The 144,179-nt window shown below is 42.9% G+C and overlaps 2 protein-coding genes and 2 non-coding genes across 15 annotated transcripts in view; 1 reads left to right on the top strand and 3 right to left on the bottom strand.

Annotated features, from left to right (window-relative positions):
- Window positions 1-10,911: 10,911 nt before the first annotated feature.
- Window positions 10,912-77,874, bottom strand: Clic4 (chloride intracellular channel 4). Its single transcript, XM_020155979.2, has 6 exons — window positions 77,604-77,874; window positions 43,990-44,099; window positions 32,051-32,176; window positions 26,042-26,148; window positions 14,883-15,064; window positions 10,912-14,179 (listed from the first exon to the last, which is right to left on the bottom strand). The coding sequence occupies exons 1-6, from the start codon at window positions 77,670-77,672 to the stop codon at window positions 14,015-14,017; spliced, it is 759 nt and encodes a 252-aa protein (XP_020011568.1). The 5' UTR covers window positions 77,673-77,874; the 3' UTR covers window positions 10,912-14,014.
- Window positions 44,592-44,725, bottom strand: LOC141425282 (small nucleolar RNA SNORA66). The gene has a single exon (XR_012450353.1). It is a non-coding gene; the product is annotated as a small nucleolar RNA SNORA66 (small nucleolar RNA).
- Window positions 77,875-115,707: 37,833 nt separating the features above from the next.
- On the top strand, window positions 115,708-115,814 carry LOC141425146 (U6 spliceosomal RNA). Its single transcript, XR_012450238.1, has one exon. It is a non-coding gene; the product is annotated as a U6 spliceosomal RNA (small nuclear RNA).
- Window positions 115,815-124,469: 8,655 nt separating this feature from the next.
- Window positions 124,470-144,179, bottom strand: part of Srrm1 (serine and arginine repetitive matrix 1) — a 29,257-nt gene continuing 9,547 nt past the window's right edge. For 5 of the 12 annotated variants that reach the window (XM_074080965.1, XM_020155956.2, XM_074080969.1 and 2 more), the window contains 12 exons: window positions 143,882-144,076; window positions 143,525-143,644; window positions 141,312-141,586; window positions 136,246-136,326; window positions 135,747-135,833; window positions 134,120-134,264; window positions 133,743-133,784; window positions 130,754-130,867; window positions 128,344-128,808; window positions 127,611-127,806; window positions 125,982-126,191; window positions 124,470-125,660 (listed from right to left, as the gene is read on the bottom strand). In XM_074080965.1, the coding sequence (XP_073937066.1) occupies window positions 125,556-125,660; window positions 125,982-126,191; window positions 127,611-127,806; window positions 128,344-128,808; window positions 130,754-130,867; window positions 133,743-133,784; window positions 134,120-134,264; window positions 135,747-135,833; window positions 136,246-136,326; window positions 141,312-141,586; window positions 143,525-143,644; window positions 143,882-144,076 (2,035 nt within the window). In that variant the 3' untranslated portion in view covers window positions 124,470-125,555. The remainder of the gene's footprint in view (window positions 125,661-125,981; window positions 126,192-127,610; window positions 127,807-128,343; window positions 128,809-130,753; window positions 130,868-133,742; window positions 133,785-134,119; window positions 134,265-135,746; window positions 135,834-136,245; window positions 136,327-141,311; window positions 141,587-143,524; window positions 143,645-143,881; window positions 144,077-144,179) is intronic. The other 7 variants (XM_074080970.1, XM_074080966.1, XM_074080963.1 and 4 more) reach the window with 6 other exon arrangements.

Below are 144,179 nucleotides of genomic sequence, written 5' to 3' on the forward strand. Positions count from 1 at the left end.
TCTGAGGATACCCACCATCACTGGGACTGGGGTGACTCTAGCACTCACCCTAATCCCAGCCCTGTTGGGGTCTGGTGCAGAGTTGTCACATTGCCCTGGAGCCACACCTTTGAATTCTGAAAATAAGAAGTGACCCAACACCCTGGAGGAGATATGCCCACTTGTGAACAGTGGCAGATCTGGGGCGTGAAATTGCGGGTAATTTTTATTTCCTTCTTAGTACTTTCCCACAGCTTCCAAACTTTTTCTGCAGTGAAATCTGCAGCACTGTTATAATGAGAAAAAAAATACCATACTTTTCCGCCTCCTGGGAGAAAGTGTCAGAAGTTTTTCAGCCAGGGAATGTAAAAGGCACCAAGTTTGTTAGCCAGGAGAGGAAATCGGACAGGGAGAGGGGGAACCAGACCTTGCTGGGTGCTTGCCGGGGTCAGGTGCCCTGCAGGGAGCCCTTCACCCACTGTCTTGTTAACCCTCACCACCGCCCTGGAGTTTGGTGCTCTGGTCTTCATTTTAACAATGGGGATACTGAGGCACACAGGGAAAGCAGCTAGTCCAAGTTCATTCAGTTTCGAGCTAACATTGAACCATTGAACCCAAGACTGTCATCATGCTTCAAAGCCCTGTTCCTTCTGTCACTTCACTGCCTGTCCACAAGGTGGCAGGAAATTTGATTTCAAAGTTTAAGGGCCGCTGGAGATGAGTGTCCAGGTGACAATGAAGAACAGTGCTGGGTTGATTGTCTCCCATTAAGACTGAGGATGGCTCTTTTTGCAGTATGGGGGTTTGAACTCAGGGCCTCACATGTGCTAGACAGGTGTTCTACCACTTGAGTCACTCTGCCAGCTGAGGACTGCTCTTACGTTCTGTGCAGTGTCTTGTCTGGCGGCCTTCACGTCTGGTACAGATAAAGTTGGAGTGGACTTGACCTGCCTGTGGCGCTGAAAGTTTGTACTCTTCTTTTGGAAGCAAACCCCGTGGACAGGATGAGATCCTTTGCCTGAAGATTCCATGGCACGAGTGGATTTCTGAGAACCTCTCAGAAGCAGGAAGGCACAGGCATAAGGACACTCCCGTCTTTGCAGCTCAACACTGTAATGGCAGATACTATAAAAAGTGGCGTCTACAATGGATAAATACTGGTAGGCAGCCTCCAAAAGACCCCCAACGACCCTCCTCCTGGTAGTCAGGCGCTGGTGAAGTCTCCTCTCATCCTGGATGGGGCTGATTTGTGGAAGTGATGGCAGTGGCCCTATGTGACTTCCAAGGAGAGGTCATAGGTGTTATGACTTCTGCCATGGTCTCTGGATCATTCGCTCTGGGGGAAGCCAGCACCACGACTCTCAAGGAGCCCTGTGGAAGGGAACAGGGCCTCAAGCCCCAGTCGGATGACCGGAACCCCGGGATGATACTTCACCTGCAGCTTTGGGGAGCCAGACCTGCCCAGATAAGCCCCCCCTGGACTTTCTAACACAGAGACACCCTGAGAGGTAAGAAATGTCCTCGAGTCACCAGGTTTGGGAATAATTCATCCCACAGCAGTGTAGACACTAGCTGCTGCTCATAGGAAGGAAAACTACACAGCACTGAACTGTCACTACACTCAACAACACGACGGCTTCATCAAATAGTGCTGAGCAAAAGACGCAGATAGCAAAGGGACACACTTTATGATTTTATTGATGCAAAAACCAAAACAGCCAAAGTTAACCTATGGTGTTACAAGTCAGGCTAGTCGTCACCGTCACAAGGGAAAGGTTAGTGACAGGACAGGTCAGGAAGGCACAGCCTCCGGGAGGGGGAGCAGATAATGTCCTGTTTCTTGAACTTGAACTTGAAGCTGGTTGCATGGGTGCATTTAGTTTGCATGCTGTTCGTTTATGATTTGTGCAAAGCATCCCTATGGACTACTGTATATTTCAATAAAAATGTTTTCATTTAAAAATGTTTTAAAGCTGTCATTTTACACTCGTATAAATTCTAGATGTGTGTGATCAAGCTCTGGCCAGGAGAGAGAGTACACACCCAGCAGGGTGGGGACACGCGATTTGCCGTCCTGTGAACCACACGTACCATGCAAGGTAGGATGGAAAACATGGAGTGTTTGTGTTGGGAGGCAGGGATTTGGGGTAACTTAAATTGTTCAAGTGCATCACTTAAGAATGCATGAGAGCCTTGTCAGAGAGAACCAGGCAGGGCAGAGGTACACAGAGGGTGCACCACCAGAAAGCAAAACACAGTCCTCAAAGCAGCAAGCTTTTCCTCACCCAGACTCCAGACTCTGGCCACCCAGAAAGCCTCCTTCAGTGATTGTGCAAGGGTGGCTTCCCCAAAGGGACTGTCACTGAACTCCTGTTGTGATGAGGGGAGAGATGTGGAGGACTGTGCCTGGCCCAGCACGGCTGGCAGGAAGCCATGCCTGGCACAGAGAGAAGGTGTGGGTGACACGGTGAGCAAACAGGCTGTACGTAGCAATTGCAGAGGGAAGGAGGGAAGTGGGGGCCTGGAGCCTTCCTGGGGCTAACAGGACAGAGCTGCCAGAAAGGCCACCCTCCCATCCCCCACAGCCGCGCTCCCAAGGCCACAGACAGACAGCTCCCTACTTGCAGGTAGCCAAGCACATGGGGTTCCCCACAGGGCCTTCCAGAATCGGGTCACATTGTCCTGAGTAGAAGTCGCACTGTCCGTTCCTCAAATGTCACTATGAAGGCACCAAATCTGTGTGCAGCTCCTCCCATTGCTGTCCCCTGGCTCAGAATCATCAGCAGCTCCTCTCTGCTTGGGACCCCACAGCCTGGTCTTCTAAGAGGTCCCTCCATGCACCCAATACCATGTCACCTTGGGCCTTCAGGCCAAGTCTCCATGTGTCCTTCGCCTGGAACTCCCTCACCACCACTCTGTACATGGCAAAGGCTTCCTGAGCTTCAAAGCCCTGGAAGAAACCACAAAGGAAATGTTTGACAGACCGTACCACATAAAAATGAAAATTCCGGTGTGGGGCTGTGGTGCAGCTCAGTGACAGAGTGCTTGCCTAGCACATGTGAGGCCTGGGCTTTGATCCCCAACACCACAAAATAAAATAAAAGCAAAACAAAATAATTATAATATGATTAAAACTACAAGACAATAAACTGAGAAAATGTTTGCAGCAGATCCCATAAACACGATTCGAATCCTTAATTTAGAAAGAATCCACACAAATCAATGAAAAGATAAAAACGTCCATGGATGAAAGGGCAATGGAGAGGGCTGGGTGTGGTGGGACATGCCTGTAATCCCAGCTATGTGGGGGGTGTAGGTAGGAGGATCATGGTCCCTGCTCTGGGTAAAGATGCCTACTGTGATCAAACCTGTCATACTGATGAGCCAACAACACCACAAAAGTCCTACAGCCAGGGACTGAGTGAGGCAGCTGGGGTGCCTCATTGTGACTGAAAGCATTGCGCAAACAGCCTTATCAAAATAGAGTTCCAGACGACAGGAAAAGTGCTTATGATAGAGTGCATTAAAATTATAGTCACTCCAAAAAATGTAACCAAAAAGCCGGGCATCAGTGGGTCACGCCTGTAATCCTAGCTACTTGGGAGGCTGAGATCAGGAGGATCACAGTTCAAAGCCAGTCTGGGCAACTAGTTCAAGAGACCCCATCTCCAAAATAACTAGAGCAAAACGGACTGGGGTTGTAGCTCATGCAAGCATGAAGTCCTGAGCTCAAACCCCAGTCTCACCAAAAGGAAAAAAAAATGCAGCCAACAGGCTGGAAACCACCCCAATAGGCTCCCTCCAGGGGACAAAATTGGGGCAAGTCTCCCTATCTGCCCTTGGATTCTGGTCTACTGTACTTTCCAAAACTTCTGCAGTGTGGAGAATTACTTTGATAATTACTTAAACAGTTAAAAACCTTAAAAAAAAAAAAAAGCTACTCTCCTTGCCACCCTGTTGAGGTCTTAAATGAAAAGCTCCCTTTGTGAATGTGCCCCTCAGGCTGCATAAATATTCTGAGAATATTACAAGTCATTTCTCCCCAGCCGCTTTTATTGCCTGGTTTCTAGCATTTATGTCTTCTCTCCCTGCGATCTCCACGCTCCTGAGAGGCAGAAACCACGGTCTGTTCACACTCAGCTCGCCAGGACGCACTCTGTGACAGTGGTGGCCTTAAATACCGAGGACCCCTGCAGTTAACCATGTGTTTAACATGAGATGAAAGTACTTTGAATCAAGACGCTTGGTGTCAACGATTGTTTGCGTGGCGGGGGTGGAGCTCAGTGACAGGGCACTTGTGTGGCTGTGTGTGTGTATGTGAGAGACAGGGAGGGAATGCAGGAAGGAAGGAAGGAGGAAGGAAGGAAGGAAGGAAGGAAGGAAGGAAGGAAGGAAGGAAGGAAGGAAGGTAGGAAGGAAGGAAGGAAGGAAGGAAGGAAGGAAGGAAGGAGCTCCCTGAAAGCCAACAGAGGATGCATAACTGTGGTCCTGGAGGTAACTCGTTGCTTGGCACCCATTGCGTGCTGTGCCAAGCTGTCTCATCGAGGACACTGTCCTAGGATTCCCCATTCTGTAACATGCTACTTCTGGACACTTGAGCAAGTCACCTGCCCTTAGTTCTTTTTTTTTGGTGGAATGGGATTTGAACTCAGGGCTTCACACTTGCAAAGCAGACACTCTATAGCTTGAGCCACATCTCCAGTCCATTTTGCTCTGGTTATGCTGGAGATGGGGTCTCTCAAATAAAGAGCTGGTGTAGAATATCAAATTGAAAGGTAACTCTAGACCATTGCAGGATTTTTCCTTTAAAAAACAAAACTACTGGTAATCAAATTCATATCTACTTCATTTACATTTGTTTATATTTTATTTGCATTTATTATTTCCTGATCAAAAAATGCAGAGTAGGCAACCCCAAGATTCTTGGGGTCTGTACAGATTTGGAGCAATTCTTTTTTTTTCTCGGTAGGACTAGGGTTTGAACACAGGGCTTTGAGCTCACAAAACAGGTGCTCTACCACTTGAGCCATGCCTCCAGCCCCAGGAACAATTCTTTACAGTAAACCTTTTTATTCTTTTTGGAGACAGGGTCTCCCTGTGCAGCCCAGGCTGGTCTCAAACTCACAATCTTGTTGCCTCAACCTCCCTAGTGCTGGGATTACAGGTGTGCTCCACCATCTCCAGCTCTATAGTAAATAAATGAGATGAAATGTTTTTAAAAGAAGAAAGTGAATAAAGAGGGCCTGGGTTTTCCTTCCACCCCTTCCTTGGTTAGGGAACCTCTGCTCATCCAGGGCTGATGAATTTTGCTGACTTGCCATGACTTTTGCAGGCAGCAGGAAATTGAAAAAGTCTTCTGCCCCCCACTTCCCATTTCCCACAGTCCCATTTCATCAAACAGGACCCATCTCTTCTACACTGGAAAATATGGCCCAGTGCTACCAGTGCCTGAAATTGGAAAGGCTTAGTCCTCCTTCATCCCCCATCAGGCTCCTGAATTTCCAAATAGAGAAGTCCACTTGGGCAGCTCCGTTTCTGGGCCAAGAAACCAGCCTTCCTGGGCCCTTCCTGCCACAGGGGGGCGACAGCAGGAGCCCAGTGCTGGGATCAAACTCTGCTGCTGGTGACCTCCACCAGCTCCTGCTAGTTGTGTGGCCCTGACAAGTTATTTAACCTTTTAACCTCTCCACATCAGTGTGTACATATACATGCGCGTGTGTGTGTGTGTGTGTATGGAGAGAGACAGAGAATGATTCTCCTTCCTTCAGTAGATTGTTCATATTAAAAGACTTGAAATATATTTAGAAAACAAAACCAAAACCAAAACCTAAGCATTGTAGCTGGCACTTAGTGTTTAAAGAAGGTACCTTTTTTTTTTTTTTTTTTTTGCGGTACTGGGGTTTGAACTCAGGGCCTACACCTTAAGCCACTCCACCAGCCCTTTTTTGTGATGGGTTTTTTTGAGATAGGGTCTCGCCAACTATTTTCCGGGCACTGGCTTCGAACCCCGATCCTCCTGATCTCTGCCTCCTGAGTCACTAGGATTACAGGCGTGAGCTACCAGGGAAAATGCTTCATTCTTGTTATGTGATCAAAAAGCCAGAGAAAGAGAGAATGCTTGAGAAAACCGAAGGTTACCCATTTCTTCTTTTATGACATGGGACCAGACAGGTGCGGTGGCTTTCCTCTTTCTAACCAAGGAATGTCCCAAGGCCTGTCGTCCAGGGATGCTACTCCTCCTGGCTGGAAGTCAGTCTATTCTGAGTCTGCAGACAGGGGGTGTGTGGAATGGGGAGGACGGACAGCCGGACACAACAAGACTGAGGTCATTCTTGGCTTAGATACCATCCCCTGCTCTTGGCACAGTCACCCTCGTCACCTCTTCCTGAGGCCCGGCCTCCCTGTCCCCTTCCAGGTGGCACCTGCCGGCTCTCTGAAGTGACCTGTGTTCGATGGTTCCCTTTCAGCAGCGACGCGCACCCCTGGCCCGCCCTTGAGCCACCGTGGGGCTCGGGGTTCGTGGTTCGGGGTTCGGGGCCCGGCTCTAACCGCAGCAGAACTCCCGGCCGGGTCTCGACCCAGCTCGGCCCTCCGGCAGCTCCGCCCCGAGGCGCGCACACGAGGGTCCGGCCGCGGAGCCCAAGCCCCGGGCGACTCGACCTTGAAGCAGCCCCACCCCGGAGGTGTCGCTGTGGCTCCGAGAGCGTCCGTTCCACACAGGAAGGAGGGAAGGGGCCCTGACAGATCTGATAAAGAGGAAGGAAGCCGGCGACACCGCTGATCGCAGCTGACAGCTCCCAAACTGCCGAGGTCCCGCAGCTGGCCCGGCCCCGAGTACCGCGTGGCGCTCTAAGACTGGGGGGTCGCGCCCCCTGCTGCCCGTGATTGGAACTGCACCCACCTGGCGACAGGAACGCAAACCAGGGCTTAGTTAGGGACAAGAGCTGGTCCTGCCTCTGGCCCCAGATGGTGGTCAAGCAGTCTTGGGTGTGCAGAGCTTTTAGGACCCTGGACCTTTATTTCTGCTTGTTGCGGGATTCCTGCCCCAGAGGACAACCCAGCGGGTCCCCTGACCTGCCAGTCTAATTAGCTTGCTTTGTTAGCGGAGTGGGGACCAAGTAGACCTTATGAGAAAAGCAAGCACACTTCTGATGATTTCAGAGCGCGACCTGGGTGTTGCCAGCTCCCCTAATGTGACCATCATTTACTAGAGTGCACTCTTAGCCCCGTGGCCTCGGTTTCCTCATACGTAAAATAGGAAGTTTTTCTCATAGGATTGTTAAAGAGACTATTAACACTACACAACAAGCACGTTTTTAAAACATTTAAATTAAGTTAAAAATTCCAGCATGGGCTGCAGACTTGTGTGGCACAGCTCTAAAGGGCTCCTATTTTGGGGGTTTCCCCACTTTCAATTACTGATTTCTACTTCAATTCCACTATGACCAGAGAATATACTTTGTATGATTTCATTCCTTTTATAAAATTTGCTAAGACCTGCACTACTGGCTTTGTTAAAAGCCCCAGGTACCCTGAACTTGCATTCTGTAGCTGTTGCCAGTAATCCAAATGCACCAGTTAGGTCAAAGTGATTGTGTGGTTTGTTCTCTCTCTCTCTCTCTCTCTCTCTCTCTCTCTCTCTCTCTCTCTCTCTCTCTCTCTCTGTGTGTGTTTGGTTTTGTTTTCTTGTGCTGCCTTATTCTCCCCTCATTGTTCAGAGGTGGAATGGCTCAAGTGGTAGAGTACCTGCCTAGCGAGCATGAGGTCCTGAGTTCAAACCCCAGTACCACCAAAAAAAAAAAAAAAAAAAAAAAAAAAGCATAGCTGTACAGAATATTTTCACTGAGTATGGGACTTTAGGTTGGCCCACCTTTTTTTCCAGTACTTAATTCATTCCTCTGTCTTCTGGCTTCCAAAGGCCCCACTGGTTTTGTTATGACTCCTTCAAGGTTCTGTGTCATTTCTGTTTATAGGATTTTCTGTCTTTTTGAGGTGTGTTTTGTTTTACTCATTGCTGAGTTTCATGGGTTTGTGGGGTGGTCTTTCTCCAGTTTTGGAAACTCCTCAATCAGCATGGCTTCTGTCCTTCCCTGTCCTGGGCTCAGTGCTCGTGTCCACACTGAGGCCACTGGGGCTCTTATGCTCTCTCTTGCTCAGTTTTGGGTTCAGTTTTGCATTCTTTTTGGCAGTACTGGAGTTTGAACTCAGGGTCTCACGCTTGCAAGGCAGGCGCTCTGCCACTTGAGCCACTCACCAGCACGTAACTATGTATTTTAGATGATGTCTGAATTGATTTTATTTTTTGTTCTTTCAGACAGGGTCTCCCTATGTAGCCCAGGCCAGCCTTGAAATCACTATGTAGCCCAGACCAGCCCCAAACTCTCCCTCCTCCTGCCTCAGCCTCCTGAGGACTAGGATTACAGGCGTGCACCACCACACCTGACTTGAATTTCAATTCAAACACAGGAAGAAAATCCACATCACCACCTGCCACTTGGCCTGTTAACACACTATTTAAAATTTACATTTTTATTGAGATATCACTTATAAATCATGAAGCTCAATCTTCTAAAGTGCACAAGTCAGTGGATTTTGGTAAATTCACAAAGCTGCAAAACCATCATTTCCTAGTTCCAGAACATTTTTATCATCTGACACACACAAAACCTGTACCCACTGGCAGTCACTCCCTTCTCTCCCTCTAGCCTTCAGCCACCATGAGCCCACCGTCTCTAAAGACTTACCTATTCTGGACACTTAACAGAATCATACCATCTGTGGCTTTTTGTGTCTGGCATGTTTCATTGAACATTTTTTCAGGATCGTCCAAGTGTGTGGAATGGATCAGCACTTCATACCTTTTTCATGGCTCAGTAGTATTCATTAGATGGATATACCACTTTTGCTTATCCATTCACCAGGTGGACATTTGGATTGTTTTCACTGTGAACATCCTTGTGCAAGATGTGGGAGCATGTTTAATTCTGCTGTACATAAACCTAGAAGTAGATTACTGGTCATAAGGGAACTCTGGATTTTTTGAGGAACTGCCAAACTGTTTTTCTGACTGACTGCATTCAGGAACAGTGCAGGAGCCATCTTGCCAATCACGTTCCCTTTTTTACTCCATCCCCAGATTATGGCCACTAATTCTTCCATCAGAATTTTGAAATCTATTTACCTAGTCTTCAAAAACCCTGTGAGATTTTGTTGGAAAATTGCTATAGTTTGGATTTGAGATGTCCCCAAAAGCCATGTGTTACAGGCTTGGTCCCCAGCCTGTAGTGCTATTGAGGGATGGAACTGTTAGGGGGTGGAGCCTAGTGGAAGTGTTACACACTTGGTCCAAGTCCAGGGTCTTTGTCTTACAATTTAAAAGAATGAAAATCCCAAGAGTGAGCAAAGCAGGAAAGTTTATTGAGAGAATGAGCAGAGCTTCTACAGCTGGGAGGGTCCCAAGAAAGGGTTACCACCAGCTGCTCTTTGTCTAGCAGCTTATATTGTTGCAAGGAATAAATTTCAGACAAAGACCATTACCCGGATTGGCAGACAACCATTCAGATTACCTTCATGGGCCAACCAGGCATCTGCATGCTTTATGTGTGTCTTGCTCTGTAACAACTCTATGGTCACTTGTGGGACAACAGCTAGGATTTGTCGAAGGAGTCCAGCCCCGTTCCTTAGATGAGGAAGCGAGCCATGTGTCTCGTAGTCTCCGTGCCTCTTACTTTCCCACAGACACCTTGGGAGTCTCCATGTCTGTGGTTTTCTCAGAGACCTTGGAACTCAAACTTATTTATGACAGGGACTGTGCTCTGCCTGTTTCCTCTACCTCCTAAACCTGTTTCAGAAGGAAGTTAGGTCTTGAAGGAATACCCTTGAAGAGGGTATTGAGGCCCCTGCCCATTCTTTTCTGCTTCCCAGCAGTCATCAGGTGAACAGACGTCCTCTCCCACACACACTCCCGCCATGATGTACAGTGCTGCAAAGCAACAGGGCCAAGCAATCAAGAGCCTGAAGTCTCTGGAAATGTGAGCCAGAGCATACCTTCCCCTCCTTCTAATCTGCTAATAGGAAAATGCATTTATATACTGAGGTCACTGACATTCCTCCAACCATGAACACTGTACACCCATCACTGGGCAGATTTCCAGTCTACCTCTCAATATACTGCAGTTTTCTCCACTAAGAAAGTGTATGTTCTTTGTCAGATTTGATACTAAGTAGCTTACAGTTTAGGAACTTTTTCATCTTTTGGAACACTTTGTTTTTCAGAATAGTTTAGTTACTCACAAATTTCTAAAAGCTCAAAAATTGTCAAAAATTGACAATTTCTACCTATTTTTGCTCTGTTGCCCCAGTTTCCTTCAGAAGAAAGCAATGTTATCAATTTAACTTTTAATTTGGGAAATTAGTATATAGTAATTATATTGACTTTTGTTTCTCAATAGTGTGTGTGAAACTCCAAATTCTTAGTATCTCTATGAACTTGGTTATTTTGTACTTTACACACACATACAACCTGCAAAGAGTAGTCATGTTGTCACTTCTTTTCATTCCTTACTCCTGTTACTCTCTTGCTACATTGGCTAGGGTGTCTCTTAACAAAGTAGCTGGAAAGCAGCTGTGACACAGTACAACTCTTATTCCTGACTTCAGTGAGAATGGTTTTTATATGCCATCTAACCATATTATTTCCTGTATCAATTGAGTTGATCACACGGATCTCATTTTTCTTTACTACTTAGATGTGCTGAATCACACACTCACAAAAAAAAAAAGGATTCTTGGGCTGTAGGTGTGACTCAAGTGGTAGAGCACCTGCCTAGTAAGCATGAGGTCCTCAGTTCAAACCCCCCAATATTGAAAGAAAAAAAAGTCTCAAAATACTTACTCCAAGTTTTTATTTTCATGAAGAAGAAAAAAGAATCCTTTATGATAGTGAAAATATATTTATTTTTTAATACAATAGCTGCCAGCAATATACTGGTGTGGATGTTCCAGAGAGAGGAAAGAAGTCCAAAGCATTCTATGATAAGATTTGCCTGTTCAAGAAATTCTAAAGGAAATACCCCATTGTTGGTCAACATTATGGCTTGGGGAGTGGAGGGTTTTCATGATAAAAATATAATTTTGGTTGTCTCAACCTATTAATAATCTGTAAATGATGGAATCTGAAAAGCCATAAATAGCAATAATGAAGCTTCCCTTTCTTAGAATTAAATATTGATTATAACCAGTGTAAGAAATTGGTGAGTCAATTAGCTTGATGAAATGTGTATCAAAATGTTCATGAAAAAATAATTTCTAGTTCCTCTCATCTTTACTTTGTAGAGATTCTCTAAATGGGCTTCTTAAATGCACAGAAACAAAAGGAACGTTCACAACTCTGGAGAGATTCTGAACTCGGCAGCGGCACAAATGTGTAAGTTCTACAGCTGATTCAGCCACGCAGTGCGGAAATAAATGTTATACAGGTCTTCACTGTGCACAGACTGCTCAAGGGTTTGAAGTTATGAAAGCCAATGTTAATAAGAAATAAATCTTATTTGCACTTTACTGAAAATTTGTATCTGCATCAAATAAAGGAAGTTATATCAGCTGGAACAGTAAAGAGCTCTCCAGCTGTTTAACAAAAAAATTTCTCAGTATCCCTGGAAAGATAGTGAGACTTTCTATCCAGACTCCAATCTCCTCATTGAAATGGAACAAAAGGAGGTTAAGCGATTCATTAGCTACAGAAAACAGATGACTTCCATGTCATCCCACACACCACAAGAATCCATGGCAATTTTTATATCCCAAATTGCTCAAGATTTTAAGCCATGGTTTTTCCACAAACATGCAATGGGGTAGAAGCTTGCTCTGGCATCCTCCTCTTAACTAGCTTTTGTTCATTTGCCAATCAATTTCATTTGACTAACTTCCTTGTCAGAAATAAAACCTGTGTTTCTACAGAGCAAAGTAATTCTGCCTTCCTCGGACATGCAGAGACAGCCAGCTGGATAAATAGAAGGCCATGGGGAGAATAAACACGCGAAGTGGAAACCCTCCACAAGGACTTTCAGAAGTCCTTCACCACTGTTCAAGAAGCATGCTCTTCCCTCCAGAAGCCCTCCACTCTGCATCACTTAGTCCACCACTCACAACATAACACACCCCTTCTTGGGGTCTTCTTCACACCTTAAGCTAGGAGGCAAGGCTCAGTATCGCCCAAGGCCAAATTGCCGTTATTTAAAGAGTAGGTGAAGATGAAATGCCAGCCTGTGCACTGGGGCAAACGGGCCACTTCCACCCACTGAAGCCACTGCAATGAGAGCTCTCCATGGAGAATGAGATGGTACTTTCTTCTGGAACCAGATCAGTGATCATCCAATATTTAATTATCAAATGATGGGCCCTCAAACTTTCGATCAGCAATAAAGAGAGTATTAAGGAAGGTAAGACAAAGGAATCTCCCTGAGCCACATGGACACAGATGGAGTTTTTCTTATCTCTCTATACTAAGCTAATCACTGACAGCTTAAAAAAGGCAGTGTGCTTCTACAAATCAGAAGGCTTCCATAAAGCCAGAGCTTAAATGGTGGCCTATCAAAGGAGGAAACATTGCCATCTAAAAGCAAATTACTTACAAAAAACAAAACAAAACAAAAAAACCAAAGCTTATTAGAAATGCACTTCTTAAACAAGTTAGGTATAAAAGTTACTAAAAACTATAGTCACGACCAGAGTCTTTGGAGCAGTACTAACACAGCAAACTTCTACCTTCACCAAGTTCATTCTCCTTTGTTAGAGCACAAATAATCTCTGGTTTAGGCTTTCAATTTTAAAATAAAGAAAAATTTAACTCAAGAAAGCGTGGTGATTGAAATTAGGCAAAACTGTGTAGTAAATACATACTCACTGTGACAACTACAATTTAGCCCAAAAGGAGTGACTGATCCTCTGGGCAAAGCCTAACAGTGAATGGAGGCGGAAGGACAGTGCTGGTCATCTCTGCTGTCATTTCTAACATGGGATGGATAATGCATTCTCCAGATTGTCCACATGAAATGTGCTTTAGAAACAAAAGTTACTTGTTATTTTGATAAACCCACCCTACATTCCTTAGGTTGACTTCTGTGTTAATTTTACATTACTTGTCATTGTATTGCTACAGCTAAATCAACTTAAGTATCAGTTTATGTAGTGTTGCTCAAAATATCTACAAACAGCAAGGTCTATGGCTACCTAGAAAGGCATTTTTTTAATGAAGGCAATGACAGTCCTAATGAATGGCACTGGACAAATACACAGAACAAACACCACATAAACAGGCCGCCAGATGCCCATCAATTTCTCTCGAAATGAACATCCGTCTCTCTGCATTAGCTTCCAATAGTGTCAGGCATTACAATTTGTGTAAGAATAAATGATTTTAGGGAAAATTAAAAATCTATCTACAAAGAAAATAGCAGAATCTGTAGTGACTTTCTGTAGCAGGCTCTCTTCCCTGGTGGTAATATCCTTAAGCACAAATCCAGGATAGACTAAATTGAAACACAGTATTTTTGATACAGTAGCAATCCTTTCATATACTCTTACTAAATATTACAAATTCCAAAAAACATAAATATTCCTTGTACCATACACTACTCGCCAGTTTGGGGTTGACTGTTGTCAAGGCTACTATTTTTAACACTTAAAAACTGCACCTTGAAAGTTCTGCCACCTGTACACAGTGAATGGACACAATGGTGAGGACTCCAGAGAGGCGGCCAATGGCCTCTCCCGAGAAGAGTTTGTCAAGGAGTGTCTCCAAATGAGCGGAGGGAGGACAAGGAGGGAGAGGAAGGCGGGTGGAAGGATTTTAGGATAATACTGCTTAGGAGTGTATATTTCTAGATAACTACTATACCTTGTCTACCCTGATCCTAATCTTGAATCACTGCTCATTCATGCAAAATACATTTCTACTTTATATAGAAGAGGAGCTGTCTGTTAGGAAAGCATATTCCCAGGGGAGATCTGAAGATGTCTCTCTGGCAAGTGCTATTTACTTGGTGAGCCTTTTGGCGACATCACTGTATGCAATTTCGACCTCCTTATCGCTGGGACAGGTGTTGGTGAACTCGTCCCTGCGGCAGGCGTTGGTCAGGTATCTCCAGATACCAGTCATTTCTTTTGGAATATCAAAGTTGCGGTATTTTTTGGCCACCACCTAAAATTCAGAGAGATCAAAAGATGACATTTCTTTTCCATGTCTCATAAACTAGACAAGAGTATGATTTTAAATCCAATTAATTCTGTGAATCTCTGAGAGCTGCTTCTATTTCAAAGAAGTTTGTCACCACTATTCTAACTAGACTTTAAAATAACATCTAAGACCACAAGCTATACCAGGGACAGAGAACGTGACACATGCTTGCAGTGAACACAGGGAGCCAGCCAGCCAATGTAACCATGGAGGAACATTTCTAGAGCACACACAATTTCAGGCTTGTGTTGTTCCTAACTTACCTCTTCCTTGCACAACCGGTGCTCAATGGATTATGTTTAGCACAGTGACTCATGTAATAAATGCTCAGTATTGAACAGAAAAGACCACGTAATCACAGAACAGAATTTGACAATACAAGTCAGTGTAGCAAACTCCAGCTCAGAGCATCTATTACATCTTTGAATCCTTATTCAGTCACAGAAAAAAAAGTAAATAATCTCTTCTTATCATATGCCTCAATTTTAAGCATTTTTCATTGAATTAGCTGTGGGGTGTTTCAGCTATGCCTCGGCAGAATTCCGTTACAGCCTTTGGGGATTCCCAAGCACATGAAGACCAGAAAAGTTTTACCACAAAGGAAGTGCTACCCGAGGAAACATGGCATCAGGTCCAAGGCAGCGTGGCCCCGTCCTGGTAGGCCTACCTTGACGATGTGCAGTTTGGGCAGCAGGTTACAATCAGCTAATGTCATTTCGTTGCCATCCAGAAATTTCCGTGTAGAAAACTTGATGTCCTCCATACTGTTCTCGTCAATTTCATCAGGGAGGGGAGAATTCAGGTATTCGTCCAGTTTCTGGAGTGTTTTCAAGAGACCCCTCTCCAGTGCTTTAAAAAAAAAAAAAAGGTGGGGGGGATGCTATAAGAAAGGAAAGCAGCCCGCCCGAGAGCTTCGGACAACAGTGTCTGCAAAGCCCTCTTCATCACCAAGTGCCCAACCATGAACACGGTAGGGAAAGGCAACTCTATTCACTCAAATCTACGAGAGAACTCTTGCCAGGACAGAGCACAGTTCTCACTTTTAAGTCCCACTCCACCAGGAGCATTTGCATTGATACACAGAAATGTGTTAAGAAGTGCCAACACCTTACTAACAACCCGAGCAGAAAGCCTGTTACGACAAGTGAGAGACCAAGCACAAGCATAAGCATCATCTTCTATGAAAAGCGCAAAAGTCAGGTGGCATTCCAGTCACAAGAGAAGCACTGGAAGCCTCTTTCAGAGCCAAACAGATTGAGATGCTCTGAGGTCTGCGACTCAGGGGAAAGTGGGAGGGAGGCACCACGACGCATGCACGTCAAGGTTTGGGACCCCTAGCAGAGAGGTGTAGGAATACTACCAGAAAGGAATGTGGACGAACAACAGATGCCACACCTTCTTATTCTTTACCTTCCAATCCACCTCCTCACCACTCTCAGATGAACTCACAATGATAATCACAGACCTTGACCAAAAATGCAGTTAACTATCATGACCTCATCCATGGCAACTATGTAGTCATAAGGCTGAATAAAGTTGGGCCTTTGGAAGCAGAAGGCAAAGCCTTGCATGCCGCACCTTAGCTATTTCACCAGCAACATAAATGCATCCTAACCTAATTCTCTCCTTCCACACTGCCCCCACACGCTCAGCCATTGGCCCCTTCCTGGTAGTCCAGTAGGCAATAGATGGAAGTCTTAAAGGCACAAAAGGAATGAATGAATCCTACAGCTACTTAAGGGATAAGAGCCAATAGAGTTCAGGACCCAAATAAATAGGAAAAAGGGGGACAACTGTATTGAACAAAACATAAATTGAGCCTATACTACTCATTCTAAAAATGGTTCAATTTGCTGCTGAATAAAATATAAAAGGCTCTTAGATAATTTAAATCTTGGGCAGTGAGGTAGCACAGAGAAGCTGGTCCACAACTAACAAGCTTGAAGGTGAACAGTGGTGCCATTTCCTAGTACATCTACCTTCTTGAAGGACAAGCAGAGTTGGGGATATGGAAAGGTGAGTTCAGTTAAAATGCTAAGCTGGAAGTACCTACAAAGACATCGGAGGAAGAGATCTAACAGACAGGTGGGTTCCACACTGGGCCAGAGCAATATATTACAAGTCCTGAGAACACAGTGACCCCTGAACTGTGTGGAGTGAAGGAGAGGCACAAGACCAAGGCAACTTCTAAGATCATTATGTAAAGGACAGGAAGGAGAAGGGCATGCAGAGGTCACAGTTTCAGGATTCCGAATGGGAAATACCTTCAAATCCCAGTCACTCTTTCACACAGGACAGATTCCTACAACATGCTACCTTGGGCTATTCTTCTAACATGCAAATTACAATTGAGTTTGGTATGGCTTCATATCCACTAACTTTGCTAATTCCTATTTTTTAAGAATCTGTAGATTCTTCTGGACTTTCTCTGCACACAATTCTATTGTTTAAGACTAATGACAAACTTCCTTCTTCCTTTGCAATTCTCAAGTCTCCCATTTCTTGCTCTTCACTTATTGTACTGGTTAAGATAACCAGGAAAACCTGGTAGAGGTGGTAACAGAAAGCACCCTTTTCTAGTCCCCAATCCCAAGGGGAAATCATCCACTATTTCCCCATCAGGTATAATAACATTTGCTATGATTTTTTTATAGCCATTCTTTATCAGACTAAGGAAGTTCCTTGCTATGAAATATCATTTGGGTCGGGTGCTGGTGGCTCACACCTGTAATCCTAACTACTCAGGAGGATCACAGTTTGAAACCAGTCCAAGGCAAATAGTTCAAGAGGCCCTATCTCAAAAAACTCATCACAAAAAAGATCTGGCCTCGGAGTGGCTCAAGTGGTACAGCGCCTACCTAGCAAGTGTGAGGCTCTGAGTTCAAACTCTAGCACCATCAAAAAAATAAAAAAGAAGAAGAAGAAGAAGAAAAATATCATTTGGACCCTGAGTATTAAATTTTATTAAATGCTTTTTCCTGCTTCTACTGAAGTGATGATCATATAACTGTGCTTCTTTGTTAATGTGATACAGATTCTTGAATGGTTGAGCAATCTTCCTTTCATGGGGGCAACCCAACTTGGCTGGGCATACAATGTTCAATTTTTTTTTCATATTGCTGAACTTAACATACTTCACTTTAGAGTTTTGTGTCTATGTTCAAAACAGAAATTGGGTGGTGCCAATGGCTCAAGCCTATAATCCTAGCTACTAAGGAAGATCACAGTTTGAAGACAGCCTAGGCAAACAGTTCATTAGACCCTATCTCAAAAATACCCATGACAAAAAAGGGCTAGTGGAGTGGCTCAAGGTGTAGGCTCTGAGTTCAAACCCCAGTACTGAAGATTAAAAAAAAGGAAAAGGAAAAAGAGAGAGAAATTGGTCTGAACTTGTCCTTTCTTCTGATGTTCTTGTGTGGTTTTTATTAAGATTGGCCTCAAAAAGCAAGTTGGAAAGTATTCCCTCAATGCTGCTTTGTGAACGAGGATATGCAAGGCTGATGTGACTTCTCCCACTGATGGAAGAGTTCATCAGTGCAGCCATATGGACCTGGAGGGATCTATCTATCTATCTACTTATTTATTTTGTTAGGGTTTGAACTCAGCCAGGCACTCCACCAGCCCTTTGAAGGATTTTTTTTATTGTAAGAAAATATTGTAAGAAAAACTTGGGCTGGCAAGTGGCTCAAGTGGTAAGAGTGCCTGCCTAACAAGTGTGAGGCCCTGTGTTCTAACCCCAGTGCTGCCAAAAAAAAAAAAAAAAAGAAAAAGAAAACCTCACAATGTATCTAATTACAGATAAAAGACTATACACCTTTGCAATTTCTTCTTGTAATGACTGTTACACTGCTCTTTCTGTAAATTTCTCCAAGTGCTTTCAAATTTCTAAGCATAAAATTTTCCAAAATTTTATATACTCCAAAAAATGGTTTAAATGTAGATATCCCCTTTTTTATTCCTAATATGGTTATTGCTGCCTTTCTTCCTTCTCTTATCAAAGATTTATCCATTTTTACAGTTAGCTTTGCTGCTCTTATGTATAGTTGTTATCTATTTCATGACATTCTGTTGCTTCCGAACTTTTTCTTTTCTTTTCTTCTAACTAACCCATGGGGGATGGGTCCTTTAGGACCAGAACTTAGCTGTTTTCTAATATGTGCACAAAGACCCTGCAAGCACAGCTCAGGCCTTCTACAGCAAATGCAGCCAGGCTGCACTGCTGTCATTTCCTTCATCATCCTTCTGAGTATTTAGAAATGCACAACTTAACTTCCAGACATAGAGAACCTTCCTAGCTATACATTTTTTGGTGGTGGTGGTGGTGGTGGTACTGGGGTTAGAACTCCGGGCTTCACGCTTGCTAGGCAGTTGCTCTACCATTTGAGCCACTCCACCAGCCCTCTGGCAATACTTTTGTTACTGATAACTATCTTATTATCTTTGGTCAGGGAGAATGTTCTGTATGACCTCAAGTTTTCTGAAAAAAAATTTGGAGTACTTCATATGCATATGAAAATAGAATAATGAAATCCATTAAAATTATTTTTAGCTGGACACAGGTGGCTCACGCCTGTAATCCTAGCTACTCAGGAGGATCTCGATTCAAAGCCAGCCTGGGCAAATAATTTGTGAGACTTTATCTCAAAAAAAAGAAAAAAATACAAAAAAGGACTGGTAGAGTGGCTCAAGGTGAAGGCCCTGAGTTCAAGCCCCAGTACTGCCAAAAAAAACCCAATTTTTAAAGCAGGAGGGAAGGAGGGAGAGATAAGAAAGAGTGATAGAGGGGGTGAATTTGATCAAAGTATACAACATGCATGGAAACATCACAAGAAACCCCCTTGTACAATTAATGTACACTAACAAAAAGAAAAAGAAAATTTAGAAAATGTGCACCATGAACAAAGAGTTCTGAAAGGGTCAAGAAGAGCCAGGCCACTTTTCTTCAAAGATTAAAGAAAGAAATTGTTTTGATAAGAAAAAAAGGGATTGCTTTATGACACGGCTTTCCTGTCAGTTTTAGTAAGTATACCACGAACATTTGAAAAACAAAAGAACATTCTGAAGTCAACACACATGCACACATGGTTGAATGCATTTGCTGTGTTATTTCTTTTTGGCCAGTTCTAACAGTCATGAGGGAGGGGTCAAACACCCCACTGTGGTTGTGGTGCTTTACTTCTCTTTTAGTTTTCTCCATTTGCTTTATATTATATTTTAAGGTTAGTTATTTGGTAATACAAATTAACAATTATTCTACCATCCTGATAAATTTAAATCTGTTTGAAACATGCTTTATCTTTTCTTTTTTTCCCTTTCAGTTTTTTGAGTCAGGGTCTTACTTTGTTGCCCAAACTGATTTGGAACTCACTGTGTAGCCCAGGCTGGCCTCCAACTCTTGATCCTCCTACCTCAGCCTACTGGGTGCTGGGATTACATGTGTGCACTGCTATACACGGCTGTTTCATTATCTTATATGTTTCCTTTCTCAGTCTACTTCACCCAGTGTCAGTGCAATTTTGTCAATTTGTTTTTGGTTAGTAGAATTTCTACTATTCTATTGTCAACTTTCCTGTGCGAATGTATTTCATGAACAAGCATACTCATTCTTGTACAAAAGCAACACATTTCTAATAGAGTTGGCAGTTTTGTCTTCTACTTAGAATATTTAAACCAGGTATATGTAATGCAAAAACTCTGGTTTAAATCTGCTCTCACATTTCCTGTTTTATATCAGTCAATCTGTTCTATGTTCTTTTCTTCTTTTTTGTCTCCTCTTTCATGAACAAGCATACTCATTCTTGTACAAAAGCAACACATTTCTAATAGAGTTGGCAGTTTTGTCTTCTACTTAGAATATTTAAACCAGGTATATGTAATGCAAAAACTCTGGTTTAAATCTGCTCTCACATTTCCTGTTTTATATCAGTCAATCTGTTCTATGTTCTTTTCTTCTTTTTTGTCTCCTCTTTCATGAACAAGCATACTCATTCTTGTACAAAAGCAACACATTTCTAATAGAGTTGGCAGTTTTGTCTTCTACTTAGAATATTTAAACCAGGTATATGTAATGCAAAAACTCTGGTTTAAATCTGCTCTCACATTTCCTGTTTTATATCAGTCAATCTGTTCTATGTTCTTTTCTTCTTTTTTGTCTTCTTTTGGATTTATAAATTTTACTGCTCCATTTTCCCTTCTATTAGGTTGCTATATGTCCTTTTACCAGCCTTTGTTTCCTTGACATTAAATTGTTACCAATTCCAGGACAATGAAAAGACCTTAGGACACACTAACTCCATTAACTGCCTTCTTGATCTGTATGCTGCTGTTCTGTTTTTTAATGTACATATGTCTTAAATTCCAGAAGGTGGTACTGTTCACACAGGCAGTGCTCATTTATACTTCACCACTTGTTTATACCGAGTTCTGCTTTTCTTTCTTTGTTGCATGTTTGAACCTGAAATCATTTTCCCTCTACCTAAAAAAAACTACTTTTAGTATCTGTTTTAATATAGATCTGCTAAGATGCTCAGATTTTGCTTGTTTGAAAATACCTCTTTTTCCTTTACTTTTTAAAATTCATAAATAAAAATTAATTTCTTAGTGGAGGGATGGCTCAAATGGTAATAGTGTCTGACTAACAAGTGCAAAGTACTAAGTTCAAATCCAGGCACCGCAAAAGAATTTTTAATTAATTGATGGCTTAATATTCCATTCTTACAGTATTTTTCAGCTAAAAGATACTTGATGAACTCCTAGTGACAGAGCTAATTCTCACAGTAACTGTGGGACACAGGAAGGATGGATAACCTATTTTATAGATCAGAAATAAAGAACTAGAGAATTTATCTTTGTCCACTATAAGCATCAAAGAAAAAATTGACATCTTGGAATATGATTTGTTGTGACTTGGAATTACAAACTCAATAGTGAGTTTTAAAGGCTCATAGAAAAAGCAACAAGAAGCCAGAAATGGTGGTGCATGCCTGTAATCCCAGCACTGAAGAGAGGCTGAGGCAGGAGGACTTTTAGTTTGAGGCCAGCCTGGGTTACATAGTGAGTTCAAGGCCAACCTTAGCTAGGTAAACATCAAACAATTAGAAAGTATTACCTCAAGTGATAGGACTACACATTTTATTAATTCAAGGTCAACCTAGCCATAGCCACAATCAAGTTAGTTTATTTCTTTTCTACTGGAGAAGGGGGCATGGAACTTGAACTCAGAGCCTCATTCTTGGCAGGCATGGGCTCTACAACTTGAGCCACACCCCCAGCAAGCTAGCTTATTTCTTAAAGAAAACAGATAAGGAGCAGAGGGCACTGGAACCCTGAAAAATAAAGTTGAGGAATTAGGAAAGCTCAGTTGGAACTGAGAAGTAATGGGGAATCCAGCCATTTAAAAATAAAAGATTGCTGGGCAACCGCATAAGACCCTGTCTTAAAATACCAAAAAATAAATTAAAAAAAAAAAGAAATAAAATAAGGTTAAAAATGCAATGAATAGATAAATTATTAACTATATAAAGTTACCTAAAGTAAACCTTATAAATTAACAAGAGAATGCCAGTGTAAGAAACAGAAAGGTCAGTAAACCTTTTCATGGCTGTACTTAAAAGAAGGAAAAAAAAAGGAGAAAGAGTAGAATCTCAAGATTGTTAAAGAACCAAAGAAAACAAAAAGTGATAAATTAGTTTCATATAATTTTTATGTATCAACATAAGATATTTCCAAACATAATGGGTACTTCAAGGTACCAGAAACACTAAAAAGTTTTATAGACCAACCACAAAAGGAATCTGTAGTTAAGATAAGGAAAATGACAAGATTAACCACTAGAAGGCAGCAGCAGGCCACCGGGAACTAGTTCCTTGTCCTGAAATTACTGAGTAGCATTATTATTCTCCAACACCCCTGCTGTAGCGATGCTGGCATCCAAACGCTCTCAAAAGAGTAAGAACAGAGGCCACCTATGGGAATATAACAAAACTTAAGATTTAAAGCGCGCACACACACCCACAGGGTGTGACCCACAGGGTCAGAAGTATCTGAACGCTTGCAGGTTAGTGGGCATGTAAACCGCTGCAGACTTTGAGAATAATTTGGAAAAACAGAAAAATTTTAAAGGCACAGTTTTGACCTATGTGGAATCTGGCTCAAGGACAGTAACTAGCAGCACTATTTGTCAAAGTAGAAAACTTGAGACAATCTAAATGTCCATTAATGGTTAAATAAGATAAATAGCAATTTTTAAACCTGAGCTACACCTGTATTTTGACATGGAAGGTTTTCTACTACATAATAAGTGAAAATAACAACTGCATAATGTGAATATTCATATAAACATATAAAAAAAATCTGTGAAATTACACAGAAAAAAAGATAAAAAACATTGCTGGGGAAGAGATTATGTAATGTGACTAAGGAGAGACCTTGGAGTTGTAAATTTATTTCTACACTATTGTAACTTTCAAATAAGCACACATTACTGTATTACTTGCATGATTTGAATAAGTAAAATTCAAGGCAGGCGATGTTAACTATATCATAAGCATTTCTGTGATAAAAAAGAAAACCCAATACAAACGGGCTAAGCTAGGATGTGGCTCAGTCGTAGAGCACTCAGCCATGAGAGAAGCCCTGGCTTTATCCCCAGCACTACCACGACCACAAACAAACAAACAAAAACACAATGCAGACTGCACATGTGGCTCAAGTGGTAGAGCACCTGCTTTACAAGCGTGAAGGCCTGAGTTCAAATCTCAGCCCCACGAAAAACAAACAAAACACCAAAACAAAACAAAAAAGAACAAAAAATACAATGCAATTCACAACAAAGAGTATTCTAAAACTATGAGCACTTTACATGGATAAAACTACTTTAATACAAGGAAAGCTCACACAACTTTTAAAAGGTAGTTATATAGCAGCAGAAAATGGAGAGGGATAAGGAGGACATAAAGATGGCTAAACAATGTGCTTTCCTAATTACAGTAACCAACACCCATCCTCACACTCAAATGCTTTTCCTGAAAGCTAGAGCAAGTAAGAAAGCAAAAGAGACAAGAGGGGAGACAGCCAGGGACGGATGGGCTGGATATTGAATAAAATGGAACTAATCAGAACCTCTAGATTCCTTACCTCCATTTAAAACTAGAAATTTGGACACTGTGAAATATACCTTGGAGCAAATAACGGCAAATGTCCATAATAAAAATTCATGTCTCTCTTGCCAACAGACGAGTTATATTTCAGTGCTTAGTAAATTATATACATTAATGAAATCACAGAACTGAAAAAAACAGGAGATCTGGGACAGGTCATAGCTAATCCATCCCTATAAAAGGAATTACCCATTCATTTCTCCTTTATTACTTAAAAGACTACATAAACTTTCACTCCCAGTCAACTTAGACCTGTTACCAAAAGAACTGTAACTTACTTTCTCTCTTCCTTCTTCCTCTTTTTCTTTGTCTCCTTTCTTTCTATCTCTCTCTCTCTCTTCCTCTCTCTCTCTCTCTCCCTTCTTTTTTCTTTGTATCCATCTATCCCCTTTATTTTACTTTTGAAATATTTATTCACCTTGCACTCCAATCTTAAGCACTGGTCCTTGTTTTTCTTTCGCTATCCCAATGCTACAACACCTAGACATCTAATCCCATCCTTAGAATTAGGTCCTAAAAGGTCTTAAAATTATGAAAACATTGGATTTTATAAAGTTTAATACACTGATAAAACTAAAGACTTGTCTACTTTCATGTACCACGTAAAACTGGCAAACTCATCTCTGTGTAAAACTCTCAGTATTTGGGTGGGTGTCTGGAGAGATGAGATGGTGGGTCACTAACTTTCTAGGCTCATTAAAGGCATTTAATTGAACTAAACAGACAGATAAGAGACCTGCATCAACTCCAAAGTGATTTGGAATATTGTTTTCTAAAGTCACATGGCATGACAAGTCTCTTTGGGAGAAGGTTGCTTGGCAACTGGAATTCTTATTTACCAATAGGTCATCTAATATAAAGTTCTAAGTTATGTTTGTACTTGCTGGTTACAGCATTGTGATGACAACAGTGTAGGTGGCTACTTAAGAAGTAACTAATTGATAGGAAAAAACAGAAGAAAAAGTTATACTTAAGTGAGTCACATTCTCTTTCCCTATCTCATCCTCAAAAAAAAAAAAAAAAAGAAAACTCACTTTATTTCCCTCTCCTCCCACAAGCGCAGAAGAAACAGAACCACCCTCCAGCCCTCAAAAGTCACAAGAAGAAATGAAAACAATGTGACTGTAAGAACTGCTCAGCAGGAGGATGTGGGTATAGATGGATAGTTCATGAAAAGAACAGTGGCCTGAATGAAGGCAGGCGACAACAGAGGAGACACTGTGGGAAGGAGGGGCTTCAGCATAACCACTGGTTAGGGTATAAATTAGCCAGAAAAGAGGCCAATTACTAAAGAAAATGGCTTCCAAACCAAGGCAGCTAGTGGACCACATTATAAAAACAGGCGCAAGCCAGCCCTGGGTACTAAAATTTTCCCCTTTCTCCCTTTACTGTAGAAAAATATTTCATGCAGTGAACATTACTGCAGAAGCCAAGAGGAAAAGATATTGAAATTCAATATTAAATTATAGAATGCTATAATTTTAAACTTTAATAATAAAAAATAGCCTGAATAGCTTGGAAATCTGCCTACTGAAATAATATAAGGAAATTAGCATGCATTTCACTTTTTAAAAAGGTATTTGTTCCTCTTTAACTAGCACTGACACTTCCCCCTTGGTAGTCTTATTTCTCTACTGCCATAAACATTTAGAACTCCACCCAAGCTACCAAACTGTCTAAATCTACGACAAATTTAAATAGTGTTAGGAACTAGGGTTTTTATTATTGCTATAACTTTTAACTAGACACTAATGCTCTCTCTACACAGTTTTCCCCAGTAAGAACAGTGCTTAGATCTCACAGATGGGGCTGGCGGAGTGGCTTAAGTGGTAAGAGGACCTGCCTAGTGAGCAAAAAGGTCCTGAGTTCAATCCCCAATACTGCCAAAAAAAGACAAGATCCCAAGGAGAAGAGAACAGGAAATTACTGAGTGGCGTAGTCAGACAAGATTCACAAACTGTACCACTGTGAAAGTCTCCCCACTTCACCATACCTAAGTTCAGTAAATCAAATAAGTATCCTTTAATAAATCAAAATAAATCACATCAATACTATGTAAACAATGTTCACCATGAAAATATGACTTGAAACACAAATTCCAGTTTTATGATGCAGAGAAATTTAGAAAGCTGGAAACGACTCTAAAAACTGTTCTGTAAGGGTCATTAGCCCGCACACACACAAAAAAGCACCCAGGCCAACTTCAGGCTTCTGGTACCCAACAATAAGCAAAAGATTTAGTAATAGTTTAAGTGACCCTAAACCACTCTATTTCAAACCAAAACTACACACCTTTTTTGGAGGGTGGAGGGGAGAAAGCACTGGGGTTTGAATTCAGGGCTCTGTGCCATCATCTCTGCTTTACTCTTAATTCTTTGTATAGCTCCCCATCATGTTAGCTTCTCAAAAGAATGTAAGAACAACTTCATTCAATAACCACCTCATCATCCATCCACTCTATGTCAAGCGTTGAGGCACCAGTTAGAAAAATGGCAATTTAAGGACTCATTCCAGTCTGCCATCAAATCTCTGATCAACTCTAAAGCTGGTTTTTAGCACTATGGGAATGCTTAGACTCCAAAGTTTTCAGTTATAAGCACTGTGACAATAATAGCTCTTAACTCTTTGAGGCTTTTTTTTCAGCGATAACTCAATTTATTTTTTTTACCTTCATTTGCCTCTGGCCTTGAGTTCTTGATGTAAGCAGAGAATTTGGCAAAGATGTCCATTCCAGCAGTATTTGATTCTGGATGTTTTGGTGAAAGCTTTAAGTACCTAAATGGAAAAGGTGATACTAGATTACAGTCCTTCAAAGTTCTATCAGCCAACACACCATTGCGCTAGTGGTAACAGGTATCTATGAACAGTTCCTACACTAAGAAACGCCATCATCCACTTTCTACGATATTTTTACATGTTTTTTCCTTAGGAAACAAAGCTCTGTGCGGTGCTTTTGTTAACTTATTAACATTCTTGGCAATCAAAGGGCATCCGCACTCCACCTCCATTTGATAAATTAGAATGCTACGGAAATAGTCAACTTGTTAAAGAGATTTGTGCCAGGCCAATGGTGTCTAAGAATGAGATCTCTCCAGCAGCACTGTCCAAGAGAACTTTCTGTGACAGTACAAATGTTCTGTAGTCTTCACTGCCCGATATGGTAGCCATCAGTGACAGGGAGCGATGCGAATGTGAACTGAAGTGAACCACATTAAATAAAGCAGAACTTCACTTCCTCCAAGTACTTGGTAGTCACTGGACAGCACAGCTCCAGAGCCTCCTGGGCCAGATCCTCAGTATGCCATGCACTGAGCCGGTGCTGCACAGCAGGACCAGAGAAGAGCCAGTGTGGTCAAGACGCTTGATCATCCACAGCAGGGTAAGGACAAACAGCAGGAGCTGTTCACTTCAAACCCACACCCAGGCCTTTCCAAAACCCCGATGTGTTAACTATTCCCTAGTGTATTTATGAAGGTAGCACTGATCAACAGAATCATAAGGTCACACTGAGTGAGTGCTCTGTTGTATTGTTAGCAAGCTTTAAACTTCTTCTGTTTACTACTAGAATGCAGGAAAAGATGTATCTTCTAAAAACCAAGCATAATACTGCATTGGTAAGGATGACATAAAATATCCATTGGTCACCTATATGCTCAACCTATTTTTCTTCTTAATAGATCTGCCTACTCTTCAAATATCTCACAATTTTTAAACTTAAAGATTTTCCCAACTGACACAATTAAAGAGTTTTTTAGTGAACAAATAAATGAGTTTTATCTGAGCTTATGCATGTGCATAATTTTTTCCACCCTAACTATAGAAAGCACACATGCACTCCATACCTGTGGTGAATGGTTAATCCCAGATCCAACATTCCTGGACTTCCTTGACTATAAAAACAACAGCTCTCCAGTTTAAATGTTTTCACCACTTGCAATTCAGGACCTTCCCTGACTCATTCATAATAGAAACTATTGCAGAGAACACAAGTACCTCTTCAATACATCCATGCTCTCCTCTAATCAAGAGTTAAGAATTCTTCTTTAACTCAAGCAGTTTTTAGCATTACCTACATTTTCTAATGAAGTAAACACTGTAAATGTCAACATTACTTACATGAAGGCAGACCTGAATTTCAGATCATTTATATATTCATCATTTCTATAGTAACTGAGTATTCGCTATGTGCCAGGCACTGTACTAAGTGCTGGAGATGTACTGATGAACACACAGAGGCACAATGACTACTTCTGAAATATGCAAGAGTTCAACTAGAAATCTATTTGAGTGAACAGAAACAGATGCTATCAAAATTCTAAAACACACTGTTCTCTAAAGTAGTTACATTCCCTATTGTTCCCCACTGAGATCAATTATTAAATGTGTAGTACCAACTTAACAAATAAGCAACTGTAACTTCAAGACATCACGCACCTCAAATCTCTCATTTTGACTAAAAGGCAGCTATGTTCCTGAAAGCTTATATTTGGTTCCTACTATCACCCAACTAATTAAAATTACTCAGAAACTGAAACTCAGATTTCCTGTCCCAAAGTCCAGTGGGGTTTTTTTTCTGCTACATATCAGATTCTAACAGATAAATTTAATTCTAAACCACTAGATCCAAAATCAGTTGCCTTTTTTTTTTTTTTGCATCTCCCTAAAACATAACATTTTAACTCATCCAGTTTTATAGTTTTGGCAAACAGCTTAATCAAGTAATGTCTTTTCAATTATTGTGAGCATTCACTTTAACACTTGGTTTTTAAAAGGGAGGCAAATAATTCATAAAAGACTGTGTGTCATGATAAAACAGATGTGAGCACCCAGGCATTTAGATTTTCAACCCTTTAATTCTGTAGTACATCACAGATTACTAGTGGTAGACTAGCTGAGAATATTCCCATCCTCTTAGGAAAAATCTGACATTTTCTCCTTTCTTGTGTTAAATAAGAAAAAGGCTATTTATACAACCTATTAAATTACTCTTGTATTGGGCACCAGTGGCTCACGCCTGTAATCCTAGCTACTCAGGAAGCAGAGATCAAGAGCATTGAGGTTTGAAGTCAGCCCTCACAAGTACTTTCCAAGACCCTACCTCGAAAAGACCCTTAAAAAAAAAATGGCTGATGGAGTGGCTCAAGGTGTAGGCCCTGAATTCAAGCCTCAGTACAGCAGGAAAAAAAAAAAATTCTTATAAACTTTTGCATTCTATTTCAAACTTGAAAAAAGGTTAACGTTTATAGAGCTGTCCTCCAAATTTATCTGTTCTTTTATCTATTATCCTTCTCTCAGTATATTAGCCAAGTATCACTCAGGTAAAAAGCCTAAGTTTCAAAGTTTTTTGGCAAAGTGGTTCTTCCATTCAAGCAAGATGAACTTTAAAAAATCAGAAATACTTTCCCCAGAGGAAAAGAGAAAGATTATTTTAGAGACTAGTTTCACACACCAGCAAAAGTTCTTTAAGTCAAGCTTTCCATCAGTCTCTAAATTTCAGACTCTAGAGTATCTGTATTTGCATATGTCATGATTTTAAATGAGGAGTGCTCACATAAAAACACTCTGTTTTAGCATCACCCAAGTCCAAAACGAAGTTACTAGACATGCTGGGTTCTAGTCTACCTGCTTTAATGGCTCTTCTACCTCTTGTCCTCAACCTATCTAGAGAGCACAGGAGACCTAAAGACCCCGGATGATCCCAACATGAATGTCATAGAACATAGGACCACAGAGAAAAGGGAGAAGAGTCAGGTGGTGGTCCCAGAAATGCTTCCTCCTTCCATGTCTCTTCTAGAAACAATTCTGCATGACAGAGGTCATGCTGTTTGGCCAGCATTTCACAGTATGGGCTGCAGAGACCACAAAGGGGAAGGCACTCCCTGACCAAACATGTTATTTGAATGCATGTAACTAAATGAGAACTCATCAGAAATCAAATCCCACTTGTTTTTAAAGCACACTGAATTGACAACCACTTCCATGTCATAATGTCATCTATCTTCCATTTCTCTCTTCCTCTACACTTGGGCTAGCCTTCACTTTTGTACTCATTGTAGCACAATCTCAGTTAAGGACTTACATTCTGCCTTTTATAAAAGCCAAACCCAATGAAATGAGAAAAAGCAAAGAACAGAGGAAACACATGCTTTTAATATCCCATCAACCTGGATTTAAAAGCACCCCAGCTCTGACACCATTAACTGTACAAGTTATTTGGATTCCTCAATTTCAGTTTCTTCATGAAGTCTTTATGAGGACTGAGATAATTCATAAAATAATCCACAAAACACAGTGCAGGGCACCTAGCACCTGAGTGTCATTACCAACAGCAGAGGCAAAAGCAGCACAAAAAATAATTCCTTCTACAAAAAATGAAACTTTAAATCTTACTCAGAAACTCTCTGCAGAATATAAACTATAACATATGATGATGAAGAAAGAAACAGAAGAAGAAGCAGCACCACCACTATCACCACCACGATGATGGAGAGAACTTAGCACACTGTAGACAGATTTCCAAGTGTTTAAACTTAAACCAGTTTAAACTGGTTTCAGGGATGCTTGGTTATAGCATCCCTAAGAACTTGCCCAAACAAAATAGGGGTGAAATTTTTATATAAAAAAAAAGTATGGGTTGGTGGCATGATTCAAGTAGTTCAGTGCCTGCCTAACGAGCATGACCCTGAGTTCAAACATCAATACTGCACCACCACCCCCTAAAAAAAAACAAAGTGAAAATGTTCATTTCTAAGGTCCAATTCAAAACTGTGGTGTTATCAGCATATTGACTGGGGTTTTTTGTTTGTTTGTTTCATTTTTTTGGCGGCACTGGGGTTTGAACTCAGAGCCTCACACTTGCTAGGCAGGTGCTCTTACCACCTGAGCCACTCCACCAACTCTTGACTGTTGTTTTTTTTTTTTAGCACACTGATTCTAAAAGCTTAAAATATACAATAAACATTTCATGGGCACTAGAGGATCATGCCTATAATCCTAGCTACTTGGGAGGCAGAGATCAGGAGGATCATTGTTCGAGGCCAGACCAGGCAACTAAAGCGAGACCCCATTGCAAAAATACCCAACACAAAAAAGGGTTGGTGGAGTGGCTCAAGCGATAGAGCACCTACCTAACAAGCATGAGACCCTGAGTTCAAGCCCCAGTGCTGCCAATAAAGAAACCTGGAAACAGCACAGTTTCTGTCATTGAGAATGAGTAAGTCATTCAAAGTGCTTCTCCATTTATAATAGTATCAATACAATGATCCATGAGCGCATGAGAGGAAGACCATTTTCAATCAGTGTTGGAGCACAAGTTCAAAAGTTGATGGGGAGAGGGGAGATAAAAAAAAAAAGAGTAATAAATTTTAAAATAATAAATAAATAAAACTCAAAAGCTGCATCTTTCAACAGATTCCACTGTTGAACATGCTGCTAAAGGTATGCCCAATAGCGCCTCACTGGTGCGTGTAAAGCTGCCCTTCACATTTTGCCAAGAGCTCAGTCCTCATTTATTGGTATTCTAACTATATGGACAGTCTGCAGGAAAATTAAGATAGTTTTATTAATGCTCTAGGGATACTTTCCTAGAGAGGAAAGGAAACTAAGACTCCTGGCAAGTGGAGCTAAAAGAAGTCTGATGCTCTTAGAAGGAAAAAGGGAAAGTAGATGGGAGGCTTTTATAGTTAGTATAAAAAAAAAAAAAAAGATGACGTGAATACAATTTTAGGTTTAGCACAAGACTGCTAAGCAGAGGGCACTTCTGTTCACAGCAGACAACAGAACATGGCTACTCGTACTTCCCCTAGTAGCCTTCCTGCCTACTGTACCCAATCCTGCATACTGCACTCCAGCCTTCACTACAGGTCCACAAAAGAAACTATTTATCCAAAATGAGCCTCTGTCCTAAAAATGCCGAAATTTCTTTATTCACTGTCGGGTGCTTTTTTTTCCCCCCCTAAATAAGGCTTGGGGCTGGAGGCATGGTTCAAACAGTAGACCACCTGACTAGCAAGCACATAAGTCCTAAATTCAAACCCCAGAACTGCCAAAAAACAAAAACATAAAATAAAAATAAGGTTATTTTCAGTACTGTCTCTTCTTAAAGCCTTTCCTAGGTGGAGTGGTTCAAGCAGCAGAGCACCTTCCTTGAAATTATGAGGCCCTGAGTTCAAACCCCAGTACTGCCAAAATAAGTAAAAATCTGTACTCTAAAATCTTTCCTGCTTCTACTCACCACCCCATCCTGCCTCTTCACTCATACTTGACTGCTTGCTGAGGACAGGACTGTGTCTTATTCACTATTATCCACAGTTTTGCTGTCCCGTAACTGTCTGAAGAATGAATGAAATGAACAGACAAATTAATAAATATTGAGCACCTATTTTAGAATACTCCAGCAACCCCACTCCTGGGAAGTTTATCCAGACATGGAGGTAAAAGTTAACTAGAAAGAAAGGTGTGGGCCAGAGGAAAAGAAACACATCAGTTTTCTGAGTAATGCAACTGTAAAAGTCTAAAAGAAACTAATATTTCTTTGAATTTATGTCAAGAGTACAAGAGGATGCAAAAAACTGGGTATCTGTAATTTAGGTAATACCACAGGAAAAAAGTCTGAGGACAAACAAAACAAAGCTTCAAAGACGCGGCACTATCTCCATGCATTTTCATTGATACTCACTTGGGAGGACATAGGACTTCTTCAAGAAACTCCTCAATCTTATTTACATCCGTTTTGACTTCACTGTTGAAAGTTATAAATGGAGGGTGGGTCCCGGGAGCTAAGTTCTGCAGGTCTGCAGGCTTCCTGTTAGGCAAAACAGTGGTCAAAATGAGAACAGTTTTTAGTCTAACTAAGAAAACAACCATGCTTTAAATTGTCACATTGATTCTAAATGTTAAAAGTCTGTAAGGATGAGTAAGACAAGGTACTTTTTCACTAAGTGTAAGCACGGAAACAGTACTCTATAAAGACACAATCTCCACAAAGCACATAATGCATGGCAAAAAGACAAAGCTCTACATTGTCATTCCATATTTAACTAGGTGCATAGTATAAATGATGGTAGAATGAGGGGGAAAGACTTGGGAAAGTCAGTCTCTGGTTTCAACTCTGCTACCACCTACCTGTTCTAGGATGGTTACACCATTAACTTCTCTGGGCCTTCTTTCTTTCCCTCGTGCCCCCGTTGGAAAATAGAGGAGGAGGGCAGCTGATCCCTCCAGTCCTTTTCAACGACAAGAGTCCAAATCCTGCAGCTATGACTTTTCCATCATATTTTCGTGGACATGCAGATTTAACAAGGAACGAGATCACCCAGACTACCTAACATCACAATTACTTCAACATAGAAAAGACAGAATAACCAAAGGAAAAAGGCAGTACCAGATGGAAAAAACATTACAATGAGGGAGAAAGCCTTAAAAATCTATGTTACATAAGGATTTTGTCCAAATTCATTTTAAAAGTCAAACCTCAGCAATGAAGATGTTTTCCTCCTATGAAGAAAAACTGTAAAGACCATGGAATGCTAATCAAGATGATGAAGCCGTATGCTCACAACCACTAATAGCAAGCAATGTTACTACTGCCTGAGTAAAAACCAGGCCCACCAATGAGTATTAGAATCAATATATGAGATGACCAGATATGGCATGTCTCCTAGTGATAAAATATGAAGTATAAAGCACCATGAAGTACTCTTACTAAAACATTGAGCCTAAATCTAACCAAGCGGTAGAGCACTTGCCTAGCAAGCACATAGTTCTGACTTCAAGTCCTAGTACTTCAAAAAAAAAAAAAAGAAAAATATAAAATCAAAATAAGATTAGCTCCAGTACTGTCTCTTCTTTGAAGCTTTTCTGGGGCATGTGTTTCTCAGTTTGGGCCAGGAGACCCTTTCACTGGGTAGTCCATGAGGTCAAAACCATCCTCTTAATACTAGGTCATCATTTACTCTTTCACTCCAATTGTCTCAGGCATATATAGTGTAGCTTTCCAAATTTACTTTGGCTACATGGTGTATGACATGACAAGGGAATTAGTACCGAAGCAGACAGGAAAAGTCTATTCTCCTATTCAGGCAGACTAATACCAGAGATGGGCAAATGTGATTGGGGAATATAGTTATTTCCCGTTAGGAATGTGTGTTTGTGATAACGAGTAATGGGTTTGTTACTGTGTTAGTCAATTGAATTAGTAAACATTTTAATTTTTTCTCAGCTTTAATTTCTAACACAGTAAAATCGATAGATAACCTATGTAAACTAACAATCCTTGAAGCTCTCAGTAAATAAAGAGTACAAAAGAGTACTGAGACCAAAAAGGTCATTTACAGGAAATGCAGGGTGAGAGATGGGCTAAAAAAACAAGGTATCAGCTAAATTCTGGACATGGGACAATATCCAGTTCAACTGACTGGATTCCTATAAGTCAGTGACATGGGAGGAAAGCCAAAGTAGAGGCTGGGAGGGGCTGGTACAGGCTAAGAAAAATTTAGAACATATAACAACCAATCACAATGAATGCGATTTTGGTTAGATTCTGATTTCAACAGACCCACCAAAGATAAAAAGATACTTTAGTGATAACCAAATCGGGTTATATACCAGAACTAGGTATAACAATGGCATTGTGGTTAGGTAAGAAAATGTCCACACTGTCAAAAGACACACACTGAGGTAAACAGAGGTGAAATGGCACGATGCCCAGGATTTACTTTAAAACATTTCAGCAAAGAAAATATAAGGGAAAAAAAGCAGGTCGGGGGGGGTGCAGCCTTGGACACTGGTGGCTCATACCTGTGATCCTAGCTACTTGGGAGACTGAGATCAGGAGAATCATGGTTCCGGGCCAGCCTGGTCAAATAGTTCGTGAGACCCCCATCTCCAAAATAACCAGAACAAAATGGACTGGAGGTGTGACTCAAGAGGTAGAGCACCTGCTCTGCAAACATGAAGCCCTGAGTTCAAACCCCAGTCCCACCAAAAAAAAAAAAAAAAAAAGAAAAGAAAAGAAAAAAGGGGGAAGTAGCATGGATATGATTAAAAACTTGATAACTGAATTGGGATTATTGAAAAGTTTATTCTAGTCTCATGTGTTTGAAAACTTTCATAATTTTAAACTAAAAAAAGCATATAACAATGTATCGCTTCAAAGAACTTCCCCTCCCATTTTAGCCCATAGAGCTATTTATCTTGTTTTTAAATTAGCCTGCCTGCCTGCCTTTTTCCTTCCTTCCTGACCACAAATGCACAGAATTTGAATAAAGATCTTACATCATGAAAGCCAAATAATTTGCCAATAAAAAGTATTTTCAAGGGCTGGGGTCATGACTCAAGTAAAGCACATGCCTATAGCAAGCACAGGCCCTGCATTTGGACCCCAGTACCATCGAGAATAATAATAATAATAATAATTTTAAAAAAAGAGTAGACCCTACAAATCTATACTTATCCCTGCTGTCAATTTGCCCGGTCTTATTCTTTCATTCATATTCTCTCTCTGACTCAACTGCAATTTAGGTTGGAGAGCGCCTCTTCTTTAACTACATTCCAGCCAAGGACATAAAGACTTATTTAACCACCTGATTAATCCAAATTCTTTCACTCAGCCCTCTCCTACTACCTAAGCTCTACAGCCTGTCTCTCTTCCAAACCCAAGAGATACACAACATGTTTTTCATCAAGCTTTACATGAACCTCAGGCCCAAAAGAGGACTTCTAAAAGTCAAGATCTGATTTGATTTTTCAATTCTGATTCTTTCCCTGAGCACCTTTAATCTCAGCACAAAATGAGGGAACACATGAAACCTGAGTGAAATACTTTTGTAACTACTCAACTCTAAATTAGAACTAATTCTTTTCTATTCTTCACCTCATTGGTTTCTTTTGGTTATTCTTTTTTACTCATCATCCAGACATCTGTTCTTCTCTGATGTGGGACACTAAGACCTTAGTCATCTTTGGTCTGCAAGCCACCAACTTGTTCTCACTCACAGACTCACATTTGTTTCCATTAAAATTTATTTCCTCCTCAACTCCTTGTTCAGAATCCAGAAAACCTAACAGTTTAGGGTTAATATATTTATTTTCAAATATTAACATTTTCAAGTTTAAAAAGTTAAAACAAAAAGCAGCACAAAGGTAAGGAAGAACAACAGCATCTTGTCAAAGCTAATAAAACTTGTGTAAGCTACCCAAAAGGTGAGGGGGTGGAGCTCAGTGCTAAGAGTACTTACCTAGCATGCACAAAACCCTGGATTTGACCCACAGACAGCACCACTTACACACAAACACACACACACACACACACACACACACACACACACACACACACAGAGCATACATCTTCCATGGAATGATGCCAGTAATGAATAATAAAGTTCTTCAATCTTGTCAAGAGGTGGCTGGTGGAGTGGCTCAAGTGGTAGAGCACCTGCCTAACAAGTGTGAGGCCCTAAGTTCAAATCCCAGTGTCACCAAAAAAAATTTAAAAAACAAACAAAAAACAGTTGCCATTGGTTCAAGAAAGATTCTTGGGAGAGGGGAAGGTGAAGGAAGGAGATTAAGGTGACGGTGTATGGCAGATGAACTTCATACACCTACATGAAACAGAACTAAGAAACCTCTTGTAATTGCTTTAATGGTGTGGGCACGGGGCTCAGGAGGAGAGATGATGGGGGCAATGTAAATAACATACAATATAAGTCTAATCGGAATTGTCACTATGAATCCCTCCCCAGTATAATGAATATATCCTAATAAAAAATTTATTTTAAAAATAATAAATAAACAAAATCATTATGAAAAAAAACCTAGTCAAGAAGGTACAAATTGGGCTGGGATGCAGTTCAGTGGTAGAGTGATTACTTAGCATTAATGAGGCTCAGCACCACAACAAACACCTAACATAATAAAAACAAACATGAAATATTTAAAAAAGAAAAAAAGAAGGTGCAAACTGTGCTGGGCGATACTGGCTCATGCCTGTAATCCTAGCTACTCAGGAGGCAGATCAGGAGGATGGAGGTTCTAGGCCAGCCCAAGCAAATAGTTCAAGACACCATCTTGAAAACACCCAACACAAAAAGGGCTGGCAGAGTGGAATGGCTCAAGGGGTACAGCACCTGCCTAGCACTCTTGAGGTCCTGAGTTCAAACCCCAGTACCAAAAAAAAAAAAAAAAAAATCACCTGGAAAATAATTTTCTCGTTCCAAAGTCATAAAACATAACTTGTCAACATATTCACAATTAACACAAAGTCAACTGTGTGCCTAAGTATAAGGTAAGATAATGATATAAGCCTGTCTTTTTACAACTAATTTTTTCAAGAACAGGGTAGAGTTGGATAAAAGGGAAGAAAGGACTCAATGCCTTACAATAACCCGCAGAGGACCAAAATAAATACTACTTCTACAATTAACTATGACAGATAAAATTTTAAGTTCTTCAAACAAAAAAAGTTTGTTTATTGCTGGTGGAGTGGCTCAAGTGGTAGATACCTACCTAGCAAGCGTGAGGCCCTGAGTTCAAATCCCAGTACCACCCAAAAAAAAAAAAAGAACCGGTGAACACAAAAGAAGTTTATTAGGAGATGGAGCAAGGTGGCCTGGCAAAGAAAGAATCAAAGACTGAATATAAAAGACTGGATTAAAATCCCAAACTGAGCAGCCTTGCCATTCCATTAATGACTCCATTAATGAATAAGTAAATCACAACCTCTTTGGGTCTGGATTTCCTTATCTGAAGTGTAAGACCTGCTTTGCCTATAAAGAGCAAAATCAAATCATACATGTGGACGTGAATCAAACAAAGGTATGCAAATGAAGTTTTGTTTTGTTTTTTTCAGTACTTGGGCTTGAACTCTGGGCCTTCACCTTGAGCCACTCCACCAGCCCTATTTCTGTGAAGGGTTTTTTGAGAAAGGGTCTCTCGGAAGTATTTACATGGGCTGGCTTCCAACTGAGATCCTCCTGATCTCTGCCCAGATTAGCAAGGATTACAGACGTGAGCCACAGGTGCCCAGCCCATTACTGCTTTGAGAGTCACATTAACGAAAGCTTATAAGGAGATGACATCTGTAGTTTCAACTTTAACCGAGCTAATGTTCATAACCGAGCTAATGTTCATAACCGAGCTAATGTTCATAATGTTCATAATATCTAGCATGAAATGATTTGTAAGTGTAAAATCTGATTAACCTACAGAATTTATATACCCAAGGAAAGTGAAACTAGGCATATGATTAGCAATTTTTCATAAATATTAGTGATTAGCAGTTCATTTTATTTCTACTTGAAAGCTATACTGATTTTAAAAACAACAAATGTGGTAAAATTACTTTTCAGGATTGACTGTTGAAATGAAGGACAACTGTCCTGGGTCCTTATTCCAAGTGAAAGGAGGCTTGAGAAGAAACTTATGTGCCTCTAAATGGAGTAGCAGGCTACAATAAAATGGACACATGGCAGGCAGGGAAGTGATTCCCTTACAAGCTATATGATCAGCCAAACACAACCTAAGATTCTGTGTGCCCAGGCATACTAAGGCCTTAAGTGTCCTGTCTGCCCCAGAAAGGCTCCTTTTATAGATGACTTCTGGACACCTAACATTGCAAGAACTGCAGCTTGAGATAAATGAAACTGAACCCATAGGCAATGTCTAAAACTTTTAGGATATCTTTGGTCTATTTTATAAAAGGCCTCCAACAAATATTCAACAATTCATTCAAACTCACTCAAATGTTTCCCCTAAATGATATCTAGAAAAAGCAAAGGGGACAGAGCTCATGTCTTGATATAAGGGCATGGTTATTTTTCAGTGCTTTGGGCTTTCCCTACTTGGAGCCTTAATTAATCTAGTACTCTTCTGGATGAGATACTTTATTCTGTTTTCTCCCATTTTGTTTCTAGATGAGGGAAGGAAATAAAGAAAAATAAACAGAAAACGAAAGAAAGGTATGAACAAAAAGGAGAAAGCCTATAGGCTTAAAGCAACTTTGGTGGCTTAATTAATTTAGTGCACTTGCAACAGCTGGAGAACACCACCAGGCTGGTGGCTCAGTTCCAGCTGCTTGGTATAAAATGAGCACAGGTCAGCTACATGACATGGGAGCTAGCTTGTAAGATGACCGAAGTATATACAACTTTTCTTTTGAGTTCCTTTTTGAGGTGCTGATTTTCAAGGCAGAAATTCACACAAATCAAGAAAGTGCTGGACTATATAAATTGGACTATATAAACAACCACCTCCTCCAAGAAAGCCCCCAGCAAAGTTAATACTACAAAACTCTATTACATAACACTTTATTCCTATTAATTACTCCTAAATACATGTGATTTTCTGACAACTAATAAAGTCACTAACTGAATATTCGGACTCACTAAAATACATACACCAAGACTCCTCGTTACTAGGGATTTGTGTATGTCCTAGTTCAAGCAGTTAGATGATTAAATTTGGTAAACTGCTAATCTTTGCCCATTTCAGTATCAATTGATGGAGCGATATTTTAAAAACAAAATAGCAACCATGAAAAGATTTCAAATACAACTTCTACATATTTTAGTTACAGTTTACAAGTAGAGTTTACAAGTAGAGTTTACATTTATAACGGTTTTTTTAAAAAACATTCACATAATTTTCCTACCTCAGCTCTTAGCAGCCTCAAGAGGATCTATCATCTCAAATCATTTTGAAAATGAACATAAAAATATCTGGCAGCAAAATTCTGTGTGGCAGGGAAAGAGGGAGATACACAGAAGCACAGATAGGGTATCCATGTGATTCAGAATGTACTCATAAAACACATTTTCTTGAATTGTAGGACAATTCTGTGGGCCTCGTGCAGCTTAAGTCAACTTTACAAAGGGGAAGAATGATATCTGCTTTCCTGAACAATTAGCAATAGGCATATGATTTATCAAAAATACAGGCCTATTCCATTCCTTTCAGTCTTCCTGAATGTGTCATTCACACTGCTGTTACTGAAGATCTACCACCTGGTAGACAGATCTGATTTCTCAGCTTACTGAGGGCTGTTTTCAGAAGGGTAGAACTAGAGAGATATGATAAACTGATTTTTTTTTCTTAGTTATTGTTATTTTGAAATAGGGTCTCACTATGCAATCCAGCTGGCCTGAACTTGCCATCCAAGTGCTGGGATTATACATATGCACTCCCACACCCAACTTGAAACCGTGATAACAAAAATGAATTTAAAGAATCTATTTTAATCAGATTTTGTTCTGAGTTTACAGATACCTTTTAAGATATACAAAACTATCAGTTTCATAGTTCCATTGTAACATTTTAAGCTATTATGAAATAAACAATGTTCCAAAAGTTTATTTTGTTACTATGGTAACTTGACTGTGACTCTGATTCACATAATAATGGTATGTTTACTTTTGAAGCAGAAGGAAATCATTACTCACAATGTAAAGAATGAGAGAGCTTCAGTGTTTAAGTTGAGAATGCAATCATGTATTTCCTAGAGTTTTAAATGTGAACTCCAATTTATTTATTCCCTCAGAGAATACCACGGAGAAAGGATTTTATTCACTGATACTATAGCAGACATAACTGCTTCTATAATAAAAAGCTTATAAATTTCTATTCTAATTTCTCAAAATCCAAAAAGTATACCTCAATAGGCATGTGACAACGTATGGCTACACCAGGTATTTGCAGGTCAGTGTCTTAGCATTTTTCTCTCTCTCTCTCTTGCATTACTGTTCTCACACTTTCTGTTCCCCTTGCCTACCTCTCAAGCTTATCCATGGCTCTTAAAGGCTTAATTAAGATGTAACTGTGCTAGAGCTAAAGCCATGGCTCAAATGGCAGAGTACAACTAGCAATCAAGCACAAGGTCCTTAGTTCAAACCCCAGTGACACACACACACACACACACACACACACACACACACACAAAAGCAGTTAAATGTGCTATAAAGATTCCAATCTCTGACTTAGGAACACCTGGGCATAATGAAGATAGTGAAGTCTTCAAATTAAGACCAATGCCATGAACCTGACAGCTAGAAGGCTCTATAAAACAATGATTTTTTTCAATAATAGGTGCAAAAATGGTTTGCAACAGTAAGGTGTCTAGCACATAGATGACCCTGAAGGCACACTGAAATCAATGGCATGGCTCTCTCCATACAGAACCCAAACTCATTTTTTTCCCATGTCACAGTTGCCCCCCATCTCATGACATGTAATAAGTAATGTCTGTAGCTGTGTCCCCAATTTTTATATCGTCACATGTTTATCTGCAGCTTTTGTTCAAATGGCAATTTCTTTCTGGTGTCAGGGTACATTTTACCTAAAACTCCTTTAATACAACTGCAGCATGAACAGAAAATTAGGCTTGGAAATAACTCCCACAACAGCATTAAGGCTGCACTGGAAGCAAGTAATGGAAGGTTGTTCAAAGACTCACAAAGAATACATGAATACCACCAGCAGCCATTAACACCAACTAATACTCAAAGAGAACATGTGACACAGTGCCAAAGCTAGAAAGGGGCGTGTTCTTATGGATGAAATGTCAAGTAACAATCATTTTTTTCAGAGCTTAGAGTGGGTTTCTAAATAGCTCTCAGCGGGGTTCTATCACTCCGCTGGTGGGTTCTGGGATCAGTACTTTGCTCTGAGGAATTGGGCAATTACCAAGACAAGGAGGAAAATAAGCATGATAGGTATTTTCTCCCCCACACAGATTTCTAAAGAGCCACAGTTAAAGCTTTAAAATTAAGACTACATTACAAAAGGTACGTTTTACTGCAGAATGTTTCACTGCTCTATGACAATCTTCTAATTATACACTGAATTTTTGAACCAATGTTCACTCTCTTGGGGTACCTTTTCTTTGAAACTTTGTACAAAACTGTAAGTGTATAAGCTCCTAGAAAAGGCCTATCAAAATAAAGACCAAACCTAAACACAATTATCTCTGAATGGTAAACTGATGACCACGACAGGGATTGGAAGGGTGTATTATTACCTACTACTTATATACTTTAGTTGCCCTTAAGAAGCATTTTTTAAGATGGATTTGGTGGTGCATACCTGTAATCCCAGAACTGAGTAGGATGCAGAGGAAGGAGGATCAAGAGTTAAGAGGCCAGCCTGGGCTACATAGCTAGACCCTGACTCACAAAAATAAACTAATAAATTAATAAATAAAATCATTTTAGCTGGGCACCAGTGGCTCATACCTGTAATCCAAGCTACTCAGGAGGCAGAGATCAGGAGGATCGAGATTCGAAGACAGCCTGGGCAAACAGTTCTTGAGACCCGCTCTCCAAAACCCCGTCACAAAAAAGGTCTGGAGTGACTGGTCGAGTGACTCATTTGGTACAGCACCTGCCTAGCAAGCGTGAAGCCCTGAGTTCAAACCCCAGTACTGCCAAAAATAAAAATAAATTATTTTAGCGGTACTGGAGATCTACAGGCTTTGATTTTAAGTGTTCGCTACTGTTGACTTTACACAAAGCTTAGGAAATACCCATCTGCTTTGATATTTTCTAATTATGAGGCCTTGAACACCTACTTCCCATTTGTCACTTTTTGTATGTGGTATACAGTCTCTCAAACATATCAAAACCTCCAGTATCAACTGACTTACAGAAAGAAGCCTTAAAGAGTCTGAAAGAGAAAAGAAACAGATGACTTGGAGATGGCCTTGGTGGGTTCAGTCCATTTCTGAACCACATTTGCTATTACTGGTGTAACACAATCAAGCCCTGTACTGAACTAGTCAAAGAAGGCTTTTTCAAAGCATGGCAGTCAATTTGCTTGCTCCACACCAAAAATGGAAAAGGAGAAATCCATGTGTTCTAGGACATAGAAAGGGTGTGTGCCTGGTGGAATGGTCTATTTTTAGAGTTATATTGGGAAACTTCCTTTCTGAATGCATGTAGGAAAGAAAAAGTAATAGAAGGGTAACTACATGATTTATTTCACCCTTAAAACAGCTCTGTCTAACATGAATAAGGTAATGTCTTCCCAAGAAGCTGTCCTTTTAACTCTGACTACCCTCAAAGGCTATTTCTACATTCATACACATCTAAAAGGGTTTTTGGGTTGGATGTGGTGGTCTACTTTTATAACCCCAGCACTTGGGAGGCAGAGGTAGGAAGACTGTGAGTTCAAGGTCAGCCTGGGCTACACAGTGAAACCTGCCTCTCAAAAAAAAAAAAGATCATGGATGTACAGAATGAATAAATATATAAATAGGTTTCTGGAAGACTCCGTGGTTCATTTTTAATAAATATATCATAAGTATGCAAAATCTCAAAATTTCCACTGGGAGTAAGAACAAATTTTAAGGCTCTGACAGAGATCACAAAGTATGCTAAGCTAGACCTGGGAATGGGATCACAGCTCTCAGGCAATTCTCAGGTTGTGACGCTGGCAGAGGGGTGACACACACCAATTCCGCCACCCATCAAAGTGCTAGCTTGTCAGTATTTTCCCTGAACACTATCAATGACTTGATAATACTTAAAAAATAAATAGTAAACCGTGCTGTGGCATTTACATAAAGAGGAACACATGAAGCAGGGGTTGTAGCTCAGTGGTAGAGTGTTTGCCTAGCATGCACCTGGTCCTGGTTCAATCACCAGCAACAAACATGCACCACACACACACATTTCCACCACTGAATCCTAAATCTTCCATTGGTACAACTATTCTTGACCCTTGTTTTAAATCTTTTGGAAAGGGGCTGGAGGTGTGGCTCAAGTGGCAGAGTGCCTGCCTAGCACCTGCCCTGAGTTCAAATCCTAGTACCACTCCCTCACAAAAGAACGAAGTCAAAATTAAATCTTTCGGAGAGGGATATAAATGTATTGCACCTCAGAGCTATTTGCTGATGGAGAGAAGTTCCTGAGTGAAAAAGACCTTCCTTCTTGTCAGAACTCTTCTCAGCTCTCCTCACTCTGGCCTATGGACAGAAAGCTAGAAATAACCTTCGACTAGCAAGAACAATTGCAGGGCCAAAAGTAATTACTCTTACTTTACATTTAACCAAATGTGATTTAATATTTGAGAACATGAGAAAACTCATTATTCCCTGAAAAAGGGATTAAATTAATTAGACCATAATAATATTCAGTCTTCTAAAAATTCTATTTTTGTTTTTTTCTTTTTTTAATGTGTACTGGGGATTGAAACCTCAGTTTTGTGTGCTCTGGGAAAGCACTCTACCACTGAGCTATATCCTCACCTCTCCATTCTTGTCTTTCAGGATCCAGACTTTATTGGCCCATTTTGAGACCAAGAAGATGTCTGCCAAGAAAGTCCTTCACAGTCCTATGTTTACACTGGAAAATTCACACTAATAAAACTTCACTCCAAATGCTACTCATGGAATTTAAGGTAAACATACAATAAATTCCAAAGAACACAGAGAGGCTACATGCAATTTACTACCACTATGAATTGTCCATAATACTTACACAAGGTGGATCTGTCCATAAGCCAGGAAACTTTACTAAAATGTATTTCCTTTGTATGCAATCAAGGTGAAGGACAGGAAGAGGACCACATGGAAAAGACAAGAAAGTATATACATCCTCAAATTGTTCCCAAACTGTAACCATGTCTTACCTTTTCAGGTCAACGGTTGTGACACTAAATACAACTCCTTTGAGCCAAAGAATCATGAAGAGCCTCTGGGAAAAAGGGCAGTTTCCTATGCTTTCACCATCACTGCCAGCCTGGAAACAGAATTAAACATTGGAAAACAAGGTCAAAATGATGCCATTCAAAATGGCAGTGCTTCCTATGAATTTTAACCAAGGACACCAGCAGATAGGAAATGTGCACTGTGGACAGAGGGTGGAGATTGAGAGGTCTTCATTATTTATCTGTCTTTCATTTGCCTCATTTTCTTCTTAGAAATGACTACGTGAGCACCAGCCAAAGGGCTTTCTGCAATGATGGAGAGACTGTAGTACCGCTCCCGGTGTGGTAGCCACTAGCAACATCTGGCTTGTGTGAGTACTTTCTAAGGCTAGTTCCAATACACTGAATATTTTGTTTTATTTGTCTTTAATTAAGTAGCCACATGTGGCTTATATCTGCTACGGTGCATCAATCCCTAGGGCAAAACATATATCCTTGCCTTAGGGCAAAGAAAAGTCTCTCATGGGTTTTATGAAATGTAAAACTCATTTCTTATTCTGACAGCATTTTTTTTTCCTTACTTGCACTGTACTAAGATAGAATGTAACTCAGTAACTTCTGAGGCTAATATTTTCCTGTCACCACAATTACTTTAGCAAACCTGGTTCCCTTCCTTAACTTCTACCACATCAGGCAGAGCTAGTGATCTGGTTTTCACCTGACAGTAGTATTCTTTATAAGGTAATGTAAAAAGGGGAACTTGTTAGGTATGCCTGTCTCCAAAGAGTTAAATAACTGCCAACCTCTTCCCATTAAAAAAGCAAATTTCATTTTAAATACCCACTATCCTGTTTTGCACATTCCTTCAGGGAGCAAGAAAATAATAAAAGATAATTTTGCAATTAAGTAATTTCTACTCCTATTTAATGAATGGAGCAGTTGACTTCCATGAGCTCAAAGATAAGCCAGAATTTTCCAAAAAGTCCAATGGGACAAATCTTTAATTTTATCAGGTATGCCCCAAGTTTAGAAAGAGAGAAAGGAAACATTTTGACATTTGCTAGTGACCAGCACAGCCTCTTTTTACCATGAAGTCTATGGAAAGCACCAGAACCAACTCTTCAGCAAGCCATTCAAAGAGGCTAGCAAAAGTACTGTTTATCATCCTAAAATAACTCTCAAAAAAAAAAAAAATCAGTAAAATGTTGCATCAGAAAAAAGTGACAGGTGGTGGCTGGGGGTACAGCTTAGTGGTGGAGCGTGGGGCTTAGCATGTGCTAATAAGGCCCTAGGTTCAAGCTACAGAACCAATAGATAAATAAATAAGTTAGAGGAACTAAGTTAAAAAAAGGACATATAAGGAGGATCAGCATCTAAGTCACAACTGAAATTGGCTTTAAAAAAAAAAATCTGTCTCAACAACAACAAAAAAAGTAGCCAAAAACCAGTGACTCATACCTCTCATCTCCGTTTGAGGCCAGCCCTGGGCAAATAGTTCCCGAAACCCTATCTCAAAAATACCCAACACAAAAAAGAGCTGGCAAAGTGGCTCAAGTGGTAGAGACCTGCTTAGCACACTTGAGGCCCTGGGTTCAAACCCTAATACCACCAAAAAAAAAAAAAACCTGATCATTTTTATCAGCAACGAAACATATACAAACGTAGCCAGAGAGAATCATAAATTCCTAATGCTGCAATGTGTGCAAAAATTTACTTTCAAAGCTAGAAGTATGGCTCAAGCAGTAGAGCACCTGCCTAGCAAGCATAAAGCTGGGTGTTCAAAAAAAAAATCTTTCAAAAGAAGGTCTTAAAGTTTAGTGTAATTAAAAATAATCCAAGGAAAGCTTTTAAAATGAAGGTCTCTGGCAGTAGAATTAAGTAATTTCTACTCCTATTCAATGAATGGAGCAGTTGACTTCCATGAGCTCAAAGATAAGCCAGAATTTTCAGGATTCAGCAGAATCCTGTGGGGCCTAGGAATCCTTGCTTTGTTACAGGTACCCAAAGTAAGGTGTCTGGGGAACACTGGTGCGGGAAGGTTAGCATGACATGCCAGTTCACAGTACTAAGGCATTGTACTGTATGTGTACAGCAAACTGGTACCTACAGCTACTTCTTTAGTACACTAACCATCCATTTGTAGCATGGAAAACTAACTACATACAAGGTTATTACAGATAAAGTCAATACGGTACTTTTTTGAGGTACTGGGGTTTGAACTCAGGGCTTACACCCTGAACCACTCCACCAGCCCTTCTTTGTGATGGGTTTTGTCAAGATCATGAACTATTTGCCCAGGGCTGGCTTCAAACTGCAATCCTCCTGATCTCTGCCTCCTGAGTAGCTAGGATTACAGGCATGTATCACCGGTGCCTGGTTCAACACAGTACCTTTCCATAGAGCTTGGTGATGAATATTTTCACAACAGATTGTAGCTGTTGTTAAATTTTATCATTGTTGTTTTGCTTTTTATTCCTCTTATTTTTAATATGCATTGCAGCCTTAGAATAGATACATGAAAAAGCATCCCAAATTTGAAAGTAATTGAAAAAAAAACAAACAGTAAAGTTTGGTAGACAAAGTTAGTCTGACTCAGGGGCTTCACCCTTTTCCATTTATTTAATCTATAACCTTAACTATAATTTCCCAAGGTGCCCATCACAGCAGTATTAAAATCATTAAACTGGTGACAAAGGTGTAAGAAAGATGGTATGTGTGGACACTTCTCACTGCCTCTAACAGTAATACACACCCATTACTTTAATAATAAATGAGACCTGAAGCACTACAGAAAGCCAATAGTTTGTTACTTATTATTCTATATTATTTTCTATGTACACATATTTTTTTCTTTTAAAAATGTGATCAGAGCCAGGCATCAGTGGCTCATGCCAGAGATCAGGAGGATCTTGATTTGAAGCCAGCCTAGGCAAACAGTTTGTGAAATCCTATCTTGAAAAAACCCATCACCAAAAAGGGTTGGCAGAGTGGCTCAAGGTGTAGGCCCTGAGTTCAAGCCCCAATTCTGGAAAAAAAAAAATGTGATCAGGCTATATATCCCCTTTTCACAAATTGCATATTTTATTCTCAATTAATCTAATCAGTCTTCTGAAGGCTGTAATGTCCTTGGCCAGAAATGGTGTCAGAGAAGGCCAAGGAGGGAAACAGGGCCCCTTCTCTCCCCTCCCATCCCCTTCCCACCGCACTTCCTGCTAGGGTGGGGTCAGAGGAGGCCTAGTAGAGAGACTTTGATCCTCAACCAGCAGTAATGAGGCCACCTCCACTGGGATATCAGTGGTACCACCTGGGGCACTGGCTTTCACCCCTGCCCAGCAGTAATGAGGTGCCTCCCCACCTTGGGTAGCTGGTGAAGCACCTGGACTTCCATCTTCACTTGGCTGTAACTAGGCAATGCCACCACCATTCTCTCCTTCCCCAATCCCTCTCCCCACCAGAGAAGTTTAAACAGAAGTGATAAACAAGATCTGGGATTTTATAATAGGAAATACCCAGGTTTCAATTAAACATCACCTGTACTACCAAGAACTGTATCAAACTGAATTTTAAAAGGCAATCAATAGATGCTAACACCAAGATGACTGATATGTTAGTTATCTGACAAAGTATCTATCTAAAGTAGCCAGGATAAAATTGCTTCAATGAGTAATTATCAGTAGCTTGAAACAAATGAAAAAATAGCAAGCCTCAGCAGAGTAATATTAGATACAAAGAACCAGATGGAAAATTTTAGAACTAAAAAATGAGGCAACTGAAACAAAAGACTCAGCAAATGGGCTCTCTATGGTTTTGATGCTAGTGTGCCCCATGTGTCCATGCATTAAAGACTTGGTTTCAGGGTGGCATTACTGTGGTGCCATAAACCTTCAGGTGACAGACCTCATGGGTGAGTTAGGTCATTGTGGGCATGCTACAGAACTGTGAGACTCCTGCCTCTTCCTCGTTCTCTTCCCCTTACTGATCCTGAGGACAGTTCTAACATTCCTGGTCACTGCCACCCAGCACAAGCACCAGAGGCCCAAAGCAATGGATCCACCAGATCTTGGCCTAAAATCTCCAGAACCATGAGCCAAAATAAACCTGTTCTTTTTAGAAGTTATTTATCTTCTGAGTTCAATCCCCCCAGTACTGCCAAAAGAAAAAATAAAGTTATTTATCTTGGGTATTTTGTTGTAGTGAGTAATAAAGGCTGACTTATACAGCCTCAAAAGCCAAATGGAGGGGACAGAGGAAAAAAAACCTGAACCGAAAGGACAATAAAAATTATCCAATCTGAACAAAAGAGAAAAGGTAAACTGAAAACTGAGTATTTCTTACATATTTCCATCTTTTGATGTCATCCATCTGCCACTTGAGGGTTTCACTGTATGCTATTGGCCCAACAATTTTACATCTAGAAATGTACCCTATTAGTAAAAAAAACACTTGCCAGGTGCAGGTGGCTCACGCCTGTAATTCTAGCACTCGGGAGCCTGAGATCCAGAGGATAAAGGCCAGCCCAGGTAAATAATTTGAAAGACCCCCATCTCCAAAATAACAAGACCAAAATGGACTGTACATACAGCCCAGGCATTTGAGCACCTGCTTTGCAAGCATGAAGCCCTGAGTTCAAACCCCAGTCCCTCGCCCTGCCCCCCCCCAAAAAAAACACACTTACACTGATGTCCAAAGATACAAATAAGAGGAAGAAACACTGAAGCATTGTCTGTAATAGCAAAACACTGAACACCAGCCACACGCATCAGTAAAGGATTTGTTAGATTACAGACAACCACCAGAGGGTGGAAATCTGGACCACCCGTTCAGCTGCCGTGAGTGAGGGTGGGGCCACAGTTTTGTTTTTCCTGTGGTGTCTGGAGTATAGCAGCTATTGTCTGAAAGTTTTCAGCCTAGCTTAGGCTTCCCTGGGTCTGTGCCTGTTAGTGTTTCCAAATTGCCTACTTCTTTAATTCCAAGTCTGGGGTGTATAAGGCAAAAACCTCCAGAAGAAACTGAACACCATCTACTCCATTCCATCTTCCCAGAAGCAGTCTCTGAGTGTCAAATTTAAGATGAAAATTCAAATGTTAAATGTAGTAGTATATTTGTACAGTGGAATGTTATTCAACAACAAAAAGCAGGATTGCAGGGCGCCAGTGGCTCACACCTGTAATCCTAGCTACCTAATAAGGCAGATACCAGGAGGATTGCGGTACAAAGCCAGCCTGGGCAAATAGTTCCACGAGACCCCATCTCAAAATAACCTTCACAAAAATAGAGCTTGTAGAGTGGCTCAAGGGGACGGCCCTGAGCGCAAGCAAATAAAATAAAAAAGGCAGGGTTAAGGGCATGGCTCAATAGAGTGCCTGCCCAGCAAGAGCGAGGCCCCAAGTTCAAACCCCAGTACCAAAGAGGAAGGAGGAGGAGGAGGAGAAGGAGGTGGAAGAAGAAGAAGAGGAAGGAGGAAGAAGAAGAACACCCAAAAAGCAATGAAGTAATCCCAGCACTTGGGAGTCTGAGACAGGAGGATCACAAGTTCAAAGCCAGTCTGGGCTACACAGTGAAACCCTATCTTAAACACAGAAAAAAGCAATGAAGTACATACATGCTATAGCTTGGGTGAACTTTGAAAACATTCTAAGTAAAAGGAGCCAGTCTCCAAAGTCCACATATTACACAATTCCATAAATATGCAAATCCATAGAGACAGAAAGCAGATTGGTGTTGCCTAGGGTTTAGGGTCAGGAGAGTGAGGAAAACTGTTAATAGGTACAGAGAGTCTTTTGGAGGTGACAGAAATGTTATAAAGTTAGATTCTGGTGATGCTTGTATAACTTTGTGGATATACTAAAAGCCTTCTGATTTTTACCTTTTACATGGATAAATAGTATGCTGTAGGAAGTATATCAAACAAAGCTCTTTTTTAAATGCATAGGTAGAGTATAAGCACAAATATACACATGCTAAAAACAATTTTTAATTTGGGTTATATACTTACAAAGTTATGATTTCATGTTACAAAAACACATCTAGGTTTTCTTAAAACTTTGAGAATTCAAGTAATCAAAGAGAAAGTGTGAGTAATTGCACTAACACAGAAATAATCACAAATTTCCAAATAAAGAATGAATCTTAGGGCTGGTGGAGTGGCTCAAGTGGTAGACCACCTGCCTAGCAAGTATGAAACCCTGAGTTCAAACCCCAGTACCACCAAAACAAAAAATAGTTCCAAGAATGAATTCCTAAAATCTACTTGAGTTCTGTTCTTATGAAAGGGATATTTGTGTCTATCATGCTGTCTGGGGTTCCTCTCACTCACGATTGCTCACTAGCCTCCACGTCCAGATCTCTGTTGTAATTCTGGAATTGCCTAATACTGGTATTTAATGAGAAACTGCTGGGTTAACTCCCACATTGCAGAACAGGGGTTAATGGCAGACGCCATAAATACTTTAATGTTTTACTAAGTCAAGGTGAAGGAACTGCTCACTTAGAAAGCCTAGTTTAATCACTTTTTAGACTAGTTAGACTTTAAAATATCTTAAAAGGAGAGGTTTAATTTTGTTCCTCTCTTTCTTTGGGTTTATGGGACTGGGGGTGAGGAGTGAGGATGACTGGGAAAAAAAGAGAAAGAAGCTGAGACCTGAAGGTAAGAATGGGCTCCTGATCAACCACTTATTTTCCTCAACACATTTTATAGGGAATGTACAGAGCAGCATGTCTCCAAAAGAATACTAAACTTATTCTTTTGGAGAATATCCCACTTATCCCTGTGTGGCTCCTGTTGATCCAAATTAGCTGTGTGAACACTCAAAATGGCTTGGTTTGATTTGGATTAACTTACAGATCACAAACCAACATGACAATTACTCACCTGGCTTCTATTACCAGTTTCTTCAGAATTTTTCTTAAGCACATGCTGGAACAAAGGTTTGGACTCTAAAGGTTTAGTAAGTTGTTATCTTTCTAGAGGGTCAACAAAAATGCAAAAAATAGCAAGGCTTGGAACGAGATATATCTGGGTTTGAATACTGACTTCATTACTTAATTAGCTGTGTAATCTTAAGTTGCTTAACATGTGTAAAACTGACTAAACATGATGAGTATCACATAGGTTAGTGAGAATTTAGAAAATGTTATTTGGCTGAAAAGATACTCTCTATTCACAACCTAAGGCCTAACTCCAATTCTTCAGTTCAAGCACTTAGTCACTAGAGTCCCTATATTACTTTCTCTTTCAGAAAACATTAAAAGAGGAAAAAGAATCTAAGTATCTTCCACATTACATTCTTCTGACATGTGGGCCTGTGCTTTAAGAAATGGTTTATATAAAGTTTAGTCCACAAAATGGAGTAAAACAAAGATCTCCTTCGTTTGAGATGTCAAAAACCTCTGGCTAACTCCAATCTCTGTCATTGTTTCCAGGCCATAACCAGATTACAGAACTAAAATTTAACAAATAAAGTCAAGTGATACATTGTAGAATTATAACATGCTTAAGCTCTGCCTATGTAAATAAAAAACAGTCAAGGGTCAGGCACAGTGGCTTATGCCTATAATCCCAGCTTCAGAATGCACAGATCTGTAGGATCATGGTTCAAGACCAGCCCAGGCAAAAAGTCAGTGAAATGACACCCCATCTCAATCAACAGCCAGGTTTGGTGGTGCGTATCTGCGGTCCCAGCAACACAGGAGACACAGAATAACCAAGGTCTGAAACCAACTGAACAAAAATTGAGAAACTACCTGAAAAATAACTGAATCAGAAAAGGTCTGGGGCATGGTTCAAATGGTAGCGTGCCTGCCTCACAATCACAAAATGCTGAGTTCAAACTCCAGTACTGCCCAAAAAACACAGCTAAGCACAAGACATTGGAAAGACCTCAGTTGCTACCATTTCCTTGTTCAGCATCACCAACTCCTAAAATCTACATTCCAGACAAAGCCTGTGCCACTCAGAGAGGAACTGATAGTTTAAAATAATACCCCCACTACCAGGGCAAGATGTAACTATGAAAGACGAACTCTGCTCTCCCAAAACAAGCTCTTCACAAGCATTACTTACCTAGTCAATTCTTACCTCCGCTCCCTCAGCACAGGGTGGTAGTTAAGAATACTAAGAGAAGGATTCAGAAAAGCCCACTCCTAGCTAAATGACTTTGGAAAAGCCATTTAACTTCTTTGGGCTGTTCTCTCATCTATAAAATGGGGACTCTATCAGTATCCCTGGATTGCAGAGGGGATCAAAAGGTTAATTCATATGAAGGGCTTAGAATAGCAAAACACTCTCAAGTGGAGGGACAAACGAAAGTGCCGTCCCCATCTTTTCTTACTTCTTGATGGAATATGGACATGAATCTTGTATCTTAAAAAAGCAAGCAAACAAAAAATCTTCTCACTTAAAACATTAAAATGCAGTAAACCACAAGTTATAGAATGAATGTGGAAAAGCCCTGACGATGAAGGAAGTCTATGTAACCAAAGTATATAGGAACAGGATCCTCAATTATCTGGATATAAAATCCTCAAAGAAGTGGGTTTAAAAATGCAAATTACCAGGTCCCACCTCCAGATACACTGACTCAGTATGTCTGTGGTGAGGGTTCAGGCACTTCAAGTAATTCTAATTCTGATGCATTAGAAAATACGGTTGGTACACTGTATTTTCATAAACAATGACAAAGTGGAAAAAACATGCAAAAAAAAATAAAAATGGGAAAGAGTGTGCTCCATGGTTAAACTTTGAATTCCTCATGATACTTTCTGGACTTTGCTCTTTGCAGGCCAGTAACCTGATAGCTGTTTGTCAGAATTGGTAAATAACGATTTCCTCCCCACCAAAGGAATGCTACCCTATCTTGCCTTAACCTTGGACATAGCCAAACTTAAACCAGCCAGAATAAAACCACTAAGACACTCAGACTCAAGGGCATTCTTATTTCACACAAACTAAGAAGCACAGGTAAGTACATTTTAATGCAAAAACAGCACTGATGTCCTGAAGAATTTGTCTTAAAACCAAACATAATGTCAAGGACAATTTTGGTGATCCAGAGTCCTTTATAGATCAGTGCTGTGGAACAGCTACATATAGTGTAGAAGAGCAGCTATCCATTCTTATTACGGTATTATACTATAAACGTCTTGGCTTGTCAGGGAGGAAAAGGATTCTGTTGTGATGTTAGGACCAATATCTGACTTGCAAAATAGGCTGGATTTTCCACTTAGAAGCTATCTAATGAGGGTGTAAATCACTTATAATCTCTTCGGGTCTTGGTTTTCTATTCCAGAAAAGGTAAGTAGGGAGGGAAACACTGATTTGCTGATGTTGATGACTGTAATGTAACAGAATTATACATGCAGGATGTATCCCTACCCTTCAGAAATATACACCAAAGTATTTAGGGGTTACAGTCACAAACTGTGCAACTTGAGGAGAAAGCAAACAATAAAGCAAGTGGGGTGAAATGTTAACAGGAGGTAATCCCAGATAAAGGGTGCTCTTTGAACTGTTCTTATTCTTGCAACTTTTAAGTTTGAAATTATTTCCAAATAAGGTGGGGTTTTTAAAAATTATTAAACTAGTTTCCACTTCAGTTCTAACAGTTTCTAACTACATTATAGCTTACTTTTATTATACCACTTATGCATTATCTCCACAAATTAAAATCTTTTTTTTCTTTTTTTCAACACTAGGGACAGAATCCAGGGCCTCCTGCCTGCTAGGCAAGCACAGCTACATCCCAGCCCTCAATCTTTTAGAATTAAAATTTTTTACATTTTTTTTTGTTTATCAATCATATAAGTACCTAACCACCAGAGAGCCGGTGATCTTAGAAAATATGGTGCCTGCGTTCATATCACCTATAGTCTACAATGTTTATCTGAACTATTTTAGAATTTGAGAATATACTACAAGAGAAAATTTCAGCTTAAAACACTTTGAGCTGGGCGCCAGTGGCTCACACCTGTAATCATAGCTGCCCAGGAGGGAGAGATCAGGAGGATGGAAGTTCAAAGCCAACCCCAACAAATAGTTCACAAGAACCTATCTCGAAAAAGCCCTTCACAAAAAAGGAATGGTGGAGTGGTTCAAGGTATAGGCCCTGAGTTCAAATTCCAGCACTGCAAAAAAAAATTTTTTTTTAATTTAAATTAAGCCACCATCTTTCTCAAATATATATATTAATCTCCAAATCATTTTGGGACAAGGCCACAGAAGGCACTTTGTAAACTCTGTTAATTACTCTCCCAACTTCCATTCTCCCACTTTTTTCTAAAAATAGAACTTTTTTTTTTTAACCCTGGTTTTTTTGAGACAGGGTCTTGCTGTACGGCCCAAACTGGCCTCGAAGTGTTGATCATCCTGCCTTAGCCTCCCAAGCACTGGTATGACAGAAGTATACAAGCACACCTAACTCAGAACTCCTATTTTTAATCAGACATCCATTCCTCCTCCCAAGGAATGCAAGAGATAATGACCCAATTTCCAATCTCAGGGGAATTCCAGAATGGTTCTAAGCCTGTCTTTAATAGTTCCAATTCCCCTACCAGTGACTGACTTAAACATAATCATGCGACCTAGTTCTCATCACTGAAACACAGGATCTACTGGGAAAAATGTCTTAAGACCAAATTGTGCCAGGTGCCAATGGTTCATTCCTGTAATCCTAGTTACTCAGGAGGCAGAGAGCGCAGGAAGATTGCGGTTCGAGGCCAGCCCAGGAAAAGAGTTCTACAGACCCTTTGTCAAAAATACCTAACACAAAAAAGGATTGGTAGAGTGGCTCAAGTGGTATAGCACTTGGATAGCAAGCGTGAGGCTCTGAGTTCAAACCCTAGTACAAAGAAAAAAAAATCCTGTGTCTTAAAACAGATTCTAGAAGAGGAACCCTTTGAATGTGAAACATGTGACTGCTGAGGCAGTAGTCGAAGGCTGAAACCAACACCAGAAGACAGAGTCTAGGAGAATCCCAAAGAAGCAGGCTAAGGGATATGGTCAAGTGGTTGAGCTCCTGCCTAGAGAGCTCAAGGGCCTGAGTTCAAAACCCAGTACAGCAAAAAATTAAAAAAAAAACAAAGAAGCAGAAGCAGACTGGACACTGACATGCCACACAAGGAGCAGTCAGCTCTTACTAGTCTTCTTTCACAGATATACTCATCTTCAATGTTAAAGTCAAAAGCCAATTTGAATTTTTTTTTTTTGACAGTACTGGGGTTTGAACTCAGGGTTTCAGGGTTGCAAGGAAGATACTCTATCACTTGAGTCCCACCTCCAGCTCTATGTTAAAGCCAATTTGAATTGGGTTTTTCTGTCATTCACAATGGTTAGTATCCAAATTAATATTGCCATTTACCTCAATTTAGACTAGCAGAAGAGTTGGAGATGTAGTGGCAAACATTTTCCTAGCATGTACGAGCCCTGGATTTGATCCCCACCACCTCCAAAAGGAAAACAAGACCAAAGACTAGCAGGAAGAATGGAAGAATATGTGATAAGGAATGAAAAAAAAAAAAAAGTCTTATATGAGTAAAAGAGAAACAACAACATTCCAGAGCTCTGCTTTGTTTATAATTCTATTTTCCCTAGTTTAGACTATTCTAAGTCTGGTAGTCTCTGCTGCTCAACTCAAGTTGAGCAGATGGCTTCCTTCTTCCCTCACAGAACAGCTTACAGAACACTCCTCACCTAGGACCCACTATAGTAAGCAGTGGGGAACTAAGGACATGAGAAAGATATGACCTGACCCCTGCATCTTAGATATGTGCGGAAGAAACAGATAACAAGCATTTAAGTTAAAAACTGTAAACAGCAGTAAGTGCTGAAGGGTAGGTAACAAGTCCTCAGAGAAAGGACAACAAGCATCTACTTTAGATAAGATGGTCATGACATCTCTTAAACCAAGCAAGATGAAGTCTGTGACTAGACACACAGCTAGGAGCACAAGAAAAAGTGCAGGGGTAAGATTTCTAGACCAAATTAAAGGACAAATTTTATGCCCATAGAGGACACAAATCATTCATTCATTTAACAAGTTATTTGCCAAGAGCCTGTTGTATGAACAAAAGGGGAGAAAAGCATTTAACACAATGCTGAACAGCAAGGCCTGAGCGCAGAGGGCCTGGTCTGATATGGTGGTTCTACTAACAACCTGTGATACAGGGCCGCAGTTTCATTATGTGAAATTCCTACTTCACAGTTATTGTGAATATTGAGTGAATAAACTGGTGGGTAGCTTTTAAAATCCTGGCAGCATGTAATAAGTACTCAGTAAAAAAAGTGGCAAGCACAAAAATGTATGGGGGGGGTTGTCAAGAGAATAGAACATTAGGTGCTGCTGAAAGAAGTGAATGGGTAGACTACATGAGGGCAAAATCCAATTTTCACTCAACAATAAATAGCACCACCGTATGCAGATCAGACAGAGTTGTGGAGCTGATAAAGAACAGAAGCCAGAAAGAGAATGACAGAGCATCAGTGCATCGCACAGCATAAGATGGGAAAGTAGAGGATATAAGGTGAATGAGAGTTACTGCGATCATGGTGAAAAGCCGGCTGGAGATGGAAAGAAATTGGTTAAATTGGATTAGGAAGGCACAACCCTAAAGACTTGTGGATGATTTAGAGGAAGTGAGAGAAAGCAATTAAACGACTCTTAAATGTCTGCTTGGAGCAAGTGAGTGGAGGAAACCAAGATGGCGTAAGGGTGGACCTAGAGTCCACCTGAGGACGAATCCACCTCTGTACTAACTGCCTTTTGGTAATACTTTCATCTTTTTTTATATTCCTTCTACGTTTATTTTTTACTCATATGTGCATACAATGTTTGGGTCATTTCTCCCCCCTCACCTCTCCCCCTCCCTTACGCCCCCCGCCCCCTCCCTCTCTCCCCCTTTTTATCTTTTTTTTAAGACTTAAGAAAATACTCTAAATGCTTATAAATGATAATCTAAGTTCCTGCCCCTAATTGCTGCCAAAATGTTAAAATGCTTAAAAACAATAGAACTTAATTTTTTTAAAAATGCTGAATGTAGGGCCTAGCAGAATGACTCCCACAGAGAAGGATGGTGAGAAAGGCCATTCTGCCGTCAGTGAGGTAGGTGGTGACAGAGAATGCACTATCAACATTCACAAGAGCACCATAGAAGGGGATGAAGAAGCTGTCCCTCGGGCACTCAAAGAAATCCAAACATCTGCCATGAAGGAAACGGGAACTCCACATGTGCACATCCATACCACTTCTACAAAACTGTCTGGGCAAAGAAACAAGGCCTGTAACATACTCATGTGCAGATGTGCAGAAAATGTGAGGATGAAGATTCATCAAACAGCTCTACACTTTGGTAAACTATGTCCCTGTCACCATGTTAAAAGTACAGTCAATGTGGATGAAAACCAACCACTGAGTGTCACGTGAAGTTATGAAAGTGCCCCCAAAATACTAAATGCAAAGTATTCATCAAAACTACTAGTTAAAATAATGCAGGGAATTAATGTCAGTTGAGAACAATTCTGAGTACTTTTGTTACTTACATGAAGCCAAAGAGGAAAACAAAGGCTTTTAATCTGCACTAAAATCAAATGTCTAAGCCAGAATCATTTTTAGAAACAGTGTCAAATGTACAATGACCAGACATTCCACCCCAGCAGAACAGAACCATAATGAAAACTGTTTGTATTCACTCATCAAAAGCCTGAGAGAGGAGAAATAAAGTCTATTATTTCTTCAGAATAGATTATAAAATACAATTTAAAAAACTGAGGGTGTGAAGGTAGCATCTCCTCTTTTCACAGGGGTCCATCTTTTTTTCTTCCAAATTCTTCATTAAAGGCATATTGTTAGGCCAGAGCCAGAGACAGGAGGAGAGCAGGAAAAATTAGAGGCAGCCCAGGAAAAATTAGTGGGAGACCCTATCTCAAAAACCAAGCTGGGCATGATGGCACATGCATGTTCCCAGATACTTGGAAGGTGGAGACGGAAGATCACAGTCTGATACTGGCCCAGGCAAAAGTATAAGACCCTATGTGAAAAACTGAAAGCAAAAGGGCTGGGGGATGAGCACTTGCCTAGCAATTCTGAGGCCCCAAATTCAATCCCTAGAGAAGGGCACACTGTTGTGGGATGGTGGGCCATCCGTAACTCCACCACTTGGGAGGTGTAAACAGGAAGATCACAGGTTTAAGGCCAGCCTGGGCTACACGGCAAGACCGTGTCTCAAGCAAACAAACAAAACAAAAAAACTTCAGTGAAGGGGAAAAAAATTAAAAACCTGAATGACAAGAAAAAACACAAAAAGATGACCAAGGCCTGCCTGGATGGATCTGGATTATACTCCCTGTAAATATCATTTAGAATAAATCAAAATGTTGCCAAAGCTGTCTGGAAACAAGTTAATAGCCACCAGTTACTTCAGTTTATTTCCTAGTTGATATGCCCTATCTGAAGTATTTTACATATAATACACCTCAGATAGCACTGAGGTTAGGCATTGCTTACTCACATTTTTGATAAGGAAATTGCAGTCCAGAGATGCTAAGTGATTTGCTAAAAGTCACACAACTGCGAAGTGGCAGAAGTGAGGTTTGAACTCCCAAGTCTACACTATTAGCCAGCAGGATCTTATAACCAAGGTTCAAAAGGAGATGCTACACTCTCACCTGGCTGGTCTCATAAATCTTATGGTACAACCACCAGCTCACTGACATTGGCATCAATATTAAATAGGATAAATTACCTGAACTATAATGAATAGAATATGGGCCAAAGATGATATTCCCAAAGATGGGAAAGGAAGGGAAGGAGGGAAGATGGCAGGCAAAAAAGGGAAGCCCCAAAATCTCCATGAAACTCTGTCCAAATCTCTGGCTGACACACACACACACACACACACACACACACACACACACACACACACACACACACACACACACACACACACACACACACACACACGTCACTCCAAGGAGGCCAGCAGAAAGAAACAAAAGGAAATCTAAGTTGCCACCTACCAAGAGGGGGACCTTAACAGTTTGAGTTCACTGTGTTAATCACCTACTTTGAGAAAGAAACAAAATCATTACTCTCTCCAGAGGAGCACAACAAAATCCAAAGTGCTTACAGCTTACCATTTGTAACATCCATAAACAATCCAAAATTATTACCCCCAGGAAGAAACAGAAAATTGGGAACCATTCTCAAAATAACAATAATAATAATAATAGTCAAGGAGCCATAGCCTAAAACGACCTAGATTCTAGAGTTTGTAGACAAGGATTTTAAAGAAGTTATAACTATGCTCAAAGACATAACACAAAATATGCTCAAAATACAGAAAGAAAGAAAATCTTAGTAGAAGCTGGGTGTGATGACATATGCCTATAATCCCAGCACTTGGGAGGCCAAGGCAAGAGGATCTCAAGTGCAAGCGCAGCCTGGGCTACATAGCAAATTGGACACCAGCCTGGCCTACAAAGTGGGACCATGTCCCCAAAACAACTAAACAAACAAAACAAAAACCTTGGCCAGGTGCAGTGGCTCACACATATAATCCTATATTCTCAGGATACAGAGACTGGAAGGATCAAGATTCAAGTCCAGTCCAGGCAAAAAGTTCATGAGACCCCCATCTCAATCAATAAAAGCTGGGCATGATGGTATACTCCTGTCATCCCAGCTGCATGGGAAGCATAAAAAAGAGGATCACAATTCAGGCCTACCTAGCCCGGCGTAAATGCAAGACTCTATCCCCAAAATAACTAAAGTGAAAGGGGCTGGGGTGCGTGTCTAGCAAGTGCAAGGCCTTGAGTTCAAACCCTGATACCGCAAAAAAAAAAGTATGCTATAATTAAAATGCTAAAAAGCCAAGAAAAAAGAAAATCTTTAATAAAACAGCTGAATAATAACCTGAATGATAGTTGAATTATCATTAGAAGTAATAGAGACTAGAAAACACAAACATTTTTAAAGTGCTGAAAGAAAAACAAAAATAATCAAAACCCTACATCCAAGCTAGGAGTATTAGTTCCAGCCTGTAATCCCAGCACCCAGGAAGCAGAAGCAGGAGGCCAGGCTGTGCTACACAGCAAGTTCAAGACCAGCATAGGCTACAAAATGAGACTCTGTCTTTAAAAAACAAAACAACAACAACAACAACAACAAAAAGGGAACCCCAATACCACCAAAAAAAATTAATAAAGATGGTCTTTTTAGTCAAAGAATAATACTCTTGAAATATTTTTCATTTCTCTGGTGGCAAAGTGTCTCCGTTTCATCTACATTTGTCTTCTGATGGACTAGTAACTAGGAGAGTTTAATTGTCTGGATCTGACTTTGCATTCTCAGGTCTCAACTTCCTATCTAGGCCTACACACTTAAGCCTAAGGCACTCTGCCTTATAAAATGTACCCAATAGACTAAACATCACCCACTTTACAGATGAGCACACAGAAGATCAGTCATGATACATGCAGGAGTAGAACCTGGCCTCCCAGTTATATAATTTTAAGATTTTGATATGCTTCTCCAATCTGTCATTAACTTTAGACCAATGGCTGTAAAATGAGCAGCTAGTCAAACCCAAATTACATGTTCAAGTTCAAAAGCTGTATACTACCTTTATCTCTGTTATTTTACTATGAGGTAATACTCCAGAAACAGACTTAACATTCCTTTACCTGCTTCTATCCCCATACCATGCATACACACCAATTTTGCCCCACCAAGGCTAACAGACATTTACTGGATTAATAAATCCATAGGAACAGATCAAGGTTTGTGGCAGGTGGGAGATATAAAGATGAAGAAAATAGCCTGGAACAAAGATATAATGAAAGAGGATTCAGATGAGTAGCATGAAAACATTTAACTGTTCTAGACAGATTGCAGGAAGGGTTAGCTCTGCTGAGGAGCAACAAGGCCAGTGAACGATTCAGAAGATATCTGAATTGAACCTTGCAGGACATTTGGTTTCATGAACAGACTCCTAAGTTTCTTACAGCTAGCTGTATTCCAAACTATTTCTAATAAGACAGACCATAAACATACACAGTCCTCCCCTTCAGAAACGAAGCCCATTCACAAAGTGGCTGAGCATCTTGGCACACTTGCAAACACTGTAAGATGAACCACCAGAGCTTAAAACAGTTAATGTGAGTAAGAATGCTTTGGGGAGCTTATAAAAGTCCTTATTTTGAGAACATGTGCTCTGGCTAGAAACAGGACATTTTATTCCATCATTTCGTTCTACAACAGTCTCTAAAACCAGTCACTCAGAAGAAATCCTATTACCATGTAGTCACTGTGGGATCTGATTTAACAGCTAATTAGTTAATAACCCAAGAAAATACTACATACAGCATGCTTCTTACATGAGTCCAACCTTACTGTAAAAATATCTTTGACAAAGACAGAAAGATAAAACTTAAAAAAAGAAAAAAAAGGCTGGGTGCCTGTGGCTCACACCTTCAATTCTAGCTACTCAGGAGGCAGAGCTTAGGAGGATCAAGGTTCAAAACCAGCCTGGGCAAACAGTTCAAAAGACCCTAGCTTGAAAAAAACCCATCACAAAAAAGAACTAGTGGAGTAGCTCAAGGTGTAGGCCTTAAATTCAAACAGCAGTATCAGAGTAATTCTAGCTTCTTGGAAGGCTGAGATTAGGGAAGATTATAGTTTGAAGCCAGCCCAGGGAAATAGTTCTCAAGACCCCATTTCCAAAATAATCAGAGCAGGGCTGGCAGAGTGACTCAAGAGAACCTTCCTAACAAGTGTGAGACCCAGAGTTCAAACCCCAGTGCTGCAAAAAAACAAACAAACAAAAAAAAAAAGACAATAACCAAGCAAAAATGTACTGGAAGTGTGGCTCCAGGTAGAATGCCTGCTTTGTAGGCACAAAGGCAAATTCAAACCCCAGTCTCACCAAAAAAAACCTTTTTAAGTGAAAAAAAATTAAAAAAAAAAAAGATGGGAAAATGACATGGTAAAGAAATTTGAATCACTTTTTTAAAAGAAAGATACCTTGAAAATGATTTGACTTTGTTTTGAGGAACAGAGGCAGGTACAGCTAGAATAATCAGTTGGGTAGCCTTTTAAGTAAGCCAAAAGTAGGGGCGGAAAAACACTGATTCAAAAGTCCTGGCTGATCTCATTAGCTCTGCCTAAGAAACTTTATAGATGTGACTTCACTCCTGGATTACACATCTATATTTAGTTTATACCTAATATGGATAAAGTCCCGAACTAACGGCCATTTCCTCTCTCTACAAAAAGAAACTTCCTTGCTTTTTCTATCAACAACGGGCAGAGTGTAGGCTCCTCTGAATGGAGAGGTTTGAAAAAGAAAAGGATTTGAAGAAAAATATTGACAAATTAAGATGATTTTTGTTAAACTTAAACCACTTTGACATTTCTAAGTTAGAAGACAATTTTAAAATCAAAATATGTAATGCTCAAATCAGGTTCCTTTAACAAGTTTATAAATAAACTTTTAAAGCACTTTATAAAATATTAATTAACGAGGCCCCCCAAAACACAAAGAGGTGAGGTAATGGAAATTGTACAGTTTGCTTTTACAATTTACCAAGAGAGGCTGGGGCATAGCGCCATGCTTGCCTGGCTTATGTGAGGCCTTGGTTTCAATCAATCGCCAGTACCTCAAAGAAGGGGAAAAAAAAAAAAAAAATTCAGACTCTGGAAATAACAAAGGCCGTGGTACAAACCCCAGTACTGCTACTTGCTGGCCCTTCAGCAGTACACAGGAATGACCTTGCTAAACCTCAGGTAAAATTGTATTGATAGTATGTATTTAGAGCATAAATGAGGATTAAATTAGCTAATACATGTAAAAGACTGGTGTACTGTACCCAGTCCATAATTAGCACCCAATGCTATCTGATATTCTGTTTTTAACAGAGAAATAAAAGTCCACTACTTATTTCCTATGTGTCAGTTTACTATGTCCTCTATAGGAGCAAGTTATAATTATAACATTATAATAAGATGAAAGATTTTAGGGCTGAAAATGTGGTTCAAGAGGTTGGGCACTTGCCTAGCAAGCCTAAGACCCTAAATTCAAACCCCAGTACCAGGGGAAAAAAAAAAAAAAAGAATGATTTTGAAGTCATTTACACCATCTATAAATTACAGCCATGCTGAAGTTTTAAAGTTTTATCACCATCCCATTCTGGTATAAGGTGTAAAAAAAAATTGTTTTTAAACAATAACCTTAGAATCTAGAGATAAATTAATTAGGAGACTTTACCTCTACCCTTACCCTTAAAAGTTACTAAGCACAAAACCTGTACAGCTGAGCATGATACAATACATCTATAATCCCAGCACTCCAATGACTAAAGCAGAGAATTGTGGCTGGACAGAGTCAGGGCAAAAAGTTCACAAGACCTTGTCTAAATCTATGGCTAGGTATAGTGGTGTGCCCCCATCATCCCAGCTATGGGGGAAGCACAAATAGGAGAATCAAATTCCAGACTACCATATCTCAAACACCAACAGAAAAAGGGCTGGTGGCATGGTTCAAGAGGTAGAGCACCTGCCTGCCTAGGAAGTGCAAGGCCCTGAGTTCAAACCCCAATATTACCAATTTTTAAAAAAACTAAATGTACACTGCCTGTATTTCTTGTTACAAGTTAAATGAACTCAATGTTTCCTCTACTTCTGTGATGATAAAGATTTTGAAAATACTTAAACATATCTACATTTTCCCCCAAAGACAGAACTAGATAAATGCCGGCTGATATATGACCAATTCAAGTTTATAACTGAGTATCGTTTAAAAAATCAAGAAATAATTTAAAAAATACATAATTCAAAAGTACCTCTACACAACCACTGTCCTATATCCTACACTATTCTTCTTTTGTTTCTTTTGTGCCTTCACTTTTTTTAAAAAAAAAAAAGGAAAAAGAGAGGAAAAAAAAAAAAAAAACACTTCCTAATAACAGCCCTCAACTTTAGCTACAAGTCCAGAAAGAGCTATAAGGCAAATGGACTAAGATGCAGAGTCCAATGTCACTGGCCTTTAGTTACCCAGCAGGATCAGCAGGATCATGGTTCACTGAAGCTAAAGTCATGAATAAGTTTAAGTCTAATCATGGGCTTTTTTTTGCACTAACCCTTCTCTTCTAATAAACAGCAAGTTCTCGGACTGGAGGTGTGGCTCAAGTGGTAGAGCTCCTGCTTTGCAAGCACAAAGCCTTGAGTTCAAACCCCAGTCCCATCAAAAAAAGAAAGAACAAAAAGAATAGCAAGTTCCCTATTTGTAGTGGCAGCCTAGCAAATACTTCCCTTAGTAATATTCTGGAGGTTGAAGCCACATATATTAAATATATAACTTAACCATGGGCCAACACAGTATTAACACTAAATTCCCAAAGGCAGAATAACAGAAAGAAATCAGACTTACTATACATCGGCTCTAAGTGCTTTTCTTATATTAACACTTCTAACCTTTACAAAAGCCTAAGAGACATAGACATTATTACACCAGTGGAGCTACTAAGGCACTCAGTGAAAGGAGGAACCAGGTTTCCAACACAGGCTGCATGGCTCCAAGAGTCCAACCTCCTCACTACTACATTCTAACAACAGCAAAACACTAAGGATCCAGTGTCCCATATGACTCAATTACATACTTGAAATATGCATACTAATGACCTCAACTCCAAAATAGACCATCATTTCAGTGCCTACACTGAGAATGCAAATGAGACCTCAAGTCAATAGCCATCCTCTAGCTCCGACTTTGGGATCTCAGATCTCAAATATCACAAAGGAAATACCAGCATTCTGGAGGCTGAGACCGGAAGATTGTAGGTTCAATGTCAGCCTAAACTACATAATGAGAATACAGAGGAATTTAGGGCTTTATTAGTGAGTCCAAAATTTGCTTGAGATATTATTTTTAACAAGACAAAGGAATAGGTTTTGGCAAAATCCACATGCTCCAGCATCACAGCCTTCTTAGAACACATTTAAAGGAATAAGTGCCAGAAATAAAGGAAAAAAGCAATGGTAAATTCTGCAAAATGACAGACAACAGAAGCAACATGGGGGAAAAAATTTAACAGGTCAAATTAAATGTTGAAGGGTAGATTTTATTCAAGCTTGAACTTCATTTTGTTTCTGGGGAAGTCACACTCTCAGTTTCTTCAGTTTCTCAGCCTTTACATATGCTGATTCTTCCAGGCTGGAATTCTCCCCTAAATATTCCTTACCCTCCATGTCATGTTCTCACAAAACCCTTCCATCTGAATTGAGTTCTCTCACTTTTTCTCAAGATGCTCTGTTCTCTTTCTTGATTATTTTTGTATTTCTTTATCATAAGCCTCTCCACTAGGCAACACATTCCATATATAAACTCTTAAGACATTCAAATTGAACAAGTCAGAAACTAAACTCCCTTCAGGCAGCTAGAATTACACGTGTAATCCCAGCTACTTGTGAGATAGAAGCAGGAGGATCATGCGTTCAAGGCCAGCCTGGGCTACGTAGTGAACTCGTTTCAAAAAACCCCAACTCCCCTCTTACACTGTTGGTGGGAATGTAGACTAGTACAACCACTCTGGAAAAAAATTTGGAGGCTACTTAAAAAGCTGGACATCGATCTACCATTTGATCCAGCAATACCACTCTTGGGGATCTACCCAAAAGACTGTTACTCCAGAGGCACCTGCACATCCATGTTTATTGTGGCACTATTCACAATAGCCAAGTTATGGAAACAGCCAAGATGCCCCAGCACTGACGAATGGATTAAAAAAATGTGGTATCTATACACAATGGAATTTTATGCAGCCATGAAGAAGAACGAAATGTTATCATTCGCTGGTAAATGGATGGAATTGGAGAACATCATTCTGAGTGAGGTTAGCCTGGCTCAAAAAACCAAAAATCGTATGTTCTCCCTCATATGTGGACATTAGATCAAGGGCAAACACAACAAGGGGATTGGACTATGAGCACAGGATAAAAGCGAGAGCACACAAGGGAGGGGTGAGGATAGGTAAGACACCTAAAAAACTAGCTAGCATTTGTTGCCCTTAACGCAGAGAAACTAAAGCAGATACCTTAAAGCAACTGAGGCCAATAGGAAAAGGGGAACAGGTACTAGAGAAAAGGTTAGATCAAAAAGAATTAACCTAGAAGGTAACCACCCACACATAGGAAATCAATGTGAGTCGATGCCCTGTATAGCTATCCTTATCTCAACCAGCAAAAACCCTTGTTCCTTCCTATTATTGCTGATACTCTCTCTACAACAAAATTAGAAATAAGGGCAAAATAGTTTCTGCTGGGTATTGAGGGGGGGGAGAGGGAGGGGGCGGAGTGGGTGGTAAGGGAGGGGGTGGGGGAAGGGGGGAGAAATGAACCAAGCCTTGTATGCACATATGAATAATAAAAGAAAAATGAAAAAAAAAAAAACCCAACTCCTGATCTCCCTATTAGGATCAGCCCTTCCCACAATCATTCTACCTCAATTAATGGCAACTCCAACAAAAATCTTAGAAACATCTTGATTCTTCTTTCACATTCCACATCTAAACCATGTGGAAATCCTACTCTTTCTATCCTAAAAATATATCCAGAATCAGGCTACTTCCTGCCTTCACCCAAGCCACAATCATCCATGCCTGAATTACTGAAAGAGGATCTTCCACTTAGTCTCTGACTTGGTCTCCCTGTTTGCTATTCTCCACTGTCAAATGTCCAGTTAAATCAAAAGTATCACCCAGCATCATTCAATGTACTCCTTGCTCCTTCATTTCTCTTTACACCATTTAGTCACTAGTAGACAGTAGGTTTATTGTTTTCCTTCCCCAACTGAATATGCCTGCCATAATGACAGGGACCTTGTTCACTAGGTATACAACACCCACAACAGTGTCTAATATTTATTAAACAAAAGAATGAAAAACACATGTTCTTCTGGTAAGCAGAAATTAGGAATAGGAGAAAGAATGGAGAACGCAGAGGCATTGGAAACACCAACAAAAATCTTCCACGAAGGAAAGAAGTACAAGACATGTTCAAGACTAATCTACTAGAATATGAGGTATATCTGCAGCCACAGTGGGAGAGGAGAGTGGAAATACAAGTTGTGCATGAATGCCTGATCAAGAAGGTTCTATCTAATTCAATAAACACTGGTAAGCTGGGTGCCAGTGGCTCATGCCTGCAATCCTAGCTACTCAGAAGGCAGGAGGACGGTGGATGGTGGATGGCAGTTCGAAGCCAGCATAGGCAAATAATTTGTGAGACCTTACCTTGAAAATATTCAGCACAAAAAAAAGGCTGGCAGAGTGGCTAGAACATCTGCCTAGCAAATATGAGGCCCTGAGTTCAAATCTCAGTACCACAAAAGGCACCCAATATAAATAATTTCTTAAGCTCATAATTCAACTGGATTTATTTTTTTAAGCACATAAAACGAAGTCACTGCATTATGCAGGAAAAAGCAGCCCCTGACTGCTATCATCAACCACAGCTTGTCCACTCACCATCTCAGCTGGCTGTCAGGATCTGTGTGAGCTCCTTGAAGACAAAGGGCCTGCTCTTCTTCCTCAGGTCTCCAGCACACAGTGCATGGAAAGCATAAATTAATATTTGCTTCTGTTATGATCCCTATACTGTGCTCAACTGTTCCTAGGCAAAGATTGTATCTAATAGCCTCCAACTATAAAACGGGCATACCTTACCTAGTACATAGATATGGATGGGAGAAATTAATTCTGAAAAGACACTTTAGAAAAGATTTCTCATGAAGAGCACAAAGGGAGAGTCTATCTTCAAACTATTTAATCAGTATCTATTCTTTGAGCAATGCCTAGGTGTTGGTAGATTTCACATCTTTCTTTCAACAAAGATCAAATAGGGCAAATGTTCTTTGGTGCTGCTGGAAGATAAACATAGCCAAAATCTAAGAAAACCAGGTAAATTTTCTTTAAGCTAATATACACTAACTCAATACACTACCTATCAGACTTGGCCTCATTTTTCAATCTGCTCTTATGAAGAACTTAAAATATTACACACAAATTCTTATTGGTTCATGCAAATTTTGGAAAACACTAGGATATATTTGCAATTGAGAGCCATACTGACAATTAAAAAGTGCAAAAAATATAGTTTTTACATGACTTAATGAAGAATCAACAAGCCCTAATCATTTTTAAGCCAATTTTGGATTCTTGTGTTAACTAAAATATGCTGTAACCTAGAATACCAAGTAATATAAAACCGCACACTCTTCATAAGCTTACATCTTTGCAAAAGTTTCAATTCAGTCTTGGGTATATGTTTTGTTCAAAGCCAAAACTTAATTTCTGCCGGGTGCCGGTGGCTCACGCCTGTAATCCTAGCTACTCAGGAGGCGGAGATCTGGAGGATTGAAGTTCGATGCCAGCCCAGGCAAATTGTTCTCGAGACTCTGTCTCAAAAATACCTAACACAAAAAGGGCTGGCGGAATGCCTCAAGGTGCAGGCCTGGAGTTCAAACCTTAGTACCACAAAAAAAAACTTAATTTCTTAAGTCTATCAACTGGTCTCATCTCACAGCTACAATTCTTCCAGCTTTCCTCAGTGGCACAATAACCTAATTTGATTCCTCTTTAGTTTTGAAAGACTGCGCACTAGTAATCTACCACCTGGTCTCTAACTCCAAAATGAATTACAGGTTGTTACTAGAGGAAAACAAGCATAAAACTCACAAATCCTTAGCCGTTAATTACCTCAACTTCCATCTAATTGTGCAGTTTTGTATTCTCAACGTTTGTTCAGATTTCCTTCAGTCTTCTCCCACACATACAAGTAAACAGCTATGCTGCACAGCAGTAAAATTCAATACTTGCTGAGAACAGGTGATTGACATTTTAACTGGATTATACTGAGAACTAAATCCTTTTCATAAGAATAAATTATTTTTCCTGTAAAGCTAGAAGTAATGATTTTATTACAAAAAAGGAATAAAATCTATTATACTCCTTCCTAGCTAGCTTAGTGTTAGTAGTGTTATATACTGTATTTCAGTTTTGTTTAAAAAAAAAAAAAAACACTGAAAGTACAAAATACATGTGATAAACTCTGAGGTCAATACCTGGCCCTAACGCTAATATTGCTACTTGTTCAAAATATTAATATTCAATGATTGAAGTATTTTATACACATATATGAAAGTAGAATAATGAAACACATCAAAAATTGTTTTTAAAGGAGAGGATAGAAAGAGTAATAGAGGAAGTTAATTTGATCAAAGTACATTAAAATATCACAATAAAACCCCTTTTTACAACTAAGATAGGCTATTTTAAAAATTAATATTCAGTTTTAAGATACTTCTAATCTGCCTATGACACAATTTTCAAATATGGTCTTATTTATCTATATTAAGTTACCACTTCCATAAATTTATAATTAGACTAATACAGTCTCCTGGTTTTATATTTTAAATAAGGAAAACCAGAAATCAAATAAGGCTAATTGATATTCCTTATACCAATACTTGGTACTGGCCACTGACGGATAAAAGCCAAGTCTCAAGAGACAAAAGGATTAAAAGTTCCAAGGAAATTTACCAACTAATGCCCTGAATTAAATTTAGATTTCCATCTATACTTGGTTTGTAATCATGACCTAATGTTCTTTTCCTTCAGAAACTCCCTTTCCATTCTCCATGAGTACCTCTAAAATGAATGAACACATCGTAGCTCACTCCCCTATTTGTTCAAAACCTAAACCCATGCCTTAATCACATTCCCATCCCCCTTTCATAGACTGACTAATTCCCTAATTCCAGAGATACCAGAAAACTGAGGCTCTGGTGCACTAGTGAAACAGAAAGAGTGAAAGTCTGGCTCACCATCCTTTTACTGGCTTCTGAGCACCTCTGGATGCATCATTCCAAACCAACAGACTTTTAGTGACACCAAGGTCTTCCAATTGCCTTTTCCTATCACTACTCACACTGCATTGAGCTTTTCACATGTTCAGCTCTTCAGCTCCCTAGGTTCACAAGCCTCCTGTCTCTTCCCCATTCTGGGTCCCTTCCTCTGAGAATTTTATATTTAACCAAAATCAGCACCTTGACAGTTGCCAAAAACAGCACTGTCAGGTCTTCAGGAACAATGCAGGTAGAAAGTAACAAAAACAGAGATCCTATTAACCTCACATTCTATGTTCACTTCCATCTCCTGAATCTTCCCCTCCAGAAACCTCAACCTCAAACCAATCAGCTACAAGGTAACTTTATCTAAAGGTTGAATAAGTTTTTGATCAATCATTAGAACAAAGTTCTCCGCAACATTTCTTCTAGAAAATATATTTCATATGTTCTGCTTATATAAAGAAGTCTGCCCTTGAAACTAAATATAAAAAACTCTCACTTCAGACTGGCAAACAACTGTATACACCTTCCCAAACGCCACTAGGAAGAACAGACAGCATTCCAAACATAGGGAAGTATAAAGAGAACAAACAAGGCTAGGAAAATATATGTGTTAACAAAAACTTAAGGTAGGTTTTAAAGTTTCCAACTTTTTTTTTTTTTTCTCAAGATTGTTAGTACTCGTAGTTGTTTTATTCTTTTGGGTTTTTTTTTTTCCCCCTTTTTTTTTTTTTTATTCACATGTGCATACAATGTTTGGGTCATTTCTTCACCCCCATTCCCTCCCTTGCCCCCCCACTCCCTCCCTCTCACCCCCACCCCCTCGATACCCAGCAGAAACTATTTTGCCCTTATCTCTAATTTTGTTGAAGAGAGAGTATAAGCAGTAATAGGAAGGACCAAGGGTTTTTGCTAGTTGAGATAGGGATAACTATACAGGGAGTTGACTCACATTGATTTCCTGTGCATGTGTGTTACCTTCTAGGTTAATTCTTCTTGATCTAACCTTTTCTCTAGTTCCTGGTCCCCTTCTCCTATTGGCCTCAGTTGCTTTAAAGTATCTGCTTTAGTTTCTCTGCGTTGAGGGCAGTTTCCAACTTTTAAATAACTTGTCTCCCTGGCTGTAAAGATGTAAATCATTCCTGGTTCCTTTTTTCAGAGTTATCAATCTATCAACAGTTTCCTGCAGAAGGAGTTTACAAAATGTCAAAACTAACATTCCTATTCTTGTTGGCTAGTTCCAATCCACCTATTCACTTCTTTTTCAACGTCAAATTCAAACCTACTTCCATTTTTCCCTAAATCTCCTACCTCAACTTAACATGAACCACATTTGACTCTCTAATAAAATTTTTAAACCTAAGTATAATTCCTTAACTCTTCCAAAGCATAAGGCACTTGGTTCATGCCAGCAAATTATTTTAAGTCACAGCTAATCAGAACTGGAAGTGACCTGGGTGAACAGCAACCCAACTCCTCTTTTAAACCTGGCCTGTATGAATTATTTTAACTCTAAGAATTCCACCAGTAAATCTACTTCTTTTAGAATGTGATTCTTAACCTTTAGATTACAAATCCCCAGAAAAAAGACTCCCAGAGAAATTTTTATGGACTTCAAGGATTTACAGAATCCCCAGAATCCTATTAACAAGGTCCAATTTAAGAATCCTATTAACAAGGTCCAATTTAAGAAGAATATACCATTATCAATGACAGAAACAGATGCTTAAAACCAGGCATAGTGATACACACACACTTGTAATCCCAGGTGTCCAGAGGCTGAGGCAAGAGACCACTAATTCAAGACTAGCATGGGCTACATAGTCTCTGTCTCAAAAAACAAAAACAAGCCGGGCACCAGTGGCTCACATCTGTAATCTTAGCTACTTGGGAGGCAGAGATCAGAAGGATCACAGTTCTACGTTAACCTGGACAAATAGTTCTCAAGACCATATCTCAAAAATACCTAACACAAACAAGGGGCTAGCAGAGTGGTTCAAATGGTAGAGCGCCTGCCTATAAGCCTGAGGCCCTGAGTTCAAACTCTACTACTACCAAAACAACAAAACAAAAAAAGTAGGTGGAAGCACTCTTAATGCTTTACAGAGGGTGCTAAATAGCTACACCACACTTCCCAGCCTTCCTTGCAATTAGATGAAGCCATGTGATTAAGTTCTCTCCAGTAGAATGTAACAGGAAGTAACAAACACAACATCCAGGTTGGGTCACTTAAGAAGTGCCTCCTCTCAGGATAGTACACTACTATAATCCTAGCTACCCGGAGGTGCAGATTGGGAGGATTATGGTTTGAGGCCAGACTGAGCAAAAAAGTTAGTGAAAACACCTTCCCCCATCTTAACCAACAAGCCAAGCATGGTAGATAATGACCGTAAACCCAGATTCAGGAGGCCATAGGTAGGAGGAATGAAGTCTGCAGCTGGCGGGGGAGGAAGGAAACAAGACAACACAACATACCATACCCTACCTGAAAAATAACTAAAGCAAAAAAGCACTGGGGGTATAGCTCAAATGGTAGAACACCTGCCTGCCTAGCCAGCAGGAGGCCCATAGTTCAGTGTAGCCAAAAAAAAAAAAAAAAATGCCTCCTCCATATTCTCCCCCTCTCACTGGCTGCAATCAGGACTTGTTGGTTACCACCTGTAACAAGTCAGAAGAGGACAATGCTCTGGGGGTTAGGAAAATAAGCTGGAAGAGCCTTGGTCACTAAATGGCTCTAAGGAAGAAAGCCACTCCAACTAGAACACCTGCTTTTGCAAGTGCAGAGCCCTGAGTGTCAAACCCCAGTCCCACCAAAAAAAAAAAAAAAAAAAAACCCAAACAACAAAGAAAGAAATAAAATTTCCATCTTGTTTGAACCACTGTTTGGGGAGGAGGTATTATGTATGACAATAGCTTGGACTGCCCTAATTAGTCTACACAGATGACCAGTTAACCCTCAGCAGCCCTATAAACTGATATTATTATTACTTTATCCTAATATTAGAGGTACAGAAACTGAAGCACTGAGCGCTTAAGGATCTCTCCTGACTCAAACCAAGCAGTCTAGCTCCAGGGTCCAGGTGCTCATTAGAAACCCCTTCCAAATACCTAAGAAGAAACTTACTCTTTTGTACCATTCCACCCTTCAGCAAATTAACTACTTAGAATCACTCCTGTAATCCTAGCTACTCAGGAGACAGAGATCAAGAGGACTGAGGTTGAAAACCAGCCTGGGGGAAAAGAGTTTGGGAAACTTTATCTCAAAAAAAAACCCATCACAAAAAAGAGCTTGTGGAGTGGCTCAAGGTGTAGGCCCTGAGTTCAAACACCAGTACCGCAAAAAAAAAAAAAATAGTAATAACAATAATAATAATCACCACCCTAATCTCAGAAGTTTAGTGACTACTGCAAACAATGATGTCCCAATTCATAATGGTACATCGAATTTAAATTCCAACCCATAAAACTAAACTCTGCAAAGGGATTACTTTCTAAATTAAGATGAGACATAGCAGCACATCATACCAAAGCTACCAGTGGGAATGGAGAGGTATCAGTGTCAATAAGAGCTGGACTCATACAAGCAAAAGAAATACTCAAAAATTCAGTCCCTTCCTAACCTCTCTCGAGTTAATACCTATGTCCCAAATTAAGGACATAGCCAAGAAGAAACAATAACGGAAAACAGGCAGAAAACACCAGAAGAACTACATAATGGAAAAGAGGTAGGTAGATAAAATCACAAGGGTCTTAAAAGACTGGAAGCTAGAAAAAGCAGACAAAAGACCAAGGTTTGTGACTGAGTACATAAGGATCTAAGCAAATGGTTTCCAATTCCAAAGAATAGATAAACACTGACAAAATGCTTGAAAAAGAAGAAGAAGCAATCTCCTTCAAACCTCTTAAATTTCAGGTGCTGGAATACATAGGAATACATACCCTCAAGAAACTTCTTCTCTACTTACTAGGGGAGAGCTGCTATAAATATTTATACACAAAAATGCCAGTTAGCATTCATTTGCTTCCTGTGTACGAGACACTGTCCCAAGATTATTGCATACTATGTATATTAATTAATTTACTCCCATAAGGTTAATCTATTAATATCCCAACGGTTCCTACATGGCACAGAGAGGTTTAAGTAATGTGCCTTGGATTCCATGATTAGTAACTGGACACACTAGATTAGAAGCCTAGACCGTGGTGATTATAAGGGGCCTTATGCCATTGCTAAAAGGTCTGACCTTTACCCTACTGGTTGGTGGCTCTCAACTAGAAATATGTACACCTACTAGACCCAAAGTTGGGAGAAGACTTCTCCACTGTTGAGGATGACTGCTATTGTAAGCCCCCATTCACTGTTAGGAGGGTGAACCCAGCACTGTGATGCATACCTATAGTCCTCGCTACTTGAGGTTGAGGCAGGAAGACTGCTGCTTGAGCCCAGGAGTTTGCGGGCCAGCCTAGGCAACACAGCAAGACTGTCTCAAAAAAAAAAAAAAAAAGTCAAACTGCAGGGAATCAAACTATTCTGACCCTCTTGGTGTTGGGGGAGGTGACAAATAAATAAATAAATAAATAACAGACAAGCCACCAATGGCTCACACCTGTAATCCTAGCTACTTGGGAGGCTGAGATTGGGAGGGAAGATCACAGTTCCAAGCCAGCCCTGGGGCAAATACTTCGTGAGACCGCATCTCCAAAATAACCAGAGCAAGGGGTTGGTGGAGTGGCTCAAGATGGCACAGTACCTGCCTAGCAAGCATGAAGCCCTAGTTCAAATCCCAGGATTGACAAAACAAAAGAAATGAAAAAATAAGAGCAAAATAGAGCACCTACTTTGTAAGCTCAAAGCGCAGAGTTTAAACCCCAGTCTCACACACACAAAAAAAACCCCACAAGCAGGGGATTGGGATTTACTCGGTTCATGAGCAGACAACTTCAAAAACTAAAGGAAATAAAGCCGAGTCCACTCACACTACTACAGAAGGACCTAGTCAATTTCTCTTAAATATAAATCTCAGCCCTAAACAGGCTCATCACAGCCATCACCATCAAATTTCTAATTTCTACACGTATTATGTGCTTCTAACACTCCTAAACCTTAGGTATATAATAAATCTTGTAGTTTCATTTCCCATTTAAAAAACTAGTTTTCTGCTACAAAAACAGATACTCTGGGCAATATAATTAATATACACCACTCTGGATAACCACAGCCTCTGTCTGTCATTACTTTCAAAATAACTATTTTTTACAAGGGTATTTTTCCCCCATTTGCATTTCATTTTGAGATGAAATCAAGAATATCCCTGGGCCGGTGGAATGGCTCAAGCAGTAAGAGGGCCTGCCCAGCAAGCATGAGCCCCGAGTTCAAACTCCAGAACCACAAAAAAAAAAAAAAAAAAACCCTTTACATTTTACGTGCCCAATTTTTCCCTTTCAAATACATGACTCTTGTGCCCCCAGTACAACAATAATAATAAATTTTTTAAAAAGTCGTAACTAACACTGATTTGTGTCAGTGCAAAGTTGGTCTAGGTTGAATCATAGGCCAGTAAAAACCATTTCACTTCTCATTTCACAAATAAAAATAAGGAGAGGGAAAATAAATTACCCAGAATAATCAATCAAATGAGCACAGAACTACGACTTGACTTCTGATCCTCCAAGCCCAATGAGAAAGACTCACAACTAGTGATAAGCAGGATGACTTCAGGTGGTTCACAACCCAAGTATGAAAGACTAGGAAGGGGTATGCAAGTGACTCAACTTTGGGAAACAGTGCACCACACCCATCTCCTTCTAATGGAAGTTATCAACAGTAAGCATCATGTCCTTTCTCATTTTCATTTTATTTAGTGTGTGTGTGTGTGTGTGTGTGTTGCTGGGGATAAAAACCAGGGCCTTGCTTATGCTAGGCAAGTGCTCTGCCACTAAATTCCAGCCTTTTTTTTTTTTTTCCCCCTTTTGAAGGGGAACCCAGGGCCTTCTCAATGCTAGGCAAGCTCTCTATCACTTGAGCCACACACCCCCCAACCCTCCATTCTAATGCTTTTTTTGGGGGGTTGGGGGAGTACTGGAGTTTGAACTCAGGGTCTCCAGCTTGAGCCACACCCTGTACTCCTTTCTAATTTTTTTTTTTTTTTTTTTTTTTGGTGAGACTGGGGTTTACTCAGGGTTCCGAATTTAGGAAGCAGGTACTCCACCATTTGAGCCATACCTCCAGTTCCTTTCTAATTCCTAAACTTTTTTTTTTTGGTCTTATCGTATTGGCTCAAGCACAGCAATACTAAATTAGAAGCCATAGCTGTTGTATTCTCATCCAATGAGTTTAAAATGCTCCTAACGTTTCAGCATTATTACGTTTTCTTAGGCACTTAGTATAATACACTTCTTTTGAAATATGGAAATTCTTACTCCTAGCTTCGTAAAAATCTGACCCACCCTTTTTCCTTTCTCTGCTGCTTCCACGCCCCTCTCTTCCTTTCTTATTTCGCGTTCCTTCCTATATTCTCTTCATCTCCAAGTACTGTACCTGCCACCCAAAAAGTGGCTTCGACTCCGTAGTATTCGGGGAGTTCTACGCCCTTCTGTCAAAACGTTTCTAAAACTGATTGCTGAAAGAAAATCGGAAGAAAAACACTGATTCGATCAACTGGCAGGTCATTTCTTCTCTCCATCTCTTAAACACACCCTTCCACGTCTTCCGCTCTTTAAAATAAAAACTCAGGAAGAAAAGAACCAGAACAGTTCTAGATTCCTGTTAACTTTCACTCTGAATGAGCCTGGCTTCTTAAGCAAATGGCTGAGAACATCTCAAAGACTCCGGTTTTAGGAAGAGCAGCTTGATCCAGATGTTTACAACTTTTCTCTCTCCTTTGCTACTCTGAAAAATACTAGAGAAAACGGGAAAAGAGGACACGGATCGTATCTGAAAGCAAATAAGGTTAGTTCCAGGATATAAAAGTCGAAGAAACAACAGAGGAGGGAACAAAGTCAACCCTTTAAATTCGTTCTCATCAATTTGTTCTTTCAAAACAAAAGGGCAGCAACCCCGGGGAGTAGCCAAAAACGTTGCATCATACGAAACCCTGGGCGCTCGAGAAACAAGAAAACCAGATGGTGGTAAAATACCTAAGACAGGAAAACCCAACTTGGGAATCTCGGTCTTCTCCGGAGCCCTACCTGGAGCACCTGCCTTTTTTAAAATTATGATTATTATCACTATTGTTATTTTGCACATTTTTTGGGGGGGGAGATTGCATCTTAAATTAAAAGTTTCAGTTTCATACCGGCGGGGCGCCAGTGTTCCCTGCAAAAGCGTTCAGACAAGTTGGGGTTCTCATCTGACCAGTGGCTCGGGGCATGGGGCTCCCGGCGGGGGAGGTGACAGGAGCCACGCCGCTAGGCTTGGGGACCGGGGCGGGGAGGCTCGTCCCGACTCGCCGAGACCCGGGACGCCGCTGTGGCGTCCGCCGCCGTCCGCCGCCCGTTCTGGGGCTTTCCGCGACCGGTCCCCGCCCCAGCCCCCCGCGACGGGCCCGGGGAGGCGGGAAGGCGCGGGTGGCCCCGAGACAATGGGGTCGGGGGACGCGGGAGCCCGCAACGCTCCCTCTGCCCTCGGGGGCGCTTCGGAGGGACACCGCCCCCCGCGGCCGGGCGGGCGCCGGGGCTCAGCACGCGGGACGGCGGCGAGCGCTCACCTTGACGAAGAGCTCGATGAGGGGCTCTTTGTCCTCCTTCAGCCCGTTCAGCGGCATCGACAACGCCATGGCCGGTTTGGCTGGGCTCCGCGGACGGCGACGCGGCTGCTGCTTCTGCTTCTGCTTCTGCTTCTGCTCCGGGGCTGCTCTAGCTGCCGGCGGCTCCCGCTACGCTGCGCTGCGCTCGCTGGACAGTCCAAGCGTCGAGCTGGCCGCGGCCTCAGCTCTCCAGCACCGCCCCACGCCTCGCGCGCGACTCGGAGGCGGCAGCAGCTTCTACCGCTTCAAACTGCGGGGCGGGGTTGCCTGAGGGGCGGGGCTGCCTGGGGGCGGGGCTTCGTCTAGGGGCGGGGCCAAGGCCCGACACCGCGGGACTCTTCGGGGGAAATGGGCTGGCCCGAGCTCCTGGGGGCGTGGCCTGCGGCGGGGGTGGTGGAGGGGCCGCTCGAGAGTCGGGGGGGGTGTGAGGGGCGTGGCCTAGGGTCGGGGGTGTGGTCTTGGCGGGTCGGTACGAAGAGCGGTGGGCAGGCCTACGAGCCACGCCTCCCGAAGGGGCGAAAGGGAAATTCCCCCGGGGGCCGGAGCCTGACACCGCCTCTCTCCGCAGTGCCGGCGTGTCCTCCGCAGCTGTTGCTGGTTGTGTGCCAGGTGACCTCATGCCTCCGCCCGCCTGGAGAGGCGAGGAGGCGCCTGCAGCCTTCTCCCCCCACCGGCTGCAGCCCCTAGACTCAGTGCTCTTTCCCCGCAGGGGCCATCTCCCCAGCTCCCTCTGTTAGGTGAGGCTGCCTTTTACGAGAAAACTTTTCCGAAAGTTTTTGCTTCCTTAGAAGTGACTTTTTCTTCTTCCTCTTTGTGGCTCCTTTTGACTGTCCGGTCGCTTCTGTACGGGAACCCGCATGTTCACAAATACTTTATGACACCCTACGGGGTTCCAGGCTCTGAGGTAGACCCTGAGGTGAACGCGGATCGGGATCCCTCTCTCCCAGAGTCTGGAACCGCATCCCCCCCCCCACCCCGTGCCTGATGGCCACTCCGAACTACCCAACCGTTGTCCTGTTGTTTCCCCCGTGGGCCATCTGGATGCTGCCTGGCCCTCCTTTGTCTGGTTCTCAGATTCCCCGTGGAAGAGAGGAATTCATAACAAGCACGGGGACAATTCTGCAGAGGTGGTCCTCAAACAGGACAAACTGTTCTTAGAGGCTTGAGGGCAGAAATCAAAGGTCCAAAGACTGGAGGAGGGCTTTGAAGAAGGCAGTGGGCGGCACCCCGGGCCTGGCTTAATGCTGTTGAATGCCGGAGGCGTTCTACCTTCTACCTTTTCCTAATTATTGACTCATGGCCATTTTGCCTCAATTTCTGAGTTAGGTTATTAGTGAGTTCCAGAGGGGCCAAATATGGAAGGGGGGGAATTTGTCTCCACATCCTTAGTGCATAGAAAATATACTATGTTTGAACAAATTGAATATATGCACGAAAATACAGTGAAACCTACAACCTTTTCCTCTGCTGACCCAAAGCGAGTTCTTGTAATGCAGGGACACTGTTAGAGGTACAAAGCATCCCAACAATTAGGAACACACTGTGGAGCCCACTCCCAAAAACCCCAGGCCTCATTTCATTATTTAGAAAGGAAGGGTGGGAGCTAGTTACTGGTACTTGGCCTTACTCTGTGCTGTGCTATTAGTGATGACTGTTATCTGCACTGTCTTCTACAGTCCTACCCATCCCTGCAGGCTGGGATGGCATCATATTCAACTCCCTCGGTGACCAGCTTGTTTGGTGAAAAGTAATAAATACCAGGATGCCACCTCTCAGATGGAGATTTGGAACAAAAACAGTCAAGTGCTGGTGGCTCATGCCTGTAATCCTAGCTACTCAGAAGACAGGAATCTGGAGGATCACAGTTCGAAGCTGGCCCCGGCAAATAGTTCCTCAAGACCCTATCTCAAAACACCCTTCACAAAAATAGGGCTGGTGGAGTTTCAAGCCCAAGTACTGAAAAAAAAAAAAACTGAAGTGACTGCCTGGACTCTGGACTGAGCCCCTTGTTCTTTTTTTTTAAAGATTCAAAATATATATTTTTTTATTTTGTCATTTTTACATTTACTTACATGTGTATACATTATTTGGGCCACCTTTCCCCTACTCTCCACTCCTCCATGTTCATTTTTTCATGGAATCATGAACTGAATTCAGGCTCCCCGCCCCCCCCCGCCCCCACTCCTAAAAAGGAACCAAAATGGTTAATCAGCTCAAAGCGAAGCCAAACAGAAAATGATCCAACCGAAACTCAAAGAAGACCCCAGGCTGGCCCAGAGGCAAGGAAATATTTCAGGGCTTACTGTTCTCTGAGGTGTACCTAAGGGCTTATCAAATGACATCAGCCATGTGTGTCTATGTGGGGCCCCAGGCTGGCTCACAGCACCAGGATACAGAGATGACCAGGTATGGAAGGAGGGGCCCAACTGAGCTTCAATCACTAAACACTGATCTTAGCTGGGTGGAAGCCCTGGGGTCTCCTCCACAGAGCCACAAGGTGGTATTTCCTCAGAGCTAACTGCCTCTGCCCACCAGGAATCCTCCAGGGGGAGGTTTAGACCCCAAGGCTGTGCTTAGAAACCTGGTCACACCTAGGGTTTTCTGAGGTCCACCCAGTGGCTCACCTGGGTGGGGAGAGCTGGCCAGGCAGGGGAGAAAAAGAATATTTATTCAGGGAGGTTCCATAGCACCTAGCATTCCAGGTGCCTTTATAACACACACAGAAATCCTGAAGATGGGTGGAGGTGTGGCCTCCACACATCTCTCTGACCTCCCCACCCTGGCCACACCTGCCTTCTTGCTGTTCCTCGACTAGGCCACGCACGCTGTGGCCTCAGGCCTTTATCCTTGCTCTTACCCTGCAGGGCAGAGATTTGTGTTGGGTTTTGTCCATGGCTGTGATCCAGCCTTGTAGAACAGCTTATCAATTCAAACAAACAAAATGAATGATTGGTCCACGTTCCGACTGTATCATCTTGTGTCCCTTCGCACCATTTGGGGGGTCCTGTTCTGCAGGTCTGAGAAGCCAGGTGGTTTGTGTTTCTTTATGGCAACCGCATCACACGGGGTCAGGTTTCCCAAAGCGATGATGCCTCCAGCAAGGCTGCCCTGGGGACACACTTCCCTTCCCCCTCCTCTGACTCTGGGGCTGTCTCAACCCAAAGAGAGAGGAGCTATGTACATAGACCCTGGACCCTACCTGCCTGTGCTCCAATCCTGCTTTTGTCACTTACCAGCTCAGAATACTTTATTTAATCTCTGTGGGCTCCAATTTTAATCTGTAAAATGGGTCTAAAATTAGTACCTTTTGGGCTGGGGGAAGAGCAGTTGCTGAGCACATGCAAGACCATGGATTTGATCCCTGCACACACCTGGAACAGTGCCTGGCATGCGTGGGACATGCCCTCGTCAGCCCTAAATGCACCATTTGTCCACAGTCTCTGCCCATTGCCAAGTTCCCACAATGCGTGGCAGACACTGTGCTGGGGGCTTTCATATCTCCTCCTATTTCTTTTTTCTTTTTTTGCAGTACTGGGGCTTGAACTCAGGGCATACACCTTGAGCCACTCCACCAACACTTTTTTGTGATGGGTTTTTTTCAAGATAGGCTCTTGCGAACAATTTGCCTGGCCTGGCTTCGAACCTCTATTCTCCTGATCTTTGCCTCCTGAGTAGCTAGGATTACAGGCATGAGCCATGGGCGCCCGGCCAGTCCTATTTCTTCAACGTGGTGTTTCACAGCATAGTTTACATTGTCTTCACTTTACAGATGAGAAAACTTAGGATCAGAGAACAATTTACCACCAGTCATTCAGCTGGGAAGATGGTGGAGCCTATACTCCTCTTCAATACACTGTATGCTAAGTAGATGTGGGAAAAGGTGAGCTCCTAAATATCCTTCAAAGCCCACCTTAAATATCCCCCAGCTCCAAGAAAGCATTCTTGCACCACGCAAAGGACAGTTATCCTTCCTACCTCTAACCAACTGCAGCATTGGTCTGGATAGTGGATGGCCCACAAGGGAGCAGGAGTACACATTGAGGTCCCTGTATGGGCTTCCCTAACCAACTGCCTGGTTCCCAGCTCAGGGAAAGTCCTGAACTCATGTACTTCCCCCCTTACTGTTCTGGGGACTAAAACAGCACCTAACTCAGGAAGTCACTGAGGATTAAGTAAGATAATTCACATAAAGCATTTAGTAATAAACATTTAATAGCTGTTAACACTTCATATCAACGTCTCCTTCTTCCTTGGGATACTGCGACATTCTTGGGGCACAAGGAACCTTGTCTTATGTATTTTTACTTGAGTAAAATATTTCCCTTCCAGGGCTGGGGGTGGAGTTCAATGGTACTTGCCTAGCACATTCAAGGCCCCAGCCTCCATCCTCAGCAGGACAAAAAAAAAAAAAAAAAAAAAAACCTAAAAGGGTGCTGATGGCTCATGCTTGAAATCCTAGCTACTTGGGAGGCTGAAATCAGGAGGATCAAAGTTTGAGGCCAGCCTGGGCAAATAGTTCTCTAGACCCCCATCTCCAAAATAACCAGAGCAAAATGGAGTGGAAGTATGGTTCAAGTAGTAGAGCAACCTGCTTTGCACAAAGCTCTGAGTTCAAAGCCCAGTTCAACCAAAAAAAGTTTTTCACTTCCTATCTCTGAGATTTTGAACAAGTTACCAGTACTCTCAATACTTCTGTTTCCTCATTAGAATGATGATAATTTAGGGCTGGGGAAATGACTTCAGTGGTAGAGTAGGCACTCTACTTTAGCAAGGCCCTGAGTTCAAATCCTAGTGCCACAAAAAATAATTATAATACCTACCTCACAGGATTATTATGGAGATTAAATAAGTTAATAAAGCAAGGCGCAATGCCTCACACCTGTGATATCAGCTACTCCAGAGGCAGAGGTTGGGAGGATCAAGGTTGAAGGGCAGCCAGAGTAAAAAGTTAGCAGAACCAATAAACTAGGCATGGAAGTGTGTGTCTGTCATCCCAGCTACAGAAGCGTAAGGGAGGATTCAGATCAGGCCAGCCTGGACAAAAAACTCAAGCCCTACCTGAAAAATAACAAAAAGGGCCGGGAGTGTGGCTCAAGTGGTAGAGCACCTGCCTAGCAAGCAAAAGGCCCTGAGTTCAAACTTGAGTACTGCCAAAAGTAAGTACCCAACAAATGCTAACGGATGCACCCTGTGCCTAACTCAGCACCTGGCCTACAACCGCAACTCAGTCCAATCAGACTGAGGGAAAGAAAAGATAAAATCAATTGCAAGCATCGCCTTTCAACCTCCCACGTCCTGGATTCAATACTCTTTTCTCTCACTGCTCCTATCCCATAATAGCTGTTCAATTAATCTTTGCTGATGCATATCAACTATACTAAGGAAAATTTCCACTTTGATTGTGTGCCTAACATGTGAATTAGAGCCTATAAAATCCTGGCATAAGTGTCTTAGCCATAAGTGGCTGAAGTTTCACCTGTATGTGGTGTTTATAGAAGAACCAACCTTTTTCAGCTTCCCTGTAGATTCGGGCTTCCCTGGAGGAAGCAAGTCACTCAACAAACACAGGGGCTGTATTCAGCTTTTCTTGGCTTTAGAAATAGTGCAGCAAAGACTTGCAACTAGGTTCCACCTCTCATAAGTTCCACTGCCTCCCACTGCTGTAGGCCAGGAACCAGCATTTAACAGATCAGCCTTGGAGAGACACTTATCCAAACACTTATCCAAACTGTAGCAATACTCATGCTGCTTGTGCCATGAGAAATAAATTACATTGTTTCAACACAACACTTCTGTGTCTTCTGCCAGCATCCATGAAAAAGTACTACCTTAGTCATTAGCTTTCAAATAGTATAAAATAGGGCTTAGACTGCTCTCCAGCCCCTTTCACATAGGAGTCTTTCCTTTCCTTTCCTAATGAAACTCTGTTACTTTGCACCTCAAAAAAGAAATCAAATAGGATAAAATAAAAATCTAGATATAACTGGTATACACCAATAGAAACGTGAACATATGTGGACCTGGTTGTACAAAAACATGTTTGTGGGCTGGCAGTGTGGTTCAAGTGGTAGAGTGCCTTTCTATCAAGTGTGAAGCCCAGAGTTCAAATTCCAGTGCCACACACACAAAAAAAAAGGAAGGAGAGAGAGGGAGGGAGGGAGGGAGGAAAGGAAGAAAAGAAAGAAGGAAGGAAGGAAGGAAGGAAAGGAAAATCATAGTCGGTGCCTGTGGCTCAACCTGTAATCCTAGGTACTCAGGAGGCAGAGATCAGGAGGACTGAGGTTCAAAGCCAGCCCAAGAAACAGTTCATGACACCCTATCTTGAAAAAACCCTTCGCAAAAAATGGCTGGTGGAGTGGCTCAAGGTGTAGACCCTGAGTTCAAACCCCAGTACTGCAGGGGAAAAAAAAAGTATAAAAAAAAAGTTAAAAGTGGGAAAGAATCTTATATGTGCAAATGCCATTTGATAAAAAAAAAATCAATATTTTTGAGAGACATATATATGAGAATATATTTATATGCATTTACAAAACAACTCTGAAGCTGTATCAATAAATAGATGCATAATCTATTCTTGGGCAGGGAGACTCAAAATCATTATGCCATTAGGTCTTTTTTATTAGTCTAAAATTTAATGTGATATCTATCTACAACATTTGCATACCTGTACATGGTTTTGACATAGCTATATCAACATGCATTCCTCTCTGGAGAGAGGAATGAGAAACTGCTAACTTTACTTTCTCCCAGAGAGAGGAAACTGAGTCACTGGGACAGTGATGTGCATCTGTTTACTTACATACTATTCTGTTTTGTTTTTTATTTATGTATTGAGGTACTGGGGTTTGAACTCAGGACCTCCACCTTGAGCCACTCCACCAGCCCTATTTTTGTGAAGGGTTTTTTCGAGATAAGTTCTCCCAGAACTGTTTGCCTGGGACTGGCTTCAAACCTCGATCATCCTGATCTCTGCCTCCTGAGTAGCTAGGATTACAGGCATGAGGTGCCTGGGTCTGTTTTGTTATTTTTATACTGTGTATATGTACTATCTAACCAAAAATTGGTTTAAACAAGTGAAACGGCTGGGATGTAGCAATGTTACCCAGTGGTAAGGCGCATGCCTAGCATATGAGGCCCTGGCTTGTATCCCCAGCACAAGAGAGAAAGAAAAAGAAAGAAGGAAGAAAGGGAGGGAGGGAGGGAGAAAAGAAAAAAAGCAGAAGAAAACTCGGCTGAAAGAGCCAACCCACCGCAGCTCAGGCCTGGCACTTGCTGGGCAGGCGTTGCACACCCCAGTGCTGACAGCACCTTCTGAGAGCAGTTAAGCTGACCTGTGGACAGTGGCCCTTCTGGTTCTGCCCTAGGGAACTACATGACCTTAGACAGGGCTCACCCTCCCCACGCAATCCCACAGTGCAGGGAGCAGAAATGTGACTAGAAGCGCATTCCTCACCTTGTATAGGACAACGATGCCTTTCCTGCTGGAGCATCCAGCTAGGGTCTCTCTCTCTCTCTCCTCTCTCTCACCTCTCCTCCTTCTTCTCCCCTCTCTCTCTCTCCCTCTCCATTCCTCCCTCCTTTCCTCTTCCTCTCCTCCCTCCGTCTTCCCTCCCTCCCTCCCTCTTTCTCTTCCCCCTCTATCCATCTCACCCCTCTCCCTCCTCTCTCCTCTCAGTCCTTGCATTAAAACTGTGGGCACCGCACAGACTTGTTCCCTGGGGAGCAGAAACCCGACCCTCGCCCCTTTCTGCCCTGCCCACCTGGAGACTCTCTCATCTTGGGGAAGTCACTGGTTTCATTTTGTCACCTGGAAGCTGCTCCAGTCAGAAAGGGAACCCGAGTTGACTGGAAGCCAGGCCCTTAATTAGATTGGTTTTCTGTGGCCATTAGCCTCTCACTGCAGCTTGGCAGAGACGAAATACTCCTCCCCCACTGGCCCCCACCTGCACACACCCCTGCCTCCATCTTGGATGGCCTGCCACCCAAACAAGATGAGGCAGTCTAGAAGTAGGAAAAGTTTGGGGCTCCCATAGGTTGCCTGGGGATGGTCCAGAACACCAGCACCTGGCTGGGAACCACCCAGCCCCCTCCCCACTCCTTCATTATTGGGTGGGAACCTCCTGGGTCTGCCCTCTCCTTGGGTTAGTGTAAGTTTTAAAAGCACCTGAAAAAGAAAAGCATGCTCTCTCTGCTCGCAGACTCCCACCTGTACCCCACCATGCTCCCCTTGCATTTTCCCTTTCTCTATCATTTAATAAACCCTACTTACACCGGCGCTTTCTGCTTGGATTCTTCCACTTGGGAACACAAGAATCAATGTCTTCTGGAGACACCCTTTTGCCATCAACAAAGGTAGTGTATTAAGTTTCCAGTGATCATTCTTCTCCCTTCCGTCAGAAGGGCCTCTTGCTGTCTCAGACCCCAGCAAATACAAATACAGTAAATATTGTAGGAAGTCTCTCTCTTTTTTTCTTTCCTACTGGGGCTTGAACTCAGGACCTACACCTTGAGCCACTCCACCAGCCCCTTTTTTGTGATGGGATTTTTGAGATAGGGTTTTGTGACCTATTTGACTGGGCTGACTTCCAACCATGATCCTCCTGATCTCAGTTTCCTGAGTAACTAGGATTTATAGACGTGAACCACCAGCACCTGGCTTCATTGGGCCTCTTTATTCACTCAGACCATAAATTTTTATGGATGGCCTACTATGTGCTAGACACTGGTCCAGATCCCAAAGAGAATCTTGGCCCTCAAAGACTGCATACTATTTGGGAAAGCATACAATAAACAAATACTCAGGCAAAACATGTCAGGAGGGAATAAGAGTTGTGAAGAAGAAAAAAGCATCTTGAGATGGAGGGGCGCTGGCGGCAGGAGCTGGAGTCCTCTCTGATGACATGACGTGTTTGAGTAAAGTCCTGAAGGAAGTGAGAACGCTCTCCACATAAACGGTGGTTTAGGCACTGTTCTGCAGGTGCAAAGGCACGGGGGCAGGAATCCCTTTGCTGTGTTGGAAGAGCTACACAGATGCACTGAGAAGGTCTGGTGGATTTTGGTGGCTTGCTCAAACCTCCTGCCACCAAGTCTGTGGCTCTTTTTCACCACTCTGCCCAGTGACCACTGGAGAGTAACAGAGAGTTCAGAAAAATTGACTCAGCTGAATCGTATAACTCATCACAGGATAAATTGTCCTCCCCCCCCCCCAAAAAAAAAGGATGACATTTAGGGAAATATCCATGATTATATTATCCATAAAGTCAAAAGAATAAGAAAAAAAGTTATAACTACTACTGTGGTTTGAATGTCACCACTGAAATTCAGTTTAAGCCAGGGGCTGGTGGCCACACCTATAATCCTCAATACTCAGGAGGCAGACATCAGGAGGGTCGCAGTTCAGTTCAAGGCCAGCCTGGGCAAATAGTTCAAAAGACCCCATCTCGGAAAAAAAGACATTACAAAAAAGGACTGGTGGAGTGGCTCAAGGTGTAGACTCAGAGTTCAAACCCCAGTACAAGAAAGGAAGGAATGAAGAAAGAAAGAAAGGAAGAAAGGAAGGAAGGAAGGAAGGAAAGAAAGGAGAAGGGAAGGAAGAAGGGAGGGAGGGAAGGAAGAAAGTTAATACCCAGAGTGAGGTATTGAGAGGTGGGACCTAGGCAAAAAGTAAGACCCTATCTTAAAAATAAGCAGAGCAAAAGGCTGGAGATATAGCTCGACTGGTAGAATGCCTACCTAGCAAGTGCAAGGCTCTAAGTTCAAACCCCAGTACTACCAAAAAATAATGAAATAAATAAAAAGAGGTGGAACCTTTAAGAAGTGATTAGTCATGAGGATTCTGCCTTGAGGAATGGATTAATCTATTGAGGGATTAGCGAATTAATGAGATACTTTGAGAGTGGGTCTGTTATAAGGGCAAGTTCACCTTTGTCTCTTATATGTGCACCCCTCCCTCCATGTGAGGCCCTGAGCCACCTGAGGCTCTGCAAAGTCCCAGCCCATCCATCTTGGACTTCCCAGTCTCAAGAACCATGAGCTAAACCAGGTGCTGGCTCACGCCTGTAATCCTAGCTATTTGGAAAGCTGACATCCAGAGGATCGAGGCTTGAAGCCAGCCCAGGCAAATAGTTCTCAAGACCTTATCTCCAAAATAACCACAGCCAAATGAACTGGAGGTGTAGCTCAAATGATAGAGTACCTGTTTTGCTAGCGAAAAGCCCCAAGTTCAAACCCCAGTCCCACCAAAACCAAAAAAAAGAAAAAATACCTGGTCTCAGGTGTTCATTGTAGAAACTAGGCTTAGGAAGAGAACTGGTGTTCAGTGGCTGCATACGTGCTTAAAATATTCTATACTGGGCCTCCATATCTGAGAAAAACACGTCCCAGGAGAGCATCTTGACTTGTTCGAGATCACACAGTAGGGAGTTAAACCTGAGTCCAAAGTTAAGGGATGCAGCTCAGTGGTAGTGTTGCCTAACATGCACGAGGCCCTGGGTTCCATCCCAGAGCAGCCAAAAAAAATTAAAATAACACTTGCCTAGTTGTTGTAGTGCATACCTATAATCCCAGCATTTGAGAGGCTGAGGCAGAAAGATCCGCTGAAGCCATCCCCCAACATAGCGAGACCCTGTCTTAGTAACAAGCAAATAAAAAGCTCAGGTCAGGTTCTTGCTCATCTCCCTTCTAGATCATAAGCACACAGCCCTCCACCTGGTCCAAACCTGGTACTCCAAAAAAAGTGGAGGACTGGAAGTGTTGCTCCAGTGGTAGGGCCCAGAGTTCACTCCCCAGTATGGGGGGATGGCTCTATTGAAGACCTCTGTCTTCAAAGCCCGTTCTTATTCTATCCCATTACTTTACTCCCTAGCAAAATAAGGACTACCCAGTCATTGGACTATTCTACAAGCTTTTCAAATGTATAGCTCCCTTAAGTAAAACAATTCATCTATTTGATGGAATAATACACAGTCAGCAAAAATAATGTTGAAAGTTGCTGAAGATGGGAAGACTGCTGGTGGGATAGGAGCTGATAGAGCTGGCGACCTGGATGAGGACATCCTGTGCCTAGTGGCCTCACTGCAGTGCCACCGACTGCTCCATTGGCCCCCATCTCCACCTCAATCCAACCTTGGCTCCAACTTCCTAGCCAAGTCTAACATAGCATCCTAGAGTCTCAGAAGTCATCATTATTGTCACCATTGCTATTATTAGAGTTCACACTCTTCTTAGAGTCGCATGAGCCCTTAGTATGTGCCTGTTTAATGCATTGCACACACTCTCTCATTCAACACCTCTTCTCAAGCTCAGTGCTCCTATTGTCCCCACACTGCAGGGCTGGAAATTAAGGCTAGAGGGTTAAATCACTCACCCCAGTGGGAGAGCTGGGGGTGGGATTTGAATCCAAGTCTATTCTGACTCTAGGTAGTGCACTTTTCATGCCCCTTTGACACCCTGTGGGCAGCGGTTTTGTCCCCCACCCCCGATGCCTGCCCTGACATTTGCTCATTTTTGCGTGCTAGGGTTTGAACTCAGGGCCTACACCTTGAGCCACTCCACCAGCCCTTTTTCGTGATGGGTTTTTTAGAGATAGGGTCTCAGGCACTTTCCCTGAGCTGGCTTTGAACTGAGATCCTCCTAATCTCTGCCTCCTGAGCTAGGATTATAGGCATCAGCCACGGGCACCCAGCCACATATGCTCTTTGAGCTCAGAATATGAATGTGACCTTCAATATAGAGAAACATCTCTTGCCACAGAGTTGGTGGCCCTGGCTCAGATGAACTGACCATTTCACACTGCCTACAGGTGTGGTGACAGCAACTGTTACCAGCAGGGGAATCCCAGGAGTAGTGGAGCCCTCAGCTGCTTCCCTGCAACATCAGAGGGAAATCTGACAGTCCTCTCCAGTCATACAATTTGTTGACTAAGGAACACGCTTCATTTATTTGGTGCTTTGAAGCCTGAACGACCAGTCCCTTCCATCACAGCTAGGTAGCAGAGGACGCGTGAGGCTGTTTGAAATTCAACAGGCAGATGGATTTTTTTCAAAGCTGACAAGCACCTTTTCAGGCTTCAAAAGAATAAACCTAGTAGCCAGCCTGCAAGCCAGCAGAGGAACAGAGAAAAAGCAAAGGGTCTGATGTTCCCCAGCTGCATCCAGTGTCCTGGAGCTTGGCCTTGGTCACTTGCTGGCGACTGTGTGACACTTGGAGACTCTGGCTTGATTTGTGTGTTTGATGCTCTCTGAACAGAGAACCACACTTCCTATTGCGATGGCTGTATTTGGACCAAGATTGCAATAGGTCCTGTCTTTGTGCAGAACACTGTGTACTGCAGCGTTGTGCCCTGCTGCTGTGTCTGACAGTGCACCAGGAACAGCTTGTGACAAAGGACAGGGCCCTGTCTGAGCTGATCTCAGATGCCATCCTGAGGCTTGAGCCCAGCACTTATCTGCTTTTCCCATGTAGTTGGCCTCTGAGTTTTTAGGTGTGGCTCTGAAAGGATTCCTTTCTTGAACTCGCCCATACCCTTCAGCTGCTGGGCCCACCCTAGCATAGCAAAGTCCAGACAGTCCTAGGGTTCACCCAGTAAGGTTCCTAGGGGCAGGGCAGGAATGTCTGGGCCCCACAATCCTTTCTCTTGCTAACATCAATGCCTCTCATGGCATAGGGCTGATAGATAATGCTGAGAGAAGCCCCGTCCACGTGCCCATGGTGGGGGAGGATGACAAGGACAAGGAAAGTGAAGAGGGAGTGAGCACCAATTCCCACTGATCAGAAATACACACCATGAGGATCAGAAGGAGCCAGGCACCAGTGGCTCACACCTGTAATCCTAGCTACTCAAGAAACAGAGATCAGAAGGATCATTTTTGCAGTTCAAAGTCAGCCTGGGCAAATAGTTTGTGAGACCCTATCTCAAAAAAACCCTTCACAAAATGGGCTGGTAGAGTGGCTCAAGGTATAGACCCTGAGCCAACTGCCACAGTCCTGAAAAAAAAAAAAGCCAGCAGAAACAGATATTTGTAAGACTTGAGTGTCCACAGGCTGCAAGGTGGGGGACAACCATAGCTTATATGGTGGAAAAGCCAGACTACCACTAGCCAAGTGATCACAATTAACACCCTCCTCTCCCCGTGTAAGACACCATGCACTTCTGGAATGGACATCCGAGAACCACACAATGTCACGTCTGTAATATTCTAGCTGAGAGTAAATAATGGGATCTGACCATGAGGAGACGACACACCCAAACAAGTAGCAGCCTATAAAATAACTGCTGCTGTATATGCTTCTCAAGTTCAATGTCATGAAAGGCAGAGTCACTGGTCCAGATTAAAGGATTGCTGCTAGGCCTGGAGTTCCAACACAGAGGAGGCTGAGGAAGGAGGATGGAGAATGTGAGGCCAGCCTGGGTTACACAGTGAGATCCTGTCTTGAAAACAAACAGGGCTTGAGATGTGGCGCAAGTAGTAGAGCACTTGTCTACCACACACAAATTAAAACCCCAATACGCAAAAATAAGTGAATGAAACAAAACAAAACCATTAAAGGAGAGTAAAGAGTTGTGTCGATTAGATCCAATACACAATCTTGAACTAGATCCCCAGACTAGAGGAAAAAAAGAGTCCTATGAAACGCTCTGCGAAAGCAGGGTGTGGTGGCACAGGCCTCTAACCCTAGCACTTGGAAGGATGAGGCAGGAGGATCTTGAGTTTGAGGCCAGCCCGGGCTACATAGTGAGTGAGACTTGGTCTTGAGAAACCAAAACCAAAGAAAACAAAACAAACAAAAAAACCTCATGTTGCTAGTTGACAGAAAATCCTTGTTATTAAGAAATACAGGGCTAAAGTGGTAGAATATCTCCTAGCAAGCGTGAGGCCCTGAGTTCAAACCCAGTACTGCCCAAAAAAAAAAAAAAAAAAAAAAGGGAGGGGTGGGGTAGGAGACTGGGGATGTAGCTCAGTGGTTTAGTGTTTGCCTAGCATGCACGAGGCCCTGGGCTCCAATCCCAACACAACAAGTAAATGACTCATGTGTTGCTCTTTAGGCATCTATCCTTGCACATGTCTTGCGTGTATAGAGAGAAAATAAATATGGCAAAATGGCGAGTGTAGGTAGAGGGTTTTTAGTGTTATTCTTGTGACTTTTCTGTTAGTTTGAAATTATTTCACTTGTAGAGGTTCACAGTGGGAAGGAAAAGCTGAAATTGCAGGGGAAATCCAGGGACCTTCCCCTCCTGTGTGAGTGAGAGAGTACCAGCACTCTTTCTATCAGTTCTCTCTTTTTAAGGACTTGTATGTGGGTTGACCGACTTCCTTTTTGCTAATAGCCGGGACACTCCAGCCAGTTTGGTCATCCTCCCTGGGGCCAGGGCTGTCTGGTCATGAGGGGTTGTTGATGGGTCTTACAAGCAGCCAGCTCAGAAACAGAGTGCACCAGATTCCCCACTTGTGTTTTCCCCTTTCTCTCTCTCTCTCTCTCTCTAGCGCTCTACCTCTTGATCCACACCTCCGGTCTATTTTGCTGTGCTGATTTTGGAGACGAGGGGAGTGGGATCTCACAAACAATTTGCCAGGGCTGACCTTGAACCTTGACTCTCTCGAGCTCAGTCTCCCAAGTAGCTGGGATTACAGGTGTGAGCCACAAATGCTACACAAGCCTCGCCTTTTCCAAAACACCTGCAGGATTCCCTGATTCGCACCCACCGCTCCAGTAGGCATGGGAAACAGCTGAACCACAAACTGCCTGGGCCACTTCCTGCTGGCCAGGGTGTCTGGCTCCTGGTCCATTTGTGGTATAAATGACTGTGGCTTTGTAGAAAGGACAAGGTGCAGAGTGGTTAAGGACCCCAGGTCTAAATCCTGGTCAGGTGCTGCTAGCAGGAGTCAGGCCCTAAGGACCTGGAGCACCCTCCTCACCTGAGGAACCTCAGTTTCCTCCTCTGGTAGTGGGGAAACACACTACCACACAGACTCATTGAAAAGATGGAGCAGGGTGGGTATGGTGGTTCATGCCTATAATCCCAGCACTCGAGAGTCAGAGGCAAGAAGATCATGAGCTCGAGGCCAGCATGGACCGAACAGCGATTTCCAGGACAGCTGGGCTACATTGTAAGATCCTGTCTCAGAAAACCAGAGTTTGCCAGCTGACCAGGAAGACCTCAAATTTCAGAATTCTGATGGCTGTGGGATTAGGGGAAACGCAGAATCCCGATGCGCATGGCACACAGTGTTGGGGGTGTCTGTCAGGAGTGAAGGGAAGTCGGGGAAAGTTTTCTGGGGGCAGGATATTTAATGCAGACCTAAACTGAGCACCTGACTGTGCCAGACACCGTCCCACGTTCCATGAACACACAGCAAGTACAAAAGTGTCTTTGTCCTCACGGAACTTCTATTTTGGTGGAGTGTCAGGCCATGTCACTGACAGACCCAAGAATATGTTGGTCAGCAGGTGGTAAGTGCGATGATGAAAACTAAAACAGGCGGGGACAGCTCACTCATCCGTGAGATGGGGGTCCCCAAGCACCACTGAGATCCTTACCGCAGGGGTCACACGTAGAAAGAACTTAGTGGTACACTTAGCCACTGACATGGATAAAGGATAGTTCACACTGTGAAAACGCTTGACAAATGTGTGCTGATTTGAATTAATTGTTCCATTTATCTAACAAGAAATTTTCAGAGCTGGGCACCAGTGGCTCACGCCTGTAAACCCAGCTACTTGGGAGGCAGAGACCAAGAGGATCAAGGTTCTAGATCAACCCCAGGCAAAAAACTTCATGAGATTCCCATCTCCAAAGTAAGCAGAGTAAAATGGAGGTGTGGCTCAAGCAGTAGAGCACCTGCTCTGCAAGTGCCCTTGAGTTCGAACCCCAGTCCCTTCAAAAAAAGGCAAATTTTTTTTTCAGGACTGTGGTGAGTGTGGCTCAGTGGTTACAGCACTTGGCTAGCATGCAGGAGGACCTGGGTTCTATCCCCAGCACCACCAAAAAAATAAACATTAGTAAATAAAATAAAAATGCTGGGAGCCTAGCATGTATCAGGCCCCAGCTTCTCATGGAGGTGACATGACAGCCCCAGAGTTCAAGATGCTCATAAAAGGCTGAGGACAAGCTAGACACAGTGGCTCACACCTGTGATCCTAGCTACACAGGAGACAGAGGTAGAGAGGACAGAGGTTCAAGATCAGTGTGGGGATAGTTCTCGAGACCCCATCTCACCTCATCTCAATAATGGTTGGGTGTGGTGGTACACCTGTCATCCCAGCCACAAACATAGAGGATCACAGTACAGGTTGCCCTAGGATAAAGCAAGACCTCTGTCAAAAATAGCCAAAGCACAAATGGCCGGGGATGTGGCTCAAATGATAGTGTCTGCTTAGTAAGTATGTGACTCTAAGGTCAACCCCCTAGTATCATCAAAAAAAAGAAAAGAAAAAAGAAAAGAAAGTTTCAGAGGGAGACAGCAATTCCAGCTATTGTGTGATAAGAACCAAGAGTTTGTGCAGTTTACCGTGCTACTCTGAGCATCGCACCTGGGCCATGTAATCTTTACAACCCTATGAGCAAGCACTGCTTTATGGATGAGGAAACTGAGGCCCAGCAAGTTTACACAGTAAGTGTAAAAGTGGCATAGCTAGACTTCTGCACTAGGGAAGCCCCAGAGGTCTCACCAGGGAGGGCTTCCTGGAGGAAGGCCCATCTCCCAGCAGGTTTGCACGATGAGTGGGTATTAGGTGGGCCACAAAGATGATTCAGGAACCAACTTGTGCAAAGACCTGAGGTGAGAGAGAGCAGATGCTGTGGGTGTCCAGCCATGGGCCTGAGATGGGGGCATGGAGGTTCATAGGAGGTCCAGGCTCCCCAGGGAGCATTTGACTGCCCTACGTATTGTTCTTATTATTTACAGTTGCAGTGATGGGGACAGGACCCAGGGCCTCATGCATGCCAGGCAAGCAGTATACCACCCAGCTTCGCTTCCAGCCCTGCATTCTCTTAAAAATAAAAATATATTGGGGGGGGGAAGAGAGAGAAAAGAGAGAGAGAGATTGAAAGAGAACAACATGACCTCCCTCCTTGCTGCAGAGGCACAGGGAGCAGCCACACCACTGGCCCCTCCAGGAAGAGGGGGTGGTACCCTGATTACCACGCACTCTGGTGGGCCACAGAGGGTCAGTGTCCTGACTTTGCTCCCTGAGCTGCCAGGCGCCACTTCTGTGGAAGCAGCCACTTGACTCCTCAGGCAGCCAAGTTCTCTCCAAAGGAGGTGTCGCTCCACGAGACAGAAAGTGAACTGGGGGGCAGACGCAGAGCCCAGGAGTGGCAAGCTGGGACTCACAAGGGATCTCGGGCTACAGTCTGGTTACTCTCCTTGACTGAAGAAAAGATCTTTTGAAAGAGGTTATGCAAGCACATGGGAGATAAATGAACAAATAGTGCGTGCAGTTCCACAGGGCCTCCAGCACAAAGGCAGCCCCTCCGCCACCCCCGACCCTCACATCCCTTCCCCTGGGCCACCAGGCCACCACGTTTAAATCATGGCTGCCTTCCAAAGACACTCTCTGCACACATGCATAGGTTTATGTAGATATGCTCGTGCAGGAACTTTAATAATGACTTTATTGGGTTTTTTTCGAGGGAGTTCATTAAAAAGTAAAATAGGTTTGTTGTACAGAATTTATGGGGGAGGAAGTAAAAAAGCAGAAGAAAAACTAAGCTGCAAAAAGGACACTTGTGGCTCATGTCTGTAATCCCAGCTACTTGGGAGGCAGAGATCAGAAGAATCAAGATTCAAAACCAGCCTGAGCAAATAGTTTGTGAGACCACATCTTGAAAAGAAAAAAAAAGTCCCACATCACAAAAAAGGGACGGCAGAGTGGCTCAAATGGTAGAGGCCTGCCTTGCAAGGGCAAGGCCCTGAGTTCATATCCCAGCATGGCTAACTTCAGTCCCAGGAAGCAAGGTATCCTGGCTTTACATGTCACTTTCCCCAACTCTTCCCTGACTCTCAGAAGAGGCTAGCTAGACGTCAACAAAGCCACCTTCTTGCCTATGGGACACAACGCCTAGCTTCCTGCCTTTGCCAGTGGATCCCCCAGCTGAAGCTCCCCCAGCTGAGGCTGTCACCAGCTGCAGTGACTCATGGCATGACAGATTGGCCTGTCCTGTGCCACTCTCTCTCCTCTTGCTGCCCTTCGCCTGCTGGCATGGGGAGTGTGACCAGGGCAGTAGAGAGCACAGTCAAAAGCCCTGGCTTTGAAGTCACACAGCCTGGACTCATAGCCCAGCTCTGCTCTGCTCAGCTGTGTGGCCTGGGGCAAGGTACTTACCCTCTCTGTGTCTCACTTTCCCCATTGTGAAACGGGGGAGTATCAATACAGCAATGCTTCCCCCACGGAAAAAACTGTCGTGAGACTTAACAGCCTGTTTAGTGCAGGGCCACGGTGAGGCTCGGGAGTAGTCATGGAGGAGGGGAGGAGCTGGCTCTGTTTTTGTCCCCCTCGCCTTTGCGGGGGGTCTGAGGACTTCTCACGCCCCACCCCCACGCAGCCGCCGATCCTCGCTTGCGGTGAGTGCCCTCTGACCCTCTTCCCAGGCCCCTCCGCCGAGTCTCTCTCGTATTGCAGGAGTCAGACCTCCCCCAAGCACACTCCGCCCTCAGTCCAAATAAACTGCCTCCTCCCCCGGCTGCCGCACCACTGCGATGGGACGGCTCGTGGCACTGGAATTATTTGTGTGACGCAGGGGTTCTACCCCCACCCCCCACGCAACAGGGATCACTCGTTCTTGAGGTCGCATCCTCGGCCCCCCCAACATAGCTGTCCTCCAGACAACCCCTGCTTCTGGGAAAGGCCCCCACGGTCTGGGCTCCCTGGGAGCAGCCCTAGGAGTCCAAGCCAATCAGATCCCGGCGTTGTCCTGTCGCAGACCACATGACCCAGTTCGCCCAATCACACTGGAAGAAAGGTCTCAACCGTCTGCCTTAAGGACCCTGTCTTTTCTTCCCCGGTTGTTGACAGCTGTCTTGCCACCAAGAGATAGGGTCTCAGAAACTATCTGCCTGGGGCTGACTTCGAACAGAAAACCTCCTGATCTCTGCCTCCTGAGTAACTAGGATTACAGGCATGAGCCACCAGTGCCTAAATGAGTCATCAACGCTAATGTCAGGATGCCCTGGGACTTGCTGGTGGTGATAAAATAAATTCCTTTAATGTTTGATCATGAGTTGGATGACCCGATTTCTTTTCTTTTCTTTTTTTTAGACAGGGTCTTGGAGTATAACCCAGGCTAGCTTGGAGCTTGAGATCCTCCTGCATCAGGCTCCCCAACCACCATGGCTGGCCAAATCTCACATTTAATTGGTAGGGTGCTTCCTGTGTGCAGGCCCTGTTTTGAGGCCGTCCGGGCACACTGTCATTTGACACTCAAAATTGCCTGGTGTGGTAGATGTGCCCTGTGGCATTGTTCATAGTGCATTCCCTGCAGTGAGACCTCTTGGGTTTTCACATCTTTGCTTACTGTGCCAACTTGGCTAGACGCCAAACCTCCTGCCTGTAGTCTCATCTGAAAATGGCACCTACTTCATAGGCTCATAGTAGGGATTAGAATGGAACCCTCTGGGGAGGGCATTTACATCAGTGCCTAGCCATGTTGGAGGGGCCGGAAACCAAGTCTGCTTTGATTCTCAATTTGGAGGTATTGGGATTTGAACCCCACGCTTGTTAGGCAGGCAGTTTGCCATTTGAGCCACTCCTCCAGCCCCTAATACGATTCTCAGTTTACAGAGAAGGAAACCAAGCCCCAGAGAGTCCGCAGCATAACCCAAGGCTGCACAGACATGAGTGTGTCAGAGCTGGGTAACCCAGCTCTGGAGTCCGCAGGGGTCGCCAAAGATGAAACCCCAGTACCTTGGAGAAGCCCAGGAAGGATGAGGTGGCAGGTGGTCCCTCTCATCAGCCCCCACTCTGGGTCCATCCCAACACCTGTAAAATCCAGTGTGCTCTCCACAGCACTGACCTGCTCTGATGACACTGATCGTCCTCACCTCCCCCTCCCAAGTGCCCACTGTCACAGGGGGTCTGGAAGGCTTGTGGTGGCAGTGTGGGGAGGGGCATCACTAAACAGCTAACATTTGAGATTAAATGTCCCATTCTTGAACGTGAACGTGAACCCGGGGCTCTGGCCAGTCTGCTGTTCCCTGGCTCCGTGCCTCTGCTCAGCCTTCCCTCTGGCCCTCTGGCTGTCCAGGAAGAGGACAGAGCCCTTCTTGACCCAGGCGGCCATCCACATGTCCTTCCTGGAGGCACCCTGACCGAAGTTTCCAGGGCCTTGTCCCCAGCAATCTGTCCATCCTGGGGATCTGCACTGGGGGAACCCAGACCCAGCTGGCCCCCAGCTAGGGTCCCAGGAAAGGAAGCGGAAGCATGGTGAGAGGGCCCCTCACCCTTCCTGCCCCCCACCCTGCCCCAGGGCAGGCCAGCCCCTCGGCCTCTTCCTATTCTTTTCTCTGCTCCCCTCCGGAAGGGCCGCAGGATGTGAGCTCCTCCCAGGCCACTTTTGGACTTGTTGGAGTGGCAGGTGTTGGCCGCTGTCCCTTGGGGGCTGTCCCATTGATCAGTTTCCTGCATTGCACAGCCTGCTTGTCCCCCTTGCTGCAGGATGGGGGAGCCCCTCCCAGTCCCAGGAGATGAGTAAGGATACACCCCCACTCCTGAAGAGGGAACAGGGCCAGTGAAGGTCAGAGGTGAACTCTGGAGCCAGAGGGCCTGGTTAGAACCCCAGGCAAGTTAGTTTTTTGGGTTTGTTTTTTTTTTTTTTGAGACAGAGTCTTACTATTGTAATCCAGGCTAGCCTGAAACTCCTAATTCTCCTGCTTCAGGCTCATAAGTGCCAGGATTACAGGCATGTACTACCACTGCTGGCTCCCAGGTCTGTTGCTGTTAAACTCTCTGCCTCAAATGTCCCATCTGTAAGGAAATCGGGCATAAGAACAGTCTCTCCCCCACAGAGTGCCCAGGAATTGATATCTCAAAAGCCCTCAAAAGAGTGGCCCAGAATAAGCAGCAGGGCAGAGTTTTGCACATGAAAAACGCAAACTCCATAAACACTTACTCAGGGCCCACCATGTGCCAGGCCTCAGGCCAGGTGTTAGGGACAGGCGGTGAGCAAGTTGGACACAGCAGCTGATTGCAAAGAAAGTGCCAGAGCCTGGGGACTTCTTAGCAAATGGCACTTACAGTGAAGTCTGTATTTTGATGAGCAAAGAGGGAAACTGAGGACTGAGGAGCAGCAGGGAGTTGACAAGATCTTACAGCATGAGAATAAGTCTAACGGAGCATTTTCTGTGCACCAGGCACACGGCTCCTTTGTCATTATCTCCGGCCTCTGATGAGAAATGGGAGTACAGAGAGGTTAAGGAAGGTGCTTGAAGTCATACCGCTAGAACATGGGAGAGCCAGGACTGCCCCCTAGGCAGGTGGGCTGTGTGAACAGCACAATAACAGTGAAAATCAGCTGCCATCCCCTGAGTACCCACACAAACAAGGCAGACTATCTCGTCCTCTTTCTTCATTCTCACTCCACCAGATGAAATAAGTGACATTAGGGCACTTTACAGGCAAAGGAACTGAGGCCCAAAGAGGCTGTGTGATCTGCCGAAGGTCTCACAGTTAGGCAGTGGCAGAGCTGGGGTTTCTTGACACCAGCTTATCCTGCTGCTCTACCCTCTTAATTGCCAGCTGGCTTCCCTGGCCTGGCAGCAACCCACACCCTCTGTCCCTTCTGTGGCGTGTGTGTGGAGAATGCACAAGTCACTGGGCTGTCACAGATCAGCATTATGAGCACAGTCCCTTTGCCAGGCACCAGAGCCAAGTAACGCCTGCTTGTACCAACCACACCCCCCTAGCTTGACCCCAAAACCCAGGGTCTTTTGGGAAGCTGGGCTACCACAGGCTGGGAACACAACAGTCACAGCAGTGCTCAGCTCCACTGAAACTCCCAAAACACAAAGTGAAGGGTGAACAGCACAAGACCCCTGGGAGAAGGTTCTAGTGCACCCCACCCCACAAGAGGCAGGACAGTAGACCAGTGAGGACATTGAGGTTGGAGCCAGGCTGCCTGAATCTGGCATGGCCACTTGCGAGTTGTAGCCCTGGGCAACGCTTCACCTCTCGGCTGTTTCCTCTTCACTGAGGTGAGGATGACACTAGTCCCCGCACCTGACAGTGTGGATTAAACGCTCAGACACCGGTGATGTGCAAACCGCTCAGCACATGCATAGCACGTAGTGAGCACCGTGTGTTTGCTAGAGCAAAGGAGCAGGGAGGTGTCAGCAAGGAAACCTGAGTGCACAGAGAAGGGAATGCACTGCACAGCAACTGGCGGTGGAACCAGAGTCCTACCTCCATTCCACAGGGCCACTGCCCGGTCAGGGCTCCTCCAGGCAGGTAGCAATGTGCTCATTCCACAAGCATTTCCTGAGCATGTGCCAGTGTCAGGCTGGGTACTAGGCATTGAGGAAAAAAAAGAGAATGCATGCACAAACTCAACAAAAAGCCCAACCTTCCAGTTGGGAGACGGCTGTGCAATCAAATCATTATACAGTTGAGATGGGGGCAGGAGGAAAGAAGAAAGTCTCCCTGGCACAGTGGCTCACACCTGTAATCCTAGCTATTTGAGAGGATTGAGGTTTGAGGCCAACCCGGGTAAATAGTTCTCAAGACCCCATCTCCAAAATAACCACAGCAAGCTAGATGGACTGGAGGTGTGGCTCAAATGGTACAGTGCTTGCTTTGTAAGCACAAAGGCCTGAGTTCAAACCCCGGTCTCACCAAAAGAAAAAGAAAAAAAAGAAGCTTAAATGCAAAGGAAACTTCCTGATTTCAGACACTGAAAAATTCAGTTTATCTGCTTCAGGTACAGCTGGATCTAGGGGTGCAAATGATGCCACCAAGACTTGGTCTTGCTTTCTCTCTGCTTCTCCCCATGTTGGCGTGGCTTCGGAGCACACCCTTTCCAACGAGGCAGCTCTGGACCAACATACCCCCAGCAACCAGTTCAGCAGGAAGAAGGATTTGTTTCTCCATTTTTTTTTGGTACTGGGGATTGAACCCAGGGCCTGGTACATGCTAGGCAAGCCCTCCCCCATTTGAACCATTCCCCTGTCCTATCCAAAGTTTTACACACAGGTGATGGAATTAAACTTCATTGGATTGATTCAGGTCCTATAACTGCGCCTGGACCACTCACTGTGTGTGGGGGCGTGGTTGGGAGTGGAATGAATCACTCTGATTGGCCAGGCTGTCGTCACATGTCAGAGCCCCACCCAAGCCATGGGGACAGAGAGTATGTGGGGGTGGTTTCCCAGGAACAAAGACATTCGGAGTTCAGATGGAAAAGAAATGCTTGCTGGTGGGTAGAGATGACAGTCTGACCCTTGACATCGTGGTCCTTGGGCAGAAGGGGCCAGGGAGGGCTTTCATTTGGGGATTGGACAGCTTGGGTGGGACATGTGTGCTGGGTACTGAGGATGGGAAACGATGGGCGGGAAGATGCAAGTCCCTGCAGAGGAGCCTGGGGACTGGGGCAGAAGCAAGCCATCTGTCTGGCTGTGACACCCTTGTTACAGGAAGAGCTGCTTCAGGGACCAAGACCACGTCACCCCCTGGCTAGGAGCCTGCAGATGCCAGTGAGAGCGTGGGCTAAGGGCCTGGCCTTTCTTCCCCCCAGAACCCCATGACCAACTTTTTCCCTCCACCCACTTTCAGGGAGCCTGATCTCTGTGCCCCCGGCTGTGGGGTGGTCTCTTCAACATCAGGTGGTGGTGTTGGTGGCAGGGAGGTGCTGCCACCTCATCCCTTTTCCCAGCTTTAGTGGCCCCCTCCTGAGTTCCTGACTTCCCACCCCATTTTTGGGGCCTAGAACATCACCCCATGGGCTCGAGGCAGACAGGCAGGCCGCTCCTCTGCCTCTGCATGTGAATAGAGCCATTGTGTGTTCAGCCTGGGAGCCACAGGCGCTGGGCCAGCACACGTGGCTCCTCCAGAGGCCCAAGTGCGGCTGCTGGGACTGCAGCAGAGCAGGGAGGAGGCCCCAGGACCAGAGGCTGGGCCCTGGATCTGCTGCACCCTGACTTCCACCAGCCCTGCGTCTGAGGGAGGAAGCTGAACAGCGTTACCTCTGGAGCCTTCAGGACTTCAGAGCAGGAAGAACCAGCCATTGGGCACTGGCAAGACTCAGGCTTTCACCAAACCAAAAGCCGTGTGTGAGAAAAGAGACCAGAGCCCTGTTCCTGTTGGTCCAACGACGTCAGCACCCTGGAGGGAGAGGGGGCGCTGAGGCCATTGGGGAAGGTTTTGAGGTGGATAGGGAGAAAGGGAGGCACTTGGGACTTGCTGTGCACTAGACAGCCTGAAGTGACAGTGTCATAACGCTTAGGTACTGTGTCTTGGTACTTACTGTTTGGGTACCATGCCAAGCACTTCACTTACCCCATCTCACCATAGTTCTCCTAACATCCATAGAAGGCAGGTTTTATCATCATTCCCAGGTTTCTCGTAAAGGGACAGAGCCAGGGTGGCACGTGATGGCTGAAGTCCAACCCAGTGCTCTACTCACCAACAGTATCCCTATGGTCCTACTTCCTTTTGTTACAGTTGACGGAAGTTAGACTCTGAGGAGATGAGGTTACTTGTCCAAGGCTCCCCAAATAGGAAGTGTCAGATACGGCATTTCAGCTAGGGTCTGCTGATTGCACACCCTCTCAATTCCCCATCACGCCCCCACATTCCAGCTCGCCCCTCTCCTCTCTGCTTTCTCCTTCCTCAGGACTCCACTGCGCATAGTTGGCAGTGTGCCATGAACAGAAGCCTGGATTGGGAGGGAGGAGACCCAGCTCCTCCTCTTCCTATTCACATGGCCTCAGTCTCCTCATCTGTAAAGTGGGTATTTTCGTTAGAGTTCTTCCATGCAAGCAGGAGAAAGCAACTCTGGCTTACTTAGACAAGAAAGGAACTGACTGGAAGGACCTCAAACTGCCCATGGATTGCTTGCAGCTGCTGAGCTGGGCCTTGCACAAACGAGAAGCCCTGTTCCAGGGACTAAGGGCAGGGACTTGCACAGACCTTCTGGTTTAGTTCCTTAAATAGCAAACTAGGCCCTGACGCCAAAAGAGGTGGAGCTGGGAGCTTGGCTCAGTGGCAGAGCACTTCCCTAGATGAGCAGGGCCTGGAGTGCCATTCCCAGGGAGAAAAAAAAAAAAAGGAAATAAAGGAGTGGTTGCAGCAGCCCCCAAGAGTCCCCTCCATGTCCACAGGGATCCTGCCCAGCTCACTCGGCACCTTAGTCAAGGAACCTCCACGTGGGGATGCTCTGTGCAGAATGCAAAGGGCCCCTTATCCATAGTAGGGAGCGTGGTAGCTGTGCTGTTCCCCTAGTCCCAGGAAGAACAGTGTGAGTGGTGCTAGCTCCTCATCCCTGGACAGGTTCGGTGTCCTTGGCCATTGTCACATCCATCTCCCCCTGGATCAAGGTTCCTCTCTCTGTTTCCAAGGAAGTGACCATCTTCAAGGCTGGTTCTCAGTTCAGGAAGGTCTTAGTAATCCATCCCATGTTGGAATGGAGGCACACATCTGTAATACCAGCCCCTGGGAGGCTGAAGCTGGAGGAACATGAGTTCAAGGCCAACCTACACTACATAAGATACTGATTCAGGGAAAAGGACATTCCTAGGAGCAATTGCTGAAAGAATGAATTGCTCCTAGGACATGTCCTAGCATGATTCATTCTGAAAGAATGAATCATGAACACTGGACTCTCAGGCATCATGAAGATGACTTGGGGTGGGTGTTGTGCGGTCACACCAAATGGAGAAACACTCCTTCCAGGAGAGGGACAATGAGAAGGCTCCTGGGCTGGTGTCCCAACATCACACTTCCAGAACCTCTTCCAAGAGAGTCACGGATCCTGCCAGGGGCAAGTGGCTGTTCACATTCAAGGTTTCATTCTTTGGGGGCAGAGGAACCACAGTTGACTGACAGGTGACATAGAATTTCTGGGCCACTAATGTCCTGGTGCCTTTGTCTGTCCATTCATCCATCCTTCCTTTCTTCCTTCCAGTGGTACTGGAGTTTAAACTCAGGGCTTACACTTTGAAGCACTCCACCAGCCCTTTTTTGTGTTGGATTTTTTCACGATAGGGTCTTGTGAACTATTTTCCCAAGCTGGCTTCCAACCAAGATCCTCCTGATCTGTCTTCTAAGTAGCTAGGATTACAGGCGTGAACCACCAGTTCCTGGCTGTCCTGGTGCCTTTGTTGAAGGAACACTGCCTTTGTGTCATTGTGACAGCCTTTGAGTCTCAGTTTTCACATATGTCAAATGGGGATGTCATTGTTGTGCCAACCTCACAGGGCTTTCTGAGGCTCAAATGGGACAAGACATAAGAACACCTGAAGCCAGGTGTGGTAGTGCACCCCTGTAATCCTAGCACTTGGGACACAGAGATAGGAGAATCACAAGTTCAAAGCCAGCCTGGGATACACAGCAAGTTCAAGGTTGGCCTGAGTTCTATGGCAAGATTGTATCTCAAAAAAATATTTATTGAGTGTCATGTCTCAAGCACTGTTCTAAAAGTTTCCCATGTATGTACTCTTTAATCTTTTTAAGTACTGATGTCACCCTCTCCACATTAGAGATAAAGAAACTGAGCCCAGAGAGATCAAATCAACTGCTTAAGGCTATACAGCTAGAAAGAGGAAAAAATCTTTTCTTTTTCTTTTTTTTTTTTGGCGGTACTGGTGTTTGAACTCAGGGCCTTATGCTTGCTAGGCAGGTGTTCTACCACTTGAGCCATGCTGCCATTCTGAGGTAGACACTTGAATCTAGACAGTCTTGGCTTTATAATCTGTGCTTTTTTTATGTCAGAGTTTGAACTCGCGGCCTTGTGTTCACTGGGTAGCTCTCTTCCACTTAAGCTATGCCCCCAGTCCTATGGATTGTACTCTTAAACAAAACTGCACTTACTTTAATCGCTCAGTTGATTAAATGAGTGAGTGAATGAATGAGGGTATTATGGATGGAGGTTTAGGGCTCAGACTTCCTAAACTTTTGCAGGAAGAACGTGGGCTGAAGCTACCAGCAAAATTCTTTTGTTTTTTTAGCTAGGCACAGAGGTGCACGTGTGTAAATCCAGCACTTGGAAGGCTGAGGCAGGAGGGCATCAAAGTCTAGTCGGTTCTGTGCTATGCAATGACACCATGTCTCAAAAACAAAACAAAATAAACAAAACTCTTTTTTGTGGTACTGGGATTTGAATTCAGGGCCTCACACTTACTAAGCAGGAGCTCTTACCACTTGAACCACTCCATCAACCTCTTTTTCATGATGGTTTTTTTCAAGATAGGGTCTTGCAAACTATTTGCCTGAGGACTGCAATCCTGATCTCTGCCTTCTGAGTAGCTAGGATTGTAGGCGTGAGCCACCTGTGCCTGGCTCCTTTTTAAAAACAAAAGAACAAAAAAAAAACTTACAGCAGGTTCTGGCTTTAACAACAATGAATCCCAGTCATCTTCCTCCAAACTTCTTCCTCCTCTTCCTCTCCTTGGACATTTGCTAGAAATTAACAAATCATCATTGACCTTTTTCTGTCTCTAACCTAGACAGTCTCTGGACCAACTCCTCAAGGTCACAGCAGAAACTTTATCTGACACCAAGATCTCACAGATGTCTTCCAGGTGTACCAGCTGGCTGAGGCACCCTAGGGCCTCAGAATGACTGACTCCATATTCCATCCCACCAAGATGGGCTTTAGGAGTCGTCTCCTGGTCTGGTTTAACCATTGCTGATAGATGAGTCAACCAAAACGCAGAGGCTGAAGACAAGATCACTTATGGCTGAGACTCAAGGTCCTGCAGGTTGACTGGGCCCAGCTGGGTGGTCCTCCCTGGGGACTCATGTGTTGCAGTAGGGTGGTGAGGGTTCTGGAGTGGTCTGGAGGCCCCGGCGGCGTTTGAGTGTCTGGCAGTTGACTAAAACCCTGACACATGGCAGTGGCTTCCAAGAATAAGTGTTCCAAGAAACAGGAAGTAGAACTTACCAGTTTCTTAAGATGTGGGTCATTCCCAGCAGATTCTACTTGTCAAGCAGACCTGGAGTCCATATTTAAGGGAGGCCACACAAAACTCCACGTCAATGGGAGCACAGTGTTCAAGAATTGTAGGGCTGTGTTTTAGAAGCGCCACACCTCCCCATCTCTGGGCACTTTTGGCTCATTTCTCCTTCCATAGAACTTGCTTCAGGTGAATTCTTGGCTCCTTCAGTTCTCCTATCTCATGAGGGCCCTCTCCACCCCGCTGGTGGGTCACAGTCCTTTCTTTTCCATTCTCTCCAAGGCCTATCTCAGGAGTTGTAGGTATTTACTGACTTGTGGGTGGTAGGGGAGAGGAGTTGCTCTGCAGTGCAGTTGTGCACAGATGACAAAAATTAAACATCAGAGCCTCTGTTCTCAAGAGTCCTTTGGTCAGGCATGATAGTACATGCCTGTAATCCCAGCATTTGGGAAGCTGAGGCAGAAGGAAGCCAGTCTGGGCTACATAGTGAGAACCTGTCTCAAAACAACAAAAAGGCCCCTTCAGTCATCCTGGCCCCTGGTCCTCTCTCCTGCCTGACTCCATCTTCTCACCAAGTTGCCCTTGATCTGCAACCCACCCCCATCTTCTCTTTTTTGTCTTTCTTTCCAAATCCCACTCATTTATTGCTCTGAACAATTGTGGTTTCTACATCCTTTCCAGTGCAAGGCAGCCCCACCAAAGGGCTTCTTTCTCAAAGTTACAACGTCCTTGTAGTCACCCCCCACACCACCAATCCTGCTGCTCATAGGCTGTCGCCTCCCCTGGCAGGAATTCTGCAGCTGGAATGCCCTCCTCTCCACTCTCAGGGCTGGAGATCTCTAAGCCATCCTGGGGCTGTGCCCAGCTCAGCATTCCCCACACCGTGTTCCTGGGAGTGCTGTCATTTCTGACGCTGGTCATGCATGCTCCACAGAGGTAGCGGGTGGTCCCGTGTTAGGGGAATCTGTGTTAAGGTGAACAGAGCCCACTGTGACTACAGTACATCCCAGTAGTAGTTCTGCATACCAGAGTGTGCGAAGGCCCTCTGTCCACATCGGCCACTAGCAAGTGTGAGAGTGGCTGAGCACCCAACTGTGCTAATGAGACTCGTAAGATGGAGATGGAGGAACTAAATTTTGTTTTATTTTAAAATTATTGCCAGGCTGTGGTGGCTCACACCTGTAATCCTATCTGCTCAGGAGGCAGAGATTAGGAAGATCATGGTTCAAAGCCAGACCAGGCAAACAATTTGTGAGGCCCTATCTGGAAAAAAAAAAAAAAAAATCACACACACACACAAAAGGGCTGGTGGAGGGCTCAAGCTGTAGGCCCTGAGTTCAAGCCCCGCCCCAGTACCGCAAAAACAAAACAAACCCCGCCGCCCAAATAAAATTATTATTATTTGGTGTTTTCTGAGCCAGGTCTCGCTACATAGCCTAGGCTGGGCTTGAACTCTTTTTATTTTGGTTTGCTGGTACTACAGTTTGATCCATCGTCCCTTCCGGCCCCTTACCAGAGCCTCACTTTGGTTGCAAGGACCAAGCCCGCTCAGCCAGCTCAGGCTAAGTGGAGGATTACTGGCAGGATCCAGGGGGAAGCTCAGAAACCCAGAAATAAAAAACGCCTTGTCTCTTTGCCGTCACCCTGTTTCTCTGATCAGCACCCCTGCTGTTTGCCTCTTCCCTCCTCAGAGCTCCCTCAGGGCTCTCCTGCCAGAGGCCCAGCCTTATGGGTCCTCCCAGTTCAGACCAACAGCAGCAAACTTGATTGGCCAGTTGGTGTTGGGAGCTGCCAAGGTCAAGAGTCACCACCCCAGCATCAGGGCTGTGTGTGTGCGGTGTTGCTGGGGCCTCGGAGAGTGTGGGAAGTGGGAAGAAATGCGGCCTTCCGGGCCCGGCTTTAGCCTGATCCCTTCCCCACCCCCATCTTCCCACGTGTGTGATGGCGCTCTCCCTCCCCACACCAGCACAACGCCAGCCATTGTGCCGCATTACTCATGGTGGTTCGAGGGCTCTGAAGTCATCTTTCTGCTTCTGAACTAGCTCACGTCTGTGGCTGCCGCGGTTACGCAAATTTCACTCAACACCACCCAGCTGCTCCTCGGTTCTGCTTCTTGAGCTGCTGCGACCAGTGTTTACCCACGCTAAATCCACACCCCACAAGACAGGATCTGGTTGGCTCTCCCACGCACCACCTCGTTGGGGCTGCAGCTATTGGGCAAAACATTCGCACCCGTGCTCCCATTGGTTGACAGCCAACCTATAGCATGGCTGCCTGAGGAGCAGCCACCGCCCACCTTGGGCAGCAATGGTTGGGCCCATATTTGGCTTTGGTTTTCAGTAATGCTTTCTTTGCTTACCCTGGTTTTAATTTGGGCCCTGGCCAGTTCCCTGTGCTCCTGCCCCCACCCCAATTCTTTGTTAATTGTTTACGGAGGCTTAATTCTTCCCCTTCCTCTCCTTGCCCCACCTTTTTCCTGCTGACTGCTCGTTCTGGACACAGCTCTGCTTGCTTCAAGGGATGGCCATCCCTATCTCTTTGGACAAGGCTCTTCCCCTCTTTTGAGCCCCAGTTTCCCCATATGTCCATTGGGGCTACTGATTCCCACCTCGCTGGGATATGAAATGAGTCGGTTCTGTAGAACTAAAGAAACATTGGTGTCCTTGCTTTGTGGCTTCAGCCCTTACTTTAAACAGTCAAAAGACCCAAGAGGGCTGGGTACGGTGGTTCATGTTTGTAATCCCAGTGCTTCAGAGACGGAAGCAGGAGGATCAAAAGTTCAAGGCCGCTGGGTGCTAGTGGCTCAAGCCTGTAATCCTTGCTACTCAGGAGGCAGAGATCAGGAAGATTGGGGTTTGAAGTCAGCCTGGGCAAATAGTTCCCCAGACTCTATCTTGAAAAAAACCCGTTCACAAAAAAAAAAAAAAAAAAAGCCTGGAATAGTGGTTCAGTGTGTAGGCCCTGAGTTCAAACCCCAGTACTACACACACACACACACACACACACACACACACACACACACACACACACACGTTAAGGCCATGGGCTGGAGGTGTGGATTCGGTGTTGTGTGACTGGGAGAGAATTTTTCTTTCCTTAACACTGGGCAAGACTTGCTTCTCTGGTGACTGTTTTCCTACTTGCCATGAGGGGTTGGAAAATAGGCTCTGTCCTGAGCCCCAGCCAGTTTTCTGTCCCATGACCCTCTGCCTTCTGTGCCATGCCAAGTGTTCAGAAAAACCACATTCATTCAATGAGTCAGCCATTCTGCAAACATTCATTGAGCACCAACTATGTGCCAAGCATAGGTAAAGGGTTGAGGCAATGAATAAAATGGACAAATTCATTAGAATTATTCTTGAATAGCTGGCCTCAGTTTCCTTATCTGGAAAATGGAGTACTGGGCCAAAAACTTTTGTGTGTGGTAGTGGGGCTTGAATTCAGGGGCTACACCTTGAGCCACTCCACCAGCCTCCCCACTTTTTTTTTTTTTTTTTGTGAAGGTGTTTTTTGAGATAGGGTCTCGAGAACTATTTGCCCAGGCTGGCCTTGAACCACCATCCTGATCTCTGCCTCCCGAGTAGCTAGGATTACAGGCATGAGCCATCTGTGCCTGGCTGGGCCAAAAACTTGAGGTGCGTCTGCTTGTGGTTTGCTGAGTTGTCCTGTGAGCACTTGTTGCCCATGGAACCCGAATGTGTACTTCAGGCTCCTGGAGGGAGCTGGGCAGGAGACCTGGAACTGGAGAGGCCAGGTGGGTGGGTGGTGATGGCTCCAGGGCTCATGTTGCAGGCTGGCTGGGCCTGCAAGCTGGCCTGAACTCCATTCCAAGCCACTGGACCTCCCAGCAGCCAGCCTTCAGGCTTCAGGCATTACTGCTCAGGGCTGTCTCACCTGCCCTTTGACTTACTGGCCTGGGCGTGACCTGTAGGCTCATGAGATCCTGGAATACCAAGCAATGTTCAAATACCAATGGTGCTGCTTCCCAGTGGCCTGACCTCAGGCAAGCTGCTGCTTCTATGTCTTCGTTTCTTCTGTAAGAAGGTGACAGGACAATACATAGCTGGCACATTGAGCATTCAATTTAGAAATGAGTAATAGTGTTATTGCACCAAGAGTCCTAAGGAGGCTCCTGGGGGCTAGAATGGGAGCCTCAGATTTCCCCTCCATGGAATGAGGATGGTAAAGATGGCGGGATGATAACAGGCCAGCAAACACAACTGCATGTCTTACTGCTCAGCACCACGCCTCACCAGCTAGAAGACCCTGAGGCAGCTTTCTTCTTCCTTATGACTTAAACATGGGTGGTGTTTGCCCTCTCAGCATGCCTGGCCTTCAGGGGCATCTCATCTCAAGAGGTGGATCCTGATGGACCCTCTCCCACGTCTTTTTTTTTTTTTAACCAAGATGGGTTTAGGCAATTCTGACTAACAGGAAGTGAGGGCAAGCTTGATGGTGACTCTGGGAGGTTCTCGCCCCTCTTTGTTATTTATTTCTGTTGATGGCGCTGGGGTCTGAACTCAGGGCCTCACACTTGCTAGGTAGGCAGGTGCTCTTACTGTTTGATCCATTCTGCCAGTCTGGTTTTCTTCCCTTTTAAAAGAGGGCCTCAAGCATGCTAGGCAAGCACTCTATCACTAAGCTAAGTCCCTAGCCCATCTCTTTTGTCCTAAAAGGGGTGACAGGGGAGGAGGGGCTCCCTGTTTGTCTGTGGATGCTGTTGTTGGCCTGTGGGCCTTGACACCACCACAGCCATTGTGGGTCTGAGTGGGAGAGAGGAGCCAATGTGCAAAGCATGGTGTTCACGAGGAGGGAGAGGGCCTGGGTCTGGCAAGCCCCATGGAGGCTCTGGATTAAAAGTCTGGAACCTCCTACATCTTGAACTTCATTTTTCTTATCTAAGTCATTCAGGTCATTTCCAGTGGGCTCATCTGCTACTTGAAGCTGGCAGAATCCCACCTGGCAGGACCTCCTGAGCCCCAGTTTGCTCATCTATAACAGACGTGATGGTTTCTCCCTTACAGTTTCCATGATGGGACAGTGAGAGCGTGTTTGTGACAGGCCCATTGGCTCTGCAGAATAAGGGCCTCATCTTTGCCTTCCCTGTCTGGCCACACATCAGGGGCCAGCAGTGCATGGCTGGCTGACTCATTTCCTGCTGCTTCTCCAGCCAGACTCATCATGGTGATTCTCCAGCTTGCCTATGCCCTGGGATAGCTGGTGTGAATATCAACCCCAGCCACCCAGTGAATCAAAGCGAGCCCCGAAACCAGTGCTGGCTCTCTCCAGGCGTGTGGTGCTCAGTGGTCTGGGCTCCAAGGCCGCCAGACCCAGGGTCTGAGTCATGGCTCTGTCGTGGCCTTGGCAGGTATCATCAGACAGCTCTATTCACTTTTCCATGCCTTCTCTGCTCTCCATACATGGACCCTTCACAGATGTGCTGTGGCGATATGAGCAAGTACCATCAGGCTCAGCACCAGTGAGAGCTCAGAAATGGCGATTCCCATGGTCGTGAGTCCCCACCTCTGCCCATCACAGACTTCAGCTCCTTAAATGCCTGCAACAACCGGCAGAAACAAGCAAGCAAAGAAGAGGCTGGGCATGGTGGTGCATGTCTGTAATCCCAGCCCTTGGGACACCGAGGCAGAAGGGTCAAGAGTTCGAGGCCAGTCTGGGCCACATAGTGAGACACTGTCTCAAAAAAATCAAGGGCCACAGATGTAGCTACGTGTCAGAGCTCTTGCTTATCACATGCAAGGCCGTGGGTTCAACCCCCTGCTCCGTCAAAAAAATTTTTAAGAAAATTTTTTAAAAAGCCTGTGACTTCAAGTACTGATATAGGAATTAGGCAGAGAGAGAAAAAACCTGATGGCTGAGAGTGCTGATAAGGAATCACCCCTTGTCTCTGATGTTAATAATCTAGGACATCAGACAGGGGCTTGCTGACCCAAAGGCCTGCGTAAACAAAACACAGTCCCAAGCTAAGAGCATGAACTCCACCCACACGTGGGAGGAGCTGATGACACATAGCCCAGTCTCTGGAAGTTAATGACACATTAAGCCATTTTCCAAGACTGACCACCCCTACGCCTATAGACCCCAATAAAATCACGGAGCTCTTGGGACACCAGTGCTGGACTCCCACTTGTCTGCCTACTCTCCCATCTAGAGGGGGCACTTCTCCACTTCGCATTAATAAACCTGCTCCTGCTTAAGTCTCCTGTGTCTGTTCTTTCTGGCCCTGAACCCAGGGACCCTCCATGGACAGGTCAATGGTTAAATGGATGGTGCTAAATCCACACAACAAATCCCACTCAGTGTTAGAAAAGGAGTGAATGAGTGCTATATGTGCCACATGTGCCAGCGCTCAGGGAATGAAGCCAGGCCACACAGTGTCCCTGCTGAAAGCAGTTCAGTAGCTCCTGTGCCCTGGGAGGTGAGGAGGAATTAAAGGGGCTCCAGAACCTGGCGAAGGAGGAAGGGCAAGGGGAAGGGGAAGGGGAAGGGAAGGAAGGACATGTCAATTAACTAGGTTGTGTTGATGGTTTCACTGGTCTCTATCGGTGTCAGAACTCGTTCAGACTGGAGGTGTGGCTCAAGTGGTACAATGCCTGCTTTTCAAGCTCCAAACGCAGAGTTCAAATCCCAGGCCAACAAAAACAAAACCCTTATCGTTCATGCAAAGTATATCAATTTATCCAGTATCAAAGTTACCTTTAGTAATGCTGTAAACACACAACAAAACAAAAATCTTTGTTTTTGTTTGTGGTACTGGGGCTTGAACTCAGGGTCTACATTTTGAGCCACAGTACCAGCCCTTTTTTGTGATTTTTTTTTTTTTTGAGATAGGGTCTCTTGAACTATTTGCCTGGACTGGCTTTGAACCGCGATGCTACTGATCTCTGACTCTTGAGTAGCTACAATTACAGGTGTGAGCCACTGGTGCCAGGCAACAAAACAAAAATCTTTTGTGAAGAGGCTACCTAGCATGCCTAGCATGGAAGGCCCTGGTTTGATCACTAAAAAAAAAAAAATAATAAAAAAATAAAGTAAAATAAAATCACATGAGGAATTCCAGTGTGTGAAAAGCTCTGGGTGGTGAGGGCTGCAGCCCACCCCACCCTATCACTAATGTCCTTGTGCCCTTGGCCTCCACTGAGGTCATTTTGAAAAACCTGCAGATGCCTGTGAGAGAACCTTGCCCACAGTCATCCAAGAGTTGAGCAGAGCCAGAGCAGAAGCTGGGCTTCCTCCTTGTTTGGCCAGAGCTCTCTCCGTGGACACTGGAGACAGAGTGTGAATTCTTCAAGGGCCCCACTGGTAGCCCAACAGCACAGCTCTGTGTTGTGCCCTAGGTGAGACTCGAAGTGGAGTGGGCCTGGGGAGGTCTGCAAGAGGCTCTCAGGCTAATTTGGAACAAGTCAGAGCTACAATTCAGAAGTCAGAAACAGACTCACATAGACGTGTGAGTGTGGAGTTCCTGCCCTGGAGCAGGAAGCAATGACAAGCAGTACCCTGTGACAGGCGGACAGACAGCTGTCCCTTAAGCCCAGGATGAGACTGAAGTACCAGAATCACCGGATGTCAGTGCCCTTGAGCTATGGTTCACTGTCCCACAGGGGAGATCCTGATGCCTAGAGAAGGGAAGGGACAAACCAGAAACAGCCCCGGTCTCCTGACTCCAAATTCCAGTCCCTATCCAGAGGTGCCCCTCAGGGGGGCTGGGCAGCTGGTCCTCAGGTCTGGAACTCTCTAGAACATGTGCTGGAGGAGGGGCGGGGCTGGGCCATGGACAAAGAGACCAAGGCAGGGACAGGGCTAGGGCCAGGCTGGGGGGAGGGGCGCTGCCGGCCCATTGGGGCCTCTCTCTGGCTGATTCTGGGTGAGGTGATGACAGACTTCCTCCCCACTGAGCCCTCTGGAATGCTTGGAATTCAGTGGTGACAGTCCAGAAGTTTCTGTTTCCCTGGAGACCTCGGCATGGAAGGAAAGTTCTAGATAAGGACCCAGAGCTTTAGTCTTTCCTTTTGCCCTGCCTCCCCTTTCCTGGGGACTTCATATACACTAAGGGCAGAACAATCACTCTGGGACCCTTGGTCACCCTGGTTGGGCTGCTCACTTCCTGCCCCAGCTTCTGTGCTGGGAGTAAAAAAAACAATTACCTCTTACATTTAGATAGCTGTTCACAGTGCACAAGGGATGCCCTCACTAAAGATGTCATTCCCCAGTCCTCACAATTCAGGTAGGAGGCATCATCCCCAATTTACAGATAAGAAAACTGAGGTTCAGAGAGGTAAACCATTTATCCAGTCTAGGGAGGAACCAACAAGTGTTCCAAGTTGGTTCATGAACCCATGCCTTTGATGTCCTAGCTCTTTCCCACTCTGTTCCTCCCCTTGGGCTCTGGATAATACCAAGAGAAGTGTGGATGATGGGAACACAGATCAGCTTTGAGACACACACTCTGAAGCCCAGAACCATTTCTTACTTTTGCTGGACTTGCACTCCTTGGACTTCCCCTCTAGGCTTGCACTCCTTATCTGTAGAGGGGGCTAATTATAGTAAACACCCTTCAGGGTTGATGTGAGAGTGAGAAGAGCCAATCACATTGAGCAGAATACACTCAGCAAAGGACAACTATGGTTTAGTTACAGGCCTCTGCTGAGCCTGTTTTCCCCAGGGCCTGGCCCTGTATCCTCACTGGCTGCTGGGAGGATCGGATGAGGTGGCAAATGGCAAAAGGCATAAATATGAAACTGTATCTCTGCAGAGATAGCTAGGATGGCACAAGACCCAGTTGTTCCAAGTGACACTGAAGTTCCATGTCTTCTCTGCCTTAATTTCTTATTTCTTTTGGTGGCACTGGGGTTTGAACTTAGGGCTTGCAGGTGCACTACCACTTGGGCCAGTCTGTCACCCCCATGTCTCCCTGGACAGAAGTGAGCTAAGAGAATCCTAAAGCATCCTCAGACATGTTTTTTGTTGTTGTTGTTTTTTTTGGTGGCACTGGAGTTTGAACTCAGGTGCCTCACGCTTGCTAAACAGGTGCTTGAGTCACTCCACCAGCCCTGTTTTGTGATAGGTTTTTTTAGAGATAGGGTTTCCCAAACTATTTCCCCGGGGCTGACTTTGAACCACAATCCTTCTGACCTCTGCTTCCTAAGTAGCTAGGATTACAGGTGTGAGCCACTGGAACCTGGCCTCAGACAAGTTAATGCAACCTTCTTCATCCATTTGGGAGGACATGAGGCCCAAAAGAAGCAAGGACTTGCTCAAAGTCACATAGCAAGGCAAGGTGGAAGCCAATTCTCCCCACATGGCCATACAATTCCTGGGTCTCCCTCCATCCAAAGGGAATTGACTCAGAGAGACCTGGAAATTGTTGACCAATGTTTAAGGTCAAGTCCAGGAGGGAAAGACATGACTTAGGAGATGAGTTAGCCAGTCAAAGGAAGAATATGATGGGTTGCGAGTCCACAGATAGTGATTTCCCCATAGTTGACTTCTAGTGGTCATTGATGGCCTGCACTTGGTTGTAGGGCAAAGGATCAGTGGCTAGGAAGCACCTGTCCTTCCTGTCTAAGAGCCTGGCCCAGCTCTCACCTCAGCACTGCAATTGAGGGGACCAGGTGAGACAGGGTAAGTTGGGAGAATGACATGAGGATGACGGAAGCCATCCTGCGAGGTGCCGAGGTGCAAGCCAGAACACAGATGAGAAAACTCAGCCCAATCTGGGAGCCATTGACTCACACCTGTAATCCTAACTACTCAGGAGGCAGAGATCAGGAGGATCAAGGTTCAATGCCAGCCTGGGCAAACAGTGCCTGAGACCCTATCTTGGAAATACCCAATATACACACACACACAAAAGGGCTGGTGATTGGCTCCAGTGGTAGAATGTCTGCTTGGCAAGCATGAGGCCCTGAATTGAAACCCCAGTATCACAAAAAAAAAAAAAGAAAAAAGTGCTCGCTTTGGCAGCACATGTACTAAAATTGGAACGATACAGAGAAGATTAGCACGGCCCCTACACAAGGATGACCCGCAAATTCGTGAAGCGTTCCATATTTAAAAAAAAAAACCTTCTCGATAATAGGGAAATTAACTAATTCATGTGTCTAAAAGTTCAAAGGAGCATCCTCAGGGGTGACATGGATCCAAAGTAGCTCAGTGATGTCATGATAATCGTGGTTTAAAACTAGTCCCCAGCCAAGTGCTAGTGGCTCACACCACTGAGATTGGGTTGATCATAGTTCAAGGTCAGTTTAGACAAATAATTTGCAAGACTCCCGTCTTCATCACCAGAGCAAAATGCACTGCTTTGCAAGATCAAAGTCCTGAGTTCCAAGCCCAGTCCCACCAAAACAAACAAAACTGGTTCCCAAGTTCCTGGGTACTCCCCTTAACAGGAAGCCTAAAATTCCTCCTCTTGATGTGGGCTGCACTCTTTTCATGAATAGGAGGCAGTGGAAAGGACAGTACTTGCTAGGCACTGGTGGCTCATGCTGTAATTCTAGCTACTCAGGAGAAAGAGATCCAGAGGATTGCAGTTCAAAGCCAGTCCAGGCAAATAGTTTGTGAGACCCTATCTCAAAAAAACCCATCACAAAAAAGGGCTGGTGGAGTGGCTCAAGTGGTAGAGCGCCTGCCTAGCAAGCGTGAGGCCGAGTATTGCAAACAAAAACCAAAACACAGTACGCAACCTCAGGGTCTTGCTTCTGTGTCTTTCATCACCACATTCATCACCTGTGCTATGGAGAGGCCAATTGTGAGGAACTAAGGTCTACTGCTAATTATGTCAGTGCACCATCTTGGAAGCAGGTTTTCCAGCCCCAGTCAAGACTTCAGAAGGCTGAAGCTTTAACCAACGTCTCCCTACAGACTCATCCCAGACCTCAAGTTAGAACCACCATTTGGTCTCTTCCCAAGTCTGCACTTACCGCGTGAGGCGGTAAGTCCCATTTTAAGCTGCCTTGTTGGGGGTGATTTATTACACAGCATTATAACAAATACCAACACAAACTGGCTCCCGGCCCTGCCTTCCTCTGTGCTGACCTCCTCCTCAGAAGAAATCCTTTTTGGCACTTCCAGCTCCCACAGCCCTCCCTGCACTGTTCAGGGAAAGAGAGTATCTTCCCACAGAAGCCAGAGCCGCTTCCCTCCCCAAAAGCACTGCTGGCTTCTCCTGACAGAACCCTGGCTCTGATGGAGGTGGTGTCCACTGCTGTGACTAGGAAGACAAATTGCACTGGTTGGCGGTCACCAAGGCCCACCTTGAACCTGGGCTGCTTCCCTTCCCCACTGAAGAGCATGGGGTTCTGGTAGTCAAATATGACCCCGATAGAAGAGACAGGGAACTGATACTGGGAGAGACCACACAATAGTCACCACATCAGGGTAGTGGTAATGGGACACCCAGGGACAGGAAATTTCTCCCTGGCTGCAGAGTGTCCACTAAGAGTGTGTTGAGAGCATGGCTTATAGGCTAATGTGTAGGTTTCAGAACCACACACGGGCTCCAAATCCGCTCCACAGATTCCCTCCAGAACTACTGAATCCTCATGAAGTCGAGTCTGGTGTCACTGTGGTGTGAACTGAGAACTGGAGAGCTGGGGACTCCCTGTGGAGGAATTCCAGTGTGGGGCCTGTGGATTTGTAGAGGCCCGTTGCTGCTCTCCCAGCTCTGAAATCCCATGGAGAACCTCTGAGCACTGAATCAGGGCCTCTTGCTTCCAGAAAGGAAGAGGGGATGAAGGGAAAGAGAAAGAGGAAGAAAAGAATGGAGGAGCCCAGGGGTAAGGAATGACCTCGAGTGTCAACTTATGCTGTGGCCACCTGGGGCCAGGCGCCACCCAGTGGATCAATCTGAGAAAAGCGGCTCAGACAGGAGAGAAAGTTAGAAGCAAAGGGACAGAGGGTATGTCCTTGGGCTGGCTCAAGGAGCCAGCAAGTCAAAACTTTCTGAATAGTAACACTGTATAGAATGAAATGCAGACACTTTCTCTATTTTGACCTCAAGATCAGATGTGTCCTACAATGAATGGGTGAATATTTAACATGTGGTAGTGAATCCTATACCTGCTAATATCCAAGATTTGATGAAGCACTATCAAAACTCATGGATGAAGCTCTCAAGGTATGCTGGGCTTGGGCTGAACCCTTCAGATGCATTTTTCTTTTTGTTTTTTTGAGACAGGATCTCTCTGTAGCTCAAAGCTGGCCTGGAACTCACAATCCTCCTGCCTCAGCCTCCTGAGTTGCAGGGATTACAGATGTGAGCCAACATGTCTCGTCTTTTTAGGTCCTGGGGAAGGAACCCAGGGCTTTGGGCATGCTAGGCAAGTGCTCTACCACTGAACCACATTCCAGTTGCTTTACACATCTTACTGAATTCCCGCCCACCTTACAGAAGAGAAAACTGAGGCTGCAAGACACTGATATTGATCATGGCTACTCTCTGTGTTGCTCTTTCTCTGTGACACCTGTCCTATGGTATCCTCACTGCCTGATTGAGCCCCTTGCTCCTAGTCCCAACCCTGTGTCCAGAGCTCCACTGGGGCTGGGCCTGCCTTTTGTTCATCTCGTTCAATCTTCACAGAAGCCATATGAGGTAGGCACCATGATAACCACTTTTATCTGCAGAGATAAGATCACTTCAAATGAATGGGTAAGAAAAACACAAAGAGGACTATAGCTGTATTTTGATATCGACCTAGGGAGAACTTATCTATTTTCTGAATTTTTGGCTATAAAAAACATGTAAAATAAAGGATGCAATTCAAGTTCATGATTTTCCCAGTGAAAGAACATTAAATATTATGTACATATAAAGTGGTAATTGTAGCTACACATGTACTCATAAATATGCAGTGGAAATTTGAACAGTTTGGGGGTTAGGAGTGCTGAAAACCCAGCATAGTGGAGGTCCACCAATAACTTTATTTTTATTTTGAGACAGGGTCTGCTTAGAAAAACTGCTCCCGTGGAGATGACTGGCATCCCATGGTGTACTAAGCAGGTTCTTGTACCACTTGAGCTCACAGCAATAGCAGGATGGCCATGACATTACTGAGTGTGCACCACCACTCACTATATGCGTCTTCACACTTCCATTTCTCTACTGCAAATGGCCATGAATGGTCTACATTTTGTGCATGTTTGATTTTTTTTTGTTTTTTTGGTGGGCTTTTGAACTCAGGGCTTCGCACTTGCAAAGCAGCCACTCTACTGCTTGAGCCACACCTCCAGCCCATTTTACTCTGGATATTTTGGAGATGGGGGTCTCTCAAACTATTTGCCCAGGCTGGCCTCAAACCATGATCCTCCTGATCTCAGCCTTCCAAGAAGCTAGGATGACAGGTGTGAGTCACCAACACCTGGCTAAGGGACAAGATTTTTGCTTGGGCAGTCACCCTAACCCTATGTATCACAAATGAGTATGAGAATACAATCAATCCTCTGTATTTCCAGTTTGGTATTTGCAGATTCAACCAACCTGGATTGAAAATAATCAGAAAAAAACCGTACTGAACACAGTCTTTTTCCCTTGTCATTATTCTCTAAACATACAGTATAGCAACTATTTACTCAGCATTTGCACTGCATTAGAAATAACTGAGCAATGATTTAAGGTATTTGGCTGTTTGCACAGGTTATACCCATACACTACATCATTTTTTTTTTTTTTTTCAGTACTGGGGTTTGAACTCAGGACCAACACCTTGAGTCAATCCACCAGCCCTTATTGTGTTGGGTTTTATTGAGATAAGGTCTCAAGAACTATTTGCCCTGGCTGGCTTTGAACCTCGATCAGATCCTCCCTCCTGTGTAGCTAGGATTACAGGAGTGAGCCACCGGTGCTTGGCTTCACAAATTTATTTATTTACACTACAGCATTTTGTAGAAGGAACTTGAGCATCCTTGGATTTTGGTGTCCATCTTCCATGGACACCAAGGGCTGTACTACAGAGCACTTACAGATGTATTGCCAGCTCTACTGAGACATGGAGGTCCAGCCCTGGATCCAAACTTTACCTACAATTTCAGAAACATTCTGATACAAATCAGCTTACAATTGCATGAGGCCTCTTAGCTCCTGACAGAGCACTCAACATCATTAGCCATTAGGGAACTAAACTAAACCAGTGAGATGGCGGCTCATATCCGCCGGGATGATTATAATCACAGTGACAGATGATAACAAGTGGTGGCAAGGGTGTGGAGCAACTGGAACACACACAGTGCTGCTGGGAATGTAAAACAGATTGGGAAGATCACAGCTCAAGGCCATCACAGGCAAACAGTTGGTGAGAACCCATTTCTAAAATAATCAGAGCAAAATGGACCAGAGGTGTAGCTTAAGAGGTACAGCACCTGCTTTGCAAGTGCAAGGCCCAAAGTTCAAAGCCCAGTTTCACCAAAAATAAGTAAAACACACCCACACAAAAGCTTGTATAGAAATGTTCAAACCAGCTTTACTCATAGTATCTGGAAAGTGGAAACAGCTCAAATGTCCATCAACTGGTAAGTGGATAAACAGAATGTGGTATATTCAAAGACGGGAGTACTGAGAAGGGCAGGGCAGGACACAGTGGCTCACATCTGTAAGCTCAGCTACTTTGGGAGGCATAGGTAGGAAGCCCTGGACAAAAACACAAGAGCCTATCTGAGAAGTAAAGCATAAAAGGGCTGACAGAATGGCTCAAGTGATAGAGTGCGTGCCTAGCAAGCATAAGGCACAGAGATCAAACCCCAGTACTGCTTGCCAGGGTCATCACAGAGGAGAAAAATTTCAAGGTGTTTGCCAGTCTTGGCATGATCCACGCCAGTGGTCAGAGCTCTTCACATCCAAGCAAAAAGGGCCAAGGAAGCTGCAGAAAAGATGTTGAAAAGAAAAATAAAGAAAGCAATGTTGGAGCATTGTAATAACCCCTCAGGAAAATTACCGAGAGGGAGGGAGAGGGGGAAAGGAGGAGAGAGAACAGCATTAAACAAGGCTATGATCTAAAATCCTTTTTAATAATCTAATGTTTGCCATTACTAGTATGGATACATGTCATGTTAGTTAAAACAGGAACTTCTCTTTGTATTATCACTGCTTTATACATATTAACACATGCAAAACCTCAAAGACAGCTGGGTATGGTAGCACTCTCTAAGTACTTGGGAGACTGAGGCAAGAGGATAAGGAATTTGAGGCCAGCCTGGGCTACATAGCAAGACCCTGTCTCAAGAAACACAGAAAGAGGCAAAAAAAAAAAAACATAACAGAATCCTCAAAAAACACTGAAGTCAGGCTCCAGTCTTATTTGCATCGAGTTTCTAGGTCAAGTAACTTGCCCAAGGTCACACAGATGAAAGCTGAGAGAAATCCTGGTCCAGCAGACTTTGCACTGTGGTCTGTCCACTCTGCCATTTGTGTGTTCCCAGCAGGTGAACATTCCCTGGAGATAGCACAGCCCTCATCCCATCTTCTCACTTGCTCTACCTCAAACTCTAGTAGCATCTGGCAAGTACAGAGACAATGACAATAAAATTTACTTATTTATCCATCCAAATATTTGTACTTTTGATAGGTAGCATTTGTGCCACAGCTATAGATACGACCAGGTTCCTTTTTTTTTTTTTTGTGGTCCTGGGGTTTGCACTCAGGACCTCATGCTTGCTAGGCAGGCGCTCTACCACTTGAGTCACTCCACCAAATAGACCAAGTTCCTGAAGACCAAAAATGTATCATTTTAGGCAGTAGTAATTGCCATACTGGAAAAGTATGGAAAAATTAGGAAAGTCAACTGAGAAAACTGGCCCAAAGATAAGGAGTGCCTTTCAAGAGGGGACAGCAAGCATGCTTCAAAAGTCCTGAAAGAGATCAACTTGGCTGGGTGCTAGGAAGAGCAAGGTGCCACCTTCAGCAGACTGAGTGGCAAAGTGGTAGTGAAGTTATTGAAACAGATTCAGTTCAATCCTATTGGGTTGTGTAAGAAATTCAAGTTTTTTTTTTTGGTGACACTGAGGTTTGAACTCAGGGCTTCACACTTGCAACTACCGCCTGAGCCACAATTCCAGTACATTTTGCTCTGCTTATTTTGGAGATGGGGCGGGGGCGCAGGCGTGGGCGCAGGCAGCAGGAGGGTCTCACAAACTATTTTTCCCAGCTGGCCTCCAACTGTGACCTCCTGAGGCCAACCTCCCAAGTAGTGAGGATTCCAGATGTGAACTAATGGTCTCTGGCTGCTTTTTATTTGAGATGGGGTCTTGCTATGGTGCCCAGGCTGATCTTGCACTCCCAGACTCAAGCCACCTCCTGCCTCAGCCTCTCAAGTGTTGGTACTACAGGTAAGGTATTACAGGTGCATGCCAACATACCCAGCTTGGGGTTTTATTATAGATAGATGGCTGTAGAGGGTTTTGAGCAGACTTGGGCTGTAGGGATAGAATAGCATGTGCTTGGATAAGGACTATATTGCCACAACAGAGTAAGAATTCCTGGATGTTGTGTAAATGATGGTGATGGAGACTGAAATGGAGATGATCAGCAAAGATCAGAGGATGGTCTAAAAAAAAAAAAAATCCTGCTTTCAACACATTCATTTTGGTAAGCCTTTTAGGCATCCAAATGGTGTTACAAGTAGGGACAGGGCAGGAGTCTGACTCTGGAGATATCTGATGCATCACCACAGCGATGGCATTTAAAATCAAGGGTTGAAGTGCAGATCTGTGGAAAGTGCTCACTGGAGTACCAGAAAGTCCGGACCTTGCTGCCAAGAGATCCTGAAAGTTACTGGAGGCTGTAGCTGGTAAAGAGGTACAATGAAGAGTGGCTAGCCAAGCTGCAGGACTACCAAGGCCTAATGTTGTCCATATAGCCACCAATATGTATAGCCAAGAAGCTCCAAGTGGTTCAGGCATGGACAACATGAAACTGGAGGCTGCAACAAGGGCATTATGATTGTGACAACTCTCCCCACTCCACTTAATGACTGTGACAACTCTCCCCACTCCACTTAATGACTGTGACAACTCTCCCCACTCCACTTAATGAGTATCATCACTTGGGAGGATGATACTGTGTCTGGCCAGGTGATTTCCTAGATGGCCTCCATGAAGGATGGCAAATGGGAAAGCCAGTGTTACCTCCTAGAACCCAAGTGGAGAATGATACTCAACACAGGGGTGAATCACCACTAAGCCAAGTCCTGTTGAGAGGTCTAATAAAATAAGGATTGAGAACCAGTTCAATGTGGCAAAAAGGGCAGCCAAGGAAAGAACAAAAGCCTAATGAATGCCAGGGCTAAGTTAATAAATGGACTGAACAAATTAATGTCTAGACAGATGCAATAACATCCACTGGGCCTGTTTACATTAGAAACGCTAAGTCAGCAGTACCAACATTTTAGGAATTGGATATTCTGTTTTTCCTGTATCACAGAATTGTAGAATAGAAAGGAAACACCGGGCACGGGCCACTATGCTTGGCTCAGAGACTCTTAAGTTAAATAAAATTCTATTATTAATCATAGAGCCTCTGGACTACCTTAGTTTTGTTCATACAGTAGCTTCACCAAGCTTTTTTTTTTGATGGGAATGGGGTTTGAACTCAGTGCTTCCTGCTTGCAAAGCAGGCTCTTGCAAGGTAGGCACTCTACCGCTTAAGCCACATCTCCAGCCCACTTTGCTCTGGTTATTTGAGGATATGGGGTCTCACAAACTATTTATCCAGGCTGGCCTAAAACCATGAGTCTCCTGATGTCAACCTTCCAAGTAGCTAGGATTATAGTCGTGAGCTACTGGTACCCAGCTTCATCAACTATTTGCCTTGTTACAAACCTCTTTAGACACCCAATATAGAAATAGTTCTCTGTAGAAGGTGTATTAACTGTCTCTGTCTTTTAGGTTAAAAACAAACAAAACAAACCCTCCTCCTTGTAATCCTCAGCAACTAGGAAGATTTTAGTTAAAGGCCAGTTTGGGGAGAAGTTTGCAAGATACCACCCATCACAATCATAGCTGGCCTGGCCATAAACATCAGACCTGTTTTAAAAATAGCCAAAGCAAAAAAAAAAAAAAAAAAAAAGACTGGTGGTATGGCTTAAGTGCCTACCTAACCAAGCACAAGGGCCTGAGTTCAAACCCTAGTATTTTAAGAGCAAAACAAAACAAAAAAACCCCCAAGCCCCAAAACCTAGTAAGTTTTCCTGAAATCAGTATTTACAGGTTTTTATTTAACTATCAGAAAATGTATAAAATTTGCTGATGGAGTAGCTCAAGCCGTAGAGAGCCTGCCTAGCAAAGCATGAAGCACTCAGTTCAAACCCCAGTACCATCAAAAAAAAAGCAAAACAAGAAATCATATCAAATTAACCATGTACAAACATACTTAAGATTCCTGGTATCAAAAACCTACTCTTTCTCCTTTCATTGTTGCTGTTTTACTTTATACTATGTAAGTCCAAGTTTCCTTAAATTATTTTGCTCTGCTAAATCTTTTTTTTGGATGCTACTGGCAATGGAACTCAGGAGCTCCCATTTGTAGACAGGTGTTCTACCACTTGGACCACACTGCCACCCTGCTCTGCTAAGTCTTCAATGCATAAATGTCTTGTTTACGGATAACCATATGCCTTTGCTAAGTGAACTCGTCCCACCTGCCTTTTATGTCCCAATTATACCTTGACTTTTTCTTCACAGCACTCATCAAAGCAATTATTAAAATGAAGATGGTAAACCCTTAGTTTTATCACCTTTTATTTTCCCTACTCCATTCCCACTCCACAAAAAATATAGGCAGTCTTTAATTTCTAAGAAAGGCAGTTTTCCTACAGTACTGAACAAGTAAAAGTGGCAAACAATTTTAAATTTAGAAATTTATTCTGTTTAATCCACAAGCTTTATATAGCTTTAGTTAAAAAAACAAACAAACAAACAAACAAAAAAAACCCCAGTGAAACCAAGACACTATTTCAAAGTCTGGGCCCTTCCAGCCTTCCAAATACAAGAGACCTGGTAAAGTTGTATGTATCAATTGGAAGAACAAGACAAAAATATGAATGGAACCATGACATTTCATAAAACAAAATTTTATATAACCAAAGGATCCTTTCTGGGACTAGTTAACTGCCTTTACAAAAGAGGGGGAAGAAAAAAAAAAAAAAAAAAAAAGACCCTAACCAAAACATAACAGAATGAAATTCCAGTGTCCTGAATCAACTTGTTACACATCAAAACAAACCCACAGCATCCTGGCAAACATCATGCTCTCATTTTTCTGTCTCTTTCTAGAGCAAGAATCCTGATTCATTTCAGCAGAGACTCCACAGGCAACAGGAAAGATTGTGGTATTAAAATATTCATTTATACTTTTGTGGTAGCTCACCAGTGGTCTTATTTCGGGGCAAGCTTACAAACCATACAGGTTGGAAGCATAACTTACATGGTGCTAAGACTCAAAAAAAGTAAAGGAAAAAAAAGAAGTGGGGCAGAGACAAAAATCACCCTCTGGGAATAGCCAGGGGCATTTAAAGGAACCATGAGAATGCCAAGAATATTTAAACCCCCTTTTTTAAAAAGGGAAATTTTTTTGGCTTAAAATATCTCACTCTAAATGAATTATGTCAGCTGTCAATGAAAGAATGTCACTAACACACTGTGGACACCTTTTGCAATGTAAATCCATGCCCTTTTTTTACATTGTGAACTTCAACCTAGCAATTATTACAACAAATGTTATAGTCTAAAGCTCAAACACATTTTAGCAATTTTGAAATTGAATTGAATACAAACCAAATAAAATTTACATCATAACAAATATTTCCACCTAAGACTGTGGGGACACTTGAGCCTTCCGCATGGATCTCAGGGCCTTTTCTCGCAGGTGCTTTTCTAAGTCATCAAGGTTGTCCTCAGCTTCACTCTCAGTCTCCTGAAAAACCGTAACAGTCATTTCATTACATCTTGAGACACTGGGGGGTGGGGGAGGGGGAATTTGAGTAAAGAGCAGAATCAAAATGCAGTGATAGCTGCCCAACCCTGGATGACTGGGTGAACTGTATGGGATGAAGTTTATCTCTAAAAAGTTATTTTTAACAAGGGGTGCATATTCCTACTCTTGGCAGTTTACTGAGAAACAGTTTAGAATATGGGTAATAACTGAGAGCAAATATACTAGAAAAAAATTTAACTACTTCTCAAAAACAAACGATCTTCTTCTGCACAGACTATACCAGGCAGGCAGAGTCCATACCTTCTTGGGCTCGGGAGCTGTCTCGGGCTCCTCCTGCACTGACGTGGCTGTGGCAGCAGCAACAACTGCGGGGGTGGCAGGAGCTCCAGCCACTGCAGCCACAGTCTTTTCCTTCTTGTGTTTTTTGTGCTTCTTGTGTTTCTTATCCTTTTTGTGTTTCTTGTCCTTCTTTTTCTTCTTTTTCTTGCCGCCTCCTTCTTGATCAGAATTCTAAAAAAATCCAGAAAAATAACAGTGATATTATAATCAATCTGATTAGAAATACCTAAGTATTTTTTTCCCTTGAGAGAATACCTAAAGACAAATCTCTGAACTTCAGGGAAGAAAAAGGCTCAAGGACAAGTCACCAAGAAGTCTTCCCAAGAAAAGAGAAATACATTTAAAGCAAAGAGATACTGTACAGATTCTAAGTTGGGAAATGACCTTGGAGGTAAATGATGCATACAATTTTCTTCAACCACAATGTTATGTTTCCCAACTTTAGGACGTAAGCAATGTCTCTAGGACTGGAGTGAGTCACGGGCTAACCCCAGATGAGATAATTTATAGCTCCTGAACTTGACAATTGAATGGGCTGTCTCTAAATCACTCAACAGTCTCACAGTACTTGGCTAACATATAACATGATTTTAATAAATGGAACCAGATATTAGTCTAAATAGGCACCTGCACAAACTTCATGTCTCTGGTCACCACCTGCCTTACCTATCCTCAGAGTGGGGGGCGATCTGCTCCTTTCCTCCTCAGTTTATAATGGTGCTGCATCCCAACAAACCAACAGCCTCATCATAAGTCAAAAATATCTTCTAGCAGGGCGCTGGTGGCTTACCCCTATAATCCTAATTACTTGGGAAGCTGAGATTAGAAAGACTGAGGTTTGAGGCCAGCTGGGTGAAACTGGAAGGACTCCAACTCCAAAATAACTAGAGGAAAATGAACTGGAGGTATGGCCCAAGCAGTAGAGCACCTGCTTTGCAAGTATGAAGCCCTGAGTTTAAACTCCAGTCCCACCAAAACAAAGCAACTCCCACCCTCAACCACCAAAAAACTCAACTTCTAAGTTTAAATACATTTAATACACACAACTTACTGAACACCATTGCTTGTGTTAAACATACTTACAATGCCCTACTGTTTTGGGCAAAATCATCTGATACAAAGCCTGTTTTATAAGTATTGACTATATCATATAATTGATTGAATATCATAACAAAAGTAATGGAAGTTTTTCTAATCACTAACATGGGAAAAGATCCAAATTCAAAATATGATTTCTACTGAATGCACATTGCTTTCACACCATAATAAACTCAAAAATTATTAATTTGAACCAACATAAGTCAGGGACTGCCTGTATACTAAATTTATGCAAAAGACAGGCACTGGTATAATTACATCTAATCTATAATTTTAAAATATCAAATTCATAGCCAATTAACTTGCATAGTTCAGCTAACTCTATCTAACTGCTAATTTTATATAATATAGGAATCTATCCAAGATCAGATTTGTAAGTTGAGAAGTGGGAAAATTATTTGAAAGCATAGTATTTATGAATGCTATTTTCTCCACTTCAAAGTGACTGTATACACATTTGTAAAGGATACCCAAAGCAAGGCAGATACATACCCTGGCCGGAGATGGGCTTGGTGTTGGGCTTTTAGCCTTTTTGATTGGTACCGCTGGTGACCAGTTTGTAGAGGGTGACTGAGACTGGACAGGCGATGGAGGTGCTGGAGGCTTTTTAACTGTTGGCTCAGGAGATCCAGAGACAGATCGGGAGGATGAAACCCTTCTTACAGACTGTGGGCTTGGTGAGGCAGCCCTAGTCACAGGAGGGGGAAAAAACAAAACAAAACACTTAGCATTGAATACAGACACATTCCTAAGAGTAAATAACCACAAGCTATAAATAGGTTACAGACTGTAAACATTACATCCCCTAAGTCTCCTTATAGGGTGGCTCAGGCCCCACAATCCCCTATCCATTTTGTTAAAGACAGTTCCTGTGTAACATGAGTTAATTCCAATGCCTTACATTTTATTTAAGACTTTTAAAAATCAGTCTTCAATGCACACATGAGAAATGCTCTATGCATCATCACTTCAGAGCTTAGTTTTGGAAGCATAGCTCTCAAAAACCCTGATACTACTAAGAACCATGTACAAACCTGCACCATTTATGTCTTAAGGAACTACCCTAAAACAGAGAAGATTCTGTAGATAGTACCTAAGATTTCCCTTAGTGATTTATAATCATAGCTTATTCCTTTCTAACTTCTCAGTAAAGGGAGAGAGAAAAAGCTTCCACATGCTATGCATCTTAGCATTCCTAACCAAAAAGCTTAAGGGGTATTTTTACTTTTTTGGCTTTTTGGGTTCCGGAGTCCTGGAGACTCTCCTAATGGGCCTAGTACTTGGAGATGGGGACTGCCTTCTTTGGGGTGATGCCGATGCTCCTCTTCGAACAGGGGGAGGACTTGAAGAGGTCTGGGGAGCTCGAGGTCGTGGTGAGGGTGAATGCCGCTTGTTTGGTTGTGGTGACCGGGCCTCCCGGGTAGAGCGGCTTGGGGAAGACCCTTTCCTATGCTTTGAAGATAAAGATGGTGAGCGTCTCTTGGCGACTGGGGGGCTTCTCTGTTTGGGAGGTGGAGAATGGGAAACCCGGCGCTTTGGTGGTGGAGTTGGTGAAGCTCTTCGTTTAGGAGGAGGTGGGGGAGAGGCCGTCCTTCTCTTTGGAGGTGGAGAAGGAGAATATCTCCTCTGTATTGGAGGAGAGTATCTTCTTGGGGAAGGTGAGCGCCGACGTGGTGGAGGAGAAGGAGTCCTACAAAAAGCACAACACACACCATTAAGGTCAAAGGCTCAACAGAGACAGGAAATTGAATGCAAAAAAAAAAAAAAAAAAAAAAGTAACCTATCTTGTGTGGTTAGTACAGGGCAAAAGGTAAAAAGAGCTGGCAGAGAACCTGCTTAGAAATCGTGAGGCCTTAAGTTCAAACCTCACGATTACCAAAAAAACAAAAAAAAAAAACCCTCTTTTGCTTAGCTCAGATGACTACAAAAAACGGATACTGTTTAATGGAGGAATGAATCTGCAATTTTTCAGAAAGCACTTAAATTTAACAACTCAACACAATCTATTTGGAACTGATTTAACATTTCATGTGAAGAGAACCCTGCATTGCTTGCAGGCAACTGTCAACATCAGTTCTTGCTTTAGAACCGTGTAGAACTGCGAAGGACTCTACTGATGATGGCCAACTAAGGAAGTCTTTCCTTTAAAGACCTCTCTGAACTGGCATCTCAACTCTATATTAATATAAGAATTCACTATTTACTGCACAAGCTAAAAGATACTTCTACTTCCCTTCAAAGCGACTGTCCCATATTCTGTCTCAAAAAACCACTTTTCAGTTGAAGTGTCTGCTGCTAGGACTGCATCTCTGCCCAAGTCTGCTCTAGCCTTCCTCTTGACACTTAATTCCCACACAATCCTAACGTTTCCTTTTAGGAGTTAGACTTGAACTAACACTCAGTCCCAATTCATAATTTGCTCTTGGTTCTCTTAGTGTTTGAGCTTAAAATGAAAACCTGACCAGAATCAGGTATATAATAGCACTGTCTAGGCAATGTGGCAGAGCACTTTCATCACTGCCCTTGGTTAACTATTTGGTAACTCTGAACCTCCATTTCCCTACTGAAACCAACAATACCACCTATCAAGCCAGGTCAACTTGAGGTCTAGAGGTACAAAACTGACAAAGTACCCAACACTTTGCCTGGTCCATGACAGGCACCGAAGAGTAGAAGCCAGCCATTACATTGCTCAGTAATGTGTAGGAGTGATGGCATTAAACCATTTTTTATTTTAATATGATTTCGTAACTTTAATATAACTCCCCATTTTTTATTTTAATATAGTTTTAGATTTATAGGGCTACAAGAATAGTTAGTATCTGCCAAGCAACAAAGTTAGTATTTTATTAAGCGTGATAAAAACCCACAAAACTTAACTCAGTACTGACTCGGTATGAACTGAAATACCAGTAACTTCCCAGTTGCCCACTAATGAATGTTGTTTTCCTATTCCAGGATCTGAGACCTCCTCAGACCCGTCAACCTATGACTGTTCCCCAGTCTTTTGTGACTGCCATTTTTTTCCTCTTTTTATTGCATAAGAGTGGTCACTTTTAGGATTAGGTTCAATTTGGGACTGCCCAACATTTCTAATAAATGCGACTGAGGCTCTATAATAACTAGAAGAGCTCAGTGATCCCCAGAAAGCATGTGATGCTGATACGTATGAGTGAGGATGCTGACTTTGATCATAGAGGTATATGGCATGATTCTCTACTGCAAAATCAGTGTTTTCTTTTTGTAGAACAAAACTACCTTTTTAAATTTAACATTTTTGATTGAAGTGTACAAGTTAAAGGTAGAAACTTTTGACTGTATAGTCATACAGTTGTACAACCACTGCCATTCCCCATTCTCACCCACCCCACACACAAACCATCATCTAGCTACTTTCATTTCTTTCTGTTTTTGTTTTCTGAGACAGGGCTTCACACTATGCAGTCCAGGCTGGCCTTGAACTCTCAATCTTCCTGCTTTACCCTCCCAAAAGTGCTAAGATTACAGACATGCACTGCCACGTCTTTCCATATAAATGGACTCATATGTAGTCTTTATGATTGCTGAGCAATGCTGCTCTAAGTTATTTCTGTGATAAAGATTCAGAGCTAGACCACCAGCATATCTGACAGTACCTTCGTCTTGGTGGCGGTGTGGGAGACCTGCGGCGCCGAGGAGGAGGGGGAGCAGGAGAAGGAGAGCGTCGTCTTCTGGTTGGTGGTGGGGAGGGACTTCTCCTCCGTCTACCACTAAACCAAAGAAGAATTATAGTTGAGTCTGAGTCAATGGCATGCACAGTTAAGTGTCCTGGAAAACATACTATAAGTCATTAACCCAAGGGGCAACAATTGGCTACTACATGTTTTAGTGCAGTGTTTTTCGAACCATAGATCAAGACCCTGAACAGGAGACAATATTTGTTTTGTGAAACTTGTTTCAGATACATAAACATGTACCTGGAGTCAGGATCTAAAGTCTTCTTAATTAGACACAGGCTGAGAACGGTTTGGAAGGGCTATCTCACAGCACTTCTTTTTAATTGGGATGCATACCAGAATCTCCTGGCAAACTTAGTATTTATGTGCACCAGATACAGGTTAAGTAAAGCCAGGTTTGTGGGGGAGGGACTAAAAGCATTGCTGCTACTTCGAGTTCTTAATTTTTAAAAATGTATCTTTACTGTTTGAGTTATGCACTATTACCTAAAAACATTCCTAAAGACAAATGACCAAAGTTATCCAAATATTAAAGCTGTGCTGGGGTAGCTTTTACGTGGTTAAAATATAGTTGCAAATCATATAAACCTTAATTCTGAACTCTACTACACACTCAACCAACCTAAAAGGCACATGAGTACTCCCACTGACTAACAGCAAGCAATGTTACAACGGACATATTAAATATAGACAAAGCCAATTTGTCACCTTCTGGGTAAGTTTACATATACAAAGTAGTAGTCAAAGAAACTGTTTTTTCTGGTGGACCTGGGGACTGGACTCAGGACCTGATGCTTGCCTGGCAAGTGCCCTACTACTTGAGCCATACTCCGGCCATAGCTCTTAATTTCTTGTCTAGGACAGGACTGATGCTTTCTATGAATCTGGAATTAGCTTCTAAAGTTTATTAGGTCTCAGTTCCCCTCTCAACCCAAGAAAATCTGTTAACTGCATGAAGAAAACCCTGAAATTCATTACAAAATTTAATTTCAATTTAAATTTGTATATGGTTTATGACAAACACTTCACATGGTACTTCGAAATCCTAGACATCTGCTGGTAATTTCTAACAGCATTAAGTGTGATGATGCTAAAACAACTTAAATACTGTTTAATGAGGAGAAGAAAAACCACCTTGGAGCAAGGAACAATAGTTTTATTTCACTGTGGTGAGGAATCTTTTTCCAGAATAAAAAGTAGTTCTATAATGGAGAAATAAATAAAAGAGGAAATCATACCACTAACTTAATTCTGTGAACTAATTTTTAGTTCTCAGGCTAGTAATTTCACAGAAGCCAGAGGTCAATGAAGACGGGAAAAGAATAATTTAGTATTCAATTTATATATATATTTTTTGAGGTTTCTATTTTTCATTGCCAACAGTCAGACACCAGTGGCTCATGCCTATAATCCTAGCTACTTGGGAAGCTGAGATCGAGAGGATCACTATTTGAGGCCACCCTGGGCAAACAGTTCATGAGACCCTCATCTTCAAAATAACCAAAGCAAAATGCACTGGAGGTGTGGCTCAAGCGGGTAGAGTGTCTGCTTTCTGACCACAAAGCTCTAAAAATTCAAATCCCAGTCCCAACAGGAAAAAAAAAAAAAGACAAAGAAATACTTTCTTTTACAGTGCAAATACCCCTGATTTTGCTCCATCCCAAACATAAATGACTAGTTGTTTCTAAAGACACTTTGCAATAGATTACTAAAAATAACAAGCTTCAAAATCTGAGATACAGAAGAGTCAGGTAAGTTTCAGATAAATACAGAATAAGCATTCCTAACCTGTTCAACATTTCAAATGACCCAAGATTCAAAAATTTCAGTGCCTCCTGATATTCAAAAAGTTTTAGATTTCACATTTTTGGACTAGGGATGCTCAATTGGTAAAGACTACGCAAATACTCCTCATCTTACAAAAACCCAAACCTGTAATGTTTCTGATCACAACCATTTTACTCATCTGCAGCTACAAATTTAGTGGCTAAGGTTTCCAAGAGCAGAAAACTAGTTAATGGACTAGTATTATATCAACAGTACAGGTCTAAGATGTGGCTTTGTTACTATGTGACTCGAAGAAATACGCTTTACCACATTCAGGCCTTCGTCTTCTCACTTATGAGACAGGCATGAACTAAGAGATTTCTATATATGATTTCTCTATAAAATGTTATGGTTTTGTGATTACGTAAGAGCCAATGATCAAAAAATTTCAACAAGGCCAGGCACTGGTGGCTCACGCCTATAATCCTACCTACTCAGGAGGCAGAGATCAGGAGGATCGTGGTTTGAAGTCAGCCTGGGCAAACAGTTAGCGAGACCCTATCTCGAAAAAAACACATGGCAAAAAAAGGGCTAGTGGAGTGAGTCAAGGTGTAGGCCCTGAGTTCAAGCACCAGAACCGGGGTGGGGGTGTGGGGGGGTGGAGTTTCAATAAACACATGTAACCCCAACCTGCAAAAACTCAACAGGGCCAAAGCCTTATGTTTATTTCAGTCTTAAAGTCTATATCTTGGAAGATATTCACATGCTGTCAACTGTGCACCCCTACCCCCCGTTTTGTAAATCAGAAGTGGTAAACAAATATTCAAAATTTAAGTTCAAATGCTGCTCTAAAATTAATGTCTCACATACGACTCTCTGTATCATTAATCTGACATGCTTAAAAACCAACCACCAGGGCTCATGAGTGGCTGAAGTGGTAAAGCGTGAGGACCTGAGTTCAAGCCACTGTACTGCCAAAATTAAGTAAGTAAATAAATAAAACCCACCAAAAAACAAAAACTCCAAACTTCACAGCCACAATATCTCTAAGATACTGAATAAGGCTAACTAAACAGGAAGTTAATTATGCCATTAAACTTTTGGTAGGTAACCCTAATTTACAAAGTAACGTCTAACCAACCTTTTAGTCATTGGCGATTGCCATCGCTTTCCCATCTGCATCCTGAGAGCAGTGGAGAAAAACAAACGTCAAGAATTCCATTCACTAAATTACTTACTTCTATGGAGTTAAAGCCCACTGATGGAGATTTTTTTTTTTAATTTCCAAAGAATATTCTATGATTTAACTATGTATTCTTCTCATCATATACACATATGAACCAGTGGCTCAAACCTTAACCCAATTCTCACTAAACTACCATGAAAGAAAAAGAAAGAAAAACAAAACCCTAACCAAATCCCACCACCATCTCCAAGTTCTTGAAGCCCACCCTTTAAATTATAAAGCTTCATCACAACTACAGAACACCAAGGAAGACCATTAAAGAAGACTGTTACCGAGGGGAAGGCTCTTTTTGGCGTTTTCGTGGTGATGGAGAGGCACTCCGGGAAGGGGAATGTCTCCGCCGCCTGCCTACCTCACCATTCTTCACATGGGATCTCTTGGGTCGCTCATCTTCTGAAGAGGAGGAGGAGCCAGAGTCTACACATAAATAAACAAAAAAATGACACTAGGCCTATGCTTAAAAGATCATGTCTCAGTGGGATACTGATGCCTCACACCTGTAATTCTAGCTACTTGGGAGGCTGAGACTGGGAAGATCAGAGTTTGAAGCCAGTGGAGCAAATAGTTTGTGATATCCCCACCTCCAAAATAACCAGAGCAAAATGGACTGGAGATGTGGCGTAAGCAGGAGAGTTTGAACTCAAAGCCCTGAGTTCAAACTCCACTTGTCCCCCACACCCCTCCTGCCAAAGAAAAAAGTTTTCTGATTCAAGTATACTGGCAATATTATCATATGCTCAACTGACTTCAAAACCAGGCCTAAGTAAGTATTCAACATCTTGTAAATAAGATAAATCTGTTTCTACAGTACAACCCAATCAACATGATATAAGTGTCTCCTAAAAAGTCTGGTGATTTTCCAAATAACTAAGCGAAGCTTAAAAAGGCGTAGAGCGCCTGCCAGACAGGCTCTCCACCACTTGAGCCTTTATGGCATATACGTACACATGCATATACATATATACATAAAATTTTTTTTGGTGGGATTGGGGTTTGAACTCAGGGATTCATGGTTACAGAGCAGGCACTCTACACTTGAGCCACACCTGCATAAGATATGTGTATATATACATTTTTATTATATTCTTATAAATTCTCATATATATGTTGCACAGGCTGGTTAAGTGGACCAGGTGGCAGAACACCTGCCTAGCAGGTGTGAGGTCCTGAATTCAAACCCCAGTACTACAAACCAACCTGCACCAAAAAAAAAAAAACCCCCCAAAACCAACACCCACTGCAGCCAGCAAAAGCATGGAGACTCATAAAACAAGAAATATGCTGTATATAGTGAGCTCCCCCACCTCAATTTTAAACCATAAACATCTACATACACACAGGAAATTTCTGAACAAAAACTTAGTGAAGACTGGGAGATTATGAAAGCAGAGCACTTACACTTTCCCAATTTTATAGTTGTTTTCTCTTTATTTTTGTATTCTAAGGATCGATTTTCTTTCTTTTTGTAGGTACTAGAGCTTGAACCCAGAGCCTTGTGCTTGCTAGGCAGGTGCCCTATCAACTGAGCTGGGGATAAAACCAAGACCTAGCATATACTAACATATGTTCTACCACTGAGTTACACTTCCAGCCTCCAGATCTAACACTTCTGTAACAAGATAAACCTGGGCAGGGAAGACACTCTGTCTTGCCAACAATTTTCCATATAGGCACAGATATTTTTCTTCAATATAATCACTACAATCTGAAGAATGTTTCTTTTTGTTTGTTTCTTTTGTTGAGACAGGGTCTCACTCTGCAGCCCAGGCTGAAATCAAACTCAATTTTCCTTATTCAACCTCCTGAGTGCTGGTATTACAGGCGTGAAACACCATGCCCTGCTAGGTACAATATTTTTAATTTAGAAATGCAGGTCAAAAGTTCAATTGGTGCCCATACCAGATGAAGACTGCTGGTTCTGTCGCCTGTACTGGCGTCTCTGCTGCACAGAATCTGCTGCAGCCATCTTGCCACCTTTATCTTCTTCTGAAAGATGGATGCATTTAGAAAGTGTTTCTTTAGTTATGCATACAGGTAATTTGACATATCTGAACAGCAAGAGTCTCCCAAACTTTTATCTAGCTAAGTAAAGTTATAAATTATAATCAAAACCAAACTTTAATTTAGACATTTGGTACAGGCCAGGCTAGATGCCAAGCATTCTATAAACAGTTCAGTTACCTGCCAAAACCTGTGTTATTTCAAAACCCAGATGAATTAAGTAATTAAAACAAAATAGTTAAATGCTAGAGCTGAGAATTCCAATGAGGCCTGTCTCTGACTTCAGCCTTAACTTCTTCACCAAGCCATATCCTATATAATTAATCTCCCACCAGAAGGGAAAGACCAGACATGCAAAAAATGCAAAGTCAGCCTTTAACGTAACAGAGAAACTTACCTGATTCAGATAACTCTACTTTTCTAGGCTTTGGTGCTGGTGAAGGTGACTCTCTTTTCTCAGTACCTTTGTGTTTTGTCACTAAAAAAAGATTAGGGGGAGAAAAAAAAAAAAAAACAAAAAAACACTTATATGTAATAAAAAGGACCACACGAGATGCCTTATTAGTGCAAAAACATAGGTATGACTATTTGCAAAAAGAACTAAGAATTTACAATTTTCTATACGATCTTGTTACCACCATGAAGTAGAAGAATTAGATTCTCCCAACAGAACCAGCAATGGTTCTTAATAACAGCAATGGGAGCTGTTATTAAGTAGAATAAGCTTTATGCTATGTGTAACAATTAGCTCAGAAAGTAAACCTCTGTGTTACTTGAGCCCCACAACCTGTAACACACATACATACACCCAATTTTGGAGCCTTCACCAACATTAAACCCTTCAAACAACTGCCATAGGGGAGTTAAACAAAGAATAAAGATAGTAAGTGACTAAGAAATAAGACTGGGGCTGGGATGTAGCTCACTAGCAAAGTACTCATCTAGCACACAAGAGGCCCAATGTTCAATCACAGTCCCCAGGACTATGAAATAAAATAAATAAAAGTAAAATAATAAAAAGAAGTTGGGCGCCAGTGGCTCACATCTGTAATCCTAGCCACTTGGGAGGCTGAGAAAAGGAGGGCAGCCTAGATAAATAGTTCATAAGACCCCATATCCAAAATAACCAGACTAAAATGGACAGGAGGTATGGCTCACAAGGTAGAGCAACTGCTTTTGCAAGGGTGAAGTCCTGAATTCAAACCAAAAAGGAAAAGAACAAGGAAGTAAGACTAGTAAAACTTTCATAGGAGAAAGTATCTGGTCAGGAAAACTGAAATAATTGTCTTTCCAAGAGGCTAAAGGCTCTATGTATTATAAAATCTTCCTAATAAGCATGAGGAATTTAAACTACTTTGAAAAACAAAAAACATCAACCAACAAAAATTGTCAAATACTAGTTGGGTATGCACACCTATAATCCCCCTACTGTGGAGGTGGAGACAGGAGGATCACTAGTTCAAGGGCAGTCCAGGGAAAGTACCATTGAGACCCTGTCTCAAAAACAAAATAACAAAAGGGTTGGAGAAGTGACTTAAGAGGTAGAGCTCTTCCCTAGCATGTGCAAGGCTCTGGGTTCACTCCTCAGCACTGCAAAGCAAAAATAAAACAAAACCCCCTAAAACCAAAATCTAAAACAAAATAGCCTGAAAGATTCTTTCCAAAACACTGAGACAGAAAAGAAAAAAAAAAAACCACTTTATACCTAAGATAGTGAGAGAGTAAAAAAGTGACCTTTTATTCATAATTATGGAAATTATTATGCCTTCTGTATGGGCAGTGTATTGTACATACTGTTAAGTATCAGATTCTTTCCACTCTTCTGCCCCATTTTACAAGAGAAATCTGAAGCTTAAGAAGTAACTTTATCACAGCTACAGAGGCAAAGTGATCAAAAGTATGAATCCAAGATTCTGTTTTCAGCACACTGGCTTGGATTCCCATCAACTACTCTCTATGCCTGTAACATCCATTTGCTCCTGAAAGCAAAATCTTAAGTATATACAGATGATTATTAATCTTACTATGGATTAACTTGAAACACCATTTTAAGAAATCTCTAAAACATAAACCTGTAGACAAAGTGATCTCCTTAGGAGACTTAAACTTATCTGTATAATTAATGCAACTATTATGGGATGTTTGACCCAGAATGACGTCAATCTAATTTAACAGATACCCTATTTAGATTTCTCTAATGCCTTATTCCAAAGGGGTAGTAACTTAGAAATTATTTTTTAATGACTAGAATTTTATTGACCAGTAAGTCATTTGAACAAACTACTGGATTAGGTAAAGAACAGTTAGCACCTCGTTAGTTAACATGAATGAGAGGCAGTGAGGACCACCAAAGTGTATTTAAAACTTGCATTTTAACAAATTCAAAGCAATAAAATCTTGACAAAAGGAGGGCAGTACTGAGGTCTGAACTCAGGAACTCACAATTGCTAGGCAGGTACTCTACTAAAAATATTTTTAAAACTTTAAACATTTAAGGCTATTTCTTATTCATGTCCTCCATTTTTAACTATCAGCCCTCAATTCTTGGAATAGACTGTTTGTAGGGTGTTACTGGGATTTGAACTTGGGTCTTTGCTTGCTAGGCAGGCATTTAACTGCTTGAGCCTCAGTCCTTGGAACAGACTTTAAAGACATAAAGCACATATCCAGCCTGGCATAGTAGTGTATCCTGTCATCTCAGAATTTAGGAGGCTAAAACAGGAGGATTGTTAATCTGAGGGCAGTCTGGGCTACACAGTGAGAGCTTGTCTAAAAAGAGGACAGGACAGGGAGCAGATGAGAAGTGAGAAGGGAAAAAAAGTAGGTATTATCCTAAAAAACATAAATGAAAACACAAATTTTGAGTTTTATCCTGACTCAATCTCCTATTAATGTCTTAGATAACGTAGCCTTTAATAAGTAATACATTTATACCACCAAGAAAAAACCCTCAAATACTATATACTTCACTATAGTTTAAAACCAACTCAATCATACCCATTATTATAAATGACAACATTTCAGGTTTCTATTTTTCTAGGTGAGATGTTACAGTTTGTCATGTTAATGGTGCTTTAAGTATGCAAGGGGCTAAATCAGTTTAGCATGAAGTAGGAATCTACTGAAGTCTGTTACACATTTGAGTGATGCCACTGCACTCATTATCAATAGAGACTAATGAGCGGGCTGGTGGAGTGGCTCAAGTAGTAGAGTACCTGCCCAGCAAGAGTGAGGCCCTGAGTTCAAACCCCAGTCCTGCCAAAAAATAAAATAAAATAATCAATAGAGACTAATGAAACAATTTCCGAAATCATAGTACCAGGTATAGAAGCTAAGGAAATTTCATCCACTCTTCATCTCCCTCATGCAATCAAAAGGCATTCTGGAGTAGAAAGTTCAGCCAAGTATACATTACCTACTCCAAAATTATAACTCTTAAGAACCTGTTTCTTGATGACAATAGCTAGGGTCGTTCCCAGCTCTCACATTTCATCAGAGACCTGGGAATCTTTGAATACGGTATAAAAAAGGTTATTCCCAAGTAGCTCAACCCAACGTTCAGCTTCAGCGGACTTAAGGCTGCTCACAGTGTGCTTGTATAGCTGTTTTTTTTTTTTTTTTTGGACAGGGGAAGTCCTGTCTCAGAGCTCACAAAAATACAGCCACCAGTCCCTGTCCTCCACCATGACTTCTCTACTATGCACATATTCACTGTGTCCTGTCTGCAAAAAGTGTAAGTCAAAAATCCAAGAGGTTGGCATTTGAGCACTATCTCTAAAAAAGTAACTAATAATTCCTAACAATCATGCCATTTGAATAAGGATTTAGTTCTTCCTGTTCAGGTACTTTTGTAACTCTGGCTGTATGATCTAAACGGAAAAATCCTAATTTGACGTGTTTAAAATTTTACAGTATTTTTTTTTTCCTAGATAGCATCCTGGCTCCAGACAAATGAAATATTTTAGTGCAAACCTCACATGCAAAATACATCAGGGCAATGAGCATCAGATTTAAACACAGTAACTGAAACCACAGATGATCTGAAAATTTCACAATTTTTTGGACAAAAACATGGTGCACAAAGTTATGAAAACAGTGATCCTGAGGCCTCCCCCATACTTAAAGGATCATATCTTATTTACCTAATTACCAAATTAACTTGGTAAGTTAAAATTCAGAAGTAACCCAGACATTACATTTTGTGGATTGCCAGTACCCGCTGGTCCTCCTTCTTCTACTCTAATATTTCACTTATGAGCTCATCTACATAATAGGTCAAAAAAAGTAGAGACAAACGTTCCCTTTCTAGACATCACCACACTGCAGAGTTCAGGGGGCAGGTATGCTGGGGAAACACACAGGAGAGAGACCAACTAGAAATTCTAATGTCATGGAACTTATTAAAATATATATTGAAAAATGTTCTCGCCAGGCGCTAGTGACTCACACCCTGTAATCCTAGTTACTCAGGAGGATCACTGTTTGAAGTCAGCCAGGGCAAATAGTTCGTGAGACCCTGGAGATTCTATCTTGAAAACAAACAAACAAACAAAACAAAACAAAACAAAAAACCAAAACACCAAAAAAGGGTGGTGGAGTGGCTGAGGGTGAAGGCCTTGAGTTCAAGTCCCCAGTACCAAGGAGGGGAAAAAAAAATTCTCACCTCCACTTATTTCTAACCTGAAATTTTCAATAGGCCAACAACCCCCTATGTTAGCTTACAAATTGCTCCTTAATGTCCAATTGCTACAGCAGCCTTTACAGTCCTCCCCGCTCCCCTACCACTCACCTTTCACACCATCTTTATCACTCCAGTCCTAGTACTAGAGACACAATTCAAATGGATCCTACAGGATCCTATCGTTTTTCTCCATGTGTATTTAGTACTAAAAAAACAAACCCCAGTAGACCACAACCTTCACTCAGACTAACACAGCATTCTACTTGCCTGGCAGGATCACAGATCATAAATTCCTCAGAAATCAATCTGCAGAATAAAGCAAGGACAAAACTCAGAAGAACCCCGCCTAGAGTCTAAATTATAAAAACAAATCAAATTTTAAGAAGACACCATGTTCTTCCTTTGGGAGCACAATGTGGCCAAAAGAGAATTAAAATGGAATACAAAGTCTTCATGTAACTTATCAAATGAAAAATCTTCAGGGAAAAAAAAAAAAAAACTGGTTTCAGTGTAGTAACAGTCCTTGCCTACTGATCTATTTCTACACTTGCTCAATGCCAGAGGGCACTGGTAAAAAACAGGCTTTTGCTTATAGTCTTTTTCATCAAACCTGAGATTTAAAGCAGGATAAAAAAGGTAAGCCTATAATCAAATCTACAAAGAATATTACATGTAAATTATACTCAGTTAACATGTAAGTTACCTCGTATTTTTGAAGGTGGTGGTAAGGAAACGTAAGTACATTCTTTGTAGCTAAACAGAGAATGTTTTCATGTTTTTACCTTTACCTGAAGTTCTCCCTGGAGACACAGAAACACGACTTTTTCTTGTACGATTTGATTGCTGGGGTGTTGGGGAATGACGAGTTTTTGGAGGTGGAGTTGCAGGGGGCGATGGCCTGTGTCGTCGCCTTGGAGGACTTGCTGAAGGAGATAACCTACGAGTTTTTCGAGGGGGGCTGGAAGTCCTCTTGGGAGGCTTCTTTGGCAGGGACCGGGAGCGAGATGAAGAGGATGATGAGCTACTCCCGGACAAGGATGCTGATGAGCGCCTTCTTCTGTGGAATAAAACACTGGTATTCACTAATGGCACACTTACAGTAACCCTACAGTATAGAGTTTACACAGAAATAGCTACTGAATCCAACTTGAGTTTATGTAGCTAAGTACATAAAATGAGCACCCTCCCAATCAAAAAAAAAAAAAAAAAACCCAACACCCAGGGAAACAAAACCATAACCTAGGACAGGAAACAGGTAGTTCTGAGATTTAAAAACTTCTGGTAAATGTTTCTGTTTGCGTTGTCTCCAAAGTTATAAAACTTGTCAAGGTGAATGTTATAACCCAGTCAAGTTGAATGTTATAACCCAGTAACTAATCAGTCTTTTTTCTTTCTTAGGAATGATATTGGTGTTTTGGAGTTTGCATACAAAATTTGGGTACAAAGTATTTTTCACTCAAGACGTCACAAGCAACCTTTAAGATGCATTAAAAAAAAAAAAAAGACTAAGAATTCATTTAGCTACATAAACTTAGAAGCAGGTGCCTCTTGAATTCTGCGGCAAAATTTGTGGCAAGTTCTGTTGCAATTATGTGTACCTGCAGAATTCACCTTTGGCAGAAGAATTCCTGAGAACCTGAAAAAAAGAAACCCTACCTTAAGTGTGAGATTAAAAACTGGTTGAAAGGGAATTTTACACAATCTGTAAAATATTTTCACTGCTAAATGGCACAGTAAGAACTATTAGAACATGCTGTTTGCAAAACTCCAGTATAAAAATAGCTGTTTCCACTAATCTCATGCCAGGAAGCACCAGCGTTACTTTTCAAAAGTGGGATGCCTGAAATGACCAACCAATTATATTGTGTAACTTTATTAATCGTTAGTAACAACAGTTGTGTGTTTTTAACAGTGATATGAACTGTTCAATATACCCTGACAACCCCTCCCCTCCTAAAGCAGTATTTTTTATTTGTTTGTAAAAGTATGGGACTGAAAATCTTGACTGCAAACTTTATGAACCTCCTTTGATGCTTCCTCTGCTTCCAAGTTGATTTGGTTTCCTGAAAAAAACCCTAAAGACTCAAATATAAAAAGGACTGTCAGGGATGGAGTTGTACCTCAGTAGTAGAATGTGTTTAACATGTGTGAGGTCCTGGGTTCAAACCCCAGGCAAAGAAAGAAAAGGGAGCAAGGGAAGGAGAAAGGAAGGACAGGAGGACAAAGAAAAGAAACTAAGTTCTGTCCAAAGTATAACCTGAAAGTTTAGCCATCATAGTTCCTCCCCAAAACAGGCGACATGTATTGTCAAGAAGGCAGGTGCACCAGACCTCTACTTTGGGTACAGTTGGTCACAATCTTTTTGTTACAGTGATATATCCAAGATTGAAACATTTTACCTTACGCTCACTTTAGAATAATTTAAGCATTTTAGGCATATTTAAAAAGAATATTGCTACTGGCAGAGTTAAGATTTATGCTTAACAGCTTCAAAAACAACCAGATAGCAAACTACTAATAATGGTTACATCTATGAAATGAGATTATGGGGATGTTTCTATTTATGCCATCTGTTAATTGGTTTATAATAAGCCTCATTACCTGTATAATGAGAAAAGGCCACATTAAAAAATTACAGTAAAATAGCAACTGGATTAAAAACTGGTAAAAGTAGCTTTGTGGTCTAGTAGCCAGTTAACTTTTCAGACACTGGCAAGTTAAACAACAAATGGTAGATGGCTAATTCACTTACTTGGTAGAATTTCTTAACAACATCCCTAAAGGCCAAATTAACATCAAGTATCTACCAGATAATGAGTTTCTTATTTTCTTTTCCAACACTATAGATGACACTCTTCAGAAGACATTATCTAGTATCACTTATAACACGTCTTCCCACGAGACACTTAAGATTAACCTAAAATTATCTCCAAACAAAGATTATCCAAAAGTGTCAAACACCTGACACTTCCAAATTAAAAAGAACAAGTCTCACCGTCTCCCTGGAGACCTACTCCTCCTGTGCCTGGGGGGAGGAGGCATTCGTCTTGGTGGGGTTCTTCTTCGAGGAGATGGCCGCCTCCTTGGGCTAGGCCGCCTTCTAGGTGAATACGATCTGCCGTAACAAACAAAATAAGGCCAGGAATAAATGAGGAGAAAAGAATTTCCTTTTTTTGGCGGCACCAGGGTTTGAACTCAGGGCCTCATGCTTGCTAGGCAGGCACTCTACCACTTGAGCCATTCCACCATCTCCACTAGAACACTTTTTATGACTTTTGAGTTAACGTGATTCTACCTGAGAAAACAGCATATACAACCTACACTCTATGCTGATCTTAAGGCCACAACACACCTTGATCGAGATCTATGGCGCCTTCTTGGTCGAGCATGGGAAGGAGAGCGAGAGCGTGTTCGGGACCTTGATTTAGAACGTGACCGAGATCTTGGTCGGGTCTTTTCCTTTTCCTTTTCTTTTTTGGAATTTTTTTCTGGAGAAGGTTCTTTAGGCTCTGGTGCAGGTTCAGGCTTGGGAACTTTCAGGATGTCACTGTAGAAATAAAAGCTTATTTTTTTCTTTCTTTACTCAGACTGCTAAGTCAACCCAATAATGTCCAAATGAACTTCTCTTTATAAGGTCATTTTTTGGTTTT

Source organism: Castor canadensis, chromosome 7 (genome assembly GCF_047511655.1).
Source record: "Castor canadensis chromosome 7, mCasCan1.hap1v2, whole genome shotgun sequence".
NCBI lineage: Eukaryota > Metazoa > Chordata > Mammalia > Rodentia > Castoridae > Castor > Castor canadensis.

What these genes read in the sequence shown, in the direction of transcription:
- Clic4 (XM_020155979.2), bottom strand. Translation starts at nt 77,672, where the DNA reads ATGGCGTTGTCGATGCCGCTGAACGGGCTGAAGGAGGACAAAGAGCCC. An exon ending in ACAACCGTTGACCTGAAAAG is followed by an intron (nt 32,177 to 43,989) that starts GTAAGACATGGT and finishes TTTGCCTAACAG; the next exon opens with GAAGCCTGCAGACCTGCAGA. An exon ending in CCAAACTGCACATCGTCAAG is followed by an intron (nt 14,180 to 14,882) that starts GTAGGCCTACCA and finishes TCTGAATTTTAG; the next exon opens with GTGGTGGCCAAAAAATACCG.